This window comes from Jatropha curcas, chromosome 2 (assembly GCF_041381405.1).
Source record: "Jatropha curcas cultivar XTBG-Jc1 chromosome 2, XTBG_Jcur_1.0, whole genome shotgun sequence".
Lineage (NCBI taxonomy): Eukaryota > Viridiplantae > Streptophyta > Magnoliopsida > Malpighiales > Euphorbiaceae > Jatropha > Jatropha curcas.
This window is the reverse complement of record NC_143152.1, coordinates 24434210-24554991: the sequence shown is the minus strand read 5'-3', so window position 1 is coordinate 24554991 and position 120782 is coordinate 24434210. Positions and strand designations below refer to the sequence as shown.

Genomic DNA, 120782 nt, shown 5'->3' with positions numbered 1-120782 from the left:
ATCCGACTAGTTATATGCTCACACAGCCAGTCACACAAATGGCATATCACCAGCACTCACAATTATTAACATCTTCATATAATCACATCACGTGGAAATTAGTCAGTGGCACCACCTGAAACCCCAACGAGCCGTCCTCACACATGGCTCGCCCTCTCATACATGTGCACCAGGGAGCCGATCCCCCATACGGCCAACTGGTCTAATCCTCACTGACCAGTCCTCTCATTGTTTTTCCCATTCTCTCTTTTCTTTTCCATACCAACAGGAGGCAACCCGGTGGTCTCCATCCAATCTAGATCATCAAGTGCTCACAACAGGAGGCCACCCTGCGGGCTACAATCAAATCTAGATTATCAGGTGCGCAACAACAAGAAGCCATCCTGTGAATTCCCATATAATCTATATCATCAGGTGCACAAGGGGGCGCCGATCTCCCATTTTCCCGGCCGACGGTCAAGTATCATATCATAACCGGATCCATATCACAGACCGTCCTCACAAACCCATGGTGGTCCACTTCATCCCAATTCCACACAAACAAAGCATAGCATTTTCACAACACAATTAATCAAACATTGCAATCAAATGCAGACATATTGATCAGTTGAACATCATAATGCAATGCACAATTAGACATCCATTCTCAAATGCAATTAAATAATTAAATAAATACCATTAACAATAAACAACAATAAAATAAATGATAATAATAAACAATAACAATGAAAATAATTAAATACTTAGATAATTAAATGAATAATAAAGATAATAAATAAATAATTAGAGCACTCTATTTATTATGCATTAAGTTATAGAATTAATCTAAATAAACCTATTAATTATGTTATGAATTAAAACTAGTCTAGGTTCTATCGAAATTTCGGCAGCATCTCCCCTAAAAATTGGACTATCTACCTGCTCAATATCACAATATTATTGTATATTTATCAAATCAATGCACACAGCCCATCCGTCGGGCAATCAATCAATTTAAAATCCCATCCTCCTTAACATCAGTGTCAACACCCAACTATCTCAACCATAAGTTCATAATTATAACGACTTTCAACCTGTTCCAACAATACTCATATAAGATTATTCGTTAAATCATAAACTGACCAAATTAATAGCTTTATGGTAATTAATCTGTTAAGTTGTTAAAAATCATTTTTAACAATAACTATTTATAACTACTATTTATTCAGATTCGATTCTTATATCAATGCCGGAAGTGGTTAGGCTTTAGAAACCTTAGGTCCTCAAAATTTCGCATCTAACCGTCAACCTACTAAAACTATCTTACTTTGTCTTATGCGCAACCAACTAGTTTTAGACTAATGATCATCTAATTAACTAATTAATTAATTCTAATTTATCTCCTCCTCAAGTCGCCTAATTATAATATTAATTCATGTAGTTTATTTAACAATATTAAAAATTAATTTGTAACTACATTATGCCAATTATCCAATTTCTAACAAGGATTATATTTGATCGGTTATTTATTTGAATTCAATTTAATTAAGTGATGGTTCTAAATTCGCAAGTTACAACACGAATCGGGAAATGGAACTTAGAGCGTACCGATCGAAATTCAAGTGACGATTCCACGATCCTCACAAAGAGAGGGAGATTCTGTCCCTTAGTGCCTCGCCGGAGGCTCGCGGGCGGTCACCATACCGCCATCGCCGCCGCCGTCCACGGTGGCCGGAAGTTCGCGAATGCCCAGAAACGTGCAAGGTTACCACCACCCGACTCCAATTTTTGTGAGGAGTCCAAATCTACAATCATTTGTTGAGCTAGTGGCTCGCTTGGCCGGAACAAGCTCGACAGTTCCTTCCTTGCCGTCGGCCATGGCGTTTTCACTTCCTTCCACCAAAGCTGTCGTTTCTTGGATGGAAAACGTTCACACAGGATGGAGGAATCGATTGGAGCTCACCTAGAAGCTTCTCGTCGCCGGAATCATTCGATCTTCGCCGGAGTTGCTGCTGCGTCACTGGAAAGAAGAGGCTCGCGTCGTCGCCGCTGAAGGCCTGATCGACGTGAAGAAGGACTGGCCACGTGACCGGCGGCATGAGAGGGATCGATCGTCACCCGCCATCGTCAGTCTGGTGGCCGGAGACAGAAGGAGGGGGAAGGAGGAGGGAGTCGCGCGCGAGAGAGAAGAAGAAGAGGAGGGAAGAAAGAAAGAAAGAAAGGTATGTCGGTTTCTAGATGATTCCGGTTCGATTCGAACCGGTTCGATCTATTTCACTGATTGGCTTGATTCTTGCTCGGTTTACAGGTTTTCCACTAGGTTTTTGGATTATTCGTGTGGTTTTTCGAAAAATCAATTTGATTTTAAGGCCCGGTTCGATTTATTTTATTTATTTAGCTCGGTTCCATAATATTTTCTCCATTTTCTCAATATTAATAAAATATGAACGATTATCATATTCGATTGATAACTAGAGTTTCTTTTGATTTGTCAAAAATTTTAAGTATTCTCGGATCGAAAATTTCCGAATAATCTGCTCTTGGGCTTGGACCAAATTCTAAAATTTGGGCTCGAATTGAGACTGTATTACATTTACAGCCCACACGGTCAAAATTCTCGATTTTTAATTAAATAAAAATTTAAAAGTTTCAAAAATAAAAATTCGGGGTGTTTCACTTTCTAACCTCTAAAAGCTGTTAAAAATTTAAATTACATAGCAATCTAATTAATAGACATAGCATTTTGACTCTAGTCAAAACACCAAAAACTTTCTAAAATGTTATTGCCGAATAGATTGATGATCAAAAGATTTGTAAATACATTTTTAAACTTAGTGTATATATCCAACTATACACCAAATTAATCTACTAAACCAGAATATGTCTTTTCACTATGAAAAAAAAAATATAAAATAGTAATAATTCGTAATAATTTTTTTAAATGACAATTAGTGATTAGGTTCGGTATAGATAAATTTTATCCATAAATAAAAATTGGATAAGTGAATATTGTTGTTCTCCTCAACCAAGTGATTCTTTGATCATTACGGTGACTTATTGAATTTGCACGTGATGAAGAGAGTTGCCCGTCGAGTTGGGTTAAATTGATTTATATAGTTGATAGTTATGTTTTATCTACTAATTAGATCATAGGTGTCTGATAAAAATTTCAATCAATAGTTTACTGATAGAAGCCCCAATTAACTATTGATTTTATTAACTAAAATTTGAAACTTTTTCGTATCACGTCATAACTTATTTATATATCCATATTAATTATATTTAGACTTCATTAAATCTTATTTAAAATAATTACTAATAAAATAATTTTTTATATATTAAAATTTTCATTTTATTTATAGTTATTTAAAAATAATGAATTATTATTATTATTAAATATTATTTTAAAAATTTTAATTGATATTTTATGCATATAACACATTAAAAAATAATATATTAACCGTAAAATTTTTAAAAAGTATATTTTATATCATATAATATAAAAAATAATTATACCCTTATTAACCACTTTATATTTTGAGAGCAACTGCTAGCTATCAAACTTTTATCAAATATCAATATTCGTTGGCTAACCTGTCAGTTATCAGCTATCAACTATCAACTATCAACAATCGCCCTGATTTCCAAATTTAAATATTGATCTCTAACTTCTTATTTTAGATCTCTTAGCTTATGTAATGTCATTTTTAAACTTGTCATGAAGGTTATTGCTAACAGGCTAAATTCCATTCTCCCCTTGATTATATCAGTCAATCTCAATCTGCATTTATCCCTTGTAGGTTGATCACAGATAATGCCCTTAAAACATTTGAGATTTTTTATTATATGAAAAATAAAAAGAGTGGTCGAAAAGGTTTCTTTGCATACAAATTAGACATGAGCAATGCATATGATAGGTAGAATGGTATTTCTTAAAAGAAGTAATAATTAGGTTGGATTTTAATTTTAGATGGGTTGATTAATTTAGTTATGAGGTGTGTCTCAATTATTTCCTACTTTTTACTCATTAACGGTCAACCTCCTAATTTTTTTAATCCTAACCGAAGGCTTAGACAAAGGGATCCTCTTTCTACATGCCTGTTTTTTTTTTTTTTCTTCTATGTAGAGGCTTTTTCTTGTTTGGTTAAGTAAGCAGAGATCAGCAACTATATCCATGGTATTAAGATTTGTAGAAGAGCACGGCCGATATCTCATATATTCTTTATAGACGACGGTATCATATTTGGACGAGTAACTTTATCAGAAGCTGGTTCTTTGATGAAAATTCTTATTGATTATGAGCCAGCATCTGGTCAAAAGTCTATCCAAATTTTTGGGAGGTCTTGGATTCAGAGATCTTTATTCATTTAATCTTGCTATGCTCTCGAAGCAATGTTGGAAGTTTTTAACTAATGAAGATTCACTTCTTTTTGAATTTCTAAAAGTCGGATATTTTCGCAGTTGCTCTGTTATGGAAGCTCAAATTTGACCGTCAGCCTAGTTTTACCTGTAAAAGCATATGGGAGGCTCATTTGGTTATAGAGGAAGGCACAAGATGGGTGGTAGGAAATGCAGCCAAGATAAGAATATGGAAAGATAAATGAGTCTCTGAGCTGTATAATTTCATGGTTTCTTCCACTTCCTCTCAATTTGATGAGAATGCAACTATTCATAATTTCATTGATTTTTCTATAGGTCAATGGGGGTGCTGAAGGGCTTTGAGCTTTAGTTTCTACAGAGGAGACTAATCTTATTTGTATATGGAAAAAGTTACCTGGATCTGGTTCATGACCTCATTTATAGACCAAACCATTGAAATAGAGGACTCATATTGAAACGACAGTATTTCTGACCATACATTCGGAAAAAAAAAAAAAAAATTAAAGGCGGAACACTTTTTAGAAAATCTTTATTTTCATTGATTCAGTCCATAAATGGGATCATGGACTCAGTCTAGGCAAATTTTTTCCTTTGTATATTCATTTGAGTATAACTAGAAGAGCTGATGTTTGTTCTTGGATTCATATAAAATTCAATAAAATCAGCTTAGTGTGTCATCTTATTTTTATACTCATTTTGGACAAAATAATTACGCTAAAACGATTTATATTTTGGAATTGAGGGACTAACTGATATAATTAATTTCTTCAATTAGTAATAAAAAGTATTATTTAAATGTTTTACTACTTTGAAAAAATAATAATGATATTATTAATTTTATTAATTATAAGATAAAAATTGAAGAATGTATTATTAATACTATTAATGATATTAATTTTAATTCCATTTTAAATTAAAAAATAAAATTAGAAAGCGATAAAAAATTAGAAGAAAATGATAAGATATGACCTTAACAAAAATGCTGAAGTAGTATCATATTAACAGTTGAAATGGTGAGGCTTAATATTGTTATAAGTGAATTCAAATAGAAATAATCCAATTTGTATGATATCATTCCTATAATTTAATGACACATAGGCTAATGTCGTAAATGTCCATTGATCAAAATCTTATTGAAATTACCAAGTATTAGAAAGAATGGTTTACATTCCTCTCCTCTAAATAATAAGTGAGATCGATGATTCAACCTTATTAAAACATAATTAATAATAATAGAGATGATGAAATAAAGAGAAAAAGACAATAATATATCTATATTATATAAAATTGAAATTTTTATTTTAATATTATGAAAAAAATGATAATTTATGGGATATTTGAAAGTATTTTTTGTCTTTAGAAGGATGCTTGGTTGTCGGATAGAACTCACTTCTCTCTTTTCTTTTTATCTGCCCGGGAAGATTATTTTTATTGTTATCAATCAGTTTATAAATACTAACACTGTTTAATCACAGTTAAGGCTATTCACATTTCTTTGCAAGTGCAGGTGTATTGAATTAAAATCGAATTTGAAAGCTCTTTTTATATACTCATACTGCATTGTCAATTAACCCACAAACCGTAGGTAGTAATTGTTTTTTAATTCATGAATAACATGAAAATACAATTCAATCTGTCTAGCCTAAATAAAACAAATAAACTATCCACATGTCCATGCAAAAAATTGAACAGAGGTGAATAAATAGTAAAAAAAATTAAACACAATCAGTTTCACCTCAAAATACTAAAATCCTCTTAATTCAGTCAGAGCCAAATTAAAATAAAAACAAAATTGTATATTAAGAGCAAAATTTACCATTTTCATCCGCTTTCGTATCTCATCTAATACTTTTGTTCTCTCAATAGAGATTGGCTTATTGCAAAACTACTTGCTGTTAATCTCCTCTTTCCTAAAAACCCAAAGCACACAAAATCTAATGTCACAAATGAGTTAAGAAACCCTCAATTCAAAATTTCCCCAAATTAAATTAAATTGTGTAAAACATATCCTTTGCGTGGAAAAAAAAAAATTAAATTTTGCAAAACATATGCTTTGAATGGAAAAAAAAATTGTAAAACAACAGAAAGAAATAAGATGAGTGAGATGATGGGAGAGAATTTATCAAATAATAAAATTTGCTCTGGATTAGCAATTTGTGATCTGCATTATAATATATTCCCACTTTCCTATGTGACCACCCACTAATTTATATAGATATATATTTTTTATATGGTGGAATCAAGCAATGGAAGTAGTATTAATTTTAAATCCTCATCTCTGAATTCTCTCTCTTCTCTTCTACTCCAATATATCAAGACCTTTTATTTCCATAGTTTTCTGCAACTAAATCAAGAAACTAAATCATACATAAGTGTATAATCTGAGCCCATGAAAAGCTTAATTAAGATTTAATGCAAACATTTACAACTCTAAAGACAGAAGGTTGAAGGTAAAAGAATCATTCATGACAGCTTCCATACAAAAACCACAAATCTTACCAAAACCACTAATTAAAGAAAACAATATTTAACTATTTGAAACGTCTTTCTCTTTCTCGTCATCTTTCACCGCAGTCTTTGGAGCCACCTCCGCCGCCTCTGCTGTAGGAGGCAGTGGGTCAGTAAAAATCTGCTGCGACGGGGGTTGTGTCGCCGGTGTTGCAATATTCTTGTTTCCACCATTGTCGGAGAGAGGTGCAGAGAGATCCTCGTTGGAGAACGACAGCATTACAGTCTGTGACGGCCGTCGCTGGTGGCGGCTCCGTCTAGTCTCAGACATATTTTGGTTTCTTGGATAAGAGAAGATCAAGAAAGTGAGAACAAGAAAAGTGTAAGAAGAAAGAAGAGAAAGGTAGGGTTTTTAAAAGCTGTAGTAAATGGTTTTTTTTTTTAATAATATAAAAGTATAAGGTAAGGTGTTAGGTGAGTAATTATCCATATCCTAGATTTATGGGCGTTACATGAATCTGCCCAAATTTACTATTATGTACTTTCCTTTTCTTGATAAATGTAAAAACTTTTATTAACTTATTATGGTCCCAATCTAATCATATCTATAGGTTCAATTGATGAATGAATCACCCACTAAAGATATATATATTTTTATTAATTTTATAGAGGAAATTCATGTGATTTCAAAAAAAAAAAAAAAAAAAAAAAAATTGAGGTAAGTTCATGTTGAAAGTTAGGTGAGAGAGGATGATGGCAACATGTGGAAATCATATTTAAGTTCAATCTATCGATCTCGTTCACTTTAATTCGTATCTTGTTGAACCAATTTTCTAATATTGATTTTGCTTTCTATGTATTCACGTTAATATAAATTAAATTAACATTTTGATACTCCTCGTAGTTACTCGTTTTTGGTTATATTTATAAATATTGTTGATCAATTTTTTTAATATAATAAAAATGATAATAAGTTATTGAAAAAAAAAATATATATTGTATGTTTACTTAATATTTTACTGTTACTGTTAAGATTATAATATGTAATAAATATTATAAAAAATGTTGAAATGGGAAATAAAATTTTATATTCGGAGCAAGGTGGAAAAATAAAAATAATAAGAACTCAAACAAAATAGCACCCCTAAGATTAAGGGGAAAAGCTTTTAGTGTAAAATAATAATAAATCACATAGAAAAGAAAAAATTTTTTTGGTGATTCTTTTCCATATATATGTATAAATTGATAAGTTAATAAGATGTCTAATTGAGTTATAATTATAATTGCTAAATAATTAATGATTAAGATTTTTTTTTTTTGAAAATTTAATAATTTATTAATAATGAATATAAGTTGACTACATCATAATATTCTTATAGGAATAAGAAACACAAATATAGAAAATTGAAATCTTCTGTTTGGAGATGTTATTGATCTTGGCAAAAAATGTTAATCTTCCAAATAAAAATTGGTTCATATTCAAATAGGACGGCAACACTATCTGGTTTCATTGGTAAAAGAAATTTATCCGAACTTGAAGACTAAAATCTTCAACCATAAGCAATCAACAGTCTATCTTGTCTTTCAAATTACCTGAAAAATAAAATATTCACACAAAAACTCCTCAATAAAGAGGAACAACCATGAAAGAAAAGAAACTAATAACTCCACTAAGAGGGTATAAAAAACATTCAAGATCTACCATCTGAAACTAAATCCAAATTTTGTTCCAAACGATTATAGGTTTGGAAATTATTAGAAATAAAACTAAACAAAATAAAGAAAAATAATACAGAGGGACGAAAAGAAACCTCCGGCCAAAGAAGATAGTTGGCAGTGGTTTAAAAACAAAATCTAGAAAAACACAAAAAAAAAAAAAGAGAGAGAGATAAAGCTAGCTAGAGAAAGAGAGAGACGGCTTTATATTTTATTTGCTCAATTCATAATTAAGATATTCCTTGTAAATCTTATGTTATATTATTTGAAGTACAACAATAAATTTAAATAATAAATATCAATTTTTAATTTTTTTAATTGAATTATTTTTATTATTTTTTTAGAATTGTCTGCTATAAAAGTTAGGTATGTATATATAAATTTATAATTTATTTTTTAAATAATTTATTTTTTTATTTTTATTTTTTAAACTAATAAAAACTATTAACTCTTTATGCAAAAAGACAACTTACTAATTAAATACTACCTCATTTCATAATACTTATCATATTTGAAAAAATAGTTTGTTCAAAAATACTTGTTACATTTGTGGTTCTAAAGGAGTAATAATTTTTTTTTCATACTTACCCTTTGTATATGACCAATAATTATTACTTCAATTCAATGGTTTTATTAGAGAATTAGTATTAAATTAAGGTTAATATAGTCAATTTACTTAATACTGTAACTTAAACAAATTTAATTGTTTTCTTAATGAACGTAAAATTTCAAATGTAATAAGTATTATGGAACAGATATAGTTTTAGAAAGCTAAAATATTAATTTAAACAATAAAATATTGAAATTTGTAAATGTCAACATAAAAATAAATTACACCTAATAAATATAGATAAAGTTAAAAATAATTAATATAGTCTTAAAATCCTAAATGGGCACTTCAAGTGGAATAAAGTAAAATGTTATTATTAAAGTGGAATAGAGGGAGTACCTTACTTAGTATATAATATAATTTCTTATATTATCTAATAGAATTTAGGTTTATATAGGAAATTAAGCTAATCAATCAAAACTAAATTGACTTTATTTATCAACCTATAAAATTAAAATATATTATATTCTTATCATATTTAATATATATTTTATATCGTATATAATATAATTTCATAATTAGTTAAAAAATAAGTACATGAAGAACGATAGACAATAAGGAACTTTATTTTTTTCTTTTACATGTATATTAAGTTACATATGTACATCTAGATATATAGTAAAAGTCAAAATTATTAATGCCGCATGTATTATTTTTAAGTAATTTATTCATTATAATTTTACAACTCGTTGTTTTAAGTAAAAATTAATATTTTATCTAATTAATATCTCAACTAAAGTATTTTAACGTGATTGTTTGTAATTTTTTTAATATGAATCTACTAGATATATAATATTTCTTAAACAAGAATGGGCAATTTATATAAATGAAATAAAAAAAATTGTTAATTTTTTATCTTTGAAATTTTAGTTTTGACATAAAAATTTAAATGTATATAGATTTTTTTTTTGAGTTTAAATAAAACGTAAAATATTAATGCTTTATTGTTTGAACTAAAAATAAAATAATATATTATTCTAGAAATGGTAATAGTAGAGTTTTACATAAAATTAAAATATTAATCCTTAATTTGCTTAAAACAACCATTTGTCGACATTTAATAGTTACTATTTGAGGATAATTGTTTATTATAGATGTTCATATTGATAGTACTTAATGTTAATAGTAATATTATAAATGTTAATAGTAAAATGAATGTAAATGAATTATCAAAATTTCAAATTCTAATGAGTTTCACATTATAAGATAAGATACGTGGCATTTATTAATTATTGGGTCTATAAATGACAATGTATTTAGATTAAATAAAATTAACGAAGATAGTTAACCATTAATAATTTTTATATATAAATTAATGGGACATCAATTATATATATTATAAAATTAACTATTTAAAAAATTTATAATTATGCATCAAAAAATGCAATGGAAAACTCATATTAAACTTTACTTAAATTAAAAAATTAATTTAATAAATTTAAATGGATAACAAAATTTAAGTTATGGTAATAATGTAACTAAAGAATAATAAAAGGGTTAAGTGGGAAAATGGTATTGGGTAGGAATGTAACAGAATAACAATGAAAGGATTAAAAGGAAAAAATAATATTGTGACAGAAATATAATTAAAGAATAATAAAAAGGTTGGAAGGAAAATATTTTTGGGTAGAAATGTAATTAATGAAAAATAATAGGGTTTAAATGGAAAAATCATTGTTATGGCAACAATATTTTCCCATACAATAAATAGTTGTCTTCCCGCACTCCGTGTGTGCGATATTATACAATGTTTAACATGATGCTATTTTTATTATAATAAATAATTATTTTTAAAGAATCCAAATATCTGATATGTTATATTTATTAATATCCATTAAAAAATAAAATAAAAAACAATTCTTTTTTTCTAGATACTTGCAAAAGGATTAACATATTAACCTACATATACACTCTCATGAATTAAGTTTATAATTTTAATGACTCATATTACATGATCATTTTACAAATATGAGTTTAAAAATTTCAATTTTTAGAAATATTTTAATAGATTATAAAATTAATCTATATAAAAATTTAGTTATTTAATTCATTTTAAATAAATAATTTAAAATCCAAACATCAACGAAATAAACATTAAAAATTTCTTTAAAAAATTCTTTAGGAAATTTTGTCTTAATTTGAAATAAGTTTAGAAACACTGCCATTCCTTCACAAAATAAAATATTAATATCAATTTTATCATAAAAAAATTTATCTATTTCACACATGATCACATTAGATAATGAATTCTAATTTTATTTTCATTAGAAAAATAGTACCATGAAAAAGTGAAATTTTATGATTTACTCGACATTGTGTTTAATAACAAAAATAAGCACTTAGTTGTAGTAACAATAAATAAAATGTTTATGTATGGATCAAAGATGCTAATAGTTATAAAATAATTCACAAATCACAAAATCATATCTCAATTAATCATCGAAGCCGCCGAATAGACTCTATAATCCCATCGCTAACCACCATATTGATCAAGTTCGCATTAATATTGATTTTCTTTATGATTTCATTTATATTGAAAGTAATATCTATATAAATTTCATAGCAGAAAAAAAATATTAATGATATATTTATATAGAAATAAATAATAACAATATTGTTAATTATTTAAAATAGAAAGTGAAAGGTTTTTAAGATATTATTAATTTTATTAATTATTGAAAAGTTGAAAATATTATTAATAATATTTAATTCAAGTTCTTTATTAATAAAATAATATTTTAATATTGTGCCACAAAAGCAACATAATACTCTAACATTGCGCCACTTAAGCTTCTCTGTTTTAGCTTTTATATATTTATTTATTATTTATACATATAGATAGATGTTTAGGGAGTTAATTTATATATTTGATCTTTTCATAATTCACTTTAGAAATTCACAAGTTACAATTAAAGAAACCCATTTTTTTCCCATAAATATTTTATGTGTGACCAATTAATTCAACCAACTAATTACTCAGTATTATAAATACTTTGCCGAGTATACAAATCAAGTATGTATAATACTTCCCTTAAAAAAAAGTATCTATAATACTCTAAAATTTCCTTTTTTTTTTTTTCCTCTGGGCAAGAATTTAGGAAAGGAATAAAAAAGAATGAGATTCAATATACAAATAAAAAAAAGGAAAAAGCACAGAAAAAAGGAGAAGAAGGGGAATATTATGTATTGCCTTGATGACGTGGCCAAGTGGTAGAGACGGTAAATTTATAGAATCGTGCCTGTGATTTTCTTTCTGATACAGTATGACTAATTCAATTCTTTCAAAAATATTAGACATATTCCTTGTTGGAGAAATTTTTTCCTCCATTTACTTCATATTAAAGGGTAATTATGACAAATTTATTCACATTACATGATCCGATTAAACATTTTCTCCATCACTTGTAGCCATTTCTCTTTAGTTCTCAGTTCATCTTTATTATGTAAAGATGGGAAAAGTTACCTTAGTTCATGAGTTTTTGACCAAACTAATAATTTTGTCCCTGCATTTTGGTAAAATTATTATTACATCCTTGAGATTTGCTTTCGTCCAGTGGTTCTTCCCTCCGAAAGTGTTGATTTTTCTGTTAATTTTACATAGAAAGACAAAAATATGACGAGATGGCTCAAGCTTGCTACAATGCTTTCGATTGATCTGTGTTCAAAGTACTGTGGAAGTTATCGATTGATGCACTGTCCAACGACGAAACGACAAAGAATATAGGCCGCCGTGAGATTATCTTTGCTTGAAAAGGTACGGTTACTCGGCTGGAGTAGATTGCAGACTTAATGGACTTTCTAAAACCTGTTAATGGAAATAATTATCCCTTTCCCCAATCCCATTGTAAAAATCGAATCCTGTAAATTCTCAGCTAGAGAACATGTATTGACGGACGTGGATGAGGTGGAGAGTGGGTTCTGTAATCCGGCTCATTCTCTATGCAACAGAAGAGAGAGAAATCAGCAGCCATTGTTTCTGGTGATTCTAAGCTTTTCCGATGAATTTTGATGCAAGGGTAAGCTTATTCTAGCTTTCCTTCATATATTATACTAGTTCATTTTGAATAAATTGGTCAAATTTTGAGTTTCCTTTTAGTTCTTATGATGATAAAAAATTTGCAGCTACAATACCACTGAATTTAACAAAATAATTTGGAATTTTTAGCAATATAATAAGAAATTTGAGTTTCTTTTACTGAGTTTTTATGATTGTGTCAAACTGTCAATGTTCCTGATAAAACCATTGCGATTTTGCTCGACTTTAATAGTATATTTGGAAGAGAGAGCGAAAGACATGGAGAATAGTGATTTCTTACTGTGGTTGAGAACGAAGGAGGGGAGAAGAGGGAGAGGAAGAAAGATGAATGGTTGAATCTTTTTTTTTTTTTTTGTCTTGTTATAAAAGTCTATTGTTTAATTATTAGTTTAAGATGTTGTCGGTCCCATAATATGTGTATTTTTGTTTTTCTAAATTATTTATAATAATTTTAGTGAAAATTTAAAAATCTTAAAATATACTAAGTCATTGGATAATTGGTAATAGTTTGAGTTTATTAAGTAACTTGAGTTTTTAATAATTGATAACTTAGAGTTTTTTTAATATTTTTTCTTAATTGATTAAAAAAAATTATTATATTATTTTAATATTTTTTCTTAATTGATTAAAAAATATATTATTATATTATTTTAATTGAATTTTCAATAATTGATTATTTACTATATTAATTATTTAAAAAAATTTATTGTTTTAATTTTAAAATAAACTTAAAAATGCGAAAAAAAATATTGTTTCATGATTACTTCATAACATAATTAATTTATTAATTCATCTAATAATTTTTAATAAATATTTATTAATTTATCTAATCTATTCTATTTAATTTATTTATTTTAACTTATCCAAAATATATGTATTTAATTCATATATTTTAAAATTATAAATGAATATAATATATTAAATTTATTTAATATAAATGTATATTTGTTTATTATTATGTTATTCCTCTTTTAACCGTGTAAAAATGGATGGAATGCTAAAATCTAATTCATTAGTAGTTTATTATTTCTAATCAAATTAATATCAGTGTATATTTATTTATTATTATGTTATTCCTCTTTTAATCGTGTAAAAATAGATGGAACGCTAAAATTTAATCCATTAGTAGTTTATTATTTCTAATCAAATGCTTTTATGTTTTTTTTTTAAAGAAATCGATGCTAATTAAGTTTAATCTTTTGATTTTCAAAAAAAATTAAAGTCTAATATTATAATTAATAATAATTTTTTATTTTATCGTCTATAATTATTTTATTAAATATACTTGACTTTTAATGTTGTCCTATCATAATAAAATTAGTCTTTTAAAAAAAAATACTATTCACTTATAATATAAATATTATTTAAATAGAAATAAATTTTAATTTAAAGTTGTTATATTTAAAATCATGTTTTAATATTATATGAATATCTAGAGAATACAAGAGAAAAATTATAATCATACTTAATACTATGTAAGAATAAATTAATGAATATAAACAACGAGTTATACCGAATAATAATAACGAAAGTTTACATCACAAAAAACGTTAGTCTATATAAAATTAATGAAAAAATCAGCACTTTTGGACGAAAGGACCATATAGTTAGACGGAAACAAGCTTTAGAAATGTTATAATAATTTTACTAAAATACAGGATGATGTTATTAATTTGGTCTAAAATTAGGGACTAAACAGTAATTTTTCCATGTAAAGAAACTTAAATATTAGATCAGTGATTCAATTTGTAAGTTTCGTTGTAAGACCTAATTGGTTTCAATTATTCAATTTTCTCCACAAATTCACTTTGGTCATCAATTTTAGTCCTCTACTGGGCCAGGCCCATTTAATCGATTTCGGTATCCAATTGCAAGCCCGTCCTGACGATCCAACTGTCACGTTCAGTTAGATCCAGATCCACCATTCACCTTTGTCCCTTGGCGCCATATATCTACTTACCTTTTGTTTACGTAACGTGCTTATTGCACGTGGCAAAATATAACAGGCACAGCTGGCTTAACTGAATTGATAAAAGAATAGGTCCCATCTCGTTTATCCACTTGTCTTCCTGTATCTTCCAAATATCACCGGAATTCTTTTTTTTTTTTTTTTAAATAAAATGAACTATATATATAGATTTTCTCTCTCGTCAATACACTATCCGTCTTCTTTTTCTTAAAAAAGTTAAATCTGGACCGCGAACCAAGCTTCCCTCTCTGGTTTTTTGCCGCTCTGCACGTTCCCGCTGTATTTTTAACAGAAATTAAACCCTAACCCTAATTAGATTTTCTTCGCTTTTTCTCAATTTATCGAATTCATTCAATTTCGGAACTTGTTTTTGTTCGTCAATCTTAGATCTACAAGATACTCCATTAAAGCCCATTTCGTGCATTGATTGATTGATAATTGGAACTTCTGTTTGGTTTCAATCTAGAGGCTCTCTCTTGATTCTGTTTCTGAGATTTTGAATTGATTTTGCAGGCTATATAGAGAGGTAGGCGTTGATAAATTTTCACGTGTAGAAGGCTTTGGTTCTTTGAATTGAATTGATTGAGCGGTTTAGCGGTTGTTGACAGTTTGAGAAGTTCTTGGATCGATTTTAATGCTACTTATGTGAATATTTTGCTTCTTTCTGGTTGCTAATTAATAATTCTATCTAATGTTAACTATCTGGAGAGGACTAATTGAGTTCAATCGCCATTAAAATTTAGGGTTTGTTTTATTGCTATTGGTTCTATCTTGAATGCTTGGAGTTTGTCGATGGGAGAGGATGCAATTTGTGTGGAAATCTCGACAAGGGTGGGTATTGAGAAAGAGAGTACGTCAAGGGCTGAATTGAAAAGAGACCATCAATTTCTAACAGATGATTCTGAACCTGAACCAATTTCTAACAAGAAACAAGCAAAAGAAGCTTCAAATGAGGACATAAAATCTGAAGTTTCGAATCCTGTAATTTCTCCCAAAGAGAATGGGTCCAGTTGCCAGGATATCACTAGTCAACCTACTGAATTAGCTGCGTGTAATCAAGTGGGTGCTTGTGAGGTTACATCTACTTCTTCTGCGAATTTGAGTCCATTGGACACCCTGAGTGAGGAAGGAGAACATGATAGCGAGAACAATGCTTCTCAAAGTGACACTTCTCGTAATGCCATTTCTGATTCTGTATCTACATCTCATGTTGTATTGGAGATTCCTAAGCATGCTAGTTCATCTGGAATTAGGAAGATTACGTTCAAGTTTAGCAAAAGAAAAGAGGACTATGATAGCCAGATTGCTCCTTCAGTGGCTCAACCTGTTGGTAATGAGATATGTCAAGAACAGTTTTATAAAAAAGAATATGGGAAACACTACTCTGCTTGCGCAGAAATGCTTGAAAATACAGATAGGTATTTCTGTGCTCCTAATATGGAATTGAAGATGTCTAAGAAGGTTGTTCCAAACAATTACCCTACAAATGTCAAAAAGTTGTTATCAACCGGCATACTTGATGGAGCTCGGGTGAAATATCTTTCTCCGGGGGTAAGCTTTTATTTATTTGTTTTTGTGTTCTCTATTTCTCTGTATGCTTTTTTCTTTTATTTTTTATGCTGCAAAGTTCGGTAATATATATTTAATGGATATATGAGTTTCATGTCTTTCCAATGGCTTCTCAGAGAGAGCTCTATGGAATTATAGAAGGTGGTGGATACTTGTGTGGCTGCTCATTGTGCAATTTCTCAAAAGTATGTTGGGCTCTTACAATTGGAAAAAGAAAAATAACTTTTTGTGGTCTTCTATTTGTAATCTTATTACTATTTGATTGACTAAATGGTGTTTGAGCAGGTCCTCAGTGCACATGAGTTTGAGAAGCATGCTGGCAGTAGAACTAGGCATCCAAACAATCACATACACTTAGAGAACGGGAAACCAATCTGCAGCATTATTCAGGAGCTAAAAACTGCTCCACTTAGTGCATTGGGTGAAGTGATAAAAGATGTTGCAGGTTCATCCATCAATGGGGAGTTATTTGAGATTTGGAAAGGTGATATATATATATGTATATTTCATTTATTCTTTATTTTTGTTGCCTTTGAGGCATATTGGATTGCTTTAATATGAATGTATCCGTTATAGAGAATCGGATGTGATATTTATTATTATTACTTTTTTAACCAAGCAAGAAATTTCTGGGGAATAAACACTCTCTAGGTTGTTTTACGTCATGCATAATAGATAGAATATTTGCCAATTTTCAACTAAGCTTAAAATTTTATGCAGCTAGTTTCCAGCAACGAAATGGAATGGCTGGAGCAGATAGAAAATGTTACAGCATGCTTCCTCGTTCCCCTTCTTCACTTGGAAGGTAATAAAATAATTTCCAGTTTTGAAAGTCCCATTTTTGGTTTATTTATGTTGAACTTAATTAGTGTAATATCCTCTCTCTTCTCGTTTGTCTCTCCCTCTTGTTTCCCAATTTACCTTTGGGCATGTTTCCTTGTTATTGAATGCTTGTAATTTACCATTTCAAGTGGCTTATTGGCGTAATTGGATTCTCCGATTTGATGTTTGCTTGGAAAGATTGTTCCAAATACTTGAACTTTATCTGGATGAATGAGAAGAATAGTTAAAAACAATCTTCCTAAAATTTGAGAACATGTTTGATTTTAGTGATCAGTTGCCTAGATGTAAAAGGTATCACTATTCTGTTTTCTTCTTTTGGAGACCTTTCCAAATAGACCCAAGCTTCTGTTCGAGCATTATGTGGCTGCATGAAAAGGACAGGTTAATATTATTTTCCTGAAAAGTTATGACTTACTGTGATGCAGTAATTAGTGGTGATCTTCACTTTCAGCAATTGCATTCATTTGAGACATTTCTTGATAGACTCGATCAATCTCTTCTCTCTGAGTGTCACTGACAGAATGAGGAGGATAGATGGAAATATTTTTCCTTTTTAAAAGGCCAGATAGCCAAAAAAAGAAAAATCGAAACATTTGTTTCTCTTTAATTTTTAGCTTGTCCTTTTAATTTTTGCCAATTGCAGCATATATTTATGACAACGGAAATGTGCGCACTCGTGTATATGCACTTTTTTTTTTTTTTTTTTTTGCAATGGTGTTAAGTATAAGATAATAATTTTTCATTCTCTTTTTCAAAAAAAATATGTTATATTAATTTTTCCAATTTATGGATAGTAAAAATATTAATTTTTAAAAATGGAAGAAATCTAAGAAAAAATAATGATTTGTAAAAGGAAAATTAATTATTTGTATTATCAGCATTGGACAGAAGCAGAAACCATATATTTTCCCTATTAGGGCAGCTATTGGACTCTACTCATGCATTCTTTACTCACTTGCTAAGTTGGTAAAATTGTTACTCATATCATGTAGTTAGGCTAAAATTGACAAAATTGACAAAATAAACAAAAGGCTTAAATTGAAAAAATGTATGAAGTCTTGAATTTTTTCTGTCATCAGGCCTTATTAAAATGACCTATATTTAAAAGGAAAGCTTACCTGATTCTCTTTGCCTTTCCAAGTTGTCGAAGCTTTTACTTCCCTGTGGACAGTTGACAGAGCCAGAAATAAAAGGTAGAGGGGGCAAAAAAATTTTCAAAACTTAGGGGAGGCGAAATTGAAAAAAAAATCAATAAAATTGAAAATTTTTAGCTTTTCAGGGAATAAATATTTGGGTTCGGGGGCGGGGGGCACCCCTGGCAACCCCCTCCCTCTATACTGCCTGTGGACTATCCCATTGAATGAGTGGGATAAATCCAAACTAGGTTTGAAAGGCTACCTTATTTGATTCTCTTCTCCATAAAGCTTTTTTAGGGTGTTAGGTGGAAATAAATTTTCGCAAAATTTTTGAACAGATTGGTTATGCAGTATTTATTTATAGGTAATCTGCATTTGAAAGGTAACCTTATCTCGTCTTCTTTTCTGAGGCCTTTCTAGATAGACCAAATTTCTCTTCTCTGTGAGTTGTCTCTCTCTATAGATCTAGGTATTGATTGCTTTGGTTAGATTATCAGATCAAATTTCTTAAAACTATATAGTTCATTTCCCTTCCTCTTTCATTTTCATTATTAAATTTGTAATTTTACGTTTTGTTTGCTCACAAAGCAGAGTTGCAACATTCTTCACTGTCTTCAGATCTGTGCGTGTTTGTGGGTCCGCATGAATGTTTTTTATACTTATTTATGCATGCGTATATGTTTGTGTGGGTATCCTTACATTTTGTTGATATGTTAATCTACAGATCTATCTATTTTATTTGTTGATAGGTTTGTTTTTCTTGGATTCATTAATAGTGAGAACATGGGTGCCTCTAAATTTTGGTTTTCATCACATTGATCAAAATGTTAGAGACTGGAAATTGGTTAGTTCTGTTAGTTTCCGTTAATTTTTCTGCCATCCATATTTGTTTGGTCACTTGAATGTGCTTAATTTCATTTAAAAAGTCTAATCTGAAGCTAAGCCACCCCCTGGGACAGATATATTACATAACTGGGATGACAATAGATAGGAGCAACGGTGTTTCACTTGTTATTGTTGTATGCTTTCAAAGGTTTCATTGTTTTAAGACTGCTTTCATATTTTTGTTTAAAACCAGGAATATTTGTATAAATGGAACTGAAAATAATGATGTTGTGAAAATGATTCTCATGAAGGCAAATGTTGGCTTATATGCCTTTTTCTTTGATTTCTTCCAAACTATGGATAATAGTGCCGAAAATTACATTTTGTCAATTACTGTTGAAAACTAATGGTGTCTTAAAACTTGCAGCTACTCCATTCAGGGTGTGGAGGAAAGCTTTTCCCCTGCTTCAAGCTCCTTGATGCATAACAACCCCTTTAGACAACAGAAGTACATGGAGGCCTCAGAAGAGCAAAAACGTGGATTGAAGAGGTTCGCTCCCCTTCTTCCCCTGTCTCTCCTTGTTCTGCCTTTATTTTGTTTTCACAGATCATAGATGGTGGAATTTTTGTTGGGATGTAGCATATATGGGTGGAAGAATGCTAGTAGTAGTCTGAGGCCCAGGGCCTCCCAATGGACCAATAATATATTGTTCTGTTTTATTTACCTGCATTATATTTGTTCTGCAGAGCTGGCGTGTTTATGCAACAAAAGAAAACAAATGAAGGAGGCACCAGGAGAAGGTTTGTCTATTTTATTTTTTAAAATTTTTTTAAAATTTTTCTGGTCTATTCTCTTGTTTACTAGAGGCTTCTTGTGTTATTGATAAATCTATATTTGCTCGAATTTTGTAACTTGAAACTTACTTTCTCTATTTTGGTAGAGATAACGATCTTCATCGTTTACTTTTCATGCCAAATGGTCTTCCAGATGGTGCTGAATTGGCTTACTATGTCAAAGGACAAGTAAGTTGTTTGATAACTAAATGAAATTTTTCTAGTAATATTTAAGTAACCTTCTTATGTTGATTCATACTATTTAAATTAAATGATGTGTTTTCCAGCAACTGTTAGGTGGTTACAAGCAGGGAAATGGCATAGTTTGTAGTTGCTGCGACAGAGAGGTGAGATCATTAAGCTTTTCAACACATAATAGATTTAGATTCATGTAATGTTAAGAGGTCTCTTTCACTGGTGACTGTTTTGCTATTTTTATCGGTGAACAGATAAGCCCTTCTCAATTTGAAGCACATGCTGGAATGGCTGCTAGGCGCCAACCGTGAGTAGCCTTCAGAAGTAGTTATGCATATTGGAGCAAATTAGATTGTTGTTTCTAATGAAATTTTACATCCCTTTGGCAGCTACCGTCACATCTATACTTCCAATGGTTTAACTCTTCATGATATAGCAATTTCATTGGCAAATGGGCAAAATGTTACCTCTGGGGTGAGTGATGATATGTGTGCAAAATGTGGCGACGGAGGGGGTCTAATATTCTGCGAGAGTTGCCCTCGAGCTTTTCATCTCGGTATATATTTTCCTTGTATTTTAGTAGTATTAAATGATATTTTTTTCAGTTGATACTAATTGTTTTATAGTTATATCATTTGCTTCTAACTTCTAGCAATGCTTGTGTTCCTTTGTTGGTTTCGCTGGCTTTTTTCAGTATCTGATAAAATTTTATTTCTAGATTAATTGTGTGTAATTTATTTTTTGAAAAAATGTGTTTTATCTCTAGATCGTTTGGGCTAGGGTAACTTATCACTACTGTAATCCCAGTTCATCCAAGGAAAACAGATTGAATATATCTTTAACTTGATGTTATCATGGCTTACTGTAGATTCCTTTTTGTTCTTAATTTACTTGAATCTGTTTCCATGGCAGAATGTTTGGATTTGCAGTGTGTTCCAAAAGGTGTTTGGCAGTGTCCAAGCTGTATTAAGTCTGGACATGGAGGAAACTTCACAAGACCAATAATTATTCGGTTGACTCGGGTTGTTAAAATGCCAGAGTATGAAGTTGGTGGTTGTGCTGTTTGCAGGTTAGCTCCTCCAGAACTTCTAATCTGTTTGTTTTTGGTAATAGTGAACATTCTTTTATAACGTGATGGGACTACATAGGGATAAAAGCTAAACTGTCTTGCTGATATGATACGCAAATAAATTAGATTTATGGGTAGCAAGGGATTGCAACCTGTGGAAAACAGCAGGAAATCCTTTATAATATGGAGAAAATAAAAAATTTATGGCTTCATGAACATATGTGATGACTTTCAATGTCCTATCTATCTATCTATCTATCTATCTATCTATCTATTTATATCTATATCTATATCTATATATACATATATATACAAAATACACACACACACACACACACACACACACACACACAAACACACACAAGGATAGATGTTAAATCTGGTTTCCCCCTGATTTGGACAATTATGTACTCTGTTCCAGTTCTAAAACTTACGACGTGAGAAAGCTTGGAGGAATGGCTATTCAGGCTTGGTTCTATGTTTGTTTGAAATATAGAAAAAGTGGAAATGTAGGTGAATAACTAGAATTTTTAACAAGGATAAAGCTGCAAATATCAGAATAGAAAGGAGATTGCTTGGATATCTGTGTAGCTGTAAACGCACCAGGACTGTACCTGTTGAAAAATAGTAAATCGATGACCCTAAACTTTGTAACAAGAGTTTCAAATGCAAGAAATTCTAAGCCTGAAAACTGAACAATAAAGCATTACAAGCTTGATTACTTATGGACTTGAAAGCGATTTGAAAGCCATAATCCTAAAGGGACTTGGATTCCAAGTACCAAGTGCCAACTACCAAACACTTTACTAGGATAACCACGGTTTGGTTTCAAACTAGAGCCAAAACGAAACTGAACTGGTTAAAAGCAGCACTAAACCATGGTCAATGGTTCCTGGTTCGGAACCATAACCGAAAACAATGTGCTTAAGGTTCAGTTCCGGTTCTTCATTTTCCGAAACGAGAATAGGCAGTTTTGGTTTAAAACCGGCGGTTCCAGTTTCTAATCGTGAAAAATATGTTTTTAAAGAAATTCTTAACTTATTTTTTGTTTTATTATGATTTCTTAAAATAAATTTTAAGAATTTTTATTAAATTCCTTTAGAGTTTTTCAATATTAATATTTATTATTGATATTTATTGCTATATATCTAAAAAGAATTTTAAAAACCTTGAAATAAATTATCTAATTTCAGTTTTGAACCAGAATCGGTGGTTCCAAAACCATTCTAGATACTGGCTAAAAGCGGTTCAGTTTTAGTTCCACCCTTCATATGATCGAAACTGGCGGTTCTGGAACCATGGTCATGCCTACATTTTACTGTTATGCTATTTGGGAGTGCATATTAAGACCTAAGATTCTGAGCCTTGGTCAATTATAAAAGCTAAAATTTGCAAAGATTAGCTTGAAGCTATAAAAAATTTACTAATTTGCTAAAATAAACATTTGTACCAGACCGTACAAAGATTAGGAAGGTATTTGATGTCCTAAATGATTGTAGTTTTCTTAAAATAGTTATTACAATATGATGATTGAAGGGTAGAGATGAATTGGATAAGATCTTAGAACCCATGGGGCAAAAGTTGATAATGTGAACTTACTTGGGTAGGCCAACTAATGCCATAAGGTTAATACTAACCAATTAGCTAGCTAGCTTTCCACCCTTGTATGCCCTTTGTGGAATTGTTACTTGAACAATGTGGGATTCTTGACAGTCCCCCTAAAGCACAATTGGGACTGGAATCTAGTTGATGCTTGAAACTTGAAATTCTCCCCTTTAAGTTGAATTGGGCTTTGCCCTTCAAAATTGAACTTTAATGAGCCTCATTGGGATTGGACATCTAGACAAGGGCTTGAATTTAAACGGAAGGCCACAGTGATAAACTGAGGAATAACTGAACCAGGCTAGACTTGCTTTGATACCATATTATAATTTGAGGATTGGAAGGGTAGAGGTAGATTGGTTAGAAACCATGGAGTGAAAGTTCATAATGTGGCTTACTTGAGCTTGGCCAACCAATGCTAAATTGTTAGTATTAATTAGCTAGCTAACTTTACACTTTTATATTGCCTTTGTGGATTTGTTATTTGAACGCTGTGGGGTTCTTAACAACAGTTAATCTTGTTTTTCTTGGTTTCTTCTTGCCTAAATCGTCTTATCTACTATCAAAATAGCTTCTACTCTGCATGCACCCCTAGATGAATAGGCAAACTCTTAAATTTTCAGTTCATTCACAATGTAAAAGCCAACCAGTGCAATGGTTTTCCTTGTTTTCACTCAAATTCATATTCACCAAAATATTCCCCTTCTTTTGGGTTAATCTGTAGTTGGAGACTTTTTCTTTTAGAAAATTCTACCTTTGTTTGCATCACTGCATGTCTCGTAACTAGTATTCTGGAAAGAATAGGAGATGCCTTTAGTTGTGGTTCCTCAATGACAGTGAGATAATTTAGCATTGTGAATAGAATTGTGTATTCAGCACACTGAATAAAAGAAAAGACGCTGATTATATACAAGTAGACTCCTACACTCTTTAGAAAAGGATCCTTAAAAATCCTACAATATATATAAATACAATCGACGTTCTTTAACACTCCCCCTCAAGTTGGAGCATAAATGTTAAGCATGCTCAACTTGTTACAAAGATAGTCAACCCGAGGGCCATTTAGAGCTTTTGTAAAAATGTCTTCTAGTTGTTCGCTTGTCTTGACATGTCCTGTAGAAATAGCACCTTGTTGTATTTTTTCACTAACGAAATGACAATCAATTTCAATATGTTTTGTTTGTACGCGAAATAACGGATTTGATGCAATATGAAGAGTAGCTTGATTATCATGCCATAAATTTGCATGCGACTTGAAACCGATTTCTTCTAAGAATTGCCGAATCTAAATTATTTCACAAGTAGATTGTGTCATAGCTCGGTATTTTGATTCAGCACTCGATCGAGGTACTACATTTTGTTTCTTGCTGCTCTATGATATTAAGTTTCCGCCCACAAATACACAATATCCTAAGGTTGATCTTCTATCAACTTTCGAACTTGCTCAATCTGCATCTGTTATTCTGGGGGACAAATCCCGTTTATTAACTCTAGAAACTAAAGGTAAACGATGATGTTTGACAAATTGACAAGACTCAACTCTCTAAAAATGATGATGACTGAAATTGTGGACATAACTTCTTTAAAGCGGACAAGGAGAGATGGCCCAAAAGACAATGAATCTCAAGTGGAGATAGAACACTAGCACACACCAAAGATAAAGAAACTCGGCCATCTAGAAGATAAAGGCTAGACTCACGCCGTCTACCAATAATCTACTTCGTTAAAAGATACTGAAACACACAATAAGTGGGGTAAAATTTGACACAACGGTTTAGTATACAAGTAATTTTGCTAACGGAAAGTAGGTTAAACGAAAAACAAGGCAAACATAGCACAGAAGACGATGGAAGACAGTTAGGATCAACAGTGCCAATACTCTTAATAGAAGAAGTGGACCCATCAGCTAGAGTAACATGACGATTAGAGTTATGAGGTTCTTTTAATGAGGAAAAGAGACTAGAGTTACCTGTCATGTGATCTGTGCAAGCAGAATCAGTGACCCATTTTGATGAGGTAGACATAAGGCATGTATTACCTGAATTGGTAGCAGCATCGACAGAGGAATTAGCAGACTTGGAAGAACGATATTTGGAGAGCTCAGCATATACTCCGCAGTAGAAATGGTTATGGTATTGTCAGTGGAAATGACTATAGAATCCTGAGTAGCCACATTTGCTCCTATCGGTTTGTTTTGGAGTCTCCTGCAAGTCCTCTTTGTATGACCTGGTTCATGGCAATAATGGCAAATAATAATACTGGTCTCCCGAGGTTCAACTCCATGGGTACGGTTGCTTCCTCCTTTGTCCCTGTTTTCTGTCTGCAAGTGCACTATTTACAGAAGGTAAGGATTTATGAGATCCTTCCGTATGTAGTCCCTGAGTGAAAGTGTTGTGAAGAGAAGCAATATCACTGCTTGAAAGAATCTGAGATTTGGCAGTCTCAAAAACTGGAGAAAGCCTTGCAAGAAAACTCATAATCGCCATCTGTTCTCGCTGGGTTTGTTGGACTTTGTCATCAGCACTAAATGGTAATAGAACATTGAGTTCCTCATAAATTTTCTTGAACTCCATGAAATAGGTTGCAAGAGGCTTATCTTCCTGATTTGCCCGATAAAAACATTTACAGACTTCATACATACGAGATAGATACCCTTTTGCTGAACATAAAAAATTAAAGATGCTCCATTAACTCCATAACATACTCACAGTGATTGATCAAGCAAATTACCTCACTGTCGATGGAATTTCGAAGCTGTAAGAATAATCAAGCATCCTCTCTAAGCCAAGCCTTATGAGTATCACCTTTGGATGGATTATCAGTCAAGTGGTCATTATTCAAGTGTTGAAAATAAATATGGACTGTTTTACTCCATTCTAGAAAATTGGGGCCATTGAGTTTTGTGTTCCGTTATTTTATTCATTACTAGCACCACATCGGTGATGACAGGTTTCAATTCGGAAGTCTCCGGTGGAGTAGTCAGCCATGTCGTGTGACTAAAACCCCTAAAACAATTTTGGCATAGCAAAGGAAAGCTACTGTTTTTGGTAACTCAGTAGCAAAATATACACAATAACAGATACGCAGCAACAAAATACACACTCTGAATGCCAAACTAACTGATATAGAAGCAGAATATCGAAGCACAAACCAGATTGACAAACTCAGAAGGCAAGATATCTATACCCAGCAAAGCCCAACAATGGTTCAGCACGAAACCCACCGCAGAAGCCATCGAAGGCCTACGCAACACACAGGGTTGCACTCCTATGGCCGAATCGACGCGGGAAACTGAGAGCTAGTGACAGGAGATGGCCGGACGCCCCACGCAGCAGCACGTGAACCGGAGCAGAAAGCAAGAAGCAGCGCGTGGAAGCCACTTGCTGGGATTCTGGTGACGGGATTTCGGGAACACACTGATCCACGGCTGGGGTAGCTTTTCTGGTGCGCGGTGAGAGCGATATATCACACTAGAAAGCTAACCTAAACTGACAGTAGCATTGAAAGGCTACTGAAATCAGAAAAAAAATTTTCCGATTATTGAATATTGTTCAAATACTAAAAAACTCCCTGCTTTGATACCATGTGAATAGAATTGTGTATTCAGCATGTTGAATAAAAGAAAAGAAGCCGATTATATACAAGTAGACTCCTACACTATTTAGGAAAGGATCCCTAAAAATACTACTATATACATAAATACAATTTATGTTCCTTAACAAGCATGAAGCAGCCCATATCAGATCTCATTCATCTTGCCTTGTCCACTCCATTCAATCTCACCATCACATCCTCTAGTGAATCCAAAACCTCGGATGATGTCTCTTTCTCCCAATCATGCAGTTCTTATGGAAGGCATAACAAAGTTGAACATAGTTGCTTCCAAGGAATTAACGGAGGATCCTCTTCCAAGCCAACAAATACCATTAGGAACATGCATACTTTGGAGAAGTTTATCACTTAAAACATCCTGCAAAAAGAGTAGATTTGCTAATGCCCCAAGCATAATGGAAGACATCCTTTTTATCCCTTCCTAACAAATTTTAGAATCCTATATGACAGCCATTTAACATTCTTCAAACTTTATCTATTTCAGTCCTTAACATAGTCCACAACAATGGCAGAATGCAAATATGATGCCTCCCAACCATTAAACCTTCAAAGCAATTCACATAAAAGAGCTATGTTAAATAGAGAGTTCTTCTTCCTTGATGAGATTTTGACAAAAGAAATTTTTACTCATATATAATTAAGGTTCATTTAGCATTGGAACTGCCATGTGGGCTTTTCTTTACTGAGGTTTGAATCCTGTTAGACATCTCAAAGTATAGATTGATTGAAAAGGTCGAACTTTGTATTTCATAACGACAAATTTTTCATCAGTAATAAAGGTCTATAAGTTAAGGTCAAACTATTTTCTTTTTATCCATTTCTTGTACCTATTAACTTAACTCAACTAAGCAATCCCAAGTTAGTTGGTGTTGCTTGGATGGATCCTTTTTCTTTTTTAACCACTTTCCTACATATCATCTGTGGATTGCTCCTCTCTTTCCTTTATCACGCAAATTCAATATGCTCAACCTTTTGTACAGTTGAATTTGTTAGTCTATATGATGCATATATCCAAATCATTCCCTTTTATCAACTTTCCTTCAATGGGTGCAGTTCCATCTTGTTATAGATGCGTTTATCAATTTATTTGCACCATCCTTGTATTTTGATTCATCTAGCCTAGGATTCTTATTTAAGTTGTGTTGTCTTTCCATCAATCAACATTCACTGCCATCATTATAGTTGGATGAATTATGGTACTATAAAAATTCTCCTTCATGCCAGTTTATATATGGGAAATTGTTTTTTTGGTAAACTTTTGTGCTTTTGCTCTTATTCTTAGAAACTTGTCAATCTTAAGACCAAAAAACTAATTAAATAGATAATCACTGAGGAACTGTGTTGGCTTCTAAATGTGAAGGCAATATTGATGAAAGATGATGGATTAGGTTTACAAGTTTAATTATGTTGTCCATTGAGTCAATGGTCTTGTGTTGATTTATTGGAAATGGTTCAATAGCAAGAAAATAAGTTGATGAAAAAGAAAATCAACAGTGGACAGGGATAAGTTGAGAAAGAATTAAACAAATGGTAACAATTATATCATATACGTTCTTCTTTTGTAGAATTAAATAACATTATTGGCTTTTCTTTTATTTGTAAAGTTGCTTAAATTTGTAAGTCCCTGATATTTGATACTAAAAATGACTGGTAACAGGGGTTTCTATTGTTCCATGATCCAAATTTGCTTTTTAGAGTTGAAATTCATCTTAGTTGTTTGTTGGTTTGATCTCTTGAATTTTGTCAGTAACAGAATTGCTCTTTGTTCATAGAATATATTTTTTACTCTGTGTCACACCTGTTCATGTTTTTGTTATGTTTATCAGGGCTCATGATTTTAGCACTGATATCTTCGATGATCGAACAGTTATCCTTTGTGACCAAGTATGATTGATCTTCTTTTGAGCACTTACAAGAGCATTTCTTCAAATTCTGATTATTGTTTTTTGCTTACCTGACTTTGTCCCATTTTCCAGTGCGAGAGAGAATTCCATGTTGGGTGCTTGCGTGACAGCGGACGTTGTGATCTAAAAGTAAGTGTGTAATATTGTAATGTTAAGTCTTTACAATGCAGTAAAGAAGCTTGCTAACTTTTGTTGTAAATATCAAAACAGGAGATCCCTAAGGATAATTGGTTCTGTTCTAATGACTGCCATAGAATCTTTGCGGCTCTACAGGATTTTGTTTCTAGTGGAATACAGATGATTCCTTCTTTGCAGTTGGATATCATAACTAGAAAGCATGCTGAGAAAGGATTATTAATGGATGGACTATCAAATGATGTCCAATGGCGAATTCTGATGGGAAAAAGTCGCCGCAAAGAAGATCTTTCATTGTTGTCAGCTACTGCTGCAATTTTTCGAGTATGTTGATACTTTGCAGGATTTCTTTTTTTTATTATTATTATTATTTTACTTCACTGAAAACATCTGTGATTAATACTTTTTTTTTATCTGGTTTATTTTAGTTGCCTAGCACTAACTGCGTTGTGAATGCTGATGTCTATTTAAAACCAGTAGTTGGTGACATTATCTGTTGCGTGTTCCTATGATAAAATCAATATAAGTATGCTCAGGACTTCCTTTCTAGTCTTTTTTTTTTTAACAGTCAGGAAAGTCCAGTTCATGGTACCAGTGAACTGGGCCTCCGATACTTCTTCAGACATGCTGCAAGGAAACAAATGCAGCTTATAATTTACAGCAAATTATGATACATCTACCAGACGCCCATAGGTTGTCATTCAATTCTCCTTGGTCATTGATACAACAATTTGTTTTTTTACATGCCCACCTTACTCATCATATGTGGACCACATGCAGAATTGAATTTTCTTCCATCTAATTTGTAATCTTCCTGAACCTGCCACCCTAGTCATTGATGTTTAGCATATCATATTGTTTTCACTGATATAAGGATGGAAAATATGTCTTCATCTAATTCAATGTAAAAACTTTAAACCATTTGCAAACTTTTGAGTTATTAACTTACAAGCATAAATTAGGAATTTTAGTATTTGAATGGTGAGGGATTTGTATGACTGAAACTTATATCAGTTAGGACATATGGGAGGTGAAACAGTGGATAAGGGTTCTTTGCTGGTCATATCGTCATTTGAAATTTTTGTTGGAAGGAAAAGTAGATATTACTAGGCCTTGAACATGACTTGTAATCTGATGCCTTATTGTCCACTGATTGGAAGATCATCAAGAGGAAGGATATTCTCTTCTATGGAACGACCTTCACCCATGTGTACCACCCTTTTACTTGCATTTTATTTTTGTAATTCTACAAGTTGTGTGGTAGGTGTATGATATACATGTAATTTATAAATTTGGGACACATTTGCCTAATTATGAGCCTGTTCTTTTGGCAGGAGTGTTTTGATCCCATTGTTGCAAAAACTGGTCGTGATTTGATTCCTGTTATGGTCTATGGGTAAATTGTCCTTTCATTTTTATTTTCTTTCTTGCTTACAGTAAGTTATTTTCCTGCTTGAACTATCTTCATGCTGCAAATATATTTTTGAGTACACAGCCCCTGATTTTGTAGCTTCTCTTTATGGCCTTGTCCTGATATGCATGTTAAGTTACATGTAATTTGTGAGACCACGTGAATGTACATTTCCTTCTTTGAAGTGTTTTCTCATTAACACATACGGTGGAATGTAAAGATATTAGCAGGTTGTCCGTGAACTTTTTGGGAAATACTTCTCGCAGTTACATTGGAACTTAAATATTAAGTAGTTTCATGTGTGTACGAGTACTGCTAGATGGACATGTGTTGTAGCAAGAATCTTTGTTTCTCATATTAGATTAGCTGGTCATACTACTATCGAAATTATGTGATGCGGAATGCCAAGTATAAATGAATCAGCTGAAGCATTGCAACAAAAATATATTTAAGATATCTCTCTCAATTCTCCCTCCCTACTGTAGCCTTTCTTGTTTTTATATTCTCTCCCTCTCTTCTTCGTCTAAGGTTCCAACTTTTTCTGTTTTCTCTCAGTTTCTGGGTCTACAAACATTCAAGTTAGGCCCCATGAGTTTTCATCCTAACAATGACTTGAGTGGTCAGGGAGATGATTGGCAAAGGGGAGTTGGAAAATATAAGAAAAATTTCTCATCAATCTCATTTTGGTTGAATGATAAAATATTCAATTTGAAAGGAAATTAGAACATCAAACCAAAAATAATATGGGTCTTCTCATCCATCTGGGGAAAAAAATGTCTTAAAATCTCCTTTCTTGTGAGAGGAATGGTGGTTTCCATCTTTTCTCTCCAAATTTCATTGTGAATGAAGGATCATCGTGAAGTGAATTGCGTATTTAACCAGGACTGCAATCATTTGCTGGTTCTAGTTGTCTTGGGTCTCTGTATTTTCTATTTACTTTCAACTTTTAGGATCTTGTTATTTTTTCAAGAGTGAAATTTTTAATATAGTTTCTTCATTTTTGAATTTTTTGCAGGAGAAATATTTCTGGCCAAGAATTTGGGGGAATGTACTGTGTGCTATTACTTGTGAAGTATGCTACTTTCATGATTTCCCTCTTTCATTCTTTAGATCAGTAATTATCCAGGATATATCTAGCATTAATAATTGCTGTTTGTTCAATAACGCTGCAGGAATGTCGTTGTATCAGCTGGTCTTCTTAGGATTTTTGGTAGGGAGGCTGCTGAGCTTCCTCTAGTTGCAACGAGTAGAGAACATCAAGGAAAAGTGAGTGCTCAGTTTCTAATTTTCACTTTGTATACTTTACATGGTTCTCGAGCTTGCTAATGGATAATCCCACGTGTTCTCTTATAATTTTTTAAATCAGGGTTACTTCCAAGCATTATTCTCATGCATTGAGAGATTACTTTGCTCCCTCAATGTGGTAAACTTGGTGCTACCAGCAGCTGAGGAAGCTGAGTCAATTTGGACAAGGAGATTTGGCTTCAGAAAGATGAGCGAGGGACAAGTACATTCCGCTTTAATTTGCAATTTCATGAAACATACAAATCTTTTCTTTTTTTCCTTTTTTCTTTTTTCCTGTGATGGATACACGCAGTATTGAAATCATGAAATTTGCATGGAACTTAAAAAACCCCAAGTAAGCAATGTTTTGGCTGCAACAAAGAACAGCAGCAGCAGCTAAGTCTTAACCCCAATCTAGTTGGAGTTGGCTATAAAAATCTTTCTTTTCATTCTGCTTTATTCATAGTTAAGTCCGTGAAGATGTCAAAAAGTAATGTTTTGGCTGCAACAAATATAAAATTTAAACAAATTGCTCTCATTTTATCAACTTCATTCCGCATCAGATTACTTAAGCCAACTCAAAAACTCACATGGTTGCCATTTGAGCAATTGGATAATGACATACTCCTAAAGGGTATTGGATAAATTGTAATCAGTGTATTGATAGGGATTGTTTTAGCTTCAGCGTCTTTGTCTTGGTTGCCAGGCCTTGAACAAACACTGATGCCAGATTTTTGTTTTTATTTGCCCAGCTGTCAAAATATACAAGGGAACTGCAGGTGACGATATTCAAGGGCACAACAATGCTGGAGAAAGAGGTTCCCCAGATAATTGACTAGCAGCAGACTGAGCTCCCAGAAGTTAATTATGGATACATAAAAGGAAAAAAAGAATGTCATGAGCTTGTAGGTTTTTATTTTTCTAGCAGTTCACTTTTCTGTACTATTGCTGCGGGATCTTTGTTTTACAGCCAGTCAGCCAGTCAGCATGTCTTACTGAGCATTGTTTTCTTGTACAAATTAGAATATGATTGAAGGAAAGAAGAGCAATCAGATGGAGGAATACAGGGTTATGTGATATAAAAAGGATGAGTGCATAAAGCCCAAAGAAATTTTTGTAGCTCAAATGTCATGTGCAAGAAAAACATGCTGCTTATTAGTTTTGGTATGGTCCTTTTTCTTTCGAGCTGAGTTGGAAAATCCGATATATGTATCATTTGGAAAAATGCAGTGCTAAGTTGAGTTGGAGATATGATGGATCTGTCGTCTTCTTCATCATCTGAACTGAACTGTTGGACGTCAAGTTATCAAATTTAGGATTCCTTCACTTTTAGCTGCACAAGTATAGATTCTGTAGTTCTTATAAAATTAAACTGTTTTTTGGCCGACTGATTTTGAAGTAATCCAGTTGTGAGCAGAAAAGAGACCGTTCCCTCAGGGTAACGTTCTTATGGATGCAAACCTTGGGAATTCTTTTACCCTGAACTTTATCGACCTGATACAATATCATTCCAAATTGACTTTTATCTCCTTGCATCCAATTTACATATTTAGATATTTTATCACTCAATTTAAATTTGATTTAGGATTATATAATAAAATAATATACTGTGCGGTTCACCACTCTATCTTGAGCTAACTTAACTCGAGATAGATTTGTCTTCTTCCTCCTTTACCACTTTCGGTTACTCACATATACGACCACCACAAACCACCGTCACTTAAATCAACGCCTAATTCAGCAAAAGATCTTTTTTTTTTTTTTGGCTTTTTGGGAAAAGAAGAAAAGAACAAAAAGTAAATCAAGATGTTTTTAGGGTATGCAACCCAACAACTATCATGCTGTAGAAGACTAGCCAAACCCTGAGGAGGGTAGTCGAAAAACATGATTCCCCGTAGCCAAAGACGAAACAGAGTGTGAGTCAGTCAATCTGCAAAAGTATCACATTCAATCGATGGCTTAATTGTAAATTTGGTGTCTTTATTTTCTAATATTTTCTATTTTACTTAACTTTGTAATTAAGTGTTTAAATTTCGAAAATATTTTCATTAAGGTGTTTCTTTCCTATGTGGCGGGCTGAAAATATAAATAAAACAAGGGTATTGTGCCAAGCTGGAATTTTGCTGATATGGAAAAAAAAAATACTGAGTTGTCAATTGGTGATTAATTACTGTCAATGGACTGAAAAATAGAGATTACTAAACTAACCTTGCAATTAAAAGCTCTTGGATCCTTGTTCAACGATGGAAGACTACGGTTTCTAATATTTCTCTTCTCTCTACTCCTCTTCTCAACACGATTCTTATTAGCTCGAGCTGCAAATGCCCTCTCTTTAGTATCATCTTCTTCATAGCCTGGTCAAACGCTTCAGATTCGCAATCCATTTCTTTCTCTTTATAAGCTTCGCCAATATCACCAATCTCAACAATTTTTCCCCTTTATGTGCCCTTATTTCGCCATTGACGGGAACTGAATATGTATCACTATTTTGGTATTGCTTGTCTTGATTTCGAAAGGGGAAGAAAGGTGACGCGTGTGACTTCGCTCATAGCGTTTTTGAGTGATGGTTGTATCTTGCTTGTTATCGAACTCAACCGTGCTTCTTGGTATCTGCAGGTTTGTGGATCTGGATTAGTTACTGTCAGTATTCTAACAGATCCAGTATCCTATTCGGGTTCTGTAGCCCGCCAACCTCTGCTTTGATCTGTTCTGGATCTGTTACAGCGATGTATGGGAAAAAGTTTGTGAGGAAGAGTGGACCCAGATCTAGACATGTCTCAAATGCTCTGGATGGGTGGGTTTCGGAGCTGGTGAAGTAAAGGGAGCCAAGGAAGTGATGAAAAAATAAACCAAATTTTACACCAGAATATTCATTATTAATTATTTCTTTGACAAAGCATTTATTTTGGTGGCATTTTTGGTTCCATCTCTTGTTGTGAATGGTTTTTAAAGGAATCGAGAGAGGGAGAATGGGAATTTTGCTTTGTGTCCTAATTTTCCCATTGAAGAGAGCTGAATCTGTATTGGCAGTTGAAGATGTCTATGGTGGCCTTGAAGATGGTGAATTACCAAGAGCCTTTTGTCGTCCATCACCATCCTATTACACCGCATTTTTTGTTGTTCATCCTCTTGCATCGGAGATGGTCAGGCAGAGGCTCATTTTCTTCCATGAAAGATTTTAACTTCCCAATAAAATTATTTTCCAGGAAAGTGACAAAAACTGAAAGTTATTTGAAAGGAAACAAACAATAGAAGGAATAAGGGCAACTCTGTCATTTGATAAAATCCAATCATATTTTATACACAAGAATCCAACGTGGCAGTCTTAGTGCCGTCCAATGTAGCTTTTTTTTAAATCTTCAGTGAGCCCTTTCGTTCTATTTGTATTTTTGGCTTACCACGGAGGATAGAGCAAACCTTTTCGGTTGAAATACTAAAATAGAAAATATTAGAGAACCTTTTCGGTTGAAATACTAAAATAGAAAATATTAGAGAGCGGAGAAACTAAATTTATTGTTAAAGCCTTCAAACGATCTTTTATCACTGCTGTTGCATTCAAAATAGTACCCAATCAACATTCCCAAATGAAAAAGGCACAAGTCCAGCAAATCAAAGGCAGGTCATATTCAATCAACAAGAAAATGGGTTAAACCATCGGAAACTATGGTTTGCCCAATAAAATGAATTGTGGCAAATAAAATAAATGCAAAAAACTTAGAAAATGGTGTGTTACCGATAGGGATGTGGTTGAGAGCAACGCCAGTACTAAAAGGGGCATATTGGACTAATTGGAAACATTCATTACTGTCGCCATAGGCAAAGACAGACGAGCGACAATAATTCATCGTTATAAGAGTAGAGCTTATGACAAAGCTGCTATTGCTGATACGTCTCCCAAAGCAAAATGGTTTCTGAAGTTCCCAGAAGATAAAATATACGACGGTCGGTACCTCACAGCTTTTCATTTACACTTTCTTTTAGGAATGACTGGAAAAGAGTAATCTAAACTGTGCCAGAAAACATCACCGATTGGAAATTCGAGTGGGAGCCTATAAGAGACATTCATGTGAATAAGAAAGTTGGCATGGGAAGTTTTTGCGTCCAACGGAGAAATGCCGCTTGGAGGAATCTCTGTTACTCACGACGAGCGACACAGTGGCTCCACAGTGAGGTGGATTCTTTGGGATGTGGAGGCAACAGAAGTGAAACGAAACAGTTGGAGGAATTTTGCTAAATGGTGTGTTGCCTCAGTTTGAGACTTTGGTTAGAGTATAATTTAAGTAGCTGTTGCACTTTAAGGCGACATTTGTAATAATGGTTTTTTTCAAATGGCAATTAATTACTAAAATAGTTTATTTCAAAATATTTGTCATATTTGTGATTTTAACGAGTAATAAATATTTTTTTCATGTTTACTTTTTATATATATTCAATAATTATTACTTCAATTTAATGATTTTCTTAGAAATTAGTATTAAATTGAGGATAATGTACTTAATTTACTTAATAATTTAGTGTAACTTGGACAAATTTAATAATTTTCATAAAAAACGTGAAATTTCAAACGTGACAAGTATTATGAAACAAAGATAGTAATAAAGAGTATACTAGAAGTACCTCACAATATTTTTCTAGGAATAGAAAATATAAATATAAACAATGAAAGCTTCTATTTGTAAAGACTAATTCCTTTTCTAAATAGGATAACAAAAGTGCTTAATAACTGTTTTGATTGAGAGATTAGATCCAAGATTTGTTTCGATGTCAAGAAATTATTGAAAATGAAATTAAATAAGCTAAAAAAAACAACAAAAATGAACCATCATCTTAAATGTTAGCAATGACTTGAGGAGCAAAATTTATAAGGATAACAATGTAGAAATTATTTACTATTATTTTGGCGAAATGCACATATAGGTCTCTCAACTTATTTAGTTTTACCCCTTATGTCCTTAAACTTTTATTTATTAATATTAGCCTTTTAACTTTATTTTTATTAAAATTGACTAAGAATACATACAATCAAGTAAATAACAGTAAAAAAAAAAAAAATAGATCCAATAAACATGCGGTAAGTGAATATCTCAATTTTCATTTATAGATCGAAATAAAAGTAAATAAAAAGTCAAAGCAAGAAGGCAAGTTATGTCAATTCTTTTTTTCTAAACAAAAAATTATTTTATTCCAAAATTTTTTGTTTTATTCCAAAATATAAATCATTTCAGTAGTTTAAGGAATAATAAATTATATTTTTTCAATTTTATTTTTATTTACATTAGATATAATAATTATTTTCACAAATTATTTTTAGTTTTAAAATAAAAAAATAATTTTTTAATGTAATTTAAAAAAATTGATTATTTTTTTAAATTTCGTGTAAAAACTCTAAAGACCTATATTTTGGGAGAAAGGTTAGTTGGGAGTTATGCTCACCCCTACAATTGGACTATGGAGGCGATGGTCCAACTACTTAAAACGTCAAATGAAAACAAAGCGACATTCGCGAAGTTTCTAATAAGGGACTTGGAAATAGGAAGGGTTTCTCTCAGGGTTTTTTATTGGCGCTCTAAGCTCCTGAAGCCTCTGAAGTCTGTCCGTTAGAGAACTCACTCCAGAATAAATGGCATTCGTTTCCACAGTTCGACGAGTTCTTATTGGATCATCCTCAGCTTCTCCTACCCTCCAGTCGCGTCTCTTCTATTCAACGCTCACTTCTCCTAAGCTTTTCATCAGCGGTAAACTTTCTACCCTTTTCCATGTGTTTCCCTTACGCTTGAATTTCCAATTGATCAATCTTTCTACCCTTCAACTTCTTCTATATCAGTAATTGACAATAATTTTGTTCTTTGCTTCGATTTTTCTTTTCGTTTCTTGCTATTCGTCTACTTCAAATGTTTCATGGCCGTGAGATCGTATGAATTGAGGTTTGGTAATGTAGTTGGATCTGTATAATTTCCTCTCTCTTCAATATGCAAAATCGATCTCTATTGAATACTCTATGACTTTCAGTTGGATTTGTTACTCTTACTCAGAAGTTGGCTAAATGTTTTTCATTTTGTTTTGATGATTATGGATGAGTTAATTACTTTGGCAGGAGATAGATTTCATCCTATTTAGACCAAAGATTTATTATTTCTATGGGATTAAATGAAGAGTTTCTCTTTTGTTAAATATTTGCTGATTTATGATAGTGTTCCTTACTCTTATTTATAAGTTCCTTTTCTTTCCACTTTGGTTTATGGATGAGTTAATAGTTTGGCAGGAGAAAAGTTTGAGTTTGATGATAATGAACCTAGATATATATGTAGTGCATCTGATGCTCATTATCATGGAAAATATAGAAAAAGAGATTGTAATTACCTTTAGAGCAGCAGCAGTAAGAGTCTCCTAACTTAAAGTCCTTTTGGATGCTCAGCTTGAAGCCTGATTTTACCCATGTTATTTACTTGATTCAAAGTCACTTCAGTTTGTGCCTTTTTTTCTGTTTTATACACGTTAGAAAGAAAAACATTATGAATGCATTTTCCCAGGAAACAAAATTAAAGGAAAGGCTATGATATTTCCCTGCTAGAGTTCTATCTGCACTTAAATAGGTTTTGTTTTGGTTCACAATCTCCTTAATATTCATTACATGTTTCAGGTAACTCCAGTTGCTGTCTGAGGCCAATTGCATCTTGTTTAGTTTCTTAAATTTTTGATAGCTCTATATATACTTACAATTTTCCAACCAGAAGTTCTTATTACCTAGTTTCTTGCTGCTTCTATAATTCCTGCCACCAAACATCCATATTTTGTCACTTTTTTCTAATAGGTGATGTCAATACTAAATCCCTTCCTTTCAAGCCTAGCTTATATCTCGGCCTTTCCTTGATTTTAATTAGAAAAGTTGTTTGCATACAACCTCAGTCTCCATGGACATGGTTGTCAATCATTGTCAAATATTGCTTTTGTTAATTTTCATTTGACACAGAGATAATAGAAATATGGAAATCGGGGATCGATATTATTAGTGGAACAGCAGTTGAGTGCCTATCTTAAAATGGAGGCCATGAGTTAAATATAGAAGAAGATTGGTATTGAGGAATAATGAAATAAGCTTTTTTACTGATGCTTTTCGTATAAAGTTGGTATAGCTTAAATAGAGTATACAAGATAACTAGTAAAATGCGATCATTCGATCTAGATAAATACAGATAACCAAGTGTTGAAGATAAATACAAGTAGAAACGTAAAAAGAATTATATTATGTAACTTCTTAATACAGTCTTCGTCCCCCCACCCCACCTCCTTTCTCCTTCTCCTCTTTCCTTTTCAAAAAATTTTCACTTCACCAAAAAAAGAACATCCCATTAGTATGCCATTTGTTATGTATGATCTAGTTATTTAGATCTTTGTTCAAGTATGGGAGTTTCCAGCTGTCAGCCATAAATTGTGAAATGCATGCTTATTTTGAAATTTGAAAACTTGACTGGTTCTTTTTATGGGGTAATGAGCAGGCCTTTCAAGACTAACAACAGATGAGAAGCTAAAAGAGGCATTTTCTCCTTTTGGCCAGCTCGTTGAAGGTAAATGCAATATATATTTTTTGTCCGTATTTCTTGCAATATGGTTTAGGATGTTTCTCTTATCTCATTTTCTGCCATTTGGATCTCCAGCAAAAGTGGTAGTAGATCGAGCATCTGGAAGATCGAGGGGATTTGGTTTTGTCTCATATACAACTATAGAAGAAGCTGAAAAAGCCAGAGAAAACATGAATGCCAAATACTTGGACGGATGGGTAATTTTTGTTGACCCTGCAAAGCCAAGGGAGCAGAGACCTCCACCTTCACCAGTACAAGAGCCTACTGATACTGGTTACAGAACAAACAAGACAATTGGGTGGTGTGGGTGATCACATATTTGCATTGCGTTCTGATTTCATTGTAGTGGAAGGTACTTGGAAGCCATATGTTAGCCGAGAATAAATGTTAGGTTGGGTAACGAATTGAGTGATTTGTTGCTGACACTTTTTTTTTCCTTTTTTTTTTTTTTGCAGTTACCTTAGCTGAACCATGTGGCAAATGCAAATTATTTTCCTCCTATTAAGATTTCTTCATAAACAGCTGAAATTGATCCTGAAGAATACAGTGATTTGTGCTGTAATTGCAGCAACTTTGGACCGAGTATAGAAAAAGATCATTAATGTTCCCTCTACGGTGCAAATGGTAATTGGACACAAATTAAGACTAATCCTTCTAATGGGAATATGCGAGGTTGATTTAATTGCAAATGACCTTTTGATATGTGATCTAGTAAACAATATGATTCTCTTGATTTTGAATTAGAGTCATTGATCTCAATTTGTCACTGTATCTTCGTTTTTTGTATGTCTTATTGGCCAATAAACCCAGCTAAGGATGCAATAATATACAAAAACTTACACAAATGGTGAGAGATTAAGAATGGTAAATTTGGGATGAAGATTACTGAGATTTCAGTAAAGATATCACCTATGGTGTGGCCATGGTAAAGCATGTTTATTGCTTGTCTGATAACAAGTTTGATTCTCTCATAAATAAGGTTGAGTTTGTATGCTCTCAGTTTGAACTTGACTCGGTTTATGTTATAAACAATTTTAGCTTGAATCCAAAATTAAGAAAAGAATTTTGGCTCATTTATTGGCTTGAGTTCGATTTCAAGCTCATTTATAAATTCAAATTCGAAGAGTTCAAGCTTATTTATAAATTCAAATTCGAATTCAGCCTGTAAGCTTAGTTGATAATGCTTGCTATGTTCAAGCTCGAGCTTGAGCTTATTTATTTATAAATTCAAGTTTGAATTCAGCTTGTGAGTCTTATTTGATAATAAGGCTTGATTATTTATTAAATGATCTTCATGAGAATATTGGAAATCGGCTAATTAAACTTATTGAACAAGTTGTCTGGAGCCGCTCACAGATTGACATGGTTTATTTTCATTTTTATCCATAAAATAAGTGACTTGATTCATTTTTAGTCTCACTACATTGAATCTAGTTGGAAACTAAGGTTAAGATTTAAAAGTAGCTATCCTACAAGAAAAGGTTTGTCTCTTAATAGTAGTCTAGTAGTCAGTTTGCCGCTTAATTAATACTCTTAAAATAAAGGAAATCTAATAATAATAATAATAATATTGATTTTGCTCCTTGAATTTAAAGTTAATATGTAATATTTAAAAATTATTTTCATAATACTCGTCACATTTTAAAAATAATTTGTTCAAAAATACTTACCTCTGATTTTAAAAAGTAATATTTTTTTTTTCATATTTACTCTTTGCATATGATCGGTAATAATTACTTTAATTTAATGAATTTTTTAGAAGATTGATATTAAATTAAAGATAATATAATTAATTTATTTAATAATTTATTATAATTTAGATAAATTTAATAATTATTAAATTTTAAATGTAGCAAATATTAATTACATCTTTAAAAATAAATGCAATCCAAATCCTTTCCCACAGTACTGGAAAAAAAAAAAAAAAATTCAATGGATTTAAAAACCATCCATCCAAACAATGCCAAAATCAATTTCAAAGGGAATCAGAACGGTATTCCTTTTAGCGTTAATCCCAAGTGCTTAAAACCTAAAACCCTACTCAGTTCTCAGTACAGACTGCTAGTGTAGTAATTTTGCAAGATTCAGATACCCATCTGTGCAGCCACCCAGTTTAGAGCAAAATAATTTTAATTCCAAATCCCAAATTTCAAGTACAGATATCAATTCCATTTCAGAAAATGTATTGCTGTGTTCCTCACTACGTTTCCATGAAATTTCCAGAACTTAGCACGTCTAAGGTTTGTCAAAAAAACTTTTTTCTTCCTTTTTTTTTTTTTTTTAAATTATCATTCTTTTTATTTTAAATTGTGGGTTTTGCAGATTTTTAGCTCATTTAGTTTGACTAAGAGGGATTTTAAAGTATTTGCGGTTGCATCTAGCATGGATGAGACAGCCAATTATATCCCTGCAGCTCCCATTTTTATCCCAGAAGGGCCATGGAATCAGGTGACATTTTTTTTCTTTATTTTGTTTTAAAATACCTGGTTCTTGCTTTTCCAGTCTGATCTAAAACTTCTCTGTTGTTTGCTATCGGAAAGCTTCTTTGTGTTTCATTTGCTAATGAGTTTATAGATCCTTTGATGGGAAGCAATTATCTATAGTTTTCCTGATACCATTTGTAGAGGGAAAAAGAAAAAAAAAAAAACAAAAAAAGAAAGAGTGAAATGATACAGTATACTAAAGTTTATTTGAGCTGCTTTGCTATGAAAGTTGCCTTTTCATTTTTTGTAATGGCATTTCCATCATCCTTTATAATTGACTTGTGTGCAGAAGTGGGCTGATTGTTGAACTTGTACCTCATTGTTCTTCATCATCAGTTGCCAAAACATGTTGTTGCGTGACTTGTTTTGTTCCATTGGAGCTTGTTTTGAACTTATGGTTGTACAAATGGAGTCAACTTCTGTTAATTCTGTATATCGATTTGAAAAATTGACTACTTTATTCTTAAATTAATAAACAGAGTCTACTTCTTTTAAAAAAGAAAAAAATAAAACAAGAGTTGACTAAGTCATAGATTTATTGCTAGAATCATGGGCCTCTGTCCAACATTTCTTTTTCTTACTAAGTCCTTGAGGAATATAAGGACCAAGATTGTTGGTCGGTACTGGAATTTTTTTTATTTATACTTTCAGTTTTGATAATTCAGTTTTAGGACTGTGAATATAGATTCCAGGGGGAGTCACTGCTGCAAAGGGATTCAAAGCTGCAGGCATCTATGGTGGATTACGTGCCCAAGGAAACAAACCTGATCTTGCACTGGTCACTTGCGATGTTGATGCCGCAGCTGCAGGTTAGCTTTACTTTTGGTACATTTGTCTATACTTTCTGATGTTAGATTTTGTTACAGCAATCATATTATCACCCAGCTGGGCAGGCTTTCTTTGCTGCAAATTTTCTAGCTTTTTCTATGTTCAGGGGCATTCACTACAAACATGGTTGCTGCTGCACCTGTCTTATACTGTAAAAATGCGTTAGACATTTCTAAAACGGTATGCCAGAGCATCATTCTGCATTATTTTTATATGATTATTAGTCTCTCGCTGAATGATGACCTTGTAGATAGTTTTGTAGAGTGTCCTCTAATGGCTCTATTCTGCCTCAGGCACGAGCAGTGTTAATAAATGCTGGTCAAGCAAATGCTGCAACAGTAAGTTTTGTCAGATCGTTCTCATCCAATTTGTTTTCTTTTGACATATAGTTACCTAGAAGTTAATGATCCTTAGTTTGTTTATTACCTCTTTGTCTGTGTGCAGTTGGATTTCAAAAAAGAATGGTTATTTACTTTTCCCATATGGAATATATGTCTAAAATTGAAATTTCTGTACCCAACCTCATAAATCAGTGTTAGTGTGAAAGTGGACCGTCTCTTTTGTAGCTAAGATGCATTCAAATGATATCCAGGGTGATGCAGGTTACCAAGATGTTCTAGAATGTGCTGACGCCCTTGCTAAGGTATTCAAACTTAAAATTGACCATCTCAACCTCATTCAGATCATTTTTTGGTGATTTTACTCCACTTATTATCATGTATTTTCATTGCTCTAGGTACTTAATTTGAAGCAAGAGGAAGTGTTGATTGAATCTACTGGTGTAATTGGTCACAGAATAAAAAAGGTAAAGACAGATGGTCCATGTATGTTAGATATTTCTCAGCTTGCTATATTGGTTCTGTTGATTTGCACTCTACCATTCAGCATATTCTCATATGATAATGGCATTTGCAGGAAGCACTTCTAAATGCGCTTCCTGAATTAGTGAATTCTCTCACATCATCTCTTGAAGGGTAATTCTCATGTTTCTATCATTTAATTTAAACTTTTAATAAGCTCTCGTTCCATATTTGCCTTTTCTTCTCTTCTGCTTTTTTGTATTATGATGTAGATAATTCAACAACAGATCATTTTTGACATTTCCCCGTAGATGCGCAGGGCAGGTTCTGCAGCAGTGGCAATTACAACTACTGACCTTGTGAGCAAGAGTGTGGCAATTGAGTCCCAAGTATGTTTTTAATTTTTTTTAATTAAACTTGTATATGGAGTGGCATCATCTTGGATATTTATTACTATGGTTTAAAGAGAATCCTGTGGATGAAAGCTTGAATCTGATACATCTATAATGGGTCATCAACATAAACAGTGCCTAGACCCACTGCTTAAAGACCAACATGTGTATCATGCCAACTCGATGGAAGTCTTTGAACAAGAGTTTAGAGTCGATTTGATTTTGTTTATTGTTGTGTATGATTTATGTTTTATCACTTCTTATTACTATAAAGTGTTCCTTGATACTCAGATCACTATCTTTGGTTTTTCTTTCTGTTGAATCTACTGTTCTACTCAAATGTTTATATGAACTCTAAAGAACTTCAGTTCTCAAGAGCATTATCTCTTGAGATTTGGAGCTTTTGAATTGAAATTCATTGCGAACAGATGGGTATTTTACAGTTTTTTAAAATGTACCAGGTTGGAGACATGAGTGTAAGAGTTGGGGGAATGGCCAAAGGTTCTGGGATGATCCATCCAAACATGGCCACCATGTTGGGTGTATGTCTTCTGCTTCTCTCTTGATTTTCCAGAAGCACATATTTTCGTCCATTCATTAACAGTTATTCTGTGCAGGTAATAACTACTGACGCGCTTGTCGAAGCTGATGTTTGGAGAAAGATGGTGCTAATTGCTGTTAACCGGAGTTTCAACCAAATAACAGTATGGTGCTCTTTATCCCATCTATTTCAAATGGTCTAGTAATGCTGGTTTCAGTAAGTTGGCCTGGTAGGAAAGTGCTGCAATTCTGTACATGGTCTAAAGTGCTTGAAAGATTAATCCTCGGAACTTTCCCATGGCATGCGTAGCTTTTCTCTGGAATGTCACTTGCTAATTGATTAAAGGAATGCCAAAAAGTGTTCTGCCACTTAAATTGGTCTAGTCTATGCAGTGCATGGTTATTAAAGGTGCAAGATCCGGCAGCAGCTCAGGCTCAAAAAATTTGAGCTTGCTAGAAAATTTCAAAATTAAGATTTATATCAAAATCAAGATATTACCACTATTTGACCAAATTGACCAAAATTAACAATCTTCAGATGTTCCTTATGCATTAATAGCCTTGCATATGAATCATTTGTGACATGCTTGCTTGCAACAAATAGCATTGCTTTATAGCAATTCAAACTTTTGTCTACTGAATCATTTGATCGATCTCCATATTGTGGGATTTTCTGTAGTTATGGATTTTGTTGATTCTTACTGGATTTGCCACAGGTGGATGGAGATACTAGTACAAATGACACAGTAATTGCTTTGGCTAGTGGGTTATCTGGATCAACCTCAATATCATCTATCGAATGCAGTGAGGCAAGACAACTTCAAGCATGCCTTGATGCAGTAAGCTTGGCTATCATTGATCCTTATCTTCGTTCTTTATTGTTCTGAAATATGGTCTGTTTGTTGAATAAATGGCTATATTTCTTCTGAAATAAACTTTCAAAAATTTTGGCATCATTACTTAATTTCTGAGGCGTTTTCTTCAAACAGTAACTTTTACTATATGGTGACTGCTAACTTAACATATTTCTGCCTTTTCCTTTAGTTTGTTAACATAAAGTGCTTTTTTGTAAGCTTTATGTTAAATATGTGCATCTTCTTCCCTAGAATAATTTTTTTGTCTCGGCTATATGGTCACGTATTTGAACTTTTTCTTGGTACTTTTATATCTACAAGCATTTTATCGAGTTTGCGCAGATTTGATCAACTTTTCAAATGGTCACAGTTGGCCCCATAATTATTTAGAAGCTCTAGAAGTTATTGATTTAGATCAGATTGTGTACTTCTAAGCTTTGCGAAATGACTATTCTTAGGTAATGCAAGCTCTTGCAAAATCAGTAGCTTGGGATGGAGAAGGAGCTACATGCCTAATTGAGGTAAGCTTCTCATTTTAAAGAGTTCTCAAAAATGTTTTTCATTCACTGATTATTCTGTGAGATAAATGAAGCCTAAGTTGCTCTAGATTTGTGCAAAACCAAGTTCTGAACAAATGTCTATTGGAACTAGCAAATCCTACCTCTGGAATATATTTATGTTTGAATGAGTAGGAAACAACATTGACAGGTTGACAACTTCCAATCAGGAGAACAACCAATCCACTCTAATGATATTGACATTTTCAGTTAATTGTGACTTTGATGCATTAGGTTACAGTAACTGGGGCAGAAAGCGAGGTGAAAGCTGCGAAGATTGCACGCTCTGTGGCATCTTCTTCACTTGTCAAGGCATAAATCCAAACACAGTAACACATCCACTTGATATTCCAATTTAGCTATGTCTAATTTACTGTAGATGATAGCAGGCTGCAGTATATGGAAGAGATCCAAATTGGGGACGCATTGCTGCCGCCGCCGGCTATGCAGGGATTCCTTTCCACCAGAACAACCTCCGGGTTATGCTTGGGGATATTTTGCTGATGGATAATGGACAGCCGCTTGCATTTGATAGGTGAGCACTAACTGGTTATTGTAATTAAATAAAGGGAATCTTTATGCATGTCTTATCTTCCTTTTACCCCTCATATTATTTCTATAATTTACCATGTTAATTACTGATAGGGCTGCTGCTAGTAACTATCTCAGGAAGGCTGGTGAAACCCATGGAACAGTTGGAATTTACATTTCTGTTGGTAAACTTCTGAAATATTTATTAACCGATTGTCTTTTTATTTGTTTATTTGGCTTCATAACATAACATATGCAAGTCTTTCCCTGCTCAAGTTGCAATCACTCTATCATAGACTATACAATTGAGCTTGCTGTCGATATATACATCTCTCTCTCTATAGTTAGCTACTGATATACTGCCTGTTTGGTTTTTGGTTTTATTTTGCAATAATCAAAGAAAATTATTTTATAGGGACATTTTTTATTCTTTTCCGTCTTAAGAGAAAAAAATACAAATTGTCACGTCCTGAAATATTACAAAAAGTAGTTTTTTACTTATTCAGCAATCTGTTTTGTATGATATAATAGTCTGGTATTGGAAAAGCACAACTAAAACCCAGAAATATAGTAGTTAGTACCGAGCAGGCTCAACCTCTACGGCTGTCTCACTACACATTCCATAGGTATAAGCAGAGCAAGGCTAATTAAGCAATTTCATTGTGCATTTTGGCAGGTGATGGATCAGGACATGGACAGGCATGGGGCTGCGACTTGAGTTATGATTATGTTAAAATAAATGCAGAGTACACAACTTAGACAATTTTGTATTTTACCTAATCAGAGTTTCAGAGAATTGGACTTTTGAACTTGTATCCCCAAAACGGATAGCATTTCCAATAAAGATTAAATAACATTCTAAAGTATTGAAGGGTTCGTATTTCTCACTATTATAGATCCTTGTTTATGGTACATCAGAAATTTCAAATTCTGTGTCTCAATTCATTGTAATATTTACTCCCAGAGTTCTTAAGTCCATTCGTTTTAAGTCCATTTTATATGAACAAAGAGAGTGGTCAACAGCAAAAAATGCAATTATTATCTTTTTTGTGTGAAAGTGAGAATTGATAGGTAGGTAAGTGTTGAAGAGTGGATTGAAAATGGTGGAATTTATAGAGAGAGAAAAATGAGAGTGAAATGAAAAGTCGAGTAAATATTATTTATTTAAAATATATATAAATAATAACCGTCCATATTATTGTAACAAAAGCAAGGCTTAACCATACCAAACTAGTTGGAATTGGTTATATGAATTTTTCTTTTTTTCAATATTCACCTTGATGAAATTAAATAATTTATTTATATCCTTAAGAACTATCCTCTTTCTATAAATATAAATCATTTTTTAAAATAGTTTTTTTGTCCATAAATATATATGGTGTAGAGAATATCCAAGGGTAATAGTTTTTGAAGAATATGGCTAAGTAATAAAGTTTCTTTCAATTTTAAATACGATTGGAATAATAGAACAATAATGTGAAATAAAAGGTAATTTAGTTAAATTAATGAATATTTTATTATAGTTTAGAAAAATTAATTATATCCTTACTAATTGTGCAATAATCTTAAGCGACTTATATTTATGCATAATACTTGTCACAATTGAGAAAATAGTTTGTTTTAAAATACTTGTCACATTTGTGATTTCAATGTGTAATAAATATTTTTTTTCCATATTTACCCTTTGTATATAACCAATAATTATTATTTCAATTTAATGGTTTTTTAAAGAATTAGTATTAAATTAAAGGTGATATAGTCGGTTTATTCAATAATTTATTATAACTTAGACAAATTTAATGATTTTCTTAAGGGACGTAAAATTTCAAATGTGACAAGTATTATGGAATGAAGGTAGTATTAATTTAACATTGAAATTAATGTAATAATAAATATCATATCATTAGAAATACATTTATTAAGTAATTTATACATATTATTAAAAGCTATTCTCTCGGTTCTAAAATAAAAGTCGTTTTTGGATGATTATTTTATCCCAAAATATAAGTCATTTTGAGTATTTTAAGGAGTAACAAATGAAATTTTTTCAATGTTACCCTTATTTACATTAGATACAATAACTACCTTCACAAATTACTACTCATTCTATTCCACTTTAATAGCAATATTTGATCTTTTCACAAAGATTAAGAAAATGATTGGAATATATTGATTTTCTAAATATACATGGTAAAATGTCTAAATTGCCCTTCTTAAAATTAAAAGCTCCCCATCTAATCTTGGTACAAAACACATAATAAATATGGATAAAATTGGAAAAAAATAATTAATACACTCTCAGAATTATAAATAAGCACTTAAATGGAACAACGTAAAATGCATATTTGTTGCTATTAAAGTGGGACTAAGGAGTTTTAGTTTTGAAATAAAGGGTAATTTGGTCAGATTGCCATTGATTTATTATAATTCAGGAGAATTAATTGTTTTCTTATTCCCTATGCAAAAACTTTAAACGACTTATATTTTAGGACAAAAAGAGTATAAATATTATTAATTTAATTTACAGTAAAATTAATATAAATAATAATGGCCCATGGCATTAAAATTTATGAATTGAGTAATTTATTTACATTATTAAAGACTATATAAACACATGAATGTTAATCCCTAGGTTCTCTTTTGAGTGTTTATTTTATACGGAGAATTTTGCTCTAAAGAGAAATCTTGGAAAAAATACCAAAAGAGAAAGTCTAATATGTCAATGATTAACCTCTTTTACTGTCTTCTTATAGCTCAATTAACGAGCATAATGGTAGACAAAAATTTGCTTGGGCAATTAATGATTTTATATTTCCAAAGTATCAGGAACAACTTATGAACGGTTTGGTAGAAATGTGCTTGACTTTACGGATTTGAGAACGAATAAAAGCACGTACACTGGCCAAATTTCATAATATGGCCACACTTTTTAATTGTCGCGCCTTATTTATAAAAAAAGTTTATATGTCCATATTACACTTTTAACTTTGGCACAAATTTAAATTTCTTCCAACAAATTTAATTACAATGCTTTATTGACTAAGTTTGCATTCAATTTCCAAGAAGTGTGCATTAATTTATGCATGAAGCATAAATATAACTAAACGCGAGTACTTTTCTTAGGAGGTTAGCATAAAATAATCACAGGTTTATATTGTTACAAAATTGGCTTTTCATGGATATTAACCCCTTACTAATATGTGTACAAATTTTGATTTTATGTTTTCATATCCAGTGATTTCGAGGACAATTTCCTTCTTGCTAGTGCCCTATTTTCAAAAAGATGTAAATCTATTTGAATATTTCAATTTGCAGTTGAAAAGACTTTTGCACTCCTTAAAGATTTTAACCAATAAATGCTTTAGAATAGTCTATTAGTGAGTTGGCTTCCTCGCTATTAATTATATATGTAAAAGGCTTATCGAGGGTATTATAGGCAAAAAGATAGAAAAAATTTCCTGTTTAATTACTTTTTTAATCCTAGAGCTTTTTCTGTTTTCTATATCAGGAGTATATAAATAAGAATAACCTATCATAAATTCAATTTATTTTGCCAAACATTTAGCGCGCTACAAACAATTTATTTTAACATCATGGGGAGTATTGATTTAATTTATTTTAAATTAATATAATAATAACCGTTGTTTATATAAATATATAAAAATAAAAACATGTTATTATATATCACAATACAAACTGGTTGTATACCCATATTATATACGGTTATAGTAATATATTTTTTAAAATTTAAAAATTTATTTTTTATATTAAAATAAATAAAATTATTTGTTGAAAAATAGAAAAATAATTACCAATTACTTTTTTTTACTGACTTGTCTACAAAATTGGAGAAAAACTAAACAAAATTAATTATTATTGGAGTTGATTTTTCTATAATATTCAAATTATTTTTTTAATTGAATTTATCATTTTTATATTATTTGAAAATAGTATTTATTGACCGCCATTTCTTTTTTCATTTGGTCACAAATTAATTTTACTAATTAAGTTATTAAAAGAAAATAAATAATGTACTATTATTTCAATTTTTACTCGTTACTAATTTATTGTCATTTTTTAGTTAAATAATTGTTATTTCTTAAATTAAGTAATTTGTTTAGTTAAATATTTATTTCTTATATTATTTGAAATTGATATTGACTCAGTAGTTTTCTTTTTTCATTTAGTGACAAATTAATTTTTGAACCATTAGGGATAACCAATGATATGAGAAATGGACCGGCCATCGAACTATTAAAGACAAGAGTTTATTGAATTAAAGACAAGAGTTTATTGAACTGGGAGGTTTGACCGAATTCAATAGTGTTAACCGAATTTTTATATATAATATTTTTTAATATTTTTTAAATTAAAAATATAATATTATAAATATCAAATAATTTTTTATAAAAAGGATTAATTTTAATATTAAACCTCCAAAAACAATTAATTAATATAACAAGGATTATATTTAATTATTCCAAAAATCCCCCCGTTAATTTTTCCAACAAAGATTAAAATATTTGACCAAATAGCACCAAACCAAAAAAAAAAAAAAACCTCTTATTGGAATTCAAACCAAATAAGTACTCAAAAGATAAAGAAATAAATAAAGAGCGGCGATACACGGTTCGCCTTGCCCCAATGTTCGAGTAAAATAATATAATATATCACAATATAAAGGGTCCCACCATTTTAAAAGCATATTGCAGTTGAACATTGAGATTAAAAGGGTAGAAATGTAAATACAAGTTATACTTACAACACCTATTTCACCTTCTACCTAAACAAGTCGTTGCTTCTTCTTTTCCTGTACAGTAAGCGCACGCCGGCAGCGATAGATCGTATCTGAAAGAAAATCAAAAGTAAAACTCTACTAAACTCAATTCCTCGTCACTAAGAAATGCAAAACTCAATTAAACATAATAAAATCGAAAGTGGAATGAGAGGAAAATCAAAAGAAAAGGAGAAAAAGAACGGAGTAGCTGAATCATGAAAGTCTGACACAGCAGCCACCCATTACCGACACCCTTGGTTGCGCCGCCTGCTCCTTTTGTGATTCTTTCACTGCTTCCTCTGTTGTGTACGCATAAATTAGACTCTAATTTCTCTCTTGCTTGTTCTTGGCTTAGCCTTTTCTTTCTAATATGCAATTAACATAAATATGAAAGTTATGGACTTACTGAGTTTTTGTTTTTGAGAGATGAATTGAACTGAAACAAACAACTATCTTTGACTGAATTAATACTCTTAAATCTCCTTCTAGATAAAGACTTCTTATCTTGTATTGTAAATCTGATACTCTTAAATCTCTTTCCAGATAAAGACCTCTCCTTATCTATCTCCTATTTTAGATCTGTCTAGATTATATAAAAGGAGTGAAAATCTTTAGGTACTTTCCTGGGCATACTACTACTGTATATGACTCTGCAGTTTAATTCAAGAGTTGTTTCAGAAATGGATGTCATCAGTGGAAGAATGATAAGGAGAGACCTGTATTAATGAAGCTAATAGAGAGATTGCAAGGAGATACAAACAACGGCTAACGTAATATCAGGTCATGTTATATGGAGAGACTCTCCAGTGGTAGTGTAGAAGGAGAGATGCTTCATTCCGAGATGATGAATTGTAAAGTTTAATGCACAAAAAAATAAAATTCATTATCATTTTTTTTTTTCCATTAAGACCATGAAATCACAGAGCCTTTCCTCCATCGTTTTGCCAAAAAGTTTAAATGTTAAATCTACTTACCTTTAATTTGGATTGTATTTCAAATCACATTCAAATAAACTGCTGCATACATATGTTTCACTTTCACACATGTCTTGTGGGAGGCCACACCATTGAAATTTTAAACAATAACTCGCTCCCATGGGGTGCATAATTAGTGATAAATAAATTGAAAAGTTTGCAGTATAACAATGACGACGCCTTGAACACTGCTCTCTTTGAAAAGGATTCTCATGGCTTTGAGGCACAAAGTTTTCACTTTCGTTTCATCTTTTGTTTACATGCATTTTCTTCAATTATTGTACTTAACATTACATTACAGAAATGGGTAAGAAGAATCAAAGAGTCCTCATCATATGAAAGATTCACCTCCACCTTTTTTTTTTGTTTTTTTTAAGCCCGTTTATTTAAACCGTATCAAATACTTGAACCACTCACCAGTTTTTTTTTTTTTTTTTTTTTTTTTTTTTTTTTTTTTTTTAATTCAAGTCGGTTTGCAGTGGTGTTTTGGTCTAACCGATTTAAGATCTAATTGGACCGGACTACGGTCCACTTTCCAATTAAATCAGTCAGGTCCAATTTTTAGAACCATGGATAACAATGATGCATGTACATGCTTTTTAAAGTTTTTGAGCAATTTGTTTTATTTATTTAGTCACAATTTCGTGAAATAAGCTATTAAAAGAAAACAATGAATATAGATAATAATGGTGCACATATATATGGCTTTTGAAGCTTTGAGTATTTTTTTTATTTAGTTACAAATTAATTCCAGTTAATAAGTTATAAAAGAGAACAATTAAGATTTGTGGTCATGAGCTAATGTACAACGAATACATTTGCATTCCATAACACTTGATCCTTAGTGCCACCGCTTAAAAAAAGAAATGTTTTTGCTTCCCTGCGTTGGCTTAACCAAAGTTAAGTCGTGGGTATCATGATAATATCATTTTAATCCAAATCCTCGCTTCATTTTAAAAATAGAATGCTAATATATCTATGCTTTAAAATATGAGTGACTGGAGTATAAAGGTAAATTTAGAGTAATTTTTAAATAAGTCCTACAGTTGAAAATATTTTTATAGATTTAATCAAAACATGTAAATAAATATAAAGTGCATTAATATGTGATGTATTTTTCTAATATCACATTTAATATTGTTTGCTTACTAATAATGCAAACTAAATAGGGGTGTAATAGAAACTAGCAAATAAATTGCAATCTTCAAAATGATATTGTCTATATTTTGAGATGAATGAAAAAAAAAAAAGTTATTATTATGATACATAGAGAATATATATAAGAATAAAATAAAAAAAATTTATTAATTATTTTTTAATGTTCTCAAAATGACTTATATTTTAAGAAAAAAAAGTACTTTAAAGTGAATTGTATTTATAGTAAGAGGAAGTAGTACAAAATAATTTTATTATTTACATTTTTTTTTAATTAAGGTTATTTAGTGATCTTTTTTCATTATTTCAATCTATATAAATATATAATTTCTAAGGCCTAAATGCTTATGTGGTAACATGTTAAAATATGAAACTGATGACATGGCTTTTTATTTTTTTCATTATAATTAATATATTTTATATTTAAATAAAAATTAAATATTCTTTATCAAATAATGAAGTTACGATTAAACTAATAAGATTTCATTATAATTAATATATAATGAATATAAAGTTTTTTATTAAATATTTTTATTCTATAAAAAAAATTAGGAGAGTTGTAACAGAGTCATAGTTAATAAAATTAATTAAATAATATAATTAGATTAACAAATAGAATTAAAATATTAATTTTAATTCACTAAAATTTATTTCATTAAGATTAAATATTCTTATACTTAATTTAATTTTAATATATGAGAATTTTAAAGAAAAAAAATTAACTAAATATATCGATTGAATAACAATAATTTGCTTTCAATAATTAATTGTGTTAATTAATATTTCAGTTCAATATTTAAAAATTTAAAAAAGAATTTATAATTTTACCTTTCATCATTTAATCAAAAGTACATAAGTAAATTATTTAAATTAAAAAAATTTTCTTAAAATTACATTCAATTTAATTAAAAAAATAAAAAATTATACAATTTGCACATCATGCGGGTTTAAGACTAGTTTTAATAGAATTCAATGGAATAGGAAAAACCTATGCGATTACTCCCTTTACATCATAGTAATTGTCACGACCCGTTTCCGTGGGCCGGACCGGCACTAGGGCCTAGGTAAGCTTAAGGCCCCCGAGGCCCGTAGTAAGCCTAAATTATTCAATCTGTCTACATGATTCTCCTAATTTCAACAAAACAGTAAGCCCATATGACTTGAGATATAAGTTTTATAAAATTTTCAAACATCTGGCCCAATATCAAATAATACATAAAATTTAACCAGGGCCTATTCACAATAACTCATAATCACAATAAGGGCTTACTAGTTTACCTACAGTTAATTACACAATAATTAATTTATAGCGTAGTGCTAACAATAAGGCCCAATTTAAATACACAACCCTATAACTGCGGAGTTCAATAATAATCTGATAAAAGAGTAACTTATACAACCAAAATTAAATAACAAAAATATAAAGTTTACATTTATAACTCTGCGGAGAAGATTGCAGAGCTTCAATCGAATCAGCTGCTTCCTAGTACCTGGGAGGTTTGGAGAGAAGGGGGTGAGTTTTGCAACTCGGTGAATAATAATAAATAATACACACCACATACAGGCAAGCAAAATGCACCCTAGTATGCTGAATGAACACACAACAGTCAATCATATGACATTACATCAGCACCCACAAACAATATCACCTTCAAATAATCACATCACGTGAAAATTAGTCAGTGGAGTCACCGAACCCCCGATGAGCCGTCCTCCCACATGGCTCATCCTCTCACATGTGCACCAGGGAGCCGATCCCCCATACTGGCCGACCGGTCTAATCCTCACTTGACCAGCCCTCTCATTATTTTTCTATCCTCTCTTTTCTTTTTCATACCAACAGGAGGCAACCCGGTGGTCTCCATCCAATCTAGATCATCAAGCGCTCACAACAGGAGGCCACCCTGCGGGCTGCAATCAAATCTAGACTGTCCGGTGCGCAACGACGAGAAGCCAACCCGTGGTTAACGGTAACGGTAACGGTAGGTGCACACGGGGGCGCCGATCTCCCATTTACCCGGCTAACGGTAATCATATTGGATCCATATAACGGTACGGTCTCACAGTCCCATGGTGACCCACTTCATCCCAATTCCACACAAACAAATCACAATATATGCACAGCACAATTATTCAAACAATTCTTTCAACGTACTACACCAAATACATCCAAATATAAAATTATGCAACATAAAATAAATATGAGCTTTAATATAAAAATATAAGGTTTGTAAAAAAAATGCTATGCAAATGCATGTTGATATGCATTATTTATTATTACTCACAGTGATGGAGAGCGAAGTTCTAGCTTGATTCTGTCCTGGAGGAGCACTAGATGGACCCGGGCGATCTAAGAAATTCAAGAACGACACAAAAGAATAATTCTATCAGACAAAATATTCATTCACCACTCTTAAAAATTTTATTTATATCCTAACTTATCTACATAACTAAATTTTGAGATATAAGTTCTTTTCTATAATAATTTATTTCCTTCTAACTTGTATTTTATTTCCTACCGAAGTTTGTTTATTTTTGCTACCGAAATTTCTTTTATATTCTACCGAAATTTCGGCAGCATCTCCCCTAAAAATTGAACTATTCACCTGATAAAATATCAACAATTTCACAAATATTCAATCTATACGGCCCATCCGTCGAGCAATTGTTCAAACAACATTTCCCATCCTCCATCAATCTCAACATCACCACACAATTAAAATTATATATTCCAATAACATTATATCCAAACTACCTTAATAAAATCAACACTATAATTAATAAGTTGTTAACTACTCTTAATTACCAAATTAAATTAACCAAATTAATTAACTATAGATAATAAAATTAATTTAATTAACTAGCATTACTAACATTAACTTAGCTAAACTAATTGGCCACAAGTACTAAAGTTAACTTCTTTAACTAATATTACTAAATTAATTAACTTCAAATAATAAAATTAATTTAATTGACTAATATTACTGATACTAACTTGACTAAATAAACTAGCTACAACAATTAACTACAACCAACTTAACTAATTAATTACTAACACTAATTACTAACACTAACACTAACACTAACTTAACTAACTAAATTAACTACAAACCATTACTTTTATTCACTAAAACTAACTTAACTAAATGAATCAATTAACTTCATTGTCTAATACTAATTTAATTAACTAATGTTTCATTATCTAACTAACATTAACTAACACAATTAACTAAATTAACTAAACAACATTAACACAGTTAACGTTAATTAATTAATTATTGCTAGGTCGGAGATTCTTACGCGTGTTGGGTTAGAAGCAGTGACTGTCGGTGGTCGAACTCGACTGGCAGTGGCGGAGAGAGGCCGAGACGACCGATTGGCGTGCTGGAGGAACAGCAGAGCTGCTGTGACGCCGGCGGAGGCCGATCTGCAGTGGCAGCGACAGCTTGACAAAGCTGTGCTGCTGCTGTAGGCGCAACAGAGGGGCAGCAACGCGATCTGGCCGAGGAGACGAGGAGCTGCTGGCGGAGCTGCTGCGTTGTCGAGTTGCAGTAGGGGCGGTGGCGGAGTGGCAGTGGCGCGCGGCTCTGCTGCGTTGCCTCTGTCTCGCCAAGAACGTAGGCACAAGGAAAGAAAAAGAAAGAAAAAGGAAGAAAGGAAAGAAGAAGAAGAAGGAGAAGAAGAAGAGGAAGAAGGAGAGGAAGAAGAAAAGGGAGAGGGGGTGGCGGCAGTGGCGCTGTGGTGGCAATGGCGATGGGGTGGAGGTGCGCTGGTGAGGGGGAGTGAGTTTAGCGTTGGAGATAAAAGAAAAAGAGAATTTTCTAGATGGTTTGGGTCGAACCGGTTTGATTCGGTTTGATTCGGCCCAAATCATCGATTTCAATCGGTTTTCGACTTTTCAATCGGTTTTGGGTTCGGTTATCATGGTAGTTGCACTAAAATATTAATATTAATTTCCAGGCTGTCGGTTCACTAAATATAATTGAAAATAAATTGTAAAAATAAAAATTAGAGTCATTTCAGTAATAGACTTGGTTTCTTTTGTTATCCATACCAAAAATATAAGACAATTTGCTTTTTAAGACTATTATATATTTGTTAGTTTCCTGTTATACCCTTATTTAATTTGCATTGTTATCAAGCAAACAATATTAAATATAATCAGTGGCACCTTGGACCATTCTCCATTATCGCTTTTATTGGGTACTGACAGAAGGACTAGAAGGCAAATTAGCTTCAGGTTCGAAAATACATGGCTTGGAGAGGCTCCTCTTGATGAAACTATTATTAATAGGTGGGCTCAAGGTGTCCACGGGGATGTGACAAGTAAAATGCATGCATGCAGAGATGGGTTGCAAATTTGGGGACGTAACCTACGTAGCAAGTTCCTTAAAGAAATTAAATTGCTTTAAGTCCCATCTTAATGGTTTTCAAGTGCAACAAAGCGGTGATAGTTCAGACGAGTATTTTCTAGTACAAAAACAGCTTGGTGATTTGCTCCTTAAAGAAGAGTAGTATTGGAAACAAAGATAAAAAATTTTCTGGCTTGCTCATGGAAACAAAAACACTAGGTATTTTCACACCTCAGCTTCCTCACGTAAAAAATTGAATTATATTATAGGTATTCATGACTCAAATGGTGATTGGAAGGAAGAATCGAGGGATATGGATACTGTGTTTCTGGAATATTTTACTAAATTATTTATGGCCTCACCTGTTTAGTCTAGTTTTGTTCTTGCGCATGTTAATTCTCGAGTTTCTAAATCTGATAATGATAGTCTTATGGCCCCTTTTCTTGATGAGAAGCTTCGGATGGCGGCGGTATTTCAAATGCACCTAGATAGAAGTCCTGGCCCTGACGGGTTTAATCCATGTTTCTTTCAAAAATTTTGGTCAGTTGTGGGTTCAGATGTTACTGCTAGCTGTAAGAGATGGATTGCTAATGGCTCTTTTCTTGAATTGTTGAATGAGACTAACATTGTCCTAATGCCAAAGATTGATAAACCTAAATTTGTGAAAGATCTGCGGCCAATCTCTTTATGTAACGTCTTGTATAAGATTGTGGCAAAGGTCTTTGCTAATCTGCTGAAGCATGTCCTGGAAAAAATTGTCTCCCCATATCAGTCAGCTTTCGTACTCAGGAGGCTAATTGCTGACAATGTAATTCTTGCTTTTGAAACAATACATTCTATGAAAAGTCGTGGGAGGAATCACGAACAGATAGTGGCTCTGAAGATTGATATCAGTAAGGCATATGATCGTGTTGACTAGTCTTATTTAGAAGCTATAATGATAATACCTAGTTTCTGTACAGCATTTATTCAGTTGATTATGATGTGTGTTAAGTCGGTTAGGTATCATGTGCTTGTGAATGGCGAAACTGTTGGTCTTATTATTCCATCTTGCAGGTTAAGACAAGGGTGCCCCCTCTCTCCATACTTGTTTATTTTGTGTTCTGAGGGGCTTTCGGCTTTATTTAAGCATGCAGAGGCTGTGGGCTCAATTCATGGAGGTAGAATTTGTACAACTGCCCCAAGGTTGTCTCACCTCTTGTTTGCCGACGATGGTCTGCTTTTCTTTAAAGCTAAGGTGGAAGAAGCTTCAATGGTCGCAGCTATTTTAAGACAGTACGAAGTAGCATCCGGACAGGGTGTGAATTTACAGAAATCAGGGGTTTTTTTTAGCTCTAATGTGGATGCCTTGGTTAAAGCACAAGTTATCAATTTTTTGCAGGTCTCTCAACCCTTAAACCATGGCAGATATCTAAGACTACCTTCCTTGGTTGGACAAAACAAGAAGGCAATTTTTTTTTCTTCGAGATAGACTGAGAAAGGCTATTTCTCGATGGAGTCACAGATTTCTTTCTAGGGCACGAAAGGAAGTAATGATTAAAATGGTAGCTTAGGCGATTCCATCCTTTTGCATGAGTTGTAACATCCCTTCCCGGTCCACCCGTTAACCCGAATGAACCGAGCCGAAACGCTACAATCTGGTTGAACTTATGTCTTGTCATGCTGATATCATCCTGTATGCTAAATATGAATATAAAACACTCACAATTAAACTCCAAACTTCCAATATCTCCAACTAATCATCATAACACAACAACACTTTATATATATATTCATAACTGTATAAATCCTCAATAGCATTTAATATCCAGCAATTAATTGCATTCATGATCTATATCAAGTCTTCATGACCTAATCATACCAACTATAGTAAAATATTTCAATCATTTCATAAGTATTATTCTTATCTCCAACTACTTACACCAAAATAATTACATGCTTCACTTATATTGACAATCACATAGCTCTAACAAATGTAATAATTATACATGCCATAAATCTTAATACATGCCATAATTCTTAATTATGTAACTCTCAATCTAAACCCGAATTAGTCACTTCTGCTTTGATAGTACTCTTCAAGTCTTTATGTAACAACCACGATCTTCAACCTACGCGTGATAAAAATCGACGCGCTGAGTATAAAACTCAGTGGTGCTCATAATTCACATACTTAATAAAGTGCGATGGCAACTTACTTAAAATACAAAGTTCATAAAAGCATTGAAAATCATAGATTCAGTAAATTTCAACATCAATGCATCTTTATAGCAAAGAATAAACTTCTAATTCACACCATAAATAATTTAGTTCTAATTATCTCATAACTCCTTTACATGAACCTTCAATCACACATTATGATACTATCATGATCTTACCTGCTGTTCATTGTGTTGTATGAATGAAATCAATAAACATGTAAGAATACATAACAGTATATGTTCATTGTCTTACTTGCTATTCATTATGCTGTATGACTTATGTACTTTTAGTCACATCATATAAGTTATGATTTATAACATCTCATGACTGTATGGCTCCTTAAAGATTCAATAAATAAACTTGTAAGCATACATAGCATTATACTTTCATGATCTTACCTGATGTTCTTTATGCTGTATGAATTCTGCAACTTTGATTAAAACTTAGTGAATATCGCAACGAATAAAGAAACATATAAGCACATACATATGTAGAAATAAACATGTACTCACATATGGAATGTAAGCACACATATCATGATACTTTCATTTTACCTTGATGATCTTTCTCGCTGTTTAGTATACTGTATGATTCATGCAATGTTATGTCAAGATATCTGTATGGCTCCATAAGGTTATAGTGAAACCGAAGTGATAAGAAAAACTGTATGAAACTGGATGAAACTGTATGCTTGGCTGCTATGGCCTATATAATCATATCCACTCAACGGCCTGTAGCCGGAGTACCAAACTGTATGGGGCGCAGATCTGCTATTCTATGTCGCAACATAGCCTTATCTACGTGGTTTCTACCTAACCTCAATGGAGCATATTAATGGAATGACAATAGATAAAACAAAAGCATAGTAACTGTGTCATAATTTGCATGCTTGTGTCATGTTATTTTCACATGCTTGTGTCCTAAAATGAAACAACCCGAATTTTTATTTTCAAAGATTTTCCAATTAAATTTAATGTACCGACAGCCTGGAAATTAATATTAATATTTTAGTGCAACTATCATGAGAAACTGAACCAAAAACCGATTGAAAAAGTCGAAAAACCGTTGAAAATCGATGATTTGGGCCGAATCGAACCGAATCGAATCGGTTCGACCCAAACCATCTAGAAAATTCTCTTTTTCTTTTATCTCCAATGCTAAACTCACTCCCCCCTCACCAGCGCATCTCCACTCCATCGCCACTGCCATCACAGCACCACTGCCACTCCTCCCTCTTCTTCTTCGTCTTCTTCCTTCCTTTCTTCCTTTCTTCCCTTTTTCTTTCTTTTTCTTTCCTTGTGCCTGCGTTCTTGGCGAGACAGAGGCAACGCAGCAGAGCCGCGCGCCACTGCCACTCCGCCACCGCCCCTACTGCAGCTCGGCAACGCAACAGCTCCGCCAGCAGCTCCTCGTCTCCTCGGCCAGATCGCGTTGCTGCTTCTCTGTCGCGCTTACAGCAGCAGCACAGCCTTGTCAAGCCGTCGCTGCCACTGCAGATCGGGCCTCCGCCGACGTCACAGCAGCTCTGCCGCTGCTCCAGTGCACCTCCGGCCACCAACCTCCACCTGCTCTTCATTCCGGCACGTGTAACCTCCATTTCCGGTCAAATAATTCCAGCAGCTATATTTTTTTTAGGTATAATTAAATAGATAATTAGTTTTAGTAATTTTAGATAATTAATTTAAAAATATTTTAGTTAATTAATTTAATTCTATTAATTATAGTTAATTAAAATTTAGTTAGTTTAATTTTAATAATTTTAGTTAATCTAGTTAATGTTAGTAATATTAGTTAATTAAATTAATTTTATTATTTGTAGTTGATTAATTTAGTAATGTTAGTTAATGAAATTAATTTTTATTATTTGTAATTAATGAGTTAGTTAAGTTTAGTTAAGTTAATGTTAGTAATGTTAGTTAATTAAATTAAACTTATTACTTTGTAGTGGATTAATGTAATTAATTTAATTTGGTAAATGTGGATAGTTAATAGCTTTGTAATTTTAGTGTTGATTTAATTAAGATAGTTTAAACATAATGTTATTGTGTGGTGATATTGGGATTGATGGAGGATGGAAAATTTGATTGATTGATTGCCCGATGAATGGGCTGTGTGGTTTGGAAATATTAGATATATTGTTGATATTTTAACAGGTGGATAGTCCAATTTTTAGGGGAAATGCTGCCGAAATTTCGGTAGAAAATAAAATAAATTTTAATAGAAAATAAAATAAATTTTAATAGAAAATAAAATAAGAAATAAAATATAATTCAAACGAAAACAAATAAAATAGAGTTAGATAGAAAGATAAAATTTTAGTACAAAAAAGAAATTAGATATCGAGATTAAATTACGTAGAAAAATTTAGAATATAAAATAAAATTCTTAGAAGGGTAAGGAGATATTTTGTCTGATAGAATTATTTCTTTTTGTGTCATTCTTACTTTGCTTAGATCGCCCGGGTCCATCTAGTGCTCCTCCAGGACAGAATCAAAGCTAGAACTTCGCTCTCCATCACTGTGAGTAATAATAAATAATGCATATCACCACTGCATTTGCATATCATTTATTTATAAACATTATATTTTTTATTTACATGTTTACAATATATTATAAGTATTTTATCATATATGTTATGTTACGATCACTATAATTATACTTATATATAATTGTGCATTTGGATGAAATTGGTGTATTATGATGAATGAAATGTCTGATTATTTGTGCTGTGACTATACTGTGATTTGTTTGTGTGGAATTGGGATGAAGTGGGTCACCATGGGTTTGTGAGACCGTTACCGTTATATGGATCCTGATTCTGATTACTGTTAGCCGGGTAAATGGGAGATCGGCGCCCCCATGTGCACCTACCGTTACCGTTACCGTTAACCACAGGTTGGCTTCTTTATTGGGCGCACCGGATAATCTAGATTTGATCGCAGCCAGCAGGGTGGCCACCTGTTGTGAGCGCCTGATGATCTAGATTTGATGGAGACGACCGGGTTGCCTCCTGTTGGTATGGAAAAGAAAAGAGAGAATGCAAAAACAATGAGAGGGCTGGTTAAGTGAGGATTAGACCGGTCGGCCAGTATGGGGGATCGGCTCCCTGGTGCACATGTGAGAGGATGAGCCATGTGGGAGGACGGCTCATCGGGGGTTCGGTGACTCCACTGACTAATTTCCACGTGATGTGATTATTTGAAGGTGATATTGTTTGTGGGTGCTGATGTGATGCCATATGATTGATTGTTGGGTGTTCATTCAGTATACTAGGGTGCATTTTGCTTGATTGTATGTGGTGTGTATTATTTATTATTATTCACTGAGTTGCAAAACTCACCCCCCCCAATAAACCTCTCAGGTATCTGGAAGCAGCGGATTCAACTGAAGCTCTGCAATCTTCTCCGCAGAGTTATAAATGTAAACTTTATATTTCTGTTATTTAATTTTGGATGTATAAATTATTCTATTATCAGATTATTTTTGAACTCCGCAGTTATAGGATTGTGTATTTAAATTGGGCCTTATTGTTAGCACTACGCTATAACTTAATTATTGTGTAATTAACTGTAGGTAAACCAATAAGCCCTTATTATGATTACGAGTTATTATGAATAGGCCCTGGTTAAATTTTATGTATTATTTGATATTGGGTCAGATGTTTGAAAATTTTATAGAACTTATATCTTAAGTCATATGGGCTTACTGTTTTGTTGAAATTAGGAGAATCATGTAGACAGATTGAATAATTTAGGCTTACTACGGGCCTCGGGGGCCTTAAGCTTACCTGGGCCCTAGTGCCGGTCCGGCCCACGGAAACGGGTCGTGACAAAGGTGGTATCAGAGCAAAAGTTCATAAGTCTAGATGTAACTACGGAGTAAATTCCTGTCATGTCTTGACATAGTCTTCCTTGCTTACCCCTTCAGCGTTGTTCGCAACCAGATTAAAGTCAAGTTGTTTAATGATTTAAAATTTGTATCCTTGTTCTTTAGAGAGGTGATTTGGTTACTGATGCTAAGGGGATGGTTTAAACAAAAATCCTTATATGGAATAAATAATATTCATATATAATTTAAGTATGTAAGAAGATAAGTTCTATATGATTAATAAGTTGAAGTTAAATGATAAAAGTATACTATTTTTATTTAATACGTGTTGAATATGAAATATATGTTTAAGAATGCATGAATGTTTGTATATGTGTGCCTGCGGAATTGAGAATGAGTTGCTAATTATTTAATAAGAGAACTAAATGATTTGAATTTGAGGACATTAGAATCTATTTAATTAGAGTATTGAATTAGTGTATGTATTTGATGAAATTTACATGATGTTGGTTAGTAGAATTTCTTATAATTATTGAGATAAATATTTTTCTTGATGGAATGGATATACATGATTTTTATAAGGTTTGAATATTGAAGGATTTGGTGTGATTTGCTATAATAATTGGTGATGAGTATTTCTCATGATGAATAATACTGGTGGAATTACTATATGAAGTGAGTTTTATTTATGAGTAATGATTGCTTGGTAGAGTAAAGTGTATTGTTGTATTCTGCAACTATTTCTTTTGGTGTGTGAATATAGGAAATAATATAAATTATTGTGGTTATAAGAAAAGTAAATTGTGATTTTTAGTAAGAGATAAAGTACTCTAATCTTTATGTACTTAGTGATGGATATTGTGTGGATTGTGGCATCTTATGGTTTAATATGGTATAAATAAGAATTAAATCTAGTGGTATTTCGTCTTTTGATGTTATATGAATGAATTAGATAAATAAGGATGGATCTAGTCCTGTTATTGTATAGATATTAAGAAAAGAATCAATTACAGAAACGTGAAGAGTATAAATTAGTATGATTTAAATGAGGATAGCCAGTATTTAGAGGTTTAATAAATCAGGGATTATGGGTAACAAGATTCAATGAAAATGGGAATAATGATACATCAGCGGATTTAAGATAAAGACTTCTATATTTTGGGATTTCATGAGTGTAGAAAAATTGTGGTTTACAAGTCATGAAAGAGTGATGGATCCATGTGTGATATAACTAAAATCCTAGTACATGTAGGATGTTTAATAAGCCAGACTAAGCTTATGGACCAAGTATAATAAAAATCAAAGTAAAAGATAGCAAAGGAAATTAGTGGTTTTGGGATTGAAATGCTATTATATTAGGTGATAATTATATTAGAAAAATTATAGCTTGAATAGTAATTTTATGCTGTAAATAAATTTAAGATTTATGAAAATTTAGAAAGTTAAGATGCTTTAGAATAAGTAGATAAGAATATGTAGTTAAACAAAAAGAAGTGAAATATTATTAAAGGTAGAATGATGGAACATGTATACTATTGAAGGTAGGAAGGAAAATGGCTTTGAGGTTTAAAATAATTGTCACTGTCGGTGAGAATTCTAATAGAATATTAAATAAATAATGGATAATGTTATAACCAAACTTATGAGTTGAGTTAATCGGTCTTTGCGAGGTGAGTTTCGAGAATTTAATGGATCATAAATAGTAAATTTAGAATCTAAAAAGAGATCAAATTTAGGAAGCTATTGAATGTCTTGTGATAAACAAATAGATAACTGAGTCGAGGATTGTAATCCCGATGACGAAAGAACTTAGTACTTATATTCAGAAAGAAAGATAGATTTTCTACTTGAGAGAAAGAGATAAGAAAATTTTGACTTCTGTAATTTGATAAGTGTATTATGTTTTGTGAGTTATATTAATTGAACCCATATATTGAGCTTATAAATGTATCATGTACAAGCGATATGTGTTATTAATAGTAATAACTGGGAATAAGAGTTGATAAAAGGTCATGGGATATAGCTTGAGATGACAATGAATGTGAATAAATGTAACTTGTTGGTGGAAAGTACATACATAAGGACTTTCTATTACTTAGTGCATATTTTGAAAGTTATTTATTTTATTGAATGGAGAAGAAAAGTTAATAATTATGACCCTCGTAGAACATAAAGGTATTTGGAATATTGGCATTTGGTAACAAACTAGCTGGGTTTTAATTTACTATTCGTTTGGAATAGTGAAACTTGGTATAAGAAATAAATAGGTGAATTTGGGATAGTTTTAACAATTTTAGTGAAGAGACTACATGCTAATATTTGAAGACTGATAATATAAGTTATAAGATTATTGGATGTGATAACTAGATAAGATTATATCTTAATTATCTTGGAGTGCCACTTCATGTGTGTCAATTAGATTATTAATCAATGGAAATTGCTCATGGAATGATTGAGATACCAATTAGGATGAGAATTAATAAGACATGAAGTGGAGTCAGTGTAAACCTGTTTTGAATTCCTTAGTAATCGATGCAATTGCGGATAAATGAATAAAATTGTTATAAATAGCAGTTTGCGATATAACTTGCGGTTTAAAGGAATACTTAATTAGCTAGGTCAATTCGAAGACTGGTACATTGTAACTCTGATGTTAAAGGATTCAATGAGGTATTAACCTTGTTTAGAGTACAGGATATAGAGAGAACATAATTAAGGTTGAGGATATTCCTAGATCGTATTAGGAATAAATTTTACAAAATTTGGAGGTGATAGACTTGGAGAAAAGGAATAACTCAATGATATTATTATCTGAATATTCATAGGCACTCATGGAATTAAGAATAAACATAAAACAAAGGACATAGTTTAATCAAGAGTTGGATTATAGGTTTAACATCCTTAATCTCTTACTTAAACTAGAGCAAAAGGCGTTACTTGTTTAGGATTCTTGATCTCTAAATACGTAAACTTAGGTCTAAAAGATTGATTAAGGATAGAAGAAATAGATAAGTTGAATATAAACTACGGTTTGGAGAATTTTACATCTTGATTGTAGGCTGGATTTCTTTATGGAAGTGAGTATAATAGAATGGCGTTCACAAATTCTAGAAAATAAATTAAGAATTATCCGGCACGACGACATCTAACTTAGCTAGTTGCATAAGTTTTAGTCATAATTAGTTAAGAAACGGTATGGTATGACAAATTGAAAAAAAAAAAAAGAAATTGAGAAGTTGAAACTAAAATAGGGACTTGACTGTGAATTTAAAATTCTCTATATAGTTGAAGTACTATATGTTTTTATGGGATTCTTATTAGTAGGATTTGAAAGGAGATTATATATCTTTCGTTGGAAAATGGTTAAGTTGATAAATATGTGATGAGATTGGGATAGAAGTCAGGATCTCTTATCAGTTGATAGCAATTAGCTAGAGAAATGTTATGATTCTGCTTGAAATAAGCTTGTAGTAGTGCCATGAATTTGTTCTCTTTAATTGGAAAGGATCGAATGGTACTTAATGGTAGAACTTGATAATAATAATAAGGATTCTAAATTGGGATAGTAGTAAATTTGATTGAATATGTGGATTCTTGTATCAGGAAGATTAAATACTTGATTTGTGTATGAGCTTCTTATGGAATGATGATCATTGCCTTACTTACTCTTGTCGGTTGTAATTGTCACATATATGGGTGTGCATTCCATGTGCCATGATCCGTTAGTTTGTTTGCTTTGTTCCTTTAAAAATAGTAAAATGCATTTAGTGTAGTTGTATCTCTAAATAATTTTCTAAATTAACACTTTGGTCCTTTTACTTTTAAAAAGTTATTATCACATCCCTAATTTTTACTTGAATTAATTATTGAATTCTTATGTTTAAAAACTCAATTCTTTACTGTTAGTCATACTCATTTTCAGACGGAATACGTCCACTTTTTAACCAGAAAACTTAATAGAAGGAAAATATTAATTAAGAATATATGGAGCATAAATCCCGGCACGACGGTTAATTATCATAAATTAATATTTAATTTTAAAGCATGTTATAATCATGGAATTTAGTGTTACATGATAATTCATATTTATTAACTTTCATCCATGATAATTTCAGCCCATAAATAGCATTATGAATATTATTCTAACACTAACATGCATATATAATTATGCAAGAAATCATAATAGTATTTATATATTTTGGTCTAATATAGTTATGTTAAAATATTTATTATCGGATGATTATTTTTTCACTTACATGAAATTGAAAATCCATGCATGTACATTTATGCTTGTGTTGAAATAGTACAAAATGCTATGCAATTAACATAGATGTAGCACCTATAATGATTTTTTTTTTTTTTAAAAAAAAAAACAAGTTATAGGAATATAGTTCATGAAGATTTAAAAAAAAAAAAAAAAAGCTTGCGTGGGCAAACAATGTTATTATATTTATTATTCTGTGAAAAAAAAATATAGTCAATATGAAAAGAAAATTTTGAGAATTTCAAAGTGAAAATTTTCTTTTTATTATTATTATTATTATTATTCAACAAAGTAAACAAATTTGACATTAAAATTTTGTACTTGTAGTAATAGAGTAATAATATAACAATAAATTCGTAGAATAAATTTATAGGATTATAACTTATTAGTAATAATAGTGGTGATGGTGATAAGTACATTTTTTTTTTTTTGGAAAATTATATAATAGGCACATTTTAACAAAAAAAGAAAGAAAAAAAAATGAAGAATGTATTATAGTCATGTTGAATGTTGAAAGTTTTGGCCTAATTGGCCCATTGTAAAAAAAAAAAACAAAGGGTTTTACTAAGAGTTGCTATTACTAAGTGCAAAAGTAGAAAATGGCTCAATGGTAAATTGTCACGACCCGTTTCCGTGGACCGGACCGGCACTAGAGCCCAAGTAAGCTTAAGGCCCCCGAGGCCCGTAGTAAGCCTGGAACACTAAAAATTTATTATCTCAATATAATATTAAACATTCCACAGTTTGGGCCCAATTAACAATTCACCACATTTTTAATATGGGCTCACATAATTATATTGTCTATGTTAATACACGACTAATTGTATACAATTTCTACAACTACGGGTCACTAACTAATAGATATACATAGAGTTTTATACATCTAGATACATAGCAAAATATTTATTGGTCTAGGAAAATTTTCTTTCTAATTCTGCGACGAAGGAACATAGCTTGACCGAATTAAAGAGAAATTTACTTCCTGAAAAATTAAACAAGATATGTGACCTTTCTAAGGAGTAACTATTATTGCACAACACACACATTCACACAAATGTATAAATATATATATCATTCTAGTCATCCGACTAGTTATATGCTCACGCAGCCAGTCACACAAATGACATGTCACCAGCACTCACAAACAATATCACCTTCAAATAATCACATCACGTGGAAATTAGTCAGTGGCACCACCTGAAACCCCAACGAGCCGTTCTCACACATGGCTCGCCCTCTCATACATGTGCACCAGGGAGCCGATCCCCCATACGGCCAACTGGTCTAATCCTCACTGACCAGTCCTCTCATTGTTTTTCCATTCTCTCTCTTCTTTTCCATACCAACAGGAGGCAACCCGGTGGTCTCCATCCAATCTAGATCATCAAGTGCTCACAACAGGAGGCCACCCTGCGGGCTACAATCAAATCTAGATTATCAGGTGCGCAACAACAAGAGGCCATCCTGTGGTTCTATATAACCCATATCATCAGGTGCACACGGGGGCGCCGATCTCCCATTTTCCCGGCCGACGGTCAAATATCATATCATAATCAGGATCCATATCACAGACCGTCCTTACAAACCCATGGTGGTCCACTTCATCCCAATTCCACACAAACAAGGCATAGTATATTCATAGCACAAGTAATCAAACATTTCAATTAGATGCAGACATATTGATCAATTGAACATCGTAATGCAATGCACCATTAGACATCCATTTCTCAAATGCAATTGAATAATTAAATAAATACTATTAGCAATAAACAACAATAATAAAATAAACAACAATATTAACAATAATAATGAAAATAAATAAATAAATATGTAAATAATTAAATGAATAATAAAGTAATAAATAATCAAAGCACTATATTTATTATGTACCAAATTATAGAACTAATCTAAATAAACTTATTATTTATGTTGTTAATTAAAATTTAGTCTAAGTTCTATCGAAATTTCGGCAGCACCTCCCCTAAAAATTGGACTATCTACCTGCTCAAATATCACAATATTATATATATATATATATATATATATATATATATATATATATCAATCAATACACACAGCCCATCCGTCGGGCAATCAACAATTTAAGTCCCATCCTCCTTTCAGTACAAGTATGTCAACGTCCACTAAATAAATCTACAAATTTTAATAACCTCCAACATGTTCCAATGATATTATTAATTGTCCCCTAACTAATTATCAAATAATTGTACACCTTATAAATAGAACTTGCATCGATAAGTCAAATTCTAAGCTATCCACTAAAATTCAATGCTAACCTAAATAAAAAATATTCAAAGCATATATATCTATTAAGTAACTTGATTCACTCCTAAACATAGGCTTATTAAATTTCCTTTGTGTTGGCATAGAAATATAATTTCTAATTATGGCAAGGTCTACAATCAAACTATTCATTAACATATTAACTGATATACAATGGCACTAGCTTCATCTTAGCTGCTGCTTATAAGAACAACAGGTCATACTTTACCCAAATTTACATAATATATTCTACGCAACTCATATCATCCAATTAACGATATCATATATAAAACAAATTACACTAATAATCCTTAATTAACATTCAATTACATATTACTTAATAATATTAACCCTTATTAGTATTAACTTCATAGAAACTAAAACATCCTAATTATTATAAAATTCATCCATATAACTCGTTTTGAATACTAACCAGATTTAATTACTTTGCTAACTAACTGTAATACCCCGAATTTTTATTTTCAAAACTTTCGAATTTTTATTAAATCAAAAATCAGAAATTTTGTCCGTGTAGGCTGCAAATGTAAAACAGGCTCAATTCGAGCCCAAATTTTCAAACTGGGCCCAAGCCCAAAAAATCGAAAACCACAAGAATAATCCGAGAACCAAGTGAAAACCCTGCAAACCGAGCAAGAATCGAGCCAAATCGTTGAATCAGACCAAACCGGTTCGAATCGAACCTGAATGATCTAGAAACCGACCTACTTTCTCTCTTTCTTTTTCTCTCCTTTCTTCTTCTTCCAGCAGCGTCGACCCACCCTCCCCTTCTCCTCCTCTCGTTTTTTTTTTCGACCGCCTGAGACCAGTGCCTCCTCGCCGTCGCCTCCTCGCCGCAGCAGTTCCGGCATTCCTTTCTCTCCCTCATTTCGTTTCTGGCGAACGCAGTTATCACAGGAGACTCGATCGGGAAGTAGCGTCGCATCTCACTCGACCGGCGACTCCAGTCTCTCTCTCTCGACGAAGAAACTCCGATTTCTCTCCTTCACTCTCTCCTTCACGTTTCGGCTGGCGCAGTGAACCAAAAAGCTGCGATCGCAACTCGCAGTAGGTACGCAGTTGCGTTATCTGCTCTCCTCTTCGATTTTCCGGCAAGACCCGCCACCAGCTAGCAGAACCAGCTCCGCCCTCGCTGTCATCTCTTGACCCCACGTCACTGTTCCTTCCTCCGGCCAAATTAGCGACGGCAGAATCGGACTTCGATCATTGGAGCTGTTTCCGGTCACTTTTATCCAAAATATTCAGTTTTTCGGCATTTTCGCAACTGGGTAAGCGATTTCCAACCTTTCTTTTAGTAATGTATGTTGTTTTTCGAATTTGATAGAAGGATTGAGCATAAATCAAAGTTTATGAAGGGATTTCCATTTCTAGCTTTTATTCATGCTATTTTATTAGAGAAATTTAATTCTTCATACTAAATTTAGGCTATAACTAATTTAATGAGCAATTTAGTACAATTAGGATTAACTCTCAAGTAATGTTAAAATTTACTTAGATTATTATTGCTATGAATCATGATATTGGAGGAAAAACTAGGTGCTAAGCTAATGTTGACCAAAATTCTAGGAGAAGGATTTAAATTGTTATGCAATTGAAGCTATGAGTTGAATCCTTATAAAGTAAAGGTTAGATTATTGTTACAATTGCTTCCGCATTATTCTATTACTTAAACCTTGAGAATTGATGCGATAACTAAATTTCTTGCCGAATGGTGATATTGTTATTTAAAGGAGGACGGGTATTCGATTTGATTGATTGCCCGACGGATGGGCTGTGTGTATTAATATATATATATATACATAATATTATTGTGATATTTAAATAGGTAGATAGTCCTATTTTTAGGGGAGATGCTGCCGAAATTTCAATAGAACCTAGACTAGTTTTAATTAATGACATAATTAATAAGTTCATTTAGATTAATTCTATAACTTGGTACGTAATAAATAGAGTGCTCTGATTATTTATTATCTTTATTACTCATTTAATTATTTACATATTCATTTATTTATTTTCATTATTATTGTTATTATTGTTATTTATTTTATTATTGTTGTTTATTGTTAATACTATTTATTTATTTATCTATTTGCATTGATTTTGGATGTTTAATTGTGCATTACATTACGATGTCTAATTGATTAATATGTCTGCATTCGATTGCAATGTTTGAATAATTGTGTTGTGATATTGCTGTGCTTTGCTTGTGTGGAATTGGGATGAAGTGGGTCACCATGGGTTTGTGAGACCGTTACCGTTATATGGATCCTGATTACCGTTACCGTTATATATCGTTACTGTTATATGGATCCATTACCGTTAGCCGGGTAAATGGGAGATCGGCGCCCCCGTGTGCACCTACCGTTACCGTTACCGTTAACCACGGGTTGGCTTCTGGTCGTTGCGCACCGGACAGTCTAGATTTGATCGCAGCCCGCAGGGTGGCCTCCTGTTGTGAGCGCTTGATGATCTAGATTGGATGGAGACCACCGGGTTGCCTCCTGTTGGTATGAAAAAGAAAAGAGAGAATGGAAAAACAATGAGAGGGCTGGTCAAGTGAGGATTAGACCGGTCGGCCAGTATGGGGGATCGGCTCCCTGGTGCACACGTGAGAGGATGGGCCATGTGAGAGGACGGCTCATCGGGGGTTCGGTGACTCCACTGACTAATTTCCACGTGATGTGATTATTTGAAGGTGATATTGTTTGTGAGTGCTGGTGACATGCCATTTGTGTGATTGACTGCGTGAGCATATAACTAGTCGGATGACTAGATTGATATGTTTACACATTTGTGTGACTGCGTGTGTTGTGCAATAATTATTACTCCTTAGAAAACTCACATGTCTTGTTTGATTTTTTTCAGGAAGTAAGTTTCTCTTTAATTCGGTTTAAGCTATGTTTCTTCGCCGCAGGGCTATAAAGAAGTTTTCCTAGTTTCATAATTATTTTGCTATGTAACTATATGTATTAGAAGCTATGTATATCAAACGGTGACTCCGCAGTTGTAGAATTTACATACATTTAGTCGTGTAGTAATACAGATGAAGTAAATTCTGTTAGCCCATATTAGAAAGGTGTTGTATTGTAAATGGGGCTCGAACTGTGAAATGTTGAATATGATAGATTTGAGCCGTATAATAAAATCTTGAGGTATATTCTTCATATTAATATGGGCTGCATGTTTGAAATTTATCTTGAGATAATAGATTTTAGTGATTCAGGCTTACTACGGGCCTCGGGGGCCTTAAGCTTACCTGGGCCCTAGTGCCGGTCCGGCCCATGGAAACGGGTTGTGACACTAACTAATTAGACCTTTCTAAGATTGTATACGTTAATCAAACATATACGTCAATCCACAGATTTAATATCAATTGAGGTCAGATAGTAAAACTAATTATATATTCATACTCTACACGAAAAATGCAAGGTTCTGCCCCTCGGCAACTCCGGTCACCGGAGCCACCGCTGTCGCCGCCGTCTACGGTGGCCGGAGGTACCTTGGTTCCTGAATCTTGCAATTCTTACGCCAAGACGCAGCAAATTTCATATGGAACTCACTTCTATAGCCAACTACCACAAATTATGTCAATATCCAACAAAATCCCAATTTTTATTCTTAAATCCCTAAGTCCCATTTTGATCAATTCTTGCGATAAATCGCCTAATCTATACGAATGATTTCTAAAGGAGTGAAATGGGAGGACAATCAACTTACCTCATTGGAGATCATCGTCGGAGTTGCTCGGAGGGAAGGACGGAGACGCGACTGTCTCGATTGCGTTGAGGTCCCAGCTTCGCTGTGACTCTTGCGCTCACCAGAAACGGAAACGGAGAGAAGGGAAGGAAGGCGGCTGCTGCGGCGAGGAGTCGACGGCGAGGAGGCGCGATGCGGGTCTCTGGTTGTCGGAAAAACGAGAGGAGATGAAGGGCGAGGGTGAGATCGACGCTGGAGCAAGAAGAAGAAAGAAGAGGAAAAGAAAGAAAGAAAGTGGGTCGATTTCTAGATCATTCCGGTTCGATTCGAACCGGTTTGGTCTGATTCGATTTTTTTTTGGCTCGATTTGCAGATTTTCTAATCCGATTTGATTTATTTTGGTTCTAGAATAATTCCTCAATTTACTAAATAGTCATAATAATAATAATAATAATAATAATAATAATATTAGATTTTTAGAATAATTAATTTATATAGTAATCACACACATATACATATACATTTTTAATAATTTAATAATTAGTGCTCCATATTTACTCTTAAAAAATTTCTAGAGATTCTCCACTCGGCAAATATTTAATAATATGTTTTGGGCTTGAGCCCAACTCCGTAAACTTGGGCTCTTATTAGAATTAAACAGTATTTGCAGTCCGGACAGTCGAAAATTCAGACTTTTGATTTAATAATAATTCAAAAGTTTCGAAAATAAAAATTAAGGGTGTTTCATAAATATATTATTATTGCAACAGTAAATCATTCACACCTTTTAGATACATACGAGCATAAATCCTCGCACGAGGTGTTGGTTAATTATCATAAACTAATATTTGTAAATTTAATTTTAAAGTGTATTATAATCATAAAATTTAATACTGAATGATAATTCATATTTATTAACTTCATCTATGATAATTTCAACTCATAAATAGCATTATGAATATTATACTAACAGTAACATGCATATATAATTATGTAAAAAATCATAATAGTATTCATACATTTTGGTCTAATATAGTTTGATTAAAATATATGTCATTGAATGATTATGTTTTTTCAATTAAATGAAATTGAAAATCTATGCATGTACGTTTATGCATGTGTTGAATTAATATAAATATACAATATACATAGCATGTAACACGTATAAGATGTTTTTTTTTTTTTTAAAAAAAAAGTGATAGGAATATAGTTAAAGAAGATAAAAAAATAAAAAAATTACATAGGCAAATAATGTTGTTATATTTATTATTGGTGTGAAAAAAAAATTAAATATAGTCAATAAGAAAAGAAAATTATTTGAGAATTTCAAAGTGATATTTTTCTTATTACGATTATTATTATATTATTATTATTATTATTATTATATATAATTCAACAAAGTAAATAAATTTGCCATTAAAATTTTGTACTAATAGAGTAATAAATATATAATATACAAATGGACCAATAAATAAATTTATAAAATTATCACTTATTAATAATAATAGTGATGGTGGTAAGTACATTTTTTTTTTGGAAAATTATATAATAGGCACATTTAAAAAAAAAAAAAAGAAAAGAAAGATAAAGAATGTATTATAGAAAGGTTGAAAGTTTTGGACTAATTGACCTATTGCGGAAAAACAGTTTAGTGAGAGGTACTATTACTAAGGGCAAAAGAGAAAAGGGCCGAACGGTAAATATACTGTTATGGCAATAGTAAACCATTTACCTCCTTTAGATATATATAATAATATATATAATAACTAGGCAAAGATCAGCGAATTGCTTCTTTACTGTATATTGTATTTTTAGTTTCAAATTTATTTATAATTTATAAGTTGTTTAGTATATATGGTTTCACGGTCTATGTAGACTTTTCAAAACTTAGAAACTTAAAAATGGTGACTTGAAAAAATATAATTTGATATATACACAGAAGAAAAAGAAAAATTTAAAATGCATATATATATATATATATTAATTTCACTTATCCCTATCTTAATTAATCTAATGACAAAATAAAAGGATAAAGTAAAAAATTCAAAAATTAAGTAGATAAATGATTATTTTAAGTAAATATTAATTTTTAAAAATATTGATGGCTTGTGATTGATTTCAAATAATTGATAACAACATTAAAATTTTAAATTACTAGGCATTTAATTTCAACTGTGATTAAATAAAGTTTTTACATATAAATACAAGTTAAACTCATGGATAGATTTTATAAAGATATGTATTTGATTTTAAATTGGAACCCGTAATGATTCTAAAAGATTTGACAAAGATTTGAAATTATTAAATTATTTAAAATTTTATTGAATTATTTTTCAATGTGAATTTGAAAATTATTAAATATCCCTTAATGAGTTATAGGTATTGAACATATCTCTAACTAAACTAGTTAATTATGAATATGTTATGACTTTATGTAAAAGTTTAAACGAATTCATTTAATTTAGATTTGGATAATTAATTGGTATAGTTAGTTTTATATAAATAAAATGTTTCAAAAAAATTAGACCACCAAAATGTATTAAATTAAAATATTATCATAAGACGAAATTATATACAGTAATTCTATACTTTTTATTTTAGCACTTAATTCTTCAAATAATAGTTCAATTCAATTCTGCTGCATTCTGATACTAAAACCTTTGTCAAGCTTATCTTTACAGAAATCTCTCGGATAAGATACCACGTTATATATATATATATGTTAATCCAATCTCTTCTAGCAAAACTCTTTCAAATTTCAAATACTATAATCATATCAAATCTAAAATTGTATGCAATATATTAATTCAGCAATAGAAAAGGCTTAAAAAAATATACATTAATATTACTATAATGATAACTACATGAATTGAAATATAAAAAAATATAACAATGAATAGAAATTTTTTCTATTCATAATATTTTTTTTTTTTTTCTGCCAATGTATACATTTCCTAACTCCACTACTGCAGTAAACTAAGGCAGAGATTGTAAATGTCACGACCCGTTTCCGTGGGCCGGACCGGCACTAGGGCCCAGGTAAGCTTAAGGCCCCCGAGGCCCGTAGTAAGCCTAAACTACTCTACTTAAACATGCCACACCATTTAACAGGAACAGTAAGCCCATACAGCTAGGATATAAATATAAATATTGTACAATCCGGCCCAATTTTAGATATATTAATTAAAGATTAGTTTGGGCCTAATCATGATAAGTCATATTCATAATATGGTTATATTAATCCACCTGCATCTAATATATAACAAGTCGTTTACACAATAACGCATACGACAGAGCCCGATTGAAATACACGACCCTATAACTGCGGAGTTCAATAATATTCTGGTAATAGAATAATTAGCACATCCAAATTTAAATAACAAAAATATAAAATTTACATTTATAACTCTGCGGAGAAGATTGCAGAGCTTCAGTCGAATGAGCTGCTTCCTAGTACCTGGGAGGTTTGGAGAAAAGGGGGGTGAGTTTTGCAACTCAGTGAATAATAATAAATAATACACACCACATACAGTCAAGCAAAATGCACCCTAGTATACTGAATGAACACACAACAGTCAATCATATGACATTACATCAGCACCCACAAACAATATCACCTTCAAATAATCACATCACGTGGAAATTAGTCAGTGGCGTCACCTAAACCCCCGACGAGCCGTCCTCTCAAACAGCCCATCCTCTCAAACATGTGCACCCGGGGAGCCAATCCCCCATATCTGACCGACCGGTCTAATCCTCACTTGACCAGTCCTCTCAATATTTTATTTTACATTCTCTCTTTTCTTTTCCATATCATCAACATCGTTTCGTCAATTCATCAGGTGCACACGGGGGCGCCGATCTCCCATTTACCCGGCCGACGGTCCATTTTCATCAGTTCATCAGGATCCATATTTATCGACCGTCCTCACAAACCCATGGTGACCCACTTCATCCCAACTCCACACAAACAGAGCACAGTATATACACAGCACAAATAATCAAACAATTCTTTTATCATAATACACCAATTTCATCCAAATGCACAATTATGCATAAGTATAATTATAGTGATCATAACATAATATATATGAGAAAATACAATATGTAAATATATAAAAATGTAATGTTATGCAAATGCAGTGTTGATATGCATTATTTATTATTACTCACTGTGGTGGAGAACGAAGCTCTAGCTTTGATTCTATCCGGGAGGAGCACAAGATGGACCCGGGCGATCTAAGCAAAGTAAGAATGACACAAAAAGAAATAATTCTATCAGACAAAATATCTCCTTACCCTTCTAAGAATTTTATTTTATATTATAATTTTTCTACGTAATTTAATCTCGATATCTAATTTCTTATCTGTACTAAAATTTTATCTTTCTATCTAACTCTATTTTATTTGTTTTCGTTTGAATTATATTTTATTTCTTATTTTATTTTCTATTAAAATTTATTTTATTTTCTACCGAAATTTCGGCAGCATCTCCCCTAAAAATTGGACTATCCACCTGTTAAAATATCAACAATATATCTAATATTTCCAAACCACACAGCCCATCCATCGGGCAATCAATCAATCAAATTTCCCATCCTCCATCAAACTCAACATCACCACACAATAACATTATGTTTAAACTATCTTAATTAAATCAACACTAAAATTTCAAAGCTATTAACTATCCACATTTACCAAATTAAATTAATTACATTAATCCACTACAAAGTAATAAGTTTAATTTAATTAACTAACATTACTAACATTAACTTAACTAAACTTAACTAACTCATTAATTACAATTAATAAAAATTAATTTCATTAACTAACATTACTAAATTAATTAACTACAAATAATAAAATTAATTTAATTAACTAATATTACTAACATTAACTAGATTAACTAAAATTGTTAAAATTAAACTAACTAAAATAACTAACTTTAATTAACTATCATGAATAAAATTAAATCGATTAACTAAAATGTATTTAAATTAATTATACCCCAAATATAGTTGTTGTCGAATTGCTAGAATGGGAGTTGCCGGGTTGAAGGGCAGCAACTGCTTGTGGCCGGATCTAACTAGCAGTGGCGGAGAGAGGCGGAGAGAGGCGAAGAGAGGCGGCTGGCAGCGAGACTTGCAGCTGGAGCTGCTGCTGTGGGCGCGCCAGACCTGACAGAGGGCCTGACTGTGCGATCTGTGGCGCTGCGTGAGCTAGGACAAGGCGGAACGAGCGACAGAGCTGCTCCAGTGACGAGCGGCAGTGAGAACGGCAGTGGCGCTCGACTGGAGCTGCTGGACAGTGGTGCGAATGCAGGTGCAGGGAAGAAGAAAGGGGAAAGAAAGAAAGAAAGAAAGAAAAGGAAAAGAAGAAGAAGAAGAAGAAGAAAGAAGAAAGAAAAGGAAAAGAAGGTGGCGGAGATGGTGTCGCCGGAGATCGGGAAGCGCAGAAAAAAAAAAAAATGGGGAAGGGGAGTGAGGTGCGCTAGAAATAGAAAGAAAAGAAAATTCTAGATGGTTTGGGTCGAACCGGTTCGATTCGGTTCGGTTCGGCCCAAATCTTCAGTTTCCAATTGGTTTACGGGTTTTTCAATCGATTTTTTGGTTCGGTTTCCCACAGAGTTCACATTAAAATATTAAAATAAATTTCCAAGCTGTCGGTTTATTAAATTTAATTGGAAAATCTTTGAAAATAAAAATTCGAGTTGTTTCAGTCTTCCCCCCTTAAAAAAAAATTCGTCCTCGAATTTTGAAAATAACAAGAAACTAGGATACAATAATTGTTTACGACAATGGTGGTTATGCTTCTCACATAAAGTTGCAAGTTCGTTAGTCAGAGTGGTGAATCTAATTTTTCTTAAATTTAATAATTAAGACAAACCAATGAACAGACCTGGGAAGAAAATCTAATTTATAGAGAGGGTAAGATGATTATAAGATAAATCCATCCCTAAAGTTAATTTAAACGTGAATCATACTATGTCTACAAGTTGTCACCTCAAGTCAAATATTCATAACTTAAAGCACAGATTCGACACTAATATTCACCTTTACACGTAAGAATTTTATTCACTTATAACATCTGCTCAAGTAAGGGTTATTGATCTCATTAGCTCTATATCATGTGTCCTTACATTGATGTATCGTCATTTATTCTCTCACTAGCTATCATAGGCAATGATCATCACTCCATAAGAAACTCATACACCAACCCATTATGTAATCTTACTGATATAAGAATCCACATATTCAATCAAATTTATTACTATTCCAATTTAGAATCCTTATTATTATTATCAATTCTACCATTAAATACCATTCAATCCTTTCCAATTAAAGAGAACAAATTCATGGCATTACTACAAGCTTATTTCAAACAAAATCATGACATTTCTCTAGCTAAGTGCTATCAACTGATAGGATATACTGACTTCTATCCCAATCTCATCACATATTTATCAACTTAACTATTTTCCAACAAAAGATATATAATTTATTCTCAATTCCTACTAATGAGAATTCTCATAAAAACAAATAATACATCGACTATATAGAGAAAATTTCAATTCACAATCAAGTCTCTATTTTAGTTATTAACCTCTCTATCCTTCTTCCCGAATTATCATATCATACCATTTCTTAACTAATTATGACAACAACTTATGCAACTAGCCAAATTAGTTGTTGCCATGCCGGATAATTCTTAATTTATTTTCTAAAATTCGCAAACACAGTTCTATTATACTCCATTCCATCATGAAATCCAGTCTACATTTTTTTTTTTTTTTTTACAAGCTTAATCAAGATGTAAAATTCTCCAAACCGTAATTTATATCCAATTTACCTAGGTCTACGTATCCAGAAATCCTAAACAAGTAGTGCATTTGCTCTAGCTAAGTATGAGATTAAGGATATTAAACCTATAATCTAATTCCTGATTACACTATGTCCATTGTTTTATGTTTATTCTTAATCCCATGAGCAATTTGAATTGATTAGTGATCTGATCGACACACATGAGTTGGCACTCCAATATAATCAAGACGTAGTCTTAGACCATCCTGTTATCACATCCAATAATCCTCTAGTTTATATCCTTAGTCTTCAAACACTAACATGTATTCTCTTCATTAATTTGTTAAAACTATCCCAAATTCACCTTTTCCTTCTTATACCAAGTTTCACTGTTCCATGCAAATGGTAAATTAAAACTCAGCTTGCTTACTAATGAATGAAAATACTCTAATTACCTTCATGTTCTACCAAGGACATAAATATAACTTCCCTTCTTTATCTAATAAAACAAGCAACTTGCAAAAGTTGCACTAATTAATAGAAATTCCTTATTTTAATTGCTTTACGTCAAGAAATTAAATTTATTTACATTCGTTGTCATCTCAAGCTAAGTCCCGTGATCCTTTATCAACTATTATTCCAACTAGATGCTATCAAATTACAGTAGTCAAAATTCTCTTCTCTCTTTCTCTCCAATAGAAAGTCTATCTTTCTTTCTGAATATAAGTACTAAATTCTTTTGTCATCGGGATTACAATCCTCGAATCATTTATCTATTTGTTTAACATAAGACATTCAATAACTTCCTACCTTTGATCTCTTTTTAGATTTAAATTTACTATTTATGAACCACTAAATTCTCGAAACTCACCTCGCAAAGACCCGATTAACTCAACTCAAAAGTTTGGTTATAACATTATCAATTATTTATTTAATATTCTATTAGAATTATCATCAACAGTGATAATTATTTTAAACCTCAAAGCCATTTTTCCTACCTTCAATAGTATACATGTTCCATCATTCTATCTTTAATAATATTTCGCTCCTTTTTTGTTTAACTACATAGTCTTAACTACTTATTCTAAAACATCTGTTAACTTTCTAAATTTTTATAAATTTTAAATTTATTTACAGCATAAAATTACTATTTATGATCATTTAAATTCTTAATATCCACCTTATCTCTATTTATTATTTTTTCATCAATATAACAAGAAACTTTACAATTACACAAATATTATTCTCCTTCAAATTATATTCTAATTATCATTTTCTAATATAATTATCACCCAACATAATAGCGTTCCAATCCCAAGTCCACTAGTTTCCTCTATTATCTTTTACTTTCATTTTATTATACTAGATCCATAAACTTAGTCTGGCTTATTAAACATCCTACATATACTAGGGTCTTGCTTATGTCCCGTCTAATACACTCATGAATTCCCAAAGTATAGAAGTCTTTATCTTAAAGCTGCTGAGGTATCACTATTTCTAGTTTTATCAAATCTTGTTACCCATAATCCTTAATTTATTAAACCTCTAATTACTGACTATCCTCATTTAAATCATATTAATTTATACCCTTCACGTTTCTGTAATTGATTCTTTTCTTAATATCCAAACAATAACAGGACTAGATCCATCCTTACTTATCTATTTCATTAGTATTATATCAATTCAATAATTGGACAATTATCTCTCCATGTCCGATGTCATTCATCAATACACTTAATCATCATAGCTCACTATTTACATAACATAAGTACCTTAATTCCCTTATGGAGTCATTAACTCCTTCTCAGATCATAGAATCTCCCATTAAACAAAAATCATTGTTTGTAATTCACATACCATCGAGTGTGCAACAATTATTTTAAATATCAAAAGGCTAAATACCATTAGATTTAATTCTTACTTGTACCATATTAAACCATAAGATGCCACAATCCACACAATATCCACCACTAAGTACATCATGATTAAAGTAGTTTATCTTTTACTAAGAATCACAATTTACTTTTCTTATAACCACAATAATTTATATTATTCCCTACATTCATAAACTTGAAACGAAATAGCTGATGAATGCTACAATACACTTTGTCCCACCAAGCAGTAATTACTCATAAATAAAACTTACTTCATCTAATAATTCCACCAATATTATTCTTTATGAAAAATACTCATCACCAATTATTATACCAAATCGCACCAAATCCTTCAACATTCAGACCTTATAAAAATCATGTATATCCATTCCATCCAGAAAATATTTATCTCAATAAATATAAGAAATTCCACTAACCAACATCATGTAAGTTTCATCAAATTCATATACTCATTCAATACTCTAATTAAATAGATTCTGATGTCCTCGAATCCAAATCATTTAGTTCTATTGTTAAATTATTAGCAACTCATTCGCAATTCCGCAAGCACACCTATACACACATTCATGCATTCTTAAATATGTATTCCACATTCAACACGTATTAAATAAAAATAGCACACTTTCATCAACTAACTTCAACTTATTAATCCTATATAACTTATCTTCTTACATACTTAAATTATATATGAATATTATTTATTCCATAAAAGGGTTTTTGTTTAAACCATCCCCTTAGCATCAGTAACTAAATCACATCTCTAAAGAACAAGGATACAAAATTTACTTATTAAACAACTTGACTCTAATCTGGTTGCGAACAACGCTGAAGAGGAAAGCAAGGAAGACTATGTCAAGACATGACAGGAATTACTCCGCAGTTACATCTAGACTTATGAACTTTTGCTCTGATACCACCTTTGTCACGACCCGTTTCCGTGGGCCGGACCGGCACTAGGGCCCAGGTAAGCTTAAGGCCCCCGAGGCCCGTAGTAAGCCTAAACTACTCTACTTAAACATGCCACACCATTTAACAGGAACAGTAAGCCCATACAGCTAGGATATAAATATAAATATTGTACAATCCGGCCCAATTTTAGATATATTAATTAAAGATTAGTTTGGGCCTAATCATGATAAGTCATATTCATAATATGGTTATATTAATCCACCTGCATCTAATATATAACAAGTCGTTTACACAATAACGCATACGACAGAGCCCGATTGAAATACACGACCCTATAACTGCGGAGTTCAATAATATTCTGGTAATAGAATAATTAGCACATCCAAATTTAAATAACAAAAATATAAAATTTACATTTATAACTCTGCGGAGAAGATTGCAGAGCTTCAGTCGAATGAGCTGCTTCCTAGTACCTGGGAGGTTTGGAGAAAAGGGGGGTGAGTTTTGCAACTCAGTGAATAATAATAAATAATACACACCACATACAGTCAAGCAAAATGCACCCTAGTATACTGAATGAACACACAACAGTCAATCATATGACATTACATCAGCACCCACAAACAATATCACCTTCAAATAATCACATCACGTGGAAATTAGTCAGTGGCGTCACCTAAACCCCCGACGAGCCGTCCTCTCAAACAGCCCATCCTCTCAAACATGTGCACCCGGGGAGCCAATCCCCCATATCTGACCGACCGGTCTAATCCTCACTTGACCAGTCCTCTCAATATTTTATTTTACATTCTCTCTTTTCTTTTCCATATCATCAACATCGTTTCGTCAATTCATCAGGTGCACACGGGGGCGCCGATCTCCCATTTACCCGGCCGACGGTCCATTTTCATCAGTTCATCAGGATCCATATTTATCGACCGTCCTCACAAACCCATGGTGACCCACTTCATCCCAACTCCACACAAACAGAGCACAGTATATACACAGCACAAATAATCAAACAATTCATTTATCATAATACACCAATTTCATCCAAATGCACAATTATGCATAAGTATAATTATAGTGATCATAACATAATATATATGAGAAAATACAATATGTAAATATATAAAAATGTAATGTTATGCAAATGCAGTGTTGATATGCATTATTTATTATTACTCACTGTGGTGGAGAACGAAGCTCTAGCTTTGATTCTATCCAGGAGGAGCACAAGATGGACCCGGGCGATCTAAGCAAAGTAAGAATGACACAAAAAGAAATAATTCTATCAGACAAAATATCTCCTTACCCTTCTAAGAATTTTATTTTATATTATAATTTTTCTACGTAATTTAATCTCGATATCTAATTTCTTATCTGTACTAAAATTTTATCTTTCTATCTAACTCTATTTTATTTGTTTTCGTTTGAATTATATTTTATTTCTTATTTTATTTTCTATTAAAATTTATTTTATTTTCTACCGAAATTTCGGCAGCATCTCCCCTAAAAATTGGACTATCCACCTGTTAAAATATCAACAATATATCTAATATTTCCAAACCACACAGCCCATCCATCGGGCAATCAATCAATCAAATTTCCCATCCTCCATCAAACTCAACATCACCACACAATAACATTATGTTTAAACTATCTTAATTAAATCAACACTAAAATTTCAAAGCTATTAACTATCCACATTTACCAAATTAAATTAATTACATTAATCCACTACAAAGTAATAAGTTTAATTTAATTAACTAACATTACTAACATTAACTTAACTAAACTTAACTAACTCATTAATTACAATTAATAAAAATTAATTTCATTAACTAACATTACTAAATTAATTAACTACAAATAATAAAATTAATTTAATTAACTAATATTACTAACATTAACTAGATTAACTAAAATTGTTAAAATTAAACTAACTAAAATAACTAACTTTAATTAACTATCATGAATAAAATTAAATCGATTAACTAAAATGTATTTAAATTAATTATACCCCAAATATAGTTGTTGTCGAATTGCTAGAATGGGAGTTGCCGGGTTGAAGGGCAGCAACTGCTTGTGGCCGGATCTAACTAGCAGTGGCGGAGAGAGGCGGAGAGAGGCGAAGAGAGGCGGCTGGCAGCGAGACTTGCAGCTGGAGCTGCTGCTGTGGGCGCGCCAGACCTGACAGAGGGCCTGACTGTGCGATCTGTGGCGCTGCGTGAGCTAGGACAAGGCGGAACGAGCGACAGAGCTGCTCCAGTGACGAGCGGCAGTGAGAACGGCAGTGGCGCTCGACTGGAGCTGCTGGACAGTGGTGCGAATGCAGGTGCAGGGAAGAAGAAAGGGGAAAGAAAGAAAGAAAGAAAGAAAAGGAAAAGAAGAAGAAGAAGAAGAAGAAAGAAGAAAGAAAAGGAAAAGAAGGTGGCGGAGATGGTGTCGCCGGAGATCGGGAAGCGCAGAAAAAAAAAAAATGGGGAAGGGGAGTGAGGTGCGCTAGAAATAGAAAGAAAAGAAAATTCTAGATGGTTTGGGTCGAACCGGTTCGATTCGGTTCGGTTCGGCCCAAATCTTCAGTTTCCAATTGGTTTACGGGTTTTTCAATCGATTTTTTGGTTCGGTTTCCCACAGAGTTCACATTAAAATATTAAAATAAATTTCCAAGCTGTCGGTTTATTAAATTTAATTGGAAAATCTTTGAAAATAAAAATTCGAGTTGTTTCAGTAAACTTGTAGCTAACAATTAATAGCCATTTTTGAAAATTAGATTTATTTTTTCTTGATTTGCAGGATTTTTAATATTGAAAGTCGACGCTGTCTTGTGCGGCTTTAGATTTATAGAGAGAATAAAATGATAGATTAATTTTTTTGTTAGAAATAAATGAATCATATCACACACACACATATATATATATATATATCAAAATAAAAGAAAAAATTGTAAAGAAAATCATTGTGTTCAATTAGTGTTACAACAAACAATCACAAAATTATGATAGAAATAAAAGAGAAAAAAAAATACCTTGTCATGGTTCCTATTGGAGATTTCGCTTGAGGAATAAAACGCTAGAATTTAATTCTTCGTTTAGGAAGGAGAGAATAAATAGAGAGAAAGAAAGGAGAAGAGATAAGTTTTAAAATTTTAAACTTTATGAAGGATCGTTAAACTACCGATTAATTAGAGATTAAAAATTATTTTTTAAAATAATAATTATCTAAAATGCCATAGGGATAAAAATTTATAAATTCATGGAAAAAGAAAAAAGAAATGATAAAAAAGTATTAAAACTAAAAAATTCTATAAAAAAAAAAAGAAAAAGGTAATATTGAAACAGGGGAATGACATATTAGCTTCCTGAAGATTTTTTATTTCGCTTCTTGATCATATATATATATATATATATATATATAGGAAATGATTTTTATTTTACCATTAAAGAACAAGAAAACCTTTTTATACGTAATTTGGGCTTTGCATGGACTGAATCAAAACCAAACCAATACCCAAAGCCCAATACAAGTGAAGCAAATATTTAAAGAACACTATTACAATAGGATTGGAAGTGCAAAAACTTGATAAAAACGTGTACGTTCCTGATTTGATCCTCGAAACCGCCACAAGACTCGCCCTTGGATCCATTGACCCTATCTATTTTTGTACTCCTATATAAAACCCTCTTCTTTCTCCGTCTCCTTTATCTCTCAGTCTGATCCAAAACAACTCTTATCTGTCTCTCTAATTTTTGATCTCTCGTCTTAGCCTTTACGTGTTGAATGGGTTATCTTCTTTAATCTCCAATCGAATTGGGTTTTGATTTCTTATGTTTTTCGTTTCTTTAATTTGATTTGGAACCTGGAATTTAATTTTCTTCTATGATCAGATTTTAGGGTTTGAGTAAGCGCACAGTTTAGGGAAAGGGGAGACAGTGGGTGTTTCGAAGAGCAGAGGGAGATAATGCCTTCGATGCCCATAAAAGTACTTTTGCTTCCTTTAGTTCCTTCTTTAACTCTGTTTCATGGCTCTCATCGTCTGAAACGGCTCGAAAAGGGTAATCGGCGTGGTAATCTTAGTTAACATTAGATTTTTTTTTTTTTTCAAAGTTTCTCTACCTCTTTTAGCTCTCTCCAGTTTTTTGTCGTTCTGTTTTCTGGGTTTCTGCAATAGCAGCGATTTGTCACGTTTCTTTATTGGGTTTCTTGTGATAGCATCGTTTTGTGGAGAAATTAGAATCGGAGATAGAGAGTCGGGTTTGGAGGATTTTCCGACTCTTTGATAAAAGTTATTGATAAGAGCTCTAAGAGGTATCTATCTATCTTATATTAGTTAATGAAATTTACTTTAATATGTTTGATTGGATTGCTTGTAATTACTGGGGATTTTCAAGAATACATTTAAAAGCTTGTAAATTGATATATTTTCATGTTGATGAAGTTTTATCCCCATATATGATTGTAATGTATGATATTTGAACTTGATGGCTTGATTCTTAATAAATCAATTTTCCTTTTTTTATTATATGCTTTGCCTGATTCCATTGTCATGGAAATGGGAATTTATTTCTGCTTTTTGTTTGGGTTTCTTGCAGTTTACTTCTATTATTTATTGATGGACATGATCTCTGGTCGGCCAGTTGGTAGTGGTGTTCTGGTTGATGAAATTGAAAGCAAATTTTCCAATTTTGTGCGCGTAGAAGATGTTCAAGAAACATTTGTATCTGATGGAGATGATAATAGTGATGCAGAGGAGGGATGTGAAGAGCTAGAACCATATGGGCCTGAACTGGTTAGCAAGCGCCCAGAAAATTGTGCTGCTGACGAAGATAATGAACCTGAAACGGCATTGGAGCTACTGTTCTCTGAGCAATCTGTACAGATCTCATTACCAGTAAGCTTTTATTGATGTTAACATGGCTTATTTTGAATTCTCGAGGCTTTATTGAGTTATATAATAGACATGCTTGTTTAAATCTGAAGCTTGATTCAAGATATCCTTCATTATAGAACAAATTTAAGATGGCTTTTGCAGCTAAACTAAATTCTATCATTAATCTATTTATACTAAAGAAGGGGTAAAAGACAAGCCTGGAATAATCAGTTGAATTCCAGTGGATGTGGGTGAATTCTTTTTTATGTCATTGTTGATTCAACCGTCAAGTTATGTGAAACAAATTGTAGAGCAGTTACTATGAACTGAGATTAAGATAATCAATTCTGGGAAATATCTTTGCTTTGCAAACTGTAAAAAAATATCGAATTTTCCCTCTTTCCCGATTTACTAAAGTAACTTGGTTTTCTTGAAGCTTGTTTCTGCTATGAAAGGCAGCCGAGAAAAACTGGGAGCATCCCCCAGGAAACTGACTGTGTCATGGGCTCCTGATGTGTATGATCCAATTCCCAATTCATTATCTCACACTGTTAAAGGCAAGCAGAAGAAGTCGAGGAGAGATAAAGACAAAGACAACAACAATAACTACAAGAAAAATGGAAAGAAGGGACAGAAGGGCAACTCACGAGGAGGTGCTGGTGGTAAAGACAAGAAGCAGTTACGCAAAGCTGGTGGGAGGTCAAACAAGGGTTATAAAACCCTAAATACTTGTGATGGAATGGTCGACTCCTCTGACGAGCTTGGTGAATTTGATGTTGGTAGCCCGGACTATTGTGGGAGTAGCTTCCTGAAAAACTCTCCCACAAAGTTTCACTACTCTGTTGCGGAGGCATTGTGAACTCACATCTCAGTTCTGCTTTAAGATTTTGTGAATAAATAAATTTTTGAAAATGTGAAGCTATGCTACGTACTTAATCAATCATTTTGTTTATGCTATAACTAGATATTGAACTTCTAAAACTAGATATGAAACTTGTGTTGGGTTTCTGGTGCTTGTTTTGCATTCTATTAACTATCAAAAGTTATTAATTTGCTGGCAGTAAGTTGTTAATTTGTTCTACTGGGTTAAGTGGAGTTGTAGATATTTCATTGTTGTTCTATTTGTTTTGTGTTTTCTATTTTTTGGTTTGGGTTGTATCTTGTATGTTTGTGAACTCCATTATGTGCTGTAATGTCCACAAGGAACTGAAATAGTCAATGTTGCGCGAAACTACTAGCAGGTTGAGATTAAATATCAAAACACTGTTCTGATTGTGAATGGGCAATAATACCCCTCGCAGTAGTCACTAATAACAATTAACTTGAAGCCATTACTAACACTTGACTTGAAGAGGTATTTTTTTCGAAGGAACTGCTGTTTCCGTTTTTAAATAGTTTGCCAAGTTTCTAATGTGCTTCGGTTTCTAAATACTTTTCCAAGTTCCTAAGTGTTTTTGGGCTTCTGATTCTAAGTACTTTTTAAAATTTCTAAATACTTTTTTAAAATATTCGTTATATTTGTGTTTTTCAAAATATTTATTATATTTGTACTTTTATACTTTTTCCATTTCATTTTAATAGTAACATATAGACATTTTATTATATGGATAATGAATGTTGGTTCAAGTTGATCCAGGATTATCTAGGATCATTGAGCATAAAATATCTAGTTTACTCTCATATATGTAAAATGTTATTTGTGTTCCTACTGAAAATTGATATATTTTAGATAGATTTGAAATTTAAATTATATATATATATATATATATATACACACGTGTGTATTTGCATCTCAGAAAGAGTCTACCGTTTTCACTGCTCTCTTAATTTTCCATAAACATCTTCCTCTTCCTATAATGAATGCTTATCACGGCAGAAAAAATTCAAAAGCTTATGTAGTTTTTTGTGAAATAGAGCTTGAGATAGATAGTGCGATGTAGAAATTGAAATAGACTAATTCAATTACTCGATATGATAATTTATTGGATAGGATAATTTAAGTTGCACACATTGTATGCTTACTAAACTTATGTAATGGAAAATTGCAATAGATTTTTGAAAATTTTGCTAAATGGACAAATGATTTAATAGTATAATCTACTACTCATATAGTTTAAATGATTTAGATATAAATAACGGTGTCATGTTCCTTTTAAATATATTTTTATATATTTTAATTTTGTATGACAAATATTACAAATGTGCTATTCTAATTAGGGTTCATCAATACCGACAACGAATATTATATGTTAGTTGTTTGGATCAAAACAAATGGATGAGGGCTTTTAGCTTGGATGACTCATGCGTGGATCGTCTAACCTAGCTATAGGAAGTGGTCCTAAGATTGATTCCTAGTGTGTCATTTCTTTATAAATTTGACGAAATTGTTAATTTAAATAGAGATTAAATGACGTGAATGCATATTAATCCAACTAAATATTAGTCTATTGTTAGTGTTATAAATTTTATTGGTTTTTTGAGTAAGATAGATAATGTTAGCTTACAAAACAAGTATATCCTCACTCTGCCGCATATGATAAATATGACAAATAAGTATTTTATTGATTTTCTCAAATATGACAAATATTTAAGAACGAAGGTAATAAATTAATTGAAATTGCACTCAAATTAGACGTTGGAAACTGTAGTTAGTTGCTAATTCAATGGACAATTTCACCAATTGAAAGAAATATACTTCCTTTTTCCCAAAAAGATTGTTCACTTTCTATTTTCACACAGATTAAGAAAGTTGCAATTATTATAGTTAAGGGATTAAATACAATATAAGTTGTTTTTGGATGCTTATTTTTTCTCAAAATATAAGTCATTTCGAGTATTTTGAGAAAGTAATAAATAATATTTTTCAATATTACCTTTATTTATATTAAATACAATACTATCTACATAAGTTATCCTTGATTTTGAGATAAAATGTAATTTGGTCAAATTACCCTTAATTTTGTTAAAGTTTAGGAGAATTAATTGCTTATTATAACGAGGACTAATATGCGATGTAGTTTTTCAATATTATATTTAATATATTTTTTTTGATAGTAAAGAAGATCATATTATTATAACAAATCATGAGAAATAAGATCTTCAATACAATAGGGAGTCGAGTCCTATAGGACGGAAACAAGGATGTAAACAAGGGTGGCCACGGTTTTGGAACCGAACCGAAAATTAGCGGTTTCGGTTACGGTTTGAAACCGAACGGTTCCAATTCTGGTTTCTCAATGGTTCCAAAATCGACGGTTCCGATCAGTTTCAGACCGATTTTAGACGGTTTCGGCCAATTTCAGATGGAACTAGAACCGTCGGTTCCGACTGGAGCTGGAACCATCGGTTCACGGTTCCAAAACTGGTGGAATAGGAATCGAACTGGTTTGGATCGGTTTTGATTCCGGTTTGGATCGGTTTTGGTTCCCACCGGTTCGGAACCGATGGTTCTAGTTTCGAAAATCAGATTTTGGCCACCCCTAGATGTAAACATGCCACACGAGCAAGCGCATGTGCAGGCTTATTGACTTGTCTCCTAATCCAAATCAATTCACAAGATGGCATTTGAGAAAGCAGTTGTTTAATCTCTTCTAACACCGGTGCCTAATCTGAGTAAGGTTCAAACCCAGCAGTGACAGCTTGAAATAGTTGCAGCAATCTGTTTCCAGTAGAACCCTACCAAATGATCTCGTGAGCAGCCATGACAATACTTCCTTAAGACTAATGGCCTCTGCGATGTGTGGTTACAGACCCCTGCAAAATGACCCGTGCAAGCTACTAAAAATGACCTAGCTTCATTCCGGACAAGGCCAGCATAAGATGAACGATCCTCAGTCGTATGGACAGCTGCATCAAAGTTACACTTTACAACCCCAGGCGGAGGAGGAGCCCATGTTGGAACTGAAGCCGCGCGGTAATGGGGAATTTCGTGTACCGATATGCGCATTCTGCCAGTCTTTAAGAAAGCTGGTTACTGCCATGATAATGTTGCAAGGATACCCGACGATTTCTGTCAAACCAAATAAAATAACACAACACACCAAATAACAAGCAATGCTCATCACTGCGACAATCAATAAACCCCAGCAGCATATCACTAAAACTAGTGGCAGATCCGTCCAACTGAATCCATGCTAAATTCCAACACAGTTGCGCTTTCTCATAAAGGAATAGCATGTGCATTATTGTCTCTGTTTCGCCACAGAATGGGCAGTGATCATCCTCGGTAATTCGCTTGCCAAAAAGTATAGAGCTTACTGGCAAAATATTACGACACGCCCACCAAAGCCAGTGCTTAACCTTCGGTGGGAATTCTAATTGCCATAATTTAGTCCAAATTGTGAAATGAAGTTTGCTTCTGGCACCACAAAATTAGGCAAGACAAGTTTGTATCCTGATTTAACAAGGTACTTCCCTGAACTAGAGAAGCGCCATATTAGTTTATCTGCCTGGGTAGCTCGAATAAAAGGGAGGGATAGGACCTGTGACACCTCCTCTGGTAGGAAAAGTCTGGCAATTAAATCCACATTCTAACCATTAAACATTCATAGATCTCCAACTGACATATTGTCAAAACTAGGAACAACAGGGCTATGGGGATAAAAATCATGATCACGTGGTATCCACGGCTCATGCCAAATATTGACGTTTGAACCGTTACCAATTCTCCACCTATACCCTCTTTTTAAAAATGACTTAGCCGAGACCATGCTCCTCCATATAAGGCTGAGATTATGCCCTAACAGTGCATCCAAAACATTCCCCCTGGAAAATATTAGCTCTAAGAACTGAACATAGAAGAGAATTCGGCTCGGTGACAAAGTCTCCAAATCTGTTTACCAACTAGGGCAATATTAAACGAATATAGGTGTCTGAAGCCAAGGCCGCCCATAGCCTTCTCAATCATATTGTATCCCAACATAACCAAGGAATTCCTTTACCATTCGAGCCTTGTGTACCCTACCAAAAAGAGTTCATGATTCCTTGCAATTCTTTGCAGGAGGAAGTAGGAAGAAAGAAAGTACTCATGTAACGTCCCATTTTTTCTATTGAATCGAGTCGTTGCTTAGAGTCGAGTCGGGCTGATCCAAAACCCGGTTTGAGCCATTAGAGTCCAGAGTGGGGTAGAATGGGATGTAACTGAAATAAGGAAAAGAAGTGGGCTTACTTGAAGGAAGCAAAAAGGTCAAAGTATAAGGATTAGGACTTGCTTGCACGAAAGTATAAAGTTGAGGTATTGAGTTGTACCATTTTGACACTTGAGGGACCATTTGGTAATTTTACACACAAAATCATGATATTTTTGGAGTATTCCCGAGACTTCCATTCCACTTTTCCATGTTTCATCTTTATCTTCTTCATCTCCTTCATCATCTTCATTTATCTTACTTTCCCTTGCTTCTCCATCAATTGTCATGAGATTCAAGCATTAATTCAACTTCTATTCTATCCAAGTAAGTAAACCTTCTTGAATTTCATACTTGAATCATTTGGTGATATTTTTAGAGTATTCATAAGAATTCTCATGTATAGGAGAGGTGAGCTCAAAGGTAGAAGAAAAAGGAAGCTAAAAAGAAGAGCTTAAGCTTTTTGGAGTGAAGGTGTGCTATCTCTTTTAGTTTAATTAATTTCCTTGCATGAGAATTTGTGTGGTGTGTTGATAATGAGAAAATATGTTGTTTCATGTTGAGTAAGATGACTGAAAATGGTGAAAAAGCATGAGATGAAATGAATAAATGAAGTAGATGTTGAGTTCATGCTGAAACAAGTTTTGCTGGAAAAGTTACCAGTAACTTCACATTGATATTTACCCCATTTAACGATGGAATTAGGAAGTGTCATAGAAGAGTTATTTGTTCCTCTATGTGTTAGCTTTACATGGGTTTTTGAATCACCCAAATCGGAGTTGTAAATTGAGAGATATGACCAAAAGAGTACAGACTGCGCAGGCTGGAAAACACATCGCGCGCTCGCGAATTTCATTTGCGCGCTCGCGAATTGTGCCTGTAAACTCACTGACTCTCATGTGTGCTTTGCGCGCTCGCGACTTTCATTTGCGCGCTCGCGACTTGTGTTTTTATGGTCTTTTGGACTTCATTTTCTATGCAATTGTATTCCTTTGCTCACCTTGTATGCCTCCAATCATTTTAAAACAAAAAGACAACATTAGAACATGCATCAAAACAACATGCAAGCATGCAAATGATTGGAAATGAGGTAAACACTATGGTGTATGAAGTTATGAATTCTATTCCTTTTCTCAACTTGTATGTCTTCAATCATTTTAAAGCAAAAAGACGACATGAACACATGTATAAACACAAAATGCAAGCATGCAAATGGTGTGAAACTAACATGACACAAGTTGCCCGCTTGGCGAGGCTATCAGCATACAGGTAAGCAGTAAATTTTATGAAATGATGAAGCAGTTAATTTTATGTCACGACCCGTTTCCGTGGGCCGAACCGGCACTAGGGCCCAAGTAAGCTTAAGGCCCCCGAGGCCCGTAGTAAGCCTAAATTATTCAATCTGTCTACATGATTCTCCTAATTTCAACAAAACAGTAAGCCCATATGACTTAAGATATAAGTTTTATAAAATTTTCAAACATCTGACCCAATATCAAATAATACATAAAATTTAACCAGGGCCTATTCATAATAACTCGTAATCACAATAAGGGCTTACTGGTTTACCTACAGTTAATTACACAATAATTAAGTTATAGCGTAGTGCTAACAATAAGGCCCAATTTAAATACACAATCCTATAACTGCGGAGTTCAAAAATAATCTGATAATAGAATAATTTATACATCCAAAATTAAATAACAGAAATATAAAGTTTACATTTATAACTCTGCGGAGAAGATTGCAGAGCTTCAGTTGAATCCGCTGCTTCCAGATACCTGAGAGGTTTATTGGGGGGGGGGGGGTGAGTTTTGCAACTCAGTGAATAATAATAAATAATACACACCACATACAATCAAGCAAAATGCACCCTAGTATACTGAATGAACACCCAACAATCAATCATATGGCATCACATCAGCACCCACAAACAATATCACCTTCAAATAATCACATCACGTGGAAATTAGTCAGTGGAGTCACCGAACCCCCGATGAGCCGTCCTCCCACATGGCTCATCCTCTCACATGTGCACCAGGGAGCCGATCCCCCATACTGGCCGACCGGTCTAATCCTCACTTGACCAGCCCTCTCATTGTTTTTGCATTCTCTCTTTTCTTTTCCATACCAACAGGAGGCAACCCGGTCGTCTCCATCAAATCTAGATCATCAGGCGCTCACAACAGGTGGCCACCCTACGGGCTGCGATCAAATCTAGATTATCCGATGCGCCCAATAAAGAAGCCAACCTGTGGTTAACGGTAACGGTAACGGTAGGTGCACATGGGGGCGCCAATCTCCCATTTACCCGGCTAACAGTAATCAGAATCAGGATCCATATAACGGTAACGGTCTCACAAACCCATGGTGACCCACTTCATCCCAATTCCACACAAACAAATCACAGTATAGTCACAGCACAAATAATCAGACATTTCATTCATCATAATACACCAATTTCATCCAAATGCACAATTATATATAAGTATAATTATAGTGATCGTAACATAACATATATGATAAAATACTTATAATATATTGTAAACATGTAAATAAAAAATATAATGTTTATAAATAAATGATATGCAAATGCAGTGTTGATATGCATTATTTATTATTACTCACAGTGATGGAGAGTGAAGTTCTAGCTTTGATTCTGTCCTGGAGGAGCACTAGATGGACCCGGGCGATCTAAGCAAAGTAAGAATGACACAAAAAGAAATAATTCTATCAGACAAAATATCTCCTTACCCTTCTAAGAATTTTATTTTATATTCTAAATTTTTCTATGTAATTTAATCTCGATATCTAATTTATTTTTTGTACTAAAATTTTATCTTTCTATCTAACTCTATTTTATTTGTTTTCGTTTGAATTATATTTTATTTCTTATTTTATTTTCTATTAAAATTTATTTTATTTTCTACCGAAATTTCGGCAGCATTTCCCCTAAAAATTGGACTATCCACCTGTTAAAATATCAACAATATATCTAATATTTCCAAACCACACAGCCCATCCATCGGGCAATCAATCAATCAAATTTTCCATCCTCCATCAATCCCAACATCACCACACAATAACATTATGTTTAAACTATCTTAATTAAATCAACACTAAAATTACAAAGCTATTAACTATCCACATTTACCAAATTAAATTAATTACATTAATCCACTACAAAGTAATAAGTTTAATTTAATTAACTAACATTACTAACATTAACTTAACTAAACTTAACTAACTCATTAATTACAAATAATAAAAATTAATTTCATTAACTAACATTACTAAATTAATCAACTACAAATAATAAAATTAATTTAATTAACTAATATTACTAACATTAACTAGATTAACTAAAATTATTAAAATTAAACTAACTAAATTTTAATTAACTATAATTAATAGAATTAAATTAATTAACTAAAATATTTTTAAATTAATTATCTAAAATTACTAAAACTAATTATCTATTTAATTATACCTAAAAAAAATATAGCTGCTGGAATTATTTGACCGGAAATGGAGGTTACACGTGCCGGAATGAAGAGCAGGTGGAGGTTGGTGGCCGGAGGTGCACTGGAGCAGCGGCAGAGCTGCTGTGACGCCGGCGGAGGCCCGATCTGCAGTGGCAGCGACGGCTTGACAAGGCTGTGCTGCTGCTGTAAGCGCGACAAAGAAGCAGCAACGCGATCTGGCCGAGGAGACGAGGAGCTGCTGGCGGAGCTGTTGCATTGCCGAGCTGCAGTAGGGGCGGTGGCGGAGTGGCAGTGGCCCGCGGCTCTGCTGTGTTGCCTCTGTCTCGCCAAGAACGCAGGCACAAGGAAAGAAAAAGAAAGAAAAAGGGAAGAAAGGAAGAAAGGAAGGAAGAAGACGAAGAAGAAGAGGGAGGAGTGGCAGTGGCGCTGTGATGGCAGTGGCGATGGAGTGGAGATGCGCTGGTGAGGGGGGAGTGAGTTTAGCATTGGAGATAAAAGAAAAAGAGAATTTTCTAGATGGTTTGGGTCGAACCGATTCGATTCGGTTCGATTCGGCCCAAATCATCGATTTTCAACGGTTTTTCGACTTTTTCAATCGATTTTTGGTTCGGTTTCTCATGATAGTTGCACTAAAATATTAATATTAATTTCCAGGCTGTCGGTACATTAAATTTAATTGGAAAATCTTTGAAAATAAAAATTCGGGTTGTTTCAATCTTCCCCCCTTAAAATAATTCGTCCTCGAATTTTCTAAGTGATAAGAAACAAGGATGCAACAGTTGTTTACGACAATGGTGGCTGTAATTCTCACATAATGCTACAACTGCTAAAAGTTGTGACATTCACATTCAGTAGAATTGTAACATCCCTTCCCGGTCCACCCGTAAACCCGAATAAACCGAGTTGAGACGTTACAAACTGGTTGACTGTATGGCCTGACATGCTGAAGTCATAATGTATATTGAATATAATAGCATGCTGATGTTGTATACAAAAATAATGTAATTTATATTTACAAAACATGATACTAGTGTCAAAATAAAATGGGCCCAACTTTGTGCCCTGTACATGCCATGAAAAGGATATACAAAAGATACACATCCAAATGAGTAGCTACCCTGAAGACTGAGTCTTCTACAGATGAACTGCAGCAGTTGTAAGCTAACTCTCTACGGTCCAATCTCAAAACCTGCGAGTTAAACAGGTAACTCGCTGAGCAAATAAAGCTCAGTGGATATCTCAACAGATAAAGAAACAATTAAACACATACATGTATAGAAAGAACCATGTAAACACATATGGCACATATAAGCACAAACATCATGATACTTTCATGATACCTTGATTATCTTTTGTACTGTTTATAATACTGTATAATTCATGAAATGTTATGTCAAGATATCTGTATGGCTCCATAAGGTTATAGTGAAACCGAAGTGATAAGAAAAACTGTATGAAACTGGATGAATATTGTATGCTTGGCTGCTATGGCCCATATATAATCATATCCACTCAACGGCCTGTAGCCGAAGTATCAAAATGTATGAGGTGCAGATCTGCTATCCTATGTCGCGACATAGCCTTATCTACATGGTTTCTGCCTAACCTCAATGGAGCCTAATGTTGGTATGTCAATAATATAACACAACATCATATTCATAGTTCACAACTTCATAATTCATAATGTTTATTTGATTTCACATCACTTGTATGCTTGCATGTTGTTTTAATACATGTTCTAATGTTGTATTTTTGTAATAAAATGATTGGAGGCATACAAGTTGAGCAAAGGAATCCAATTGCATAGAAAATAAAGTCCAAAAGTGCATGAAAACACAAGTCGCGAGCGCGCCTTGCAAGGTCGCGAGCGCGTAAAGCACCAGATGAGAGACAGTGAGTTATCGGGCACAAGTCGCGAGCGCGTACTTGAAAGTCGCGAGCGCGAGAAGTGCCAAATGAGAGACAGAGAGTTTGGGAGCACAAGTCGCGAGCGCGCACTTGAAAGTCGCGAGCGCGAGATGTGCCAAATAAGAGTCAGAGAGTTTCAGGCGAAAGTCGCGGGTGCGCACTTGAAAATCGCGAGCGCGAGAAGGCAACGCGAGCTCGTCATGCAATTCGCGCGCGCGCTTCGCGTTTTCCAGCCTGCACTGTCTGTACTCTTTTGGTCATATCTCTCAATATACAACTCCGATTTGGATGATTCAAAAACCCATGTAAAGCTAACACATAGAGGAACAAATAACTCTTCTATAACACTTCCTAATTCCATCATTAAATGGGGTCAAAATCAAGATGAAGTTACTGGTAAAATTTCCAGCAAAACCTGTTTCAGCATAAACTCACTATTTACTTCCTTTATTCAATACCTCCCCTGTTTTCTCACCATTACCAGTCCTCCCACTCAACATGAAGCAATATTGTCTCATTAGCAACACACCACACAAATTCTCATGCAAAGACTGTGACATCCCAGGTTTGGGGCACAACACCTTAGGCGAATCCCACATCGGCTACGCACAAGGTGGAAGTCCTATACATAAAGGGTGGCAACCTTGAACTAGTGTGACGCGTTTTGGGCTGGCAGAGCGGAGGTTTCCCTGGCCCAGAAACAAAACCGTGAGGGTTCAGGCCAGGTTTGGCATCCAAAGCGAACAATATCACACTAGGGCTGGGCTGTTACAAGAATACTTGTTCTTCTGAGCAGCTAGAAGGATGAACCAAGAAGATGAGATAAATATTTTTGAGTTTGTTAGTCAAACCGGTGGAACTAATTTTTATTAAATTTATGAAGACAAACCAATGGGAAGAAAATCTAATTTATAGGGAGGGTAGGATGATTATGAGATGAATCTACCCTCAAAGTCTAGATATCTACCTTATCACCATAGTTAATTTAAACTTGAGTTGTATTATATCTACAAGTCGTCAAATCAAGTAAACTATTCATAACCAAAAGATTCAACACTAGTATTCACCTTTACGCGTAAGAATTTAAGTTCTTCATAACCTCTGCTCAAGTAAGGGTTATTAATCTCACTAGCTATATATCATGTGTCTTACATCGATGTATCGCCTCATTTATCTCTCACTAGCTATGAAAGAAGTCAATATGTTTAGTTATGAAAGAAGTCAATATGTTTAGTTAATGTTTATGTTTATGAATATTTAGTTACGTTTGTTGAATATATTTAGCTTCATTTAGTTATTTATTTAAATTTTAAGCAAATGTAAAATTTTATACTTAAAAAAATCGATTTTTTTACCAGAAATAATCCATTTGAAGTGAGACGAGGTACGTGATCTGTCATACAAAGCCTTGCATGTTGACATCGGAGCCACTCAGCCAAATAGGGTGAAGTGAGGTTAAATACTTCCTCCTCCGATTTGCTTGTTATTCTTTTTTTTTTTTTTTTCAATATCCCAAAATAGTTACAAAATTTATAAATTTATACTAAGAGTTAAAAAAAAAAACAAAAAAGCAAATATGGAACAGAGAATGTATTTCACAATAAACGTAACAACAATATCTTTTTGATAAATCTGCACCAATGCATTTCAGGTGAAGAATATAGATTTCAGAGGAAAAGAATTCCTAGAACAGGAAGAGAAATTTTTACTGTTCAACCATTGATCAAAGCACGGTGGTTTTCACTAATATCTGTAGGATGCAACATTTGGCAATATAAGTTTTGCCTGAGCAATGCTAGAACCATGAAAAGTACATTGGCCTAAGCTAAACATCGAAGAATGTATAGAAACACCTTTATAACACCCTTCTACATATTAAAAATTCTACCAGGAATCAAAATAAAGTCAAATACTTCTGCATCATCCTGCAGGTCAAAGCAATTGTAGATACTATCAAATTGTCCATTAAACATTTCAGAGAAAAAACAATTTAAACCAAACATTATATGAGCTACCTGATCAACCATTCTATGAATGGTATCTATATCCAAGAACAACCATGATCCCTAACAACCTTGTTTTCTTAAATAGCTTTGTTGAAAAATCAGATCAGCCTCTGCATATAATTAAAACTTAAATTGACAGATTTTTCCAAATTAAATTCATCCCACGATTCAAAACTAATTATTATTAAATCTAATTAATCAACGAGAACATTTCCCTGTACATTCAATCAGAGGAAGAGAAAAGGCGAGAGATTATTTCCAACCAACCATTTAAAAAAAATATATTCAACAACAGAAAAAGGGGAAAAGAAAACTAATTTTCTGATTCAAACATCAGGCTGAATCTCTCAGAAAACTATTCCATTAAGAGCTAGTAAATTTGGTAACTGCTTTAGTCCCTTCAGAAACAGCGTGTTTTGCGAGCTCTCCAGGAAGAACCAATCGCACAGCAGTCTGAATTTCCCTAGATGTAATAGTTGGTTTCTTGTTATACCTAGCCAATCGAGATGCCTCTTGTGCAAGTTTCTCGAAAATATCATTAATAAAACTGTTCATAATCCCCATAGCTTTACTTGATATCCCAATATCAGGATGCACCTGTTTCAACACCTTAAAAATGTAGATCTTATATGTCTCGCTGCTCTTCTTTATCTTCTTCTTCTTCTTCTCGCCGCCTTCCTTCGAGATCTTCTTCTCCGCCTTTGGTCTCTTCTCCGCCGAGGCTGGAGATTTCTCCGCCACCGGTTTTTTCTCAGCCGGCTTCTTTTCGGCCTTCGGTGCCATCAAACGAACTCCAAAGAAATTGAAGGGATTTAAATCGAACTGGAGTGAATTAAGGGGCGATCTGTTTGTTTGGTAGATGTGTGCGATTGCGAAAGAGGATTGCTTTTAAAGGGAGGCGGGGTTCGTTATGATTGGAAGATTGGGGCTCACGCCGATCGGTGATGTGGCGTTGATCTTGAGCGTATATAATTCAAGCGTGCAAGAGAGAAGGAAATGGACGGTGTAGATTCTATTTTTGTGCTTTGGGGTTCTGATAGAAGAGTCGTAATCTAGTGGATTCTAGTTTGTCTTTAAAAAAAAAAAACAAAAATCATACAGGGGGGGTTTTCACTCTTTCGTAACTGTACGGCCAACTTCTAATTTGTCGTTATCTCTAGAATTACTTTTTTTTAAAATAAATATTATTATTGAAATACTATTATTTTTTAAATAGCAATATATATATATAATCTAGAAGAAAAAAAAAATCTTGAGGAAGCTGATATGATACTCTCCTGTTTCAGTATTTTTTTTCTTTTTTTATAAATTTTCTTGGTTTTAATACTTTTTTATCATTTATTTTTTCCTTTTCCCATAAATTTGTAAATTTTTTTATCACCATGGCAATTTAAATAATTATTAGACATAAATATTATTTTAAAAAATAATTTTCAATTCCTAATTAATCAGTAATTTAACAATCCTTCATAAAATTTAAAATTTTAAAACTTACCTCTTCTTTGTTCTCTCTCTATTTATTATCTCCTCCCTAGGAATTAAGTTCCCACATTCCATTCCTCAAGCGGAATTCAAATTCCAACAGGAACCATGAACAAAGTATTTTTTTTCTCTCTTTTATTTTTATCATATTTTTGTGATTAATTGATGTTTTAACAGGTAGTTAATAATTGAACACAATGATTTTCTTTACAATTTTTTCTTTTATTTTGATATATGTATGATATGCTTTATTTCTTTCTAACAAAAAATTAATCTATCATTTTATTCTCATTTACAGCTCTAAAGCCGTACAAGATAGCTTCGACTGTCAATATTGGAAATCCTGCAAATCAAGAAAAGATCAATCTAATTTTCAAGAATGGCTACTACTTGTTAGCTACAAGCTTACAATCTTTGACTTAGTTTATTCTCTTAATGCAACAGTGGAGTTATGAAATGTATATGTTGGCGAATAAAAATTTTATAAATAAAAAAATTTTTTATTCGTTGTTTTATTTTTTATATTTTCATGTAATTATCATTATAATAATATTGATGTTTTTTTTTTTTGAGCTTTTTCTATTATTGAATTAATATATTGCATACAACTTCAGATTTGATATGATTTTAATGTTTGAATATTTGAATTTTAAAAAAAATTTGCTGGGAAGAGATTGGATATATATATATATATAATGTGGCATCTTATCTTAGAGATTTCTACAAAAATAAGCTTGACAAAGGTTTTAGTATCAAAATGCAGCAGAATTGAATTGACGACTTGAACCATTACCTGAAGAATTAGATGCTAAAATAAAAAGTATAGAATTATTGTATATAATTTCGTTTTATGATAATGTTTTAATTTAATACGTTTTGGTGGTCTAGTTTTTTGAAACATTTTATACATAAAACTAACTATACCAATTAATTATCCAAATCTAAATTATATGAATTTGTTTGAACTTTTACATAAACTAATTAAGGAATGTTCAATAGTTTTCAAATTTACATTGAAAAATAATTTAATAATCTCAAATCTCTGTCAAATCTTTTAGAATCATTAGGAGTTCCAATTTAAAATCAAATATACATCTTTATAAAATATGTCCTTTATGAGTTTAACTTGTATTTATACGTAAAAACTTTATTTAATCACGGTGAAATTAAATGCCTACTAATTTAAAATTTTAATGTTGTTATCTAAATTATCTAAATAAATTAGAAACTTAAAATATAATATACAGTAAAAAAGCAAATCGTGCATTGTGTTTACCTAATTATATTATTATTTCTAAATGTTTTTAATTTGTGAATAAAAATAATTGAAATTATGTTAAATAAAGATTTAGTTAATACTAATATTTAATATTTATTTATTTGAGTGTTAAAAAATTAAATTATTTGAAATTTTAAAAATTTAAATATTCAAAAATCAAAATATGTTTGTGTACCCTCCTATCTCTTATTTAAATTGAGTTTTTGATGTAAAATAATAAATTATAAACATTAATATGTAAAATATTGGAATATAATCAATATATTACATGATTCCTTTTTTTTTTCAAGCCATTTTGTTTTGCAAAAAATAGAAATAAAAAAAAAAAGAATAATGAAAAATATATAAGAATAAGAAATCATTATATACTCATGAAATCATCAACACGAGATAACTTTGAATGTAAAATTTAGAATTTCATCTATTTTAAAATTTGTGAATTCGAGTTGAAACTTATTCAAATTCTTCATTTGAAATACAGAGTAGATATAAGATATACATACTTTATAATAGACAAGATCATCTCCCAAACCAATAATACTAATCAAATGGCGAATCGTATTATCCAAATTGAATTTCTTATTGAAGAAGCAGCAAATATTAAATTGTGAGAGAAGCTAAAGTGACAAAGATTGTAGAAACCAGAAATTGATTATTATTTTATAACATTTGGTTTTTTTTTTTTTATTTAAATAGGTGCGCGATTTGTAAAAAAATTGTTCCATGGATAATCATCTTCGTCCGTGGAGAAATTAATTTATACCCAGTTAATAAAAAATTAATCGGAAATTAACGAGTCCAAGAATGAACAACCAAATCATCAAGTAATTATAGAAAAGAAAGAGCAAAAGGAGTCAATCCAATCAATAAAACAAATGGATAATCTTGAGTTTCAAGTTTCTATTTTGTAAAATATTGCATTAAATATGATTGAGTTACTAATGCATAGTTATATTATATTTCTTTCTCATTTCAAGTCATTGCACGTGGTTTTGATGTTTGGTTAGCATATTTTATGATAAATTAATCGTGTAAATAAATTGTGAAAAAATGAGCATGGATTATTGTAACATCCTAACTCGGGAAAGCGATCCTAAAAGAGCAAGTAGAGCAAAACTCATGGCTAGCTTCTAGAATAACATACTAGCTATGAATAGAGGAATGTGAAATACATCAATGAATCATATCATATATCAAAAATGAAAAACTAATCAACAAATGTGCATTTTGATGGAATGACTTAGAGAGTTAGAAGACTCTAGATTTAAGTATGCTCACTTAACGGAAATCCTAAAATGGGTGACTACTTGGAAAGTTCCTCGTTTCACCTATGGGACAATTTCTTGGTGTTTGAAGTCAGGCATGACAATTATATAAGTGGGGCACAAAAGATTATTACCAAATATTTTTTGAATGCTCTCTCAAAACGGCAACGCTTTGCTGTTAAAAAAATTGTGCCAATAAGTTCTTCCTATTCAAGAATTAGGGATTTTAGTTTGAAAATCATCAACCACTTTTCAAAAGTTATGGATGAATAAGGAGATTGCAAGTTCAAATCAAAAGATGTGATATGATTATAGGAAATGAACTTTTAGCTTTTTTGTTCTAATTTGTGTGTAAGTTCTTAGATATGAACTCGTTAGGAGTATTTGGAAAGAATTTGAAGAGACAATTGATACTATTAAAAAAATTTTAACTCCAAAATCAAATTTGCATATACCATTTTACCAAGTGTCTTCATTTTTTAAACAAAATTCAAACTTTGTTTTCAACCAAAAATGTCCCACTAAAAATGGGAGAGCCAAATTTAAAATTTTGATTAGGATGTAAATATTGGCTTTAAATGTGTTTATGAGAAAAAAATTAGCATGACATATTTGACTTTCAAAATAAACATTCAATTAATGCAATATTAAGGGCAAAATAGAAAAAATTAGATAAAAAATGACAGTTTACCTAATTTCTTAATCTTTGTGCAAAGTTAATTATTTCTATATAAATGAATCGGAAAGAGTAATATATATTAAAATTGTGCATAGGACAAGCATGTGGCTAGTATAGATAAAGGAGAGGTGATCTCCACTGGCCACGTTAGATTGACCTTTAGTTTATTTATTCTATAGGGGTATTAAGTATCATTAAGCTCAAAGATGGACAGATCACGATATAGGTAGGTAGATTTTTGGACAAAAGTCCAAAACATGATATTGCAGTAAAGAAACATAGATGTACAGTAACATTCCTCTAAATGAACGATTTAATAAATAAATGACAATTAAAAGCCTTTATAAAATAAGCCCAAAAAATTGGAGGGAAAGAACAAGCATCATTCAAAGTAATACAAACATGATTCTTTTACATTCCTTACAGATGTTTCATTATAGCAAGTAACATTTAACAAACCTGAAGATATCGTCATCATCCTCGTCATCTTTCTATCCTAAGAATATAATAACCAAATCCATTCGGAAAATTTACCATAATAAGGTGTAAAAGACTATATATATAGAGAGAGAAAGAGAGAGAGCAGCATCTTTATATAAAAGGAAAAGGATCACATTCCAAGGTTTCAAGTCTAATGTATTCCTGAACATCATCGCCTCAGGCTCTCCACTATGTAGTCACAATACAGATTCCTAGAGAATAGCAAAATTAAAAGGAACACAGTAAATAGTAGAACAGAAAGGATAAAAAAGGATCATATTCAGAAAAGCATTTACAAAATCGAGAAACTTTAATTGATATTTAGACAGTTATTGGACAAGACTAGTGACAAGTAAATATACAACTTGTTCAGAGACTAGAAAATTGAACTTGAAAAATGCACTAAACAGCAAATGCCCAAAAATGCAAGTTAGACAGACCAATCACTTACATGGAATGCTGAATTGCTTTGTAGGCATCAGAAGCTGGAAGAAAGTCATTAACGGCAACTTCCTTGTTTTCATTTTTCTTGTCTGAATATATTATTAAGGAAACTATATGTTTAACTTAAAAAGGCTTCATAAAAAGGAAAAGTGCACGCCAAAATTCTTTGATAATTTGCAGCTTCCTTTATAAAAATTAAAAAAATACTTGAAAGGATACAATCTTCAAAGAAGCGGCGGATCTCAGCCAAACGATGTGGTGGGAGGTCCTTGATATCATCATAATGGCGATACTCAGGATCATCAGCGCAAACAGCAATTATCTTGTCATCTTTTTCACCCTAATTGGTTATCATGAAAACATATCGATAAATACAAGCAATTTCTCTGTGACCCATGAGGGAAAAGAAACAAATACGAAAAAAATAATAAGCAAATAGATTTTCTTCAGCTGAGGATATGCACCTGATCAATCATTGGCATAAGCCCAATAGCTTTGGCTCTAAGAAAACATCCTGGATGCACTGGTTCCTGCATATGGATGTATTTTTTTCAAAGAAGGTCCCATACAAGCAGTATATTTTAAGAAAAAAGATTGTGTAAATTGAGCAGTATGTTTTGAAGAATGTACAAAATTTATGTTTATGACAGCAAGCAAAAAAATAGATAGAGCTAAATCTGGTAGGGGAAAAAATGTCGAACTGCAAAGTACTTCCAAGAAAGCATGCCAAGAGCACACACATGTAAGAGAAATGATTACACAAAAAAAAAAAAAAAAAAAAAAAAAAAAAAAAAAAAAAACCTGCATAATAACCAAGACATCCATGGGATCATTGTCCTCACAAAGTGTACGAGGGATGAAGCCATAGTTGTGGGGGTACACAACTGAGGAGTATAGCACACGGTCAACCTGCATATGAGAACTTTAGCAACCAATTGTAAATAAATGGAGAAGCACAAAGGAAAAAAGCTTAGCATACAGGATTACCTTGATTAGTCCAGTCTTTTTGTCAAGTTCATATTTCACCTTGCTCCCTTTTCCTATTTCAACAACCTACATAAATAGTCTATGAAGTGAGATTTTAAATGGATCCAGAATTTATTGAATACAAAACACTTGAATCTTCCATATTTATAAATTACAAAACTCTAGATTCAATAATAGATACATATTTCTCGAATCCAATGGGTGTACAGTGGCCAAGGTTCATTATACTTACACAGTTGAATATCTTTGGAGCTCCAGGACCTTTTGTGGAAAAGATGAAAAAAAAAAAAAAGCAATAGACAATGTCATTAGATCAAATCAAAGAAGAAAATATCAAATGCTAATTCTGCATTGTTTACAGTAATATTGCCTACCTATCTCTAGATCATGCCAGGGATGTGCAGCAACAGACCTCCTGCTCATTGATGAAAGTATCCTTTCATTAAGAGGTGGATGCGAGGATGGCTGAGAAACATGGCCCTTGTTTGAAGTCTCAATAGGTGGAACCATATCTGCAACCTGAAAACAGAAGGAACTATAATATATAATATATTATTTACAATTGAGTGTAAACTGGTGAAAACTTGTATGGATTATTTTATAAATCTAGTTTGCAAGCAATGACACTTTGCATGTATAAGGTCGCCAAAGATTGCATCTTTAATAAATGAATTGAACAAAGACCAAGGACAGTATAATTAGGCTTAGAGGATTATAGTATCTGAAGTGAAAAATGTTTCAACCACGCACAGAAACATTTCTACAGAACATGTTAATTTCAGTTTCAGGTTTTTGTTCAGAATACATCCCAGCCATCATCTAATTCCCTGTTGTTCCTTTTAATTTAAAAATATTTTAAAAGAACTAAAAACAACCCACAAAGATGTTTGGGGAAAAAAAAAACTAAATTGGTAGATTCAAACATACAAAACACATTCCTTTATAAGAGAAGTAATCGTCTCATACAAGTTCATTCAATTCCATAAACCAAGATGCTTAACATAACAGCAAAACAACACTTTCGACTTGAGCAGCAGACAGGCATTAGCCAAATGAGAAGTAACAAGAATTGCCATTTAGCATGCGCCTGTGAAATGAAACGAAAGACATAATTTTCAAAGTCTTAAAAACATAAATCAGAATACACTGCAAATATTGAACAGTCCAACAGACTAAATTTAGGTCTCCTTTACTTTGACATTTTATGAACCCATAGAAAGCTTCAAAAACAAAAATCGTTTTCAGTTCTCAAAAAGCCAATACACGCAACTCCAAAATGCTAAACAAACTAAAGCTTTGATTTTTCAAAAAAAAAAAAAAAAAAAAACGGCCAATAAAAAATCTGACGGTCCAGAACAACTAGAAAATATTACAAATCCCTCAACTATAAAAATTAACACACAAAAAAAAAAAAAAAACAGAACATGAAGCAGAGTTTGTTTGTAATTTATATCAAAAATCAGGTTTCCATCCCTCAAAGAAACATTTGCTAAACAAACAACAAGCAAAAATAAACTAATTTCAAGCAAAAACGATCAAACACAACCAGATCCATAAAAAAAGAAAAGAAAAAGAGAAATTCATCATCTCATGGACTCAAAAATACGCATAAAAAGAAGGAAAAAAAACCCATAAAATGAGATCTAAGCGCGATTGTAAAACGCACCTCTAACATTAACGGGCTCCTTCTAACCTCTGAATCAAACGCCTTGCAGACGAAAGAAACGCAAAGACGCGATTCTTAGATCTCAAAAAGCAGAGCAAAGAGAAAGAGAAAGAGAAAGAGAAAAAGAGAGAGTATTTGAGAAGTAATGGTGAAGTAAATGAAGTCTCTCCGCTTTGTTTAGTAGAGGGAAGCAAAAGAGAGCTGTATGTGTTCCCGCTTTGTTTCTCCGCTTGCCATTTAAAGGCTACCTCCTCGTCAAAAGTATCAGCAGAAAATATCTAACATCAAAATTAAAATGGAAAAATATTTAACAATACGTTTTAAATTTAACTTGCTCCTCCGTATATTCTTTTGAGCGAATCATTCATGGTTGCCAGCTGTGTTTTGGTTTACACGTGTTACGGTTTCATTGGTTAGATTTGACTAAGAGGCTGGGGACCCACTAGGGACAGAGACGGAGTTCCAAACGGTCGTGCGGTGCTGTTTGGCCCTCCACTCCACGACGCGTTATTGTGGAATGAGTTGAACGGTGAAAAGTCTTTGTAACGTGTAACCGTTCCATATCATTTTTTTTTTTTTTTTTTCTCTTTTTGAGCATCGAAGGAGTAAGGATCTGAAACAAGTTCTTTACTGAAATTAGACATGTAGTTATTACTCTTTTGTTTTTTTTTTAAAGGTAAAAAGTTATTACTCTATTAAAACAAGTAATTTGTCTAAAATTATTTATTTAGAAATTAAAAATATTTGTTAATTTTTTTCTAATGTATTATACACAAGAACTAATATTTCTAATTTCCTAAAGTCCATCTTTCCTGCTCTGTAAATTTTAGAGACAAATTAATAGGGAAAAAACTATTAAAGTTAAATCATGTTTGGCAATAACTTTCAAGGTAATGTTTAGTAATTTAATCAACATCAAAACACTATTTATGTTAATTATATTGTTTTTAACTATTTATGTTAATTATATTATTTGGTAATATAATATTTATAATAGTATGTCAATTAGGTGGTGATCTAGTTAGTTTTCTCAGAGGTTTCGAGTTCGAGTCCTCTCAATTATAGTTATTTTTACCAACTTAGTGAGTCAAGGGGTGAGTTACCCTTGTTGTATAACTATGATGTTATTTCGGCCAATAAAAGTCTCCAATGAATTAAAAAAAAATTATAACACTATTTATGTTAATTATATTATTTGGTGATATAATATTTATAGTAGTTTTTTTTTTTTTTTTGAATAAAATGTTGTTTATAAATTATTAGTTTCAAGGATCAAAACAGCCTAAATAAAAGTTGGCGCGATCCAATTCTAACAAATTAGATATAGAATTATCAGCCTTAGCTAAACCATGAATGAATGCACTGATTTGCTGATTTCCGAGCAAACAACAAAGAGAATGAATTGAACTCATTCGACAAAGTTCTACAATCATACGAATTAAAATATCAAAATAAGAAGTAACTGAAAAAAAAAAATACTTCAAAAGTTTGAAGAACTGATAGACAATCTCCTTCTACCTCTATATTAGTTGTTCTTCCGTAGTGTTAAGCCAGTTAAAAGTTTCTCGAATCCCCATCAATTCGGCCATAGCTGTAGAAAGTACTCCCTCAAGAACACAGCCACCACCACACAGCCAAACTTCATTCTTGTCTCGAAGTAGTCAACCGATACCAGCACGTCTATGGTCACCATTCCAAGCTACATCGATATTTAACTTTACATTGTCTGCACCAGGGGCAGTCCATTTGGCTGGGTATCATTGATCACTAGAAATATCAAAAGCCACAATAAATTGTCGAGCTATCTCTCATTCATGTAAACAAAGTCATAGCACGTCTTAGGATGATCCCATCTAAAATTTGTTTATTCTTCCATATCAACTGATTATGATTCCACCATAAGTCTCAGGCTATAACAAATGTTAAGCAGAGCTTATCACGTGGAACGTTAGACAACACCGAAATTATCCAAGAATGAATACTTTTAACACCTGTTCACCAGTCAATAGACGATTGACACCATGTTTGTTGAGCGATCAGACATAGACATACAACATGTAACGCTCTCTTCTCTTCATTGTCACATGCTGGACATCAAGATTCGACATTAATATGTCGTGCTTTTAAGGATAGCAACACTGGAAGACATCCCCAAACCATTCTCCAAATAAATTTTCGGATTTTGCTAGGAATATCACAACACTATATCGCCTTCAATATATTACCATCGATCGAGTTCTGAATCTGTTTTTAATTCCTCTAACATTTAGCGTTTGACAAAAATTAATTAAACTTTTGAAAGTAATTTTATATTTAATGGTTAATAAAGCGGTTATTTGTACTTGATGAATGTAAACTAAGAAAATACTCTAAGGATGTGTTTGTTATTAGTCCGGAAGTCAGATGATCCTTTCCCCATTTCTATACACTTATTTATGGTATATTACAAACTGTAACTGATCAAATAACCCCTATGATAAGATTCTAAGTCATAAATGCCCAACAAGAATCTCGGCCATTGATAACTTTTAATGACTTTATTTTGACTAAATGTTACACAAAGTGTTACAAAGTTTAGATACTACTCGGATTTTGACCAAATGTTTGGTCTTTAACTAGTTGTTCGATCTTCGGTTCGTTTAGTTCCTTCGGTCCAGATCCTTTTGTTAAATACTTACATTCTAAGCCATTGTATAAACACTTAATCACCGACAATTAATATGTAACAACTACTACTTAGTAAAATAGTTGACTCCAACAATATATCTACTATATTTTAATCAAATTAACAAGTAATTCCTCCGTCTTTTGGGGAAAAAAAAAAAAGTAATTCCTCCATCTACCTTTATTTGTTATTTTGTAGATGTTGTTTTGTCCAAACTTATCTATCACTTTGTTCAAAATTATATATCATTGTCTTCAGTTTGTTTTTCCAGGATATACGTGGGATTTGTTATCCAGAGATGTTATAATGTAATGTGGTTCTGTTATTCTCATTTTATTCCAAAATATATATATATATATATATATATATATATATATATATATATATATATATATATATATCTATCATCTTGACAAGATTAAAGGGTACCCTTATTTTCACTAATTACTGTGTAAAAACATTAAACCACGTATACATGTAAAGAAAATATTTTGATATAATTAAATTAAATTGGATGATTTAATTATTTACCTAATATCGTGCAAAAAACTTAAATAACAGTAAAGAAGAAATAGGTTTTTAACACACACACATATGAAATGGGTCAAACAACAAAAAGAAAATTCATTAAGTTGACACCTTTTGTGATTTAATTTTATTAATCAGTATCTTATACTCTTGCCATCCCATAAAAATATACGTAATATATTTTCTGGCTTTCATATAGATTAAAAAAAATAGTTAATATGTTTAAAGAATAATTTTTATTTTTTTTAAATATAACCTCAAAATTTCTAAATTATAATTATGAAAAATCAATATTTTTAATTAGTTATCCATTTTAAAAAATTGATTAATGATGATAATATTTTTGATTAATCATCGTATCAAAAGTAAAAGCAAATTCGAATCTGAATCTATTATCTAGTCATATATATACTTGCCACTGGCTATGCGTCAGTTGTCATATTCTAGGTACCTTTATAAATTTACATGGAAAACACTTATTTGTTTAACATATATTTTTTTAATTAAAAAAATTAATAAGCACAAAAATTCATAAGCATAATGTTATAAATTGTGTTTGTATATAATTTAATTATTTGAATCCAATCCAATTAATTTGCATTTTTAACTTGAAAGTGGTTTGAGATGTTTCATATTAATAAGTCAATTAATATTCTTTCATAAAAAAAAAGTCAATTTATATTAATAAAGGTGTTTCGCATAAACATTTTATTATAACAAGTATTGTACATAATCCCCACTCAGAAGCCATTTTTAAAAAAAATTGCATTTGTTTTATATGAATTGACTTATTTACATATAGTTTTAAATTAGTTTTGAACTTCAGGGAGCGGTGAAAAGTCTTAACTGTGATTAAATCTAGAACTGGATTAGAGATTTCTGATAATGGGGTTCCGATACCAAAGGTTTACACTAAAAAATTAATTTTGAACTTTTCATTAATTAAGTTACTATAACGTTTCAATTAATTAAATTGAAATTAATTGGATTGGTCCCAAATAATCAAATTGGATAATTAATATGTTTAAATAAATTATTTTACTAAATTTTATATGCTTGAGATTTAAAAAATTAAATATATACGACTGTAATAAGAGACGAAGCTAGAATCTAAAAGTAAGAGGGTAAACAATATAAATTTTAATTACATGAAGTTTATATAAAAGAAAAGAGGGGAGGCAAAATAGTTGAAAGATGATTAAAATCTTTCATTTGCCAAGGTTTTTTTTTTTTTTTTTTTTTTTAAAAAAAAAGGGAGAAGGGGCAATTGCCTCTTTCTTATATTATTTTTAAGAAAATAATATATTTTTTTGAAAAGCTTGTGGTAATTTGTATTTTTACATAAAATTTAAACTTATTCATACAACTATAACGTTGAATATTAAAAAGGTCTTAGAGCTCGATTTGGTGTTATCATAGTAAATAATAAAGTTTTAGTTAAAACTTTGAATAATTTGATATTGGAATTTTGTCTAAAATCAATTCGAACCAATGTAAAACAAGACGATGCCGTAATTTAAGAAAAAAAGTATCAAAAAAAAAAAAAAAAATCTCATCTTCAACACAACAGCATAATATTGAAAGGAGAAATGAGGAGAAAAAAAAAAAGACGAAGAAAAAGTCAGAACAAGAACATGTCTTGCTGAAATTGCCTTTTCTCATTAGAAAAAAAAAAAAAAAAAAAAAAAAAAAAAAAAAAAAAAAAAAAAAAAAAAAAAAAAAAGAAAAGGTTGATGCTTAGAAAAAGATGCAGAAGTAGCGTCGAAGCAATGGTATGAAATACTATTAATAAAGTAGTACTAAACTTAATCAGAAGAAGCAAATGTCTGCGTTGGAGCAGCGTAGGAATGCCTATCCATTACTGAAGCCAGCTTTCCACATGCTTCTTCACTTGCAATAAAAGCCAAACGACTTGTACCAAATCGTTTTTTATTTTTTATTTTTTATTTTTTGATAATCCGTGAAATTTATAAATTTTATCATAGCTTAAATTTCACAATTTTTGGGGGAGAGATTGAAGTGGGATTTTCTCATTCTATCAGTTTTTTTTTTTTTTTTTGATAATACATTCTATCAGTTTTTATTAATAACTGTTTAATTTGAAAATGAATAAGAAATAATTAATCATTCAAATTCCAATGAATTATAAACTAAATAAATTTGAGTATTAATTATCTAAATTCATTCCTATGACATAATAATTAAATAGTGTTTTAATTTTACTAATTAAAATGTAAAATACATGTTACTAAATAAAACTTTCAGTTTTAATTTTAAAATTATAAAAAATATTTTCAATAAAATCATTAATTAATTATAGTAATAAAATTTAACCGATTTGAACATTATACTCCATTTAGTATAAAATTATAGACAAAATTCATTTACAAATGACTTTTTCATATTTGGTCTGTTTAACTTAAAATATCTTATTCAATTCAATTTCACATAATTATATTGGAATAAATTCAAAATTAAAAATTTATTTACTTTTATTTTCTAAAATACCATTTACATAGTAATATTAGAAAGTTATAAAGATGATAGTTTTGTTATAAATATTTAGGTCATTTAGAAATTTTACCTATTTTGATAGAATTTAGTTTTAGTTATGCTCCATTCCATATAACTGAATTTGTAAAAAATTGAAATTTTCATTTTTGTCATTTCAAACACTGAAGTAGAATTTATAAATAAATTTTATGAAATTTTGTGGAATTTATTTATTCCAAATTATGAAGTTTAAAATGTCGTCTAATCGGGCTTCTCACTTATAGAAAAGTAGGAGTTCTTCAGTTTGAGTTCTCTTAACTATAATAGTTTTTACCAATTTGATAAACTAAAAAGAGATGAACTAAAAAGAGGGTTATTCATGTTATTGTATAGCGGTCAGTGTTATTTCACCTATTCGACTTTCCTATGAATAAAAAAAATGAAATTAAAGGTGCATGGAGTTTCATATTTGATTCTTTAAGCAGCAACTTGCAAGTGTTTAGTTAATATTAGTACTAACAAAATTTTAAAAATATAGCGAGAATTAGATACTCCTTCCACCTTAAAATTAAAATCGTTATATAGTGATTGTTTTTGTCCCAAAATATAAATTATTTTGAGTATTTTAAGAAATAATGAATGATGTTTTCTAATGTTACCTTATTTATATTAGATACAATAATTATTTTCATAAGTTATCATTATCTTTGAGATAAATAGTAATTTAATTAAATTATATTTAATTTTGTTGTGATATAAGAGAATTAATTTTTTTTTTAATCTGTGTGGAAAAAACTAACTACGTTTCAAATTAAATAGAATATTTTTGGCGGATATGCTGTTGTTCCTAACCACCAGTCAGTGAGTTTGGTGAAGTTTTAATTTATTTTATTTATAATATAATAAAAGAAATAAAAACTAACTTAATACGACGATAAAAGAGACCGTTTCCTTTATGGCTTGACCGGAAGGTTTGATTTGTAGAATATTAAATAAAGAAGAAGGCTAAAGTCAATCAAAGACTGTTTCCACGTTGCAGCTTTTTCTGATAATGTCTTCGAGTCTACATTTGGCAATAGCAGAGTTAGTCACTTTCCGTTTGGAGTTCGTCAATTGGAGCAAAAAGCCAAAAACGACCTTCTTTCCACTTGCGCGTCTAATCCAATATTAATTTAAATTGTTCGTGGTAATTAAGCTATGTCTAAAAGATTTAGAGAATTGTGATGACTTTTAGTTTGCTATTCTGTTTCATAATACTTATCACATTTGAAATTTTACGCTCTTTATAAAAATTATTAAATTTATCCAAGTGATAATAAATTATTAAATAAATTGACTATATTATTCTTAATTTAATATTAATTCTAAAAATTACATTAAATTAAAAGAATAATTATTGATCATATACAAAGGGTAAATATATAAAAAAAAGATTTGTTACTCATTGAACCACAAATGTGATGAGTACTATGGAACAAACTATTTTCTCAAATGTGACAAATATTATGGAACAGAGTAGTAATTAAAATAATTTAAGAAAGTGAGAGAAATAATAATTATACAACATTAATTATATTTTATACTTCCTCCATCCTAAAAAGAAAGTCCATCTTTTCATTTTGATTTATCCCAAAACATAGTCCACTTTCTTTTTTTGCATTACAGTTAATCCTTAAATTGTATATTATACCCTTATTAAATTTTTATTGTATTTTCAATAACCTTCTCCAATTCTTACTTATTATTCCAATATAATAAATTTTTCATGTGTTAATTAAGATGAGCATAATAGAAAAATTATATGAATAAAACTGTCCTTTAATATAATAATTGCTACTTTCTTAATTTGTGTGAAAATAGAAAGTGTACTATTTTTTAAGATGGAAGAGGTAATGTTGAAGACAATGAAGAAAATCTTAAATAAGGGAGTTACATTTTCTAATTTACAACTCATACAATTTAATTTAATTTAATTTTAAGAGCCGAATTTTTTCTAGCCAACTAAAAATCAAATATTAAAAATCTATAAATTCTCTCCAGTGTAGATGCCATAGAAGCACACATGAGAATAACCATGATTCTCCTTTGTGTGTGTGATGTATTATATTGGCCAAATACATAATTTAATCATTGAACTTTCACAAGAAATCTTGTGGCATTCTAAATTTCATTTTTTGCTATAATTTCACACATCCTTATACTAAAAACAATAAATTTTAAAGTTTTTTGGCTTTTATACGCAAAAATTTTTGTTTGATATGTGGTTAATATAACTTTTAGAACAATAATTTTATATATTTTAATTTTTCAATAAGTGTTTAATCGATTTAATTTTATAAGTTAAGTTGTTCAATTGGTCAAATAAAGTTTTTAATTGATACGATTTTATAAATTGAAGTATTTAATAGGTCAAAACAAAAGTTGATAGTGCTATAAGATTTTTTTGAAAAAATACAGGAGTGAATTCATGTATTACCCTGTGTTATATCTAATCTAGATATGGAAAATAAAAAATTTAAAAATTTAAAATTCCAAAAAATGTATGCAAAATTTAGTTGTTATTTAGAAGACTTCAAATGGCAAATTAAAATTAAAATTTTATATTTATTAAAATATATATTTAATATTTAATTATAATTTAAAGATTTTAATTTGAAGAGTGAAAAGGAAAATGAAAAATTTTATATAATTTTAATATATATATATATATATATATATATATATATATATATATATATATTTGATTGTAATAGCTATATGTTTATATATATTTATTTAAAATTTCTATAAATATCTATATAAAGTGATAGTGTTAATTTTTATAGTATTTTTTTTGTAATTTTTACTAAGATTTCTAGTATTTTTAATTTATCTAAATTAGTTTATTATAATATTGTTATGTTTTTACTTGAAAGCTTCCTTGAAACACAACTCACTTGATTTTAAGAAAATTTGTAGGATTTTGCAAAAAAAGGACAAAAATAAGGCAAAATATAGTTTAGCATGCCCCAGACCGTGCTCATTAGCACGCCTGTGCTGAGTACAAGGCAAAACAAGTAAACAGTTAGAGGCGCGCACGCCCCAGCCCGTGCTAAGGCGCACGCCCATGCTCGTACTGGAGATAAAGACTTGGCCCGTGCAGCTGAAGCACGCCCGTGCTACATATGTTCCAGACTTCCAGAAGTGCGCACGCCCGTGCTCTGGAACCTCTCCAGACCGTGCTAGACAGCACGGCCCGTGCTGAGACCTCTAGACTTCCAGAGCCTGGCACACCCCCAGACCGTGCCATTCAGCACGCCCGTGCCAAGCAAGAAATCCTGAATTTGAGTCAAAAGTTGACAACTAATTCCTACCATTTTCACAGCTTACTTTGAATACTTTCTTCACATTCCAGTCAAGCTTTAATCATATGCACATGGAAATCTATAATTGAGAGAAATTTATGGCTTGATTTAGAGCTTTTCCACCTCACAAAGTTGGACTTTATTCATTAAAGCATGTGGATTGCTCCCCTCAAGAAGTTTATATAAAGAAGGGAAGAAGTCATTCCAAAAATATCCACACATTGCATTACACTCCATTCCATAGTCTTCTTTCTCTCATTTTATAGCTTTGTATATAGTTTTATTCCTAGAAGTTAAGTATTCAAGAGTTGTGCAAAGTTTTAAGGAAGCCATCCAAGCAAATTATCACTAGTTCTTATTTCTAAACTCTTAATCTTATTTATTTTTTTCATTATTCTTATTGATTATGAAATATTTATCAAGTATTATTGAGTTTTATTTAAGTGCCATGTGTAAATAAATTCTTATAGTAGGGGTTTGATGTAGCTTAATCTCTTTTTCAATTTATGCAATTAAATTTATTTTTCCTTATTCAAGTTATGATTTATTGATGAACTTAATGCTTCCAGGCAGAATTTTCCCCTGGATTGATTTATTTCAATTATCACTATCGGAAGAAGGATCTTTGATATGAAAAGATTAATAAAACACATGAGAATAATAACTTGATGTGGAAGTTATATGGTTTGACTCATGGAAGGTTTTTATGATTTATCAACCCTAAATTATGAATTCATAAACAACTACATAACTTAATGATTTAATTCATATTTGATTGCGCTATTGAAAGATATGTAATTAAATGGAATTAAAATAGTTAGCAATACATCGAAAGAGCTTGTTAGCGATTCAAGAGTTATTTCCCCTACTTGAATAATTAAATTGATTAATGAACTAATGAAATAAATTGGATAGGATTAAGTGAAATCAAAACCCCTAGTAGTTTCAATTCCTTGATTTCTTTTAATCAAATTTTGTTTACTTGACTCTTGTTCATTTTACATTTATAAAACAATTCTCTCAATTATTGTTTAAATAATAACGAGATAACATAATTTTGGTACTTGGATTACAATCCTTGTGGGAACGATATTTTACTCATCATATATTACTTGTAGCGATTAGTACATTTGCGAAATAAGCTGTCATAAAGTTAAAATAAATAAAAACTTTAAATGTCAATTTAACGTTCCCCTTTCTCAATATTCTATTTTCTCTTTTGTTCATTTTACATTTATAAAACAATTATCTCAATTATTGTTTAAATAATAACGAGATAACATAATTTTGGTACTTGGATTACAATCCTCATGGGAACGATATCTTACTCATCATATATTACTTGTAGCGATTAGTACACTTGCGAAATAAGCTGTCATAAAGTTAAAATAAATAAAAACTTTAAATGTCAATTTAACATTCCCCTTTCTCAATATTCTATTTTCTCTTTTGTGTAAATTTTTTTTTTTTAAATAAACTGAATCATATAAATTACGAAAGAGGACCAACATCCAACATAACAAAGTGAGGGGGAACCTCCTCCACGAGGATAAGCTCTTATAACTGAAGTAAGAGCATCTTTGGCAAGGAAATGACCCACTCTATTACATTCTCTACGACCATACACACAGCTTAAAGGACAGAAAAGATCAGTAGCCATACGCAGATTTAGGATCCGATTGCCAAATGCAGAAGTGACATTAGCTTGATTAAAAGCTTGCACCATGGAGAGGCATTCCGACTCCAGAATAATAGAGTTAAAACACAGCTCCTTCGCTCGATGAACATCAAAAAGAGCAGCTTCAGTCTGCCTTTATTGGCAACAAAGAATCCCGCACCTTCCTCATCCCTGACGCCAACATTGCACCCATTGAGTCTCGACACCATCCCATAGCCCACAAAACCATATACTAGCACCTTAGCATCAGAATTAGTTTTAATCCAACCCAAAGGTGGAGGAGACCAGTTTACTATTGCACTACAAGGGAGAGAGCCATGACAGTGAACCACAGCACCTTTGGTAATCAACTAACAGACCCAATGCTTGCTGCAGTATCTCAGGAATCGATAACAATTTTCTGCTGGAAAATCTTAACATTCCGAGCCATCCATAACGACCACAGCACCATTAAGAAGACCTCAGCCTGCTTTCTTTCACAACGCATAAATTTATCAAAGAACCAAACATCAAAACCATTATCAGCAGATTCTTTACGCAAGCGCAGGGGGCAGAGCATCCAAACTGCGCTCGCTATCGAACAGTCAACAAGAATATGGGCTACAGAGTCCACCCCATCTCCACATCGTTGGCACCATGGCTCAACTTTCACACCACGTCGTATCAGATTCTGATTGTCGTTAGAACATCCTTGAAATTTTTGAAATTTATTACTTTATTTTTTAAAAAAAATTTGGTTCAATGATTATTTTACCTGATGTATAATAATTAATTAATATATTTTCAAATATTTTTTAAATTATGAAAAAAAATTCTTTCATATCACGTTGTTTGTATTTCATTTTCCTTCCATCAAGTTTGATTTATAATCATAGATAATGCATATAGGTATTTTTACTTTCTTAAATTATTTTGATGGTTAAAAGGTGAATTTTTTTTATTCTTAATTGTATTTTAAATTTTTTTAGCAAAATTATATACTCCCCGTCTCATTTTATTTGCTTGTTGTTCCTTTTTTTAATGTTCCTTGATATTTGCAAGATATTATATATTTAAATATTTATTTTTCCACAATTACGTTTACGATTGTCCATTAAATGAATAATTTTTATTAATATC

The 120782-nt window shown here is 32.1% G+C and overlaps 6 protein-coding genes and 5 long non-coding RNA genes across 14 annotated transcripts; 7 read left to right on the top strand and 4 right to left on the bottom strand.

Moving 5' to 3' along the window:
- The first annotated feature begins 12431 nt into the window (after positions 1-12431).
- Positions 12432-13222, top strand: LOC149498454 (uncharacterized). The gene is made up of 2 exons (XR_016319757.1): positions 12432-12887; positions 13006-13222. It is a non-coding gene; the product is annotated as an uncharacterized LOC149498454 (long non-coding RNA).
- A 2101-nt stretch (positions 13223-15323) lies between these two features.
- LOC105636265 (Acyl-CoA N-acyltransferase with RING/FYVE/PHD-type zinc finger domain-containing protein) lies at positions 15324-32724 on the top strand. Of its 2 annotated transcripts, none has more exons than XR_001046953.4 (20): positions 15324-16689; positions 16824-16892; positions 16993-17191; positions 17428-17512; positions 19939-20061; positions 20259-20312; positions 20453-20534; positions 20633-20692; positions 20795-20847; positions 20930-21096; positions 21453-21609; positions 28650-28707; positions 28800-28856; positions 28938-29186; positions 30197-30258; positions 31289-31345; positions 31446-31539; positions 31640-31780; positions 32310-32462; positions 32581-32724. XR_001046953.4 is itself a non-coding variant. In XM_020680131.3 (20 exons), exons 2-20 carry the CDS (start codon positions 15931-15933, stop codon positions 32394-32396), a joined length of 2613 nt encoding a protein of 870 aa, XP_020535790.1. In that variant the 5' UTR covers positions 15324-15664; positions 15882-15930; the 3' UTR covers positions 32397-32724. The 2 variants fall into 2 exon arrangements, 1 of the variants encoding a protein (XP_020535790.1); XM_020680131.3 differs by having other exon boundaries at positions 15324-15664; positions 15882-16689; positions 32310-32724.
- Positions 32725-37056: 4332 nt separating this feature from the next.
- On the top strand, positions 37057-39908 carry LOC105636264 (RNA-binding (RRM/RBD/RNP motifs) family protein). The gene is made up of 4 exons (XM_012219501.4): positions 37057-37292; positions 39054-39122; positions 39213-39489; positions 39593-39908. Exons 1-3 carry the CDS (start codon positions 37178-37180, stop codon positions 39446-39448), a joined length of 420 nt encoding a protein of 139 aa, XP_012074891.1. The 5' UTR covers positions 37057-37177; the 3' UTR covers positions 39449-39489; positions 39593-39908.
- Positions 39909-41108: 1200 nt separating this feature from the next.
- LOC105636263 (arginine biosynthesis protein ArgJ family) lies at positions 41109-46988 on the top strand. Of its 2 annotated transcripts, none has more exons than XM_012219500.4 (17): positions 41109-41377; positions 41460-41585; positions 42306-42429; positions 42555-42628; positions 42742-42786; positions 43041-43091; positions 43185-43253; positions 43364-43422; positions 43568-43637; positions 44102-44182; positions 44258-44344; positions 44897-45019; positions 45493-45555; positions 45826-45903; positions 45981-46126; positions 46261-46307; positions 46799-46988. In XM_012219500.4, the coding sequence occupies exons 1-17, from the start codon at positions 41318-41320 to the stop codon at positions 46879-46881; spliced, it is 1386 nt and encodes a 461-aa protein (XP_012074890.1). In that variant the 5' UTR covers positions 41109-41317; the 3' UTR covers positions 46882-46988. The 2 variants fall into 2 exon arrangements, with proteins under 2 accessions (XP_012074890.1, XP_012074889.1); XM_012219499.4 differs by having other exon boundaries at positions 46237-46307.
- A 3678-nt stretch (positions 46989-50666) lies between these two features.
- On the bottom strand, positions 50667-51449 carry LOC110009737 (uncharacterized). Its single transcript, XR_016319487.1, has 2 exons — positions 51306-51449; positions 50667-51198 (listed from the first exon to the last, which is right to left on the bottom strand). It is a non-coding gene; the product is annotated as an uncharacterized LOC110009737 (long non-coding RNA).
- On the top strand, positions 51071-51802 carry LOC119371250 (uncharacterized). Its single transcript, XR_005178839.2, has 2 exons — positions 51071-51205; positions 51443-51802. It is a non-coding gene; the product is annotated as an uncharacterized LOC119371250 (long non-coding RNA).
- Positions 51803-54237: 2435 nt separating this feature from the next.
- LOC149498453 (uncharacterized) lies at positions 54238-56987 on the bottom strand. Its single transcript, XR_016319407.1, has 3 exons — positions 56329-56987; positions 55314-55378; positions 54238-54518 (listed from the first exon to the last, which is right to left on the bottom strand). It is a non-coding gene; the product is annotated as an uncharacterized LOC149498453 (long non-coding RNA).
- Positions 56988-60775: 3788 nt separating this feature from the next.
- On the top strand, positions 60776-63115 carry LOC149498452 (uncharacterized). Its single transcript, XR_016319692.1, has 3 exons — positions 60776-61217; positions 62036-62101; positions 62944-63115. It is a non-coding gene; the product is annotated as an uncharacterized LOC149498452 (long non-coding RNA).
- A 23883-nt stretch (positions 63116-86998) lies between these two features.
- On the top strand, positions 86999-89208 carry LOC105636262 (uncharacterized). The gene is made up of 3 exons (XM_012219498.4): positions 86999-87586; positions 87871-88169; positions 88585-89208. Exons 2-3 carry the CDS (start codon positions 87891-87893, stop codon positions 89005-89007), a joined length of 702 nt encoding a protein of 233 aa, XP_012074888.2. The 5' UTR covers positions 86999-87586; positions 87871-87890; the 3' UTR covers positions 89008-89208.
- Positions 89209-100840: 11632 nt separating this feature from the next.
- Positions 100841-101557, bottom strand: LOC105636261 (histone H2B.9). The gene has a single exon (XM_012219497.4). It carries the CDS (start codon positions 101454-101456, stop codon positions 101037-101039), a length of 420 nt encoding a protein of 139 aa, XP_012074887.1. The 5' UTR covers positions 101457-101557; the 3' UTR covers positions 100841-101036.
- A 4183-nt stretch (positions 101558-105740) lies between these two features.
- On the bottom strand, positions 105741-109232 carry PPA4 (pyrophosphorylase 4). 2 transcript variants are annotated; one of them, XM_012219496.4, is made up of 9 exons: positions 108956-109232; positions 107664-107824; positions 107522-107550; positions 107290-107355; positions 107104-107211; positions 106767-106832; positions 106522-106642; positions 106310-106391; positions 105741-106070 (listed from the first exon to the last, which is right to left on the bottom strand). In XM_012219496.4, the coding sequence occupies exons 2-9, from the start codon at positions 107797-107799 to the stop codon at positions 106028-106030; spliced, it is 651 nt and encodes a 216-aa protein (XP_012074886.1). In that variant the 5' UTR covers positions 107800-107824; positions 108956-109232; the 3' UTR covers positions 105741-106027. The 2 variants fall into 2 exon arrangements, with proteins under 2 accessions (XP_012074886.1, XP_012074885.1); XM_012219495.4 differs by having other exon boundaries at positions 107664-107808; positions 108956-109230.
- Positions 109233-120782: the final 11550 nt, after the last annotated feature.

Coding starts and splice junctions, on each gene's coding strand:
- LOC105636265 (XM_020680131.3), top strand. CDS start 15,931: ATGGGAGAGGATGCAATTTGTGTGGAAATCTCGACAAGGGTGGGTATT. Junction 17,192..17,427: donor GTTATTTGAGATTTGGAAAG/GTGATATATATA, acceptor AATTTTATGCAG/CTAGTTTCCAGCAACGAAAT. Junction 20,062..20,258: donor CAAAAACGTGGATTGAAGAG/GTTCGCTCCCCT, acceptor TTTGTTCTGCAG/AGCTGGCGTGTTTATGCAAC.
- LOC105636264 (XM_012219501.4), top strand. CDS start 37,178: ATGGCATTCGTTTCCACAGTTCGACGAGTTCTTATTGGATCATCCTCA. Junction 37,293..39,053: donor TCCTAAGCTTTTCATCAGCG/GTAAACTTTCTA, acceptor GGTAATGAGCAG/GCCTTTCAAGACTAACAACA. Junction 39,123..39,212: donor TTTTGGCCAGCTCGTTGAAG/GTAAATGCAATA, acceptor TTGGATCTCCAG/CAAAAGTGGTAGTAGATCGA.
- LOC105636263 (XM_012219499.4), top strand. CDS start 41,318: ATGTATTGCTGTGTTCCTCACTACGTTTCCATGAAATTTCCAGAACTT. Junction 43,092..43,184: donor GTGCTGACGCCCTTGCTAAG/GTATTCAAACTT, acceptor TCATTGCTCTAG/GTACTTAATTTGAAGCAAGA. Junction 44,183..44,257: donor ACATGGCCACCATGTTGGGT/GTATGTCTTCTG, acceptor TATTCTGTGCAG/GTAATAACTACTGACGCGCT.
- LOC105636262 (XM_012219498.4), top strand. CDS start 87,891: ATGGACATGATCTCTGGTCGGCCAGTTGGTAGTGGTGTTCTGGTTGAT. Junction 88,170..88,584: donor CTGTACAGATCTCATTACCA/GTAAGCTTTTAT, acceptor GTTTTCTTGAAG/CTTGTTTCTGCTATGAAAGG.
- LOC105636261 (XM_012219497.4), bottom strand. CDS start 101,456: ATGGCACCGAAGGCCGAAAAGAAGCCGGCTGAGAAAAAACCGGTGGCG.
- PPA4 (XM_012219495.4), bottom strand. Junction 107,356..107,521: donor CTCCAAAGATATTCAACTGT/GTAAGTATAATG, acceptor CTATTTATGTAG/GTTGTTGAAATAGGAAAAGG. Junction 107,212..107,289: donor AAAAGACTGGACTAATCAAG/GTAATCCTGTAT, acceptor TCTCATATGCAG/GTTGACCGTGTGCTATACTC.